This window comes from Sciurus carolinensis, chromosome 3, assembly GCF_902686445.1.
Source record: "Sciurus carolinensis chromosome 3, mSciCar1.2, whole genome shotgun sequence".
Lineage (NCBI taxonomy): Eukaryota > Metazoa > Chordata > Mammalia > Rodentia > Sciuridae > Sciurus > Sciurus carolinensis.
In genome coordinates this window covers 41554487-41698665 of record NC_062215.1, presented here as the reverse complement: position 1 = coordinate 41698665, position 144179 = coordinate 41554487, and the positions used below count along the sequence as shown (strand labels likewise).

The following is a 144179-nucleotide window of genomic DNA, read 5'->3' as shown; positions in this document are numbered from 1 at the left end:
ACTTTTGGTAGTATGGCCATTTTGACAATATTAATTCTGCCTATCCAAGAACATGGGAGATCTTTCCATCTTCTAAGGTTTTCTTTAATTTCTTTCTTTAGTGTTCTGTAGTTCTCATTGGAGAGGTCGTTCACCTCTTTTGTTAGATTGATTCCCAAGTATTTTATTTTTTTCGAAGCTATTGTGAATGGGGTAGTTTTCCTAATTTCTCTTTCTGAAGATTCATCACTTATGTATAAAAATGCCTTAGATTTATGTGCATTGATCTTATATCCTGCTACTTTACTGAATTCACTTATGAGTTTAAAAGTTTTCTGGTGGAATTTCCTGGTTCCTCTAAGTATATAATCATATCATCAGCAAATAGGGATAGTTTGAGTTCTCCTTTTCCATTTCGTATCCCTTTAATTTCTTTTTTCTGTCTACTTGCTCTGGCTAGAGTCTCAAGGATGATATTGAATAGAAGTGGTGAAAGAGGGCATCTCTGCCTTGTTCCAGTTTTTAGGGGGAATGCTTTCAGTTTTTCACCATTTAGAATGATATTAGCCATGGACTTAGTGTAGATGGCCTTTACAATGTTAAGGAATGTTCCCATTATCCCTATTTTTTCTAGTGTTTTGAGCATGAATGGGTGCTGTATTTTATCAAATGCTTTTTCTGCATCTATTGAAATAATCATGTGATTCTTGACTTTAAGTCTATTGATATGGTGAATGACATTTATTGATTTCCTGATGTTGAACCAAACTTGCATCCCTGGGATGAAACCCACTTGATCATGGTGCACTATCTTTTTAATATGTTTTTGTATGCGATTTGCTAAAATTTTGTTTAGAATTTTTGCGTCGATGTTCATTAAGGATATTGGTCTGAAATTTTCTTTCCTCGATGTGTCTCTGTCTGGTTTAGGCATCAGGGTGATATTGGCTTCATAGAATGAGTTTGGGAGGGTTCCCTCCTCTTCTATTTTATGGAATACTTTGAGGAATATTGGAATGAGCTCTTCTTTAAAGGTTTTGTAGAACTCGGCTGAGAACCCATCTGGTCCCGGACTTTTCTTTGTTGGTAGGCATTTGATGACTTCTTCTATTTCATTACTTGAAATTGGTCTATTTAAATCGTGTATGTCCTCCTCGTTCAGTTTAGGCAATTCATATGTCTCTAGAAACTTGTTGATGTCTTTGAAATTTTCTATTTTGTTGGAGTGTGGATTTTCAAAATAGCTTTTGATTACGTTTTGTATTTCAATCGTGTCTGTTGTGATATTTCCTTGTTCATTCCGAATTTTAGTGATTTGGGTTTTCTCTCATCTTCTCTTTGTTAGTGTGGCCAAGGGTTTATCAATTTTGTTTATTTTTTTGAAGAACCAACTATTTATTTTGTCAATTTTTTGTATTTTTTCTTTTGTTTCAATTTTGTTGTTTTCAGCTCTGAGTTTAACTATTTTCTGTCTTCTACTACTTTTGGTGTTGGTCTGTTCTTCTTTTTCTAGGGCTTTGAGCTGTAGTGTTAGGTCGTTTATTTGTTGAGTTTTACTTCTTTTATTAAATGTACTCCATGAAATAAATTTTCCTCTAAGTACTGCTTTCATATTGTCCCAGGGATTTTGATATGATGTTTCTTTGTTCTCATTTACCTCTAAGAATTTTCTAATTTCTTTCCTAATATCTTTGGTTATCCATTCATCATATAATAGCATATTGTTTAATCTCCAGGTGTTGGAGTAATTTCTGTTTTTTACTCTTTCATTTATTTCTAATTTCAATCCATTATGATCTGATAGAATACAAGGTAGTGTCTCTATCTTCTTGTATTTGCTAACATTAGCTTTGTGGCATAATATATGGTCTATTTTAGAGAAGGATCCATGTGCTGCTGAGATGAAAGTGTATTCGCTCTCGGTTGGATGGTATATTCTATAAATGTCTGTTAAGTCTAAATTATTGATTGTGTTATTGAGTTCTATAGTTTCTTTGTTCAATTTTTGTTTGGAAGATCTGTCCAGTGGTGAGGGAGTCGTGTTAAAATCACCTAGTATTATTGTAGTATGGTCTATTTGGTTTCTGAGATTGAGAAGGATTTCTTGACATACATGGATGCGCCACTCTTTGGGGCATAGATATTTATGATTGTTATGTCTTGCTGATTTATGCTTCCCTTAAGCATTATGAAATGTCCTTCTTTATCCCTTCTGACTAACTTTGGCTTGAGGTCCATATTATCTGAAATGAGGATGGATACCCCAGCTTTTTTGCTGAGTCCATGTTCATGGTATGTTTTTCCCCATCCTATCACCTTTAGTCAATGGATATCTCTTTCTGTGAGGTGAGTCTCTTGTAGGCAACATATTGTTGGATCTTTCTTTTTAATCCAATCTGCCAGTCTATGTCTTTTGATTGATGAATTCAGGCCATTAATATTCAGGGTTATTATTGAGTTATGATTTGTATTCCTGGTCATTTGACTCATTTTATTTATTTATTTATTTTTGACACGACTTGGTTCTTCCTTTATTTGACAGTTCCTTTAGGATAATTCCTCCCTTTGCTGATTTGCTTCTTTTGTTTTTCATCTCTTCCTCATGGAATATTTTGCTGAGAATGTTCTGTAATGCTGGCTTTCTTTTTGTAAATTCTTTTAGCTTTTGTTTATCATGGAAGGATTTTATTTCATCGTCAAATCTGAAGGTAAGTTTTGCTGAGTATAAGATTCTTGGCTGGCATCCATTTTCTTTCAGGGCTTGAAAAATGTTGTTCCAGGCCCTTTTAGCTTTTAGGGTCTGGATTGAAAAATCTGCTAATATCCGTATTGGTTTCCCCCTGAATGTAATTTGATTCTTTTCTCTTGCGGCCTTTAAAATTCTGTCTTTATTTTGTATGTTAGGTATTTTCATAATAATGTGCCTTGTTGTGGGTCTGTTGTAATTTTGTGTATTTGGAGTCCTATAAGCCTCTTGAACTTGATTTTCCATTTCATTCTACAGATTTGGGAAATTTTCTGATATTATTTCATTGAATAGATTGTTCATTCCTTTGGTTTGTTTCTCTAAGCCTTCCTCAATCCCAATAATTCTTAAATTTGGCCTTTTCATGATATCCCATAGTTCTTGGAGATTCTGTTCATGATTTCTTACCATCTTCTCTGTTTGTTCAACTTTGTTTTCGAGGTTAAATATTTTGTCTTCAATATCTGAGGTTCTGTCTTCCAGGTGTTCTATCCTATTGGTTATGCTTTCTATGGAGTTCTTAATTTGGTTTATTGTTTCCTTCATTTCAAGGATTTCTGTTTGTTTTTTTTTTCAATATCTCTCTTTATTGAAATGGTCTTTTACTTCCTGTATTTGCTCTTTTAACTGTCGGTTCGTGTGATCATTCAATGCCTGCATTTGCTCTTTCATCTCATCGTTTGCTTCCCTGATCATTTTAATTATGTACATTGTGAACTCCCTTTCTGTCATTTCTTCTGCCATGCTGTCATTGGATTTTATTGATGTAACATCTAGATTTGTTTGGGGCATTTTCTTCCCTTGTTTTCTCATATTGTTCAGGTATCTGTGGACTGCTGAGATGTTGTAGATGTCCCTGAAGATTTCTAGTATATCCCCTCTTATCCTTCAGTAGCCTGAAGTCTTGGAGGAAGTTGATAATGCGGTGCTCCACAAGGAAGCTGCCTCTCTAGGGGTGGTGACCTTCAGTTGGGGTATATTCCCTGATAGTGGGCAGAGGTGCCTCCGCTTGTTGACCAATGGTCAACGACAGGGGAACTAGGCTGCGGGCTGAGGCAAGGCCTGTTTGGGCCTGTGTCTCTGGTTTTACCGTCCTTGTGGGAAAACCTCACCTGGCGGGGAAGACTCATCTGGTGGGGAGGTCTCGTTGGTCAGTTCCCCTCCTGGCAGTTCCCCTCAATCCACAACTACCGCCTGGGCAGGGCAACCTTCCTAGGCAATGTTCCCAGGGGCCCAGGCCTACCTCCTGGGCCTGGGAGCCTCGCCCTTCGCAGACGAGTCTCCTTAGGCTGCCTCTCCTCAGAGAAGCTGCCCACAGTCCTGGAACCTTTGCTCCACCCCAAGCGTGTCTCTGTGCAGCTCTTCCACTGAGAAGTCGCCTAGGTCCCAGGACCGTGCTTTGCACCTAATCACCTGGCTATGCGTCCCCTCCTCTGAGCAACCACCTGGAGCCCCGTACAGTAGCTCCGAGCCCCAGCGCCCACCTCTTCCTCCAGGCAGTCACCCAGTGTTCTGTGTGGTTGCTTTGAGACCAAGCAACTCACTGCACACCTCCTCCTTCTCCAGGCAGCTTCAGGAGCGGTTGCTCTGAGTCCAAACAGCTCGCCGCCCAGTTCCTCTTCTGGGTTTCTGGAGCCCTGGCGGGTTGCTCCAAAACCAAGCGTTTTGCTGAGTGGCCTCCTCTACAAAGCTCCCAGTTGTCTGTGTTCACTGCTCCAGGGGGGGAGGGGTATCTTGCCGCCTGGGCTGGGCAGTCTTCCTCTGCAATATTCCCAGGGGCCTGGACCTACCTCCTGGGTCTGGGAGCCTTGCACTTTGCAGACGAGTCTCCTTAGGCTGCCTCTCCTCAGAGAAGCTGTCCGCAGTCCTGGAACCTTCGCTCCACCCTTCAACTTGTCTCTGCAGCTCTTCCACCGAGAAGCCATCTAGGTCCTGGAACCCTGCTCTCCACCTAATCGCCTGGCTATGTGGCCCTTCCTCTAGGCAGCCGCCAGAGCCCCGGCGGGTTGCTTTGAAACCAAGCGTTGTGCTGAGCGGCCTCCTCTACAAAGCTCCCAGTTGTCCGTGTTCACTGCTCCAGTGGGGGGAGGGGTGTCTCGTTGGGCGCTCTACTTCACAAAGTTCCCTGCGTTCCGGGACTACCCCCCCTTCTGGGATGCCTCCCCTATGGGAGAGACTCACCCGGCTGCTTTCAGTTGGTCCCAAGTCTCTCAATATCTCCTCTTTTGAATCCTGAGTCCTGGAGCAACATGAAATGCAGCCACCCTCTAGTCCACCATCTTGAAAAACCCCCACATGTTGATTTTATAGCCTGCTATTTTGCTGAATTCATTGATGAGGTCAAGAAGTTTTCTGGAGGAGTTTTCTTGATCCTCTAAATATAGAATCATGTCATCAGCAAATAGTGACAGCTTAAGTTCCTCTTTTCCTATTCTATCCTTTTAATTTCTTTGGTCTGCCTAATTGCTCTGGCTATGGTTTCAAGGACAATGTTGAATAGAAGTGGTGAAAGAGGATATCCCTATCTTGTTCCCATTTTTAAAGGGAATGGTTTCTGTTTTTCTCCATTAAGAATGATGTTGGCCATGGGCTTAGCATAAATAGCCTTTCAATGTTCAGGTATGTTCCTACTATCCCTATTTTTTCTAGTGTTTTGAGCATGAAGGGGTGTTGTATTTTTTCAAATGCTTTTTATGCATCAATGGAAATAACCATATGTTTTTTATCCTTAAGTCTATTGACATGATGGATTACGTTTATTGATTTACGGATGTTAAACCATCCTTGCATTCCAGGGATGAACCCCACTTGATCGTGGTGCACGATTTCCTTAATATGTTTTTGGATACGGTTTGCCAATATTTTGTTAAGGATCTTTGCATCTATATTCATCAAGGATATTGGTCTATAATTTTCTTTCCTTGATGTGTCTTTTCCTGGTTTTGATATGAGGGTGATATCAGCTTCATAGAATGAGTTTGGTAGGGTACCCTCCTTTTCTATTTCCTGGAATACTTTGAGAAGTATTGGAATGAGTTCTTCTTTGAAGGTCTTATAGAACTCAGCTGAGAATCTGTCTGGTCCTGGACTTTTCTTGGATGGTAGGTTTTTAATGGCTTCTTCTATTTAATTGCTTGATATTGATCTGTTTAAATTGTGTATGTCCTCCTGGTTCAGTTTGGGAGGAGCATATGTCTCCAGAAATTTGTCAATGTCTTTGGTAGTTTCTATTTTGTTCAATACAGATTTTTGAAGTAGCTTCCCATTATGTTATATATCTCAGTGGTGTCTGTTGTGATATTTCCTTTTTCATCATGAATATTAATAATTTGAGTTTTCTCTCTCCTTCCCTTTGTTAGTGTGGCTAAGGGTTTGCCTATTTTGTTTACTTTTTCAAAGAACCAACTTTTTTTTCTTTTTTTTATTGTAAACAAATGGGATACATGTTGTTTCTCTGTTTGTACATGGCATAAAGGCATACCATTTGTGTAATCATAAATTTACATAGGGTAATGTTGTTTGATTCATTCTGCCATTTTTTCCCTTCCCCCCCACCCCTCCCACCCCTCCCCTCCCTCTATACAGTCCTTCCTTCCTCCATTCCTGCCCACCTCCCTAAACCCAACTCCAAACCCAACACTAACCCTTCCCACCCCCCATTATGTGTCATCATCCACTTATTAGCGATATCATTCTTCCTTTAAGAACCAACTTTTTGTTTTGTCACTTTTTTGAATTGTTTCTTTTGTTTCAATTTCATTGATTTCAACTCTGATTTTAATTATTTCCTGTCTTCTACTACTTTTGCTGGTATTCTGTTCTTCTTTTTCTAGGGCTTTGAGCTATAATGTTAGGTTATTTAGTTGTTGACTTTTCATTCTTTTCTGGAATGTGCTCCATGCAATGAATTTTCCTCTTAGTACCGCTTTCATAGTGTCCCAGAGATTTTGATATGTTGTATCATCATTCTCATTGACCTCTAAGAATTTTTTTATCTCCTCCCTGATGTTTTATGTTATCCATGTTTCATTCAATAGCATATTATTTAGTCTCCAGGTGTTGGAGTAATTTCTCTTTTTTATTTTGTCATTGATTTCTACTCTCACTCCATTATGATCTGATAGAACACAAGGCAGTATCTCTATTTTTTTGCATTTCCTAAGTGCTGCTTTGTGGCATAACATATGGTCTATTTTTGAGAAGGTTCCATGTGCTGCTGAGAAGAAAGTGAATCCCCTTGTTGATGGATGGAATATTCTATATATGTCTATTAAGTCTAGGTTATTGATTGTGTTATTGAGTTCTATGGTTTCTTTGGTTGGTTTTTGTTTGGAAGATCTATCTAGTGGTGACGGTGGTGAATTAAAGACACCCAGAATTATTATGTTGTGGTCTATGTGATTCCTGAAATTGAGAAGGATTTGTTTGATGTACAGGGATGCACCATTGTTTGGGGCATAAATATTTACTATCATTATGTCTTCCTGATTTATGGTTCCCCTGAGCAGTATGAAATGTCCTTGTTTATTCCTTCTGACTAACTTTGACTTGAAGTCCACTTTATCTGATATAAGGATGGAAACCCCCGCCTTTTTACTGAGTCCATGTGTGTGGTAGGTTTTTTCCCATCCTTTCACCTTTAGTCTGTGGATGTCTTTTTCTATGAGATAAGTCTCTTACAGGCAGCATATTGTTGGATCTTTCTTTTTAATCCATTCTGCCAGTCTATGTCTTTTGATTGATGAGTTTAGGCCATTAACGTTCAGAGTTATTATTGAAATATGATTTGTATTCCCAGTCATTTGGCTTATGTTTGGTTTTTAAGTTGGCTTGGTTTCTACTTTGAGTGGTTTTTCTCTAAGGTAGTTTCTCCCTTTGCTGACCTTGTTATTTTTCATTTCCTCTTCATGGAATAATTTGTTGAGAACATTCTGTAGCGCAGGTTTTCTATTTGTAAATTCCTTTAACTTTCGTTTATCATGGAAGGATTTTATTTCATCTTCAAATCTGAAGGTTAGTTTTTCTGGATATAGGATTCTTGGTTGGCAACCATGTTCTTTCAGAGCTTGAAATATGTTGTTCCAGGCACTTCTAGCTTTTAGAATCTGGGTTGAGAAGTCGGCTGCTATCCGTATTGGTCTCCCCTTATATGTAATCTTATGCTTTTCTCTCCTGGCTTTCAAAATCCTATTTTTATAAATGCTTCCCAATTATGAAGTGCTTTGTGATGTAAAATGTACGATAAAAAATGATTTGAGGATAAAAAAAATCCTATCTTTATTTTGAATGTTAGGCATTTTCATTATAATGTGCCTTGGTGTGGATCTGTTGTGATTTTGTGCATTTGGTGTTCTGTAAGCCTCTTGTATTTGATTTTCCATTTCATTCTTCAGGTTTGGGAAATTTTCTGATATTATTTCATTGAATAGGTTGTTCATTCCTTTGGTTTGTATCTCTGTGCCTTCCTCAATTCCAATAATTCTTAAATTTGGTCTTTTCATGATGTCCCATAGTTCTTGGAGATTCTGTTCATGATTTCTTACCATCTTCTCTGTTTGGGAAACTATTTTCAAGATTAAATATTCTGTCTTCATTGTCTGAGGTTCTGTCTTCCAAGTGGTCTAATCTTTTGGTGATGCTTTCCATTGAGTTTTTTATTTGGTTTATTGTTTCCTTCATTTTAAGGATTTCTGTTTGGTTTGTTTTTTTTTTTTTTTTTGAGAATCTCTATCTCTTTGTTGGAATGATCTTTTACTTCCTGCAGTTGCTCTGTCACCTTATTGGTATTATCATTCATTGTCTGCATTTGCTCTCTTATCTCATCCTTTGCTTTGCAAATCATCTTAATCATGTATAATCTGAAGTCCTTTTCTGACATTTCTCTAACATACTGTCATTGGATTCTATTAATATAGAATCTAGATTTGTTTGGATCATTTTCTTCCCTTGTTTTTTCATGTTGTTCATGTATCTTCCCCTCTAGCAGTGCAGATCTGGGGTGTTGCAGATTTCCCCCTATAAGCTTATAGTGGCCCTATAGGTTTCCAAAACCCTTTCTTTAAGGCGAGATCAATATTAGCAGTGCCCAAGTCAGGCACTATGCAATCCTAGACCAAATAGCCCCTATGAGGACAATAAGAAAATTGTCATAATAAACAGAATGAGTTCTAATATTATCTTCAGTAAAACAAACCAATTTGCAATAAGGTCTGCAGTTTCAAATGGAGGACAAAGAGGATGCAGAGGGATGTAGAATGTGGCTGTTAATGGGATAAGAAAAGAATATACAGAAGTTCTAGAAAATAGGGTGAGAGTGTAATCAAAACAAATTGGATGTTAGCATGCAAAAAAGGGAGAAAGAGACTCTGAGGGAACAGGTAAACACAAGGAAAACAGAGCAAGAAAAGTAAAGAAATAAAAACTTAAAATTTTTCAATAAGGAGAAAAAAGAAAATCTACAGTATAACAGTCATATAGTAATGAAACCTCCCAGAGTTCAGTAGCCTGATGCATGAGAGGTACCTGACAATGAGCTTCAAGCCTCCAGCAGGCATCTCAGGATGGGATTTGCCCCACCTAAAGATCGGAGCTAAGGCTTCCAGGATTATCCAAGATGGCGGCTCTGGCTTCGAAATGTGTTGGCAAATAGAGAGCTGCAGCTCAGGGTGTGGCTGTGGTTAGCAGGAGGTCCTGGAGGCGGGATGCAGTTGGTCAGGCAGGGGTCCTGGAGGTCGGTGTGTTTGGTGTGGTTGTGGGATCCTGGAGGCCGGGGGCAATCAGTCGGTCTGGGGTCCTGGTTGTAGGGCGCAGTCAGTTGGTCAGAGGGTCCTGGCGGCAGGGAGCAGTCAGTCGATGTGAGGGCCCCAGAGGCAGGGAGTGACCGGTCAGGCTGAGGGATCCTGGAGACGGGGCTTAGTCAGTCTGGCCAGGGGTCCTATGGGGCATGATTTTTCCATAAATACTTTGAAACATATATGTATATATTTTTTTAATTTAAGGAGTCTTTTTGCCACATTTATGCAAATATCATTTTCTTGACTTTACACTTTTCAGTGGAAAATTTGAGGAACTCAGAAGCATGTAGCTAACCCAGATATGCACTTGAATCATTATTAGTGTGAGCCTTGTTTTATGCCCCAGAATATGGTCTTGTAATGTGTGTACTCAGAATGAATGAACCCTAATTGACAGGGTCATTCAAGTCCTCTGCAGTCTCACTTGATTTTCTACTTGGTCTATACACTACTGCCAGAGGAATAATGGAATCACTGACTATCATCTTGGACATATCTGCTTCATACATTTTAAAACTCTGTTCTTAGTTCATAATGTTTAGGATTATCACAAATTCTTAACTAATTGAGTGCTTTATCATTATGAAAAGAATTTCTTCATCCCCACAATATTCTTTGCTCCAGTGTGGGGGTCCTCTCTGCCACATCCCAAAAGGATGAGAAAAGGGTTAATTGCCAGAGGATGATTTTGGTGGTCTTTTTACCCCCAAAAACGTATCTACTCCATAAACACACAAGAGCCAATATTATTTTTAAATGAGAGGGGCATGATGGTTCTGGTCATACCAGCTCTGGTCTCCTACAACAACAACAACTCTATTTTATTTATAATTTACAAGTAAATGGGGCCAGGACAAGGAGGAGCTTCTTCTGTGATGAACAGGATAGGGTGGAGTTAGGGGAGCCATTCTCTTAAGGGGGAATATTCCAGAAGGAGACAGGGAACCATTCCCATGTAGTGCCACATGCTTTCCAGCAGTTCCTAGAAGCCAGGCCTCCATGTCCTATGGCTCAACCTAGTCTGATTCTGCTAAATAAGGATGGCTTCCCACACTCCAGTTGGTTTATATCAATGTTGCCAACTCCAGCTCTCCTTTAAAGAATTAGTCTTACAGCAGTATATCATTTTCTACCTTTTTTCTCTTGACATACGCCCTCCTCCTCACTGCCTTATGCCTTGCTTCATTAGGTCTCTCACTACAGAATGTCCATCTCCCCAACTGTCCAGATTGTGGAGCAGAGCATTGGGTTTCATTCTGTCTTCCAACCCCCACAAATGTTCAAATCTTAGGACCCAAAAAGTACAATAGCTTACAAGAATAGCTAAAACACACAAGAAAATATGGAGATTATACTGAATCTCATCAGCACTATCTACACTAGACACATCCAAGGCATTTATATGACATAGGAAGAACAAAGTCCTGGAAAACAAAAATGCTATATGCTAGAGGGATAGAAATCTCACCTCTGCCAGGTTTCTTAAGTGCACTGTACAACTAAGGAAATCTTGGTGATAGCATTAGTAACTACTTCAAGAAATTTAAGTTCAGGCTAAAATCATTCTATTTCAAGATACATTTTGATAAAGTTACATTCTGCCTCTTTTAGTATAAAGCACAACATTTTTACTACAACATATGTAGTTCAACTCTTCTGTGGTGTTAAAAAAAATCTCAAATGCATGTAAGTAAATACCTATTGGTATGGTCCTATAAGGAATCTGATTCATATTCCAAGAAAAAGATGATAAAGCTTCACAAGAGTAGGACTGTACCACTATCAATATAAAATGTGTATGTGTGTGTGTGTGTTTGTGTATGTGTGTGTGTGTGTGTGTGTTAAAGAGAGAGAGAGAGAGAGATTTTTACCAAAAATTGCAAATATCCAGTCCAACTTCCATTACCACCTCCATACACTGAAGGAAGACCAGGGTCAGAAACACCTTCCAAAGCAGCTTCAGGTCTGTGGTTCCTAGTGACCCCACAGCCAGCACTCCCCACTGAGCGACCCTTTGCACCTGCTCCCACCAAGAGCTGCCCTTTTCTTCTCCTCCCATTTATTTTTTTCTCCTTTTTATTTCATGTCTAAATTTTTATTAAAAATGGTTTATTTTAAAATTTACATTCTTATTATTTTTTAAATGTTCAGCTTGTTGGCTTTACATGCCTCCCATTGTCCTGTATCTGGTTCCCATAGCTACCCCCACCCCCTCTCCCTCCTGCTAGTCTCCAGGGAATACTCATCATTCTCTCCCTGTGACTTGTCTCTTCTAGGTCTTTTACATTAGTGCAGTCTGATTTCTCTTTGCCCACATAATATTGGAAGGGACTGTTTGAGTTTTCTTTCAGAGGTAAATTCCATATATGTCTAAGGTTTTTTTTCCTATTTTTTTCTATTCATTTGGGGGGGAGACCAGGGATTGAACCCAGGGGTTCTTTACCACTGTACTACATCCCCAGTCCTTTCAAATTTTGAGACGGAGTCTCACTGTGTTGCTGAGGGTCTCCCCAAGTTGGGGAGTCTGGCTTCCAACTGGGAATTCTCCTGTCTCAGCCTCCTGAGTAACTGGGATATGGGCATGCACCACTCACCCCAGGATGCCTCATTTTATTTGTAAAATGTAAAGTTTCTTAGAAAATACTTTCATAACATTGGAGTTTAAAATGTTTTTCTGTGACCCAAGGGTCAGAAGCCACAAAGGAAATGAATGATTTCTGACAGCAAAACAAAAAGAACATAGTTTCTCAGAAAAGCAAACCAGAAAGGTGTTCCTTACAACCTCAGGCACATAAAAGTTTAATACCGAGTGACACATAGAACCTATGAACCTTTTTTCCCATGGGACACAAGACAAAAGGGAATCACTGCATATAGCCAGTAACCATCAGAGATACTCAACCTCTGAATGTCAGCACAAAACGCACACATTACTGAGATGTCATTTGTCTCCATTGAGTAGGCACATTTTAAGACTGAATAGCCCTGGTGAGAATGTGGGAGGCACAGGCCCTGGCACATGCCCTGGGAGATGTCCTGGCCATGAATACTCCTCTGTCAGAGATTCCTTTGGCAGCACCCATTCAGATATTCAGCCTGTGTGTGTCCCTTTACCTAGCAGGGCCAACACTAGGGATTAACCCCCACCCTGCCGCACTCACTCATTTTTCAAGATTTCTTTGCAAGGCTCTTCTTCACAGTGAAGCCAGAATTAAAGACAGGCAGTTAGTGTAGATAGATGATCTGGTCAGATGGAGAAAATGGAGGCTGTATTGGGTCCTGGAGATTGGAGACTGATCCTGGGAGATTGAAATGTTAATGTCTCCAGAGTCCTTCGACTACCAAGATTACCTGCCTATACTACCCTTCCCAAACACTGCAGCCAGGGAGTTGTTAATTGATGCCCCGTGGGCTGCTTCCTGCCTGGATCACTCCATTTGTCCCTTCCCCCTGCCCATTTGCTTCTCATCTTTAGGCCACCCCAATGGCATCTCCTGGGCCTAGTCATGTATGAAGGAAGGGGAGAGAGAAGGGGCAAGAGGGCTGGAAAACAAAAAGTCTAAAATGTATAAAAGGGGCAAGATGCTCTCACTGCTTGGGGTACCAGGACACCAGCTATGGCTCTCTTCTTAAAACCTGCTTTATGTGCTTGCCTCGGCGTGCTTCTCTAATGTGCAAACTTCAACATTTGAGGAAGCAGTATTCATCACCAATAACAGAGGTATCAAAAACACTGGTTGAATTAGTGAGGAACGAGAGCTCTTGCTCACATCCATGTAGATAAATGGACAAATCTGCTCCTGGTGCCCCAGGGAACACTGGAGCTGCTGAGGTGGGTCTGCCTGTGCCCACCATGTTCAGGGTGACCTCATATCTAGGATGCTCTAACAAAATTCCAGTTTCAAATACTATCCTCCATTCTGTTAGAACTTTGGTCCCAAGTGCTCTTTCATCAGTTCCTGTCATTTGCCTGGAGCTAAGTTTGGGTCCTGAGTTACAGTTAAGCCAAGGTGTAGATTCTGCTCCCAAGTCACTGGTGAGGAACACAAAGAATTTATACTGGTCTTGGAAATCAGAATTGGGCCCACGTTCCATCAGTGTTGACGATTAAACATCTGAGAAATACTGAGGCAAGAGTAGAAAGCAAGTTTCATTTAAGAAAGAGAACAGGGATAGTAGATTTCTACAGAGGAAAGTTGGGGCCCAGAGCTGGATGCCCATGGGAGGGGGTAGTCTTCTCTCCTTTATAGATCTCATATTTCTTCTCCTGCCCACCTCCTCTTTCTATCCTGTGTATGTGCCCAAAGGCAGGAAAGGAGCATCCCAGGGGGCAATCATCAGCGCTCCTTGTGTGGAAAGAAGTGATTCCCCAGAGGTGTTAGCAACCAGTTGAGAATCAGAAGTGCTCTGGAGGTGTTACATCCCATTTCCTTTTCTTTGGTAATCGGTCCTCATCTTTTTAACCTGATCATTGACTATGCCGACTATCTGTTCTTTGCCCCTGTCTCAGAATCATGATAAAATGCAGAGTGATGGGCCTTGTGGGCTGAGTTCCAACTAATTAAAATCACATCCTTATCTCATCAAATGCTTATTGCCAATTTCATTATTCTGGCCTGACATTCTTTCAGGATATAAAGACTCTTTGCAAAGTTTCCCAGAGGAAGGAAAACTGAGTGCTTTGGCTGGCAATGTGGGCCAGACATTGGTGATGCTAACAATGAGATCTGCCATTTGACAAACATACTGTGGATAACCTGAGGTAGAACCTCAATATTTCAGTTACATCCTAACTCTGAGAAGCAGACCTCTTGCCACCACAGATTCCCATCACAAAAGGAACAACATGACTGAAGAGATCTGTGGTACATCACATCTCTCTGTGACAAGATTTTTTAAAAATTTATAACTTAAATATGTATTTATTTTTATGTGGTGCTGAGTGTCATACCCAGTGCCTCACACATACTAGGCAAGCGCTCTACCACTGAGCCACAACCCCAGCCCATGACAAGATGTTTTACGTGGATGTTTGTACATAATAGAAGAAGGAGAGAGGGAGACCCAAATAAAAATGTGGGATGGATCCATTATTTTTCACGTTTTCATATGTCACAGGTACATCTTCCAGCTAGTGGATGACCTTGTGTTTGTTTCTTGTAGAGAATTTTCATCAGCTTCAAAATTATAATGAAGAATAAAAGCAAATGAATGTTTACTAAGATTATTATCTACCATTATTAACCACGTTCTACAGAGGGCAAAACTTGCAAACCTTCTGCAATAGGCAGTGTCATGCAGGCAAAAAGTCAGTCACTGCCCTCTGGCGGCCACATGAGACCTGTAGAGCTCCTTGATTGTCAGCAAAAGCACACATACGCTGAGACTGCTTCAGAGGCCTGCTGTTACATCATATTCCAATTCTGTAAGATCAAGGCTTTAGTGGCGTCATCTTGAGGAAACCACTGTTTTGTCATTTCAAATTATGAAAAATAGGGGCCTTTATCCAAGTGCAGTCTTTCAAGGAATATATTTGGGGCACCAGAATCAGGGCCTGAATTCCAGGGCAGAAAGTAGAGAAGGGGTCTCAGTCTCACATGAACAGCAGGTCATGTATGGGTGACAGAGTGTGGAGAATACCTGGTCTACACAACAGGTATTTATGCTGGTTTACAGACAACAGTACAAAACCAAGCATATTGATGGAATTCTTGTGATTGAATAAGTAATAAAACATTTTAGAGAATTTGAAAATTATCACCCTTTTTTGGAGAATCCTTGAGATGTTCTATGTTGACAGTTATACCACCAATAAATAGGAAAAATTATATTTCATCGTTTTAAAAATGTTTTTCAAAAAGTTATATGTTTTAAGTTATTTGCTTTAATGAACTGCCTACTACTCACAGTAACATATTGAAGAGAGGTGTTCAGATCATTTTTATTTTGTCCCCCACCTAAAGTGGGAATCATTCAATTCTGTATAACATTAGCCTTCTGTTTTTTTATTTATCTTCATATGAATGAATGTAAAATTTTGTCAAATTATTTTTGCCTCAATTAATAAAATCACCTATATATTAAAAAAAAAAGAAAATTATCACCCCATAAATCTCGAGATGTTCAACTAAATTTAGACAGAGTTTTATAAAACTGGAATCATCTGATATTCCCAGTTACCCTGATAATTCATTATGAGCATTGCTATATACCCTTCAGTGTTTTGAAAATAGAGTTTAAGGTGGGGGCATGGTTCACACCTGTACATACAGCAAATTGGGAGGCTGAAGCAATGAACTTGGATTCCAAGTTCAAAGGCCAGCCTCAGCCATCTAGTAAGGCCCTATGCAACTCAACAAGACCCTTTCTCAAAATTAAAAAATTAAAAGGGCTGGGGATGAGGATCAATGTCCTGAGTTCAATCCCCAGTACCAAAAGAAAAAGAAAAAAAAAAAAAAAACAGAATTCAAAAGCTGCTTATGATTTCTTAATATGTCTTGTACATAAATTACATGCTTCTATGCTTCCTGCTGCCATCTCCCCCCAACATTAAAATCTGGAGCTTAATTGCTGTCATCTATAGGCAGCTTTCCAGTCTAGACTCCCAGAGCACATTCTCTTTATTCTTTCCTCTATTAGGATGCAGGATCCTCACACCATACTGATCTCTGAATTTAGACTGGGACCTGATACCAGGTCAGGACACCGCAGGATTAGCCCTCCACTCTGCTCTTAACACAAATGAATCCTTCCCTGTTCCCTAATTGTCCACAGATGTCCAGTCTCCTTTTTTGTAGTCACACACCTGCACCACACTGCACAGCCTCGTTGTGTTAGGTGTGGGCACATGACCAGTTATGGCCAATGGAAGAGAAGTGGGACTGAGAGTTTCTCCATGCTCCTTCCCTCCTGCTGGGGGATGCAGATTGACTGAGACCCAGGATGGGTATTAGTGAAAGCATGAGATGGAAGAACTGTGGATCCTGAATGTCCATGGGGACAGAGCTGCCTCCCCAACCTGAGCACCAACTAGCAATGATAAGTGGGCACAAAATATGCACGATGCCACTGAAATGATGTGACTTATGGGATGATTCGGCATGACTTAATGAAGATATCTGCTTTAAAACCTGATCACAGGACTAACTTAAGTAGGCATCTCCCTAGCACACAAGAAATACAGGAGGAATTTGGCCCTGATGGTTTTACCTATTTGAACCCTGCTCTTCTGGTTCAGAAAATTCTGCTCTGTACTCAGTACATTTTGAAATCAGAGTTATAACAGTATTTTAAAAGTTATTGAGGAAGTATTTTTGAGAGCAGACTTCTATAAGGTATTTTTAGTGCTATAGTTTAAAAATACATTAGCCAGGAACTATGGAACACATTTATACTCCCAACAACTCAAGAGGCCAAAGCAGGAAAACTGCAAGTTTGATGCCAGCACTGACAACTTAGTGATAACTGTCTCATAAATTAAAAATAAGCAAAGGGCTTGGGATATAGTTTAGTTTAAAAGCACCCCTGAGTTGAATACCAGCAACCAAAAATTTAAAAATAAAATAAAATAAAAATACATCACATTGGGCACCAATTTCATTTATGCACATTTAGATTTATTTTAACAAAAGTATTTTATCAGTCAATTATATTTGATGTAAATAACAATATCTTGTCCACATTACAATATACTTATTATAGATTCTGTCCCTTAAAGATTTACTTAGAAATAAGTATTTATGCATTTTCTAGTATCCTGGACCAAATAATGCATAGTAAAATATTTTTAAAGCATTTTTCCATAAATTCTTTTTAAGTGATCAATGTTGGCACATGAAGTTTGAACCATGATTGGTTTTACTGCATTTGTTTCTGAAAGGTGATGTTCTGTAGGGACTCATGAGACAACGCTCCTAATGCAGGAACTTTATATTGGCTAACAAAATGGCCTGAAGCTGCTAATATCTCTTAACTGTTCCCCCTGCAATTCCACCAGCCATTGTGCTGGGGCTCTCCTGTTCCCCTCAGCATCAAGCCCTGAAGTGTTTTGGACTGTGCATTGAACACCAGCCCTAGACACTCCTGGTGGGTTAGAGTTCAGCCACTGACTCTGTCTCCTCAATGTCCCCACCCCAGAAGGAAGAGATGGCTACAGAGATGGAAGATACCAGCATTTGTGAGTTCCAGGCAAACTAACTGGAGAGCCTCAAAGAGCCCCTAGAGTCAGCTTTTTAGATGGCTACCCCTCTTCCATCTTCACCATCTCCAGTTTCTCCACCCAACAGGAGCTGGATACAATGTTGGGAAGGTAAGCCCTGCCCAGGATGACAAGGTCACATAGAGCTGTGAGTTTTGGAACTGACCCTACACCTCTGAACCTCAGCTTGCTCCTCTGAACAGTGAGGTGCCAAGAAGACTGATGTCATGGTAGAAAATGCCAGGTGTCTCATGCTGCTGCCCCCCTTTCCTCTTGGGTGGTCTCTTCACTTTTTCACTTGCACTCACTTCACTATCCATCTGGTAATATTTGCAGTAATGTCACTGTGACAGGCCCTGACATGGAGGACTACCAGGTCTGGTCCTTGATAGAAAACCCAGAGCCCATGGAGAAAGAGGTCAAAGGTGAAGTCTGGGGTGTGGGATGTGAGAATGGGGATGGGAAGGGACTGGACATGCAGAGCAGATCTTCCAGAAACTGGAGTAGGGGTAGTAAGAAGGAGAAGCAGAGCCATCATTGTCTGCATGCATTCTGAGAACACTTCCAAGGGGTGGGTTTGTGTGTGAAGTACTGTGAAGGCAATGGGAAGTATTTTATCCCTGGAAGGAACATGGATAGTTGGTAATATTTACCACTCTTGCAGTTGCAGGGTCACCTCCAGTGCTTGTGGAGACTCCAGTTCAAGTTCCCCCACCTCCACCACCTGAGAGAGAGCTGAAGTTGGAACACACCTGCAATGGCAGCTCCAGGCCAGAAGTTCCTGGTGGTCCCTCAGCCAGCAGCACCCACTTATATACCTATACCCACCTATACCTATACCCACCCAAGTGTTGCCCTTACCCTCCCCTACCATTTCTTTTTTCCTTTTAATTTTATATATTTTATTTTCATTAAAATTATCTTCCTTTACTATTCTGGCTGATTAGTATTTAATCTAATGGGGCAGACAGCCAAGGGTCCTGAGTTTCTCCCTCTGCAGCTGCCTGCCTGAGACATTTGGATAGAGACTGGGAAGAGGAGGGGGAAGAGATGGCTGAGGAAAACAACTTCAGTTGTAGAGACTACCAGAGAAGTTGGCAGTGCTGTCAAGGCTATTTTTGAGATAGGATCTTGACACAAAGAACCAAGCATGCTCCTCATGCAATTTTTACCTTTATCGTCCCTATCTTTGGGTCTTAAGGACCCACTCTCCAGATACCATGCACAACAAGAATCTATTTCAGACAGCAAATCAAGATCAGCATTACTTCAGTATGTTTAGCCTTATGAAGCAAATAAGAAAATTTAGCCCAATGATGACGTTAAGCATCAGACAAGGAACTCCCCATTGCTTACCAGTGGATCAGTACCAATGGGAGATGCATGTCAAAGCCTGTTCCAAGGCAGTAAGCTATCCCCTTCTCCCATCAACATATCCAGAAGGGTTCAGCTATAAAGATTAAGGGGAGAGCAAATAAAGAGGCAAGCACACAGGATGGCATACATCAAGAAGTGGCTGCTGTGAGAAAGCCAGTTCACTTTTATTATGTATTTCAGGGTCATATCAAGTTACATTAGTTTACATAGTGCAACTAGATTGCTCATGTGTAGATCATATAACTTGCTTGCTTCTCAGAGTCTACAAGTACCAACTGTTTTTATAATAAGATAATGTCTCTAGGCCTCAAGGACAGAGGAGTTGCAGAGTGTTTCTAAGCCATTCAATCAGAAGGCCTTATTGTCCTGAGGAGTTGCTTACTCAAAGGACTTCTGCTCCTCTGTACATTGACTGGCCTGAAACCTCTACATTCTATAATATATATGTCAAAAATCAAATAGTATCTTGTAAAATACCTGAATTATTATCAATGTAAAATAAGTAAATAATTTAGAGGAGAAAAAAATGATCTACTTTCCCAAAAGTAAAATACTTGAATACTAAATGAATACATTTAACAGAATATTGGCAGTTGTCTCATTTTGTAACCTAAATAAAAAATTGGAAACAATCCAAATATGTCACAATACAGTAACTGCTGAATTATAGTAAATCCTATGTTGGGCATGTGGATTTAACTTATCTGGAGAAAAACTGCACAAGTTTTGGTGTTGTATGATTAGAGGTATTTTTATTTTTTTTTCTTTTAAATTTACTCGAAGGCAAAAAATACTGAGTTTTATATAACAGAAATAGCTTTTCCTTGGGTTTATTGCACAATCCATATCAGAAAAAGTTGAAAATACAATAACAGGGATTAAGAATTCTCTCAGGAAAAATCAGGAACCCTGAAACTCTACTTTCAACAACCACTTCGGAAAACCACTAAACAATTTCTGAGTTAAACACAAACACAACTACATGATCCAGCATTTTCATGCCTAGATAGCTTCCCCAGGGAAATGAAAACCTATTTGCATACAAGGACTTGTACAAAAATGATCGCAACAACTTTGTTTTTAAGGACAAAAACTGGAGGACAACACAAATGTCCATCAGCGATGAATGGAGAACCAATTTGTGGTACATACAAGGAATGACACATAGGAAACTGAAATAATTACATTGAATAAATAAGCCCTACAAGAAAACACATACTAAATGGGTACATGGACAGAATTATGGACCAGGGACATAAACCAGATGAATGGTTGCAAGGGATGGGAGGACAGGAAGTGATTACAAGTGGCCACAGGATCATTAAGGGAATACAAGCATGAGTTCATTTTTATCATCCAAGTGATGGTTTCCAAGGTGTTTATATATATATATAATTTATTTTTTTATTTTTTAAAATTTAAAAAAAAATTTTTTAATTTTTTAAACATGTGCAGTGCATTGTATATCAATATGCCTCAACTGCCTAAAAAGAAATTACCTCACATAACCCTTACCTACATAACATCCACAGCTCAACCCATTTATTACATTTTTATATGAAGTATAACATGGATAACTCAAATGAGCACATATAAATCAATAACAAACTAAAAATGAACCAAAAAGCAAAATAAAAACCCCAAATGAGACAAGGGAGGGTCCTTATCTCCTAGATCAGGCTCATTCATCTCCTACAAGGTTTTGCTTCAGAAAGAGAATCCCTAAGATCCTGTATAACCTATCCCCCTTCATATGTGGGACCAATTCCACTCAGAACAAACACACACATAAATATACCATGGGGGACACAGCACTATGTAAAAGTGAAACTGGACCCAAAGAAGTGACAAGGGAAAAGAAGGAAGATGCTGGAGGCAGCACCTCATCGGACATGAGCAGCTCATATCAAGGCACCATATTCCAGATCCATAGCAGGGAAGGAAGAGAGATACCAGGATTTTAGGACCAGGGCATCGCTAAGGAAATCTAGGGTATGCTTAGTCTGGGATTCTGTGCCCACCAGCATGGGCACCTTCCTATAGGAAAAGTTGCCTAGTATGGAGGGGATTTAGGACAGAAGCCACAGTTTCCCTCCTAATATGGAGGCTGCAGTTGGTCATTGCAAGAATCACAAGACTCACCAACCTCTAGACCCTGGTGCACACAGGTCCTTGGATAATGCTTTCTGCCTCCTAAATGTTCTTCTAAGCCAGACAAAGGCTTGGTTGCTTGTAGACAAAGAACTGGGGAAGGATACAATGTGGCAGAGCACTGACCCTCTCATCCTTGAAAAAGTCAAAGACCACCTTGTTGGAGCCTCAGGATCTGATGTGGAAGAGGGACCATATCCTGGCAGTGACTGTGGTGAAGAAGCCTGTGAGAGGGGAAAGGGAGCTTCTGAGGTCCCTCCTAATGCCCCTGGATCCTGTTGTCCTGCTCTTCTATGCCCCTGGTACCTGGTAAGTGAGGTCTTGAAGTCACTCAAGCAAAGACTTGAGTAGGACCCAGGCCTGCATAACCCTGGGCAGTGTGTGCCAGAGGGGAGGATCAATTTTTTCAGGAATTCAAAGTCAAAACTAGTTGAGGGAGAGAGGAAGTTACAAGGGCAACCAGTGGTGCTGGAGAGAGCCAGAAGGAGAGGGATGAAGGGACAGATTCTCAATTATATTACTGACCCATGACTAAGTAAAATGCTACCCCAAACTTAGAGGCTGCAACAACAAACATTCATGGTCTCAGAGTTTCTGTGGGCCAGGAGTCTAGAAGGGCTCAGGTGGAGGCTCTTGCCACGTCTCTCAGGAGGCCAGGCTGTGGTCTCAGCTGAGGTCTAGTTAGGCAAGATCAGCTTCCAAGCTGAGTCACAAGGTTACCGGCAGGACTCAGGTAGGACAGAGGCTGAAATTTCTCCTCATCTGTTATCCTCTCTGTCCTGAGACTCATGACCTTCTTTCTTGGGTGCCAACAAGATAACAGTCAGAGGCAGTGGGGGGACCAGAAAGGAATAAACTGAAGATAAAAAGCACAAAATGGTAGCTACATTTTATAAACAAGTCATGGAAGTGCACACCAAGAGTGAGGGCAACTGAGAACTGCTTAGCAGGAAGTCCAGCATAAAGACATAGTTCAAGCACTTAGCTATGAATTTAAATGTAATGGAAGCATCCGAAGGCTACGGAGCATGAAGATATCTGTATTAATTGATTTCAACCTCTAATGTTGCAGACAATGAAAAAAGAACAAGAAAGGAAGCGACTTTCCAAAGGTCATAAGATAGGAAACCAAATCTACTTTTAGATATATCCTATGCCACATCCCACACCTTCCTGAATTTTATCTCTAATTTTGTGTATTACACACACATAACAGCAGCCCATAGTGTTATCTCACATATGCTTGATGACATCCCTAGGAAGCAGATGCTAGGATGACCCCCACTGTGTAGAGGGAGATTGGGAAGGTCTGAAGACAAGATGCCTTGTCCAGGGTCATATGAAAGGTCAGGAGGAGGATCTGGGTCTAAACCCAGGAATGTCTCCTCACAACTGGGACACTGACCACACCCAGGCATGTCACAGGAATGTGGGGGACAGTGTTGGGGTTGCTGTGTACACATAGGGAAATGTCATGGGACTGGAGGAGAGTCAACCATTGCCCAGCAGCACTAATGTGATTTTATCTGGAGGAGGGGGTCAGGTCAGGGATCCCTCAGACATGACCTCCCTTCCTTGATGATAGATTCAAGCCGAACTTGGAATCCCACAACCAGGCACCCCATTGTAGCAACAGCCTCCTCCTCAGCTCAGGAGGTGAAACACCTTGGACAAAGAACATGTTCTGCTTCTTACCCTAGAGGTAAAGTCTCTAGGAGGCCCTACAGTCAGAGCTCCCTCTCTGGCTGCACTGCCTTTTCCACAGGGCCCAGCTCCAGGACATCCTGTAGGCAGAACCTATGGCAAAGAATGGGTACTGGTTTCACACCCACTCACAGCAACTCTGTCCATGTGGCAAGAGAAGACCAAGACCCACTCCAGTCAGCCCAGGTCAACTGAACTTAGCACAGTCCACCACCATGAATACCCCTGCAACACCTTCGTCCTGAGTTTGCAGGAACAGAGAGCTGAGGCAGAAGCAGGTGGGAGATTGTGAACCAGGTGTTCTGCCAATGGTCATCCCCAGGACAGGGCTGGATGTGGGGATGTGGAGTACCCAGGGTTCATTCTGGGCCCCCAGTGTCATCTCCTGTCCTCCTTGGGTAGAACTCTGGGACACAGGATCTGTATGAGGTTTGGGGAGGAGGACACACGGAGCCAAACACCCTAAGCAGAACTCAGGCAGGACCTGGGGCTCCTTGCCAGCTACCAGGCACTCTGTTTACCTGCTCTCTGTAGGTTCTCATGGAAGAGAACTGGAGCAGAAGCTTCATATACAAATTAATGGTTGAACAGCCAGGGCTGAGCACCACTGGGAATGAGCAGGAGGAGAGCAGACAGTAACCCAGAGGGACAGATTGTAGCCTTATCTGGAGGAGGTGCCAGTTCAGGAACCCTCAGGACATGCCGTACCTTCCTTGGTGATAGATCCAAACAACTTGGAACCCACAACCAGGTACCCCACATTCTAGTAACAGCCATCTCCCAGCTCATTTGGTCAAACACATTCCACAAAGATGTTTGTTGCTTCCCAATTTGTAAAGGCTGAAGCTTATTAGTCCCCACAGCCAGAGCTCCCTCTGTGTCTACATAGCCCCTTCTCCAAACCACAACCTTAAGATGCCCTGTAGTCACAATCTGTGGAAAAGGGTAGGAAATTGCTTTTGCTCCCAATCCAATGCCTCTGTCCATGTGGAAGAGAAACCAAGGCAACACAGCCCAGGTCAAGTATATCCAAGACAGATCACCACTATGAGTACCCCCTGTACCACCTTCCTCTTGAATTTGGGGAACAAGGACCTAGGCAGAAGCAATGGTAGGAGATTTTAAGCCTGGTGTCCCGTTATGGTCACCCCTTGGACAGGGCTGGATAAGGGGAATGGGAGTGTCCAGGGTTCTTTCTGGTTGCCCAGCATCATCTTCTGTCCTCCCAGGGTAGAAATCTGCAGGCTCAGGTCTGTCATAGAAAATTGGGAGCAGTATTGGGTTCACACATTTCACAAAGAGAAATATAGTGAGGCATGAGGAGAGCAGGCAGTAGCCCAGAGGGACATATATGGTCTCATCAGAAGGGAGTATCAGGTTAGGGAGCCCAAGACATGACTTAACTTCAATGTTGATAGATGCAAGCAGAACTGGGCACCCAGTACTAAGGCACCCACATTCTAGCAAAAGTCGCCTCCTCAGCTCACTTGGTGAGACATCTTTGACAAATAAGGATGTTAGTTACCTCTGAGTTTCTAGAACCAAGGTTGCAAGGCATCCACAGCAGTCTCTGTGGCTGCATCCCTCTACCCCAGACCCCAGCCTCAGAACCACCCTGCAGGTAAACATATGGTAAAGAATGCTACACTGGTTCAGTCTCTATGCAAGAAACATCAGGGTTTCATAAGAAAAATCCAACAGATAATTAAGAGACCAACATGTTCTGCTGTATCCTGACTTCCCATGGTCATGGCTTCAGGAGGTCTGAGAATAAGAGCTGCCTTTTGGGCTGTATCCTAACTTTGAAGGACCACAGACCCAGGATGACCCTAGAGAAAGATTCCTACAAAGGGTGCTACACTGGTTCTGACTCTACTCCAGAAACACCAGGGTATTTATGAGGAGTCAACAATGGGTGATACCAATCAGCCAAGGGCAGGTGCATCCAGGCCAGTCCAAACTGTGAGTCCCCATGTGCAGACCCATGTCCTTCCTTGAGTGTGGGTAACAGGGAGCTGAGACAAGAGCAGGTAGTGGGAGATTGTGACACTGGTGTCCTGTCATGGTCACCCAGGGATAGGGTTGGCATGTGGGGAAGGGGAGTGCATAGGATGAATCCCGGGCCCCCAGTGTCATTTCCTGTCTTCCCAGGAGAGAACCGTGTGTGACGCAGGGTCTGTATGAGGTGTGGGGAGCACAAGTTCTCCAGGGACAAAACCAACCTGAACAACATCCAGGCAGGGCTGGGGCTCCCTGCCAGCTGCCAGGCACTGTCTTTACATACTCTATGCAGGTTACCACTGAGGAGCTGTAGAGTTGGAGTTTGAGTTCACTACGCAGGAGAAGGAGGAGCCAGAGTCTGGCATCATCCACAGGCTCCAGCTCAGCCTTGGTGTGAGTGAGGGTGTAGAGGGGACTCCACAGGCAGGGCCTAGAGAAGAAAAGAGGGGGGACATGCAGCCCAATGGCCACCCTGACCATCTCCCTGCAAGTCTTGAGGGATGGTAAGGCCACAATCCTGCATCCCACAGAATGTGGGCCCTCAACTCCTCATCCATCCCCACTCTCTCTGCCCAACCTTGGCCTTGACCAGGTGCAAGGTCACTATCCACATGGTGGTGGAAATATCAGGAAAGCGACATTGTCATCCTTTCACTTCAGGTCTGTGCATTCTGTCTCACCTCATTTTCACTCCTGGGTCCAGGTGTTCATGTGGCAATGGCCTAACTGTCCTTCCACACTCTCTCCAACTTCCATACATCCAGGCTTTCAGGGCTCTGTGATGACAACCTGGGGGTCTTCATACAAGGACCCTCTTGCTGAAGATAAACTTCCATTTATTCATCTAGAATGGAGGTTTTTCAGTTACTCATGGGGTAATTCTCCTAATGAAGGGAGTTGCCACCTCTTTCAGGCTTCTCACACTGTGATCCAACTATATTCCTCTAGGTGGGTCTCCGTTCTTGGCTCCTGTCTGGATCACTACCCATCAACACAATTCAGCAGCCCGGTCAACATGCCAGGCCCACATGTAGAGCACCTAATGCTGCTGGAGTATGAGAGCCGACTGAGGCAGACCCTGAAGGTGAGGAAGATGGGACCTGTGGGTCTGGGTTGGGCTTGGCATGTAGTACAGAACTTCCAGAAGCTGGTGTGGGGAAGAAAAAATGAAAAACAGCCATCACTGGCTGGGTGCAGTCTGTGAACACTTCCCAGAGGTGACTGTGTGTGGACCTTTTGTGGAAAGGCAGTGGGAAGTATTTATCCTTGGAAGGAACATTGACCATTGGGTGATTTCTCCTCTTGCAGCTTCAGGGCCACCACTTTTAGCATTTGCAGCATATCCACCTCCAGCTCCATTACCACCTAGAGCACCAGAGGGAGTCAGGACCAGAAACGCCTTCAACAGGAGCACCAGGGCTGGAGCTTCCAGTGGCTCCACAGCTAGTTCCAGTCTCTGATCTAAATCTTGCACCTGCTCATATTCCAGAGTGACCCTTCCCATCTCTTACCATTTCATTTGTTCTTTTTATTTAGAAGATTATTTCATTTTGTTTATGATTAATTTTAAATCACATTCAGTTCAGTGCAGTGAAGTGCCCTTTCACTGTTGCGCAGCCATCACCACTGCCGAGGTCCAGAGCATTTTCCTCATTTTCTACCCACAAGCAGTCCCTCCTCAATCCCTTCCCCTGGTCCCAGGTGACCACTCATCTTTCTGTCCCTGTGAGATGCCTATTCTGGATTTTCAGATCAGTACAGTCTGGTTTCTGTTTGGTCACATCCTATGGAAGGAACTGATTACATTTGGTTTTCATTAGAAGAGGAAATCCCAGACATGTCAAAGCTTATATGTAAAAAGCAAAACCCCAGAGTAAGTACTTTCATAACATTAGGGTTGGAACTGCTTTTCTGTGACACAAGTTTCAGAAGTCACAAAGGAAATGACTATTCCTCCTAGGGATACCCAAGGGATACTAGGGATACTCAAACTTCATGACTCATTTTTTTTTACTAGGTCAAAGGACAAACTCCTGCAATTCAAAATGGAATCACCAAATGGGTCAAAAAATGTCAAAGACATTCCACCTCCCAATGAACCCCCACATATACAGTTACTGAGGTGGGATTGTCTCCATCAGACTGACTGGTGATGACCAGCACTAACAAAAATGTGGGAGGCAGAGGCTCTGGCAGATCCCCTGGGAAATGTGGCTAGGGACTCTTTGTCAACAACCATCGAAGTTCTAAAAGAGGGTACCTTTACCTAGCATGGTTAATACCAGGAATTAATTCCACCTGTGGAGTTGCACCATTTTTTCAGTATTTGCAAGACTCTTCTTCACAGCACAAGTTGGGATTAGCAAGGAATTGGAGCCCACACTAACATTCAGAGAGAACTTGGCAGGATAAATCTGTTCCAGGAAATACTGTACAACTGGTGAGGCGGGTCTGTCTGTGACCACAGGGAAGATGTCAAGGAAATTCTTCCCTGCAAAAAAGAAAACAATGTATTCTTAATGTCTGTACTGAGGTTACCACTTTTTTAAAATGACATTTATTTGATATGAACATGCATACATACATGTGTAAATGAATCTGTGTAGGAATGTGAGACAGACTGAAAAGGAAAAAGAGACTTATGAGACAGGCCTGAGTGATATACCCAGTCGTCAATGATGCTTTCACAGGCAAGAAGTGGAAAACCTTTTTCTTCATTAATAGATAAATATTTATAAAATTTTAATTATATAAAAATTCATTTCTGAATTCTATCCATTTCCACTCATATACACAGTACATTCTCCAGTTTTCATTAAGAGCATTTACTCAAATTAGGTAATATTTTTCAAGAATGAAATGCAGAATTCACCATGAATGAAGAATATTATGAAATGACACAGTCTATCAAGAAATATTGCCCTCCCCCATAAGGTACACATCTTTCCTGTCCTATACTTTCTGTGTGTTCTTTATTACTATTATTATTATTATCATCACCATGATGATCATCATCATTATTATAGTTATACAGAGGAGTTGGATCATTTTGACGAAATCATACATGCAAGGAATTTGACCTCAGTCCCCATTTTCAACTCCATTTCCCCAATCTCTTCCCTACCCTATTCTTCTTCCTGTGCTGTACTGATCTTCCTCATGTTCCTTTATTCATTTTAGTTGTTGATGGACTTTCATTTATTTATTTGTTTGTGGTGCTGAGGATCGAACCCAGTGCCTCACACATGCTAGGCAAGTGTTCTAACCACTGAGCCACAACCCCAGTCCCTCATTTATCTTTTGATTGGTACTTTTTTTTTTTTTTTTGGCTTAACAAGTGTCTGCAGAACAGCTCAAGACCACTCAGTGGTTATTCCTACCCACTCAGCAGCTCTGAGCAGTGGGAGCTGTAAACCAGTCTCAGGGGCTGCTGGGCACTCCAGTCTTCAGTAGGGAACTGCTGGATAGGCACAGAGGCACCTGCACACCTGCAGAACAGTCTGCAAAGTCAGGTTGAGTAGCAGTGAACTCAGGAGTTGGAGCAGTTCATTCACCCTGAAATTCCTCTTTGGTCACAGCTTTTTCAGCAGCAGCCTGCTCTTCCTTTTCAATCTCTTCAGGATCTCTGTGGAAGCAGAGATGAGGCATGACCTCCCATGAGTGTACATGGGAAATGGTGCCACACATGTGCAGAACTTCTCGGGCCAGCATCCACCACATTGGACCCAGAGAATGAGCTCCCTTATTGTTGCACAGAATGGCAATGTCCACATAGCACAGAGGAGAGTCTGTGTAACACAGAGCAATGGTGGGCAGACTGACATAAGATGCTTCTGTAAGAGGCTGGGGGTCAGCCCTGGGATCAGTAACCACCAGGAGACGTGGTTCCCAGAAGGCTGCCTGGATCTGGTTAGTGAAGGTTCCAGGAGTGAAGCAACCAGCAATAGGAGTGGCTCATGTGACAGCAGCAAACTTCAGCACAGCCCGCTGGCCAGTATTCCAAGAGGATATGACACTGACATTGGCAGGGTTTTCAATGGCAATGATGGCACAAGCTGCCACCAGAAGCTTCTCCCAGGTTCTCTTCAGTTTTATGATGTATATGCCATCACTTTTCCTTTTGTAAATATATTGTTCCATCTGGAAATCAAGGTTGGTGCCACTTAAGTGGGTTCCTGCTACAAGGAATTTGAGGACATCCTCTTCCTTCATTTGCAGAACATCAAGGGCTCTGGACATTGTGACAGTTCCCTTTAAGTTATGACAGGAATCAAGAACGACGTATGGACCCCTCCCTGGGTAGTGTGGAAGGCTTGATTGGTACTTTCTACACATACACAAAGGTTAAATTCCCTTGGTATCTTTACATATATATATGTGCATATATATGCATATAACATGATTTGGATATAACATGATTTTGTTAGTTAAATGCAATCCACATTTACCATTCCCCCCATTCTCGACTCCTCTAATCTTCTCTATATAATTGTGATATTCAATTACCCCACTACCACCTTCTTCTTTCCTTTATTTTGCTCTAGCTTCCATATATGAGAGAAAAAAATTTGAGTCTTGATTTTCTGAGTCTGGCTTATTTCACTTAGCTTTATGTTCTCCATTTCAATCCATTTACTCCCAATGCCAGAATATTTCTGTATGAATAAATAAAGTTTCCATGGTGTATATATATTGCAGGTTATTAGTACATTCATATATTGATGGGTATCTGGTGATTACATAATTTGGTTATTGTGAATTCACCAAAGTGGTTATATCACTATACACTATGCTGATTTTAGTTATTTTGGATAAATACCAAGGAGTGGACTAGCTGGGCAATATGGTGGTTTCATTCCTAGCTTTTTGAGGAATTTCCAACCTGAGCTTCAGAGTGATTGTACTAATTTGCAATCCCAGCAACAATGTATCAGTATGCCATTCCAATTGGAATGAGATGAAATCTCTGCAGTTTTGATTTGTATTTCCCTAATTGTTAGAGATGAACATTGTTTCATGTACTTTTTGGCCATTTATGTTTCTTCTTTTGCCCATTTATTTATTTGGCATTTGAGTTTTCTGAGTTCTTCTATATATTGGACATCAATTCCCTGTGAGAGAAACAGCTGATAAAGTTTTTTTCCAATTCTGTAGGCCCTATATTTGTGTTTTTAATCTTTTCCTTTGCTGTGCAGAACCTTTTTAATATAATGGTATCCCACAATTGATTTTCATTCTTGAATTTCAGTGGTCTTGCACCTACATGATCGACCTATGCTTTCTTCTAGCACTTGCAAGATGTCTGATGCATTGTGATTTGACTTTTGTACAGGACAAGAGATAGAGATCTGTGCATTCTTAGTGGCTAAGTAGGCATCAGGTCACGAGCTGGGCTCTTCTGTTCTCTCCTTTTGCCACTGGACACATGGTCTGGTCCAACTGTCATCCCTTGTGCATTTGCAGAGGTTGAAATGACACAATGGACACAGCAGCCTCTGCTGCTGAACACTGGACTGTTTCCCTCCCATTACAGTGCTGAGGGGAATGCATCTATAAACCTAGCTTTTTATGGAGGATTCCTAGAAATGGGGTTTCTAGGTCAAAATATATATATTTCAATATGTTGGCCACTGTTTACATACCTGAAGTATCTTCATGGAGCTAAAGCCTTGATGGAGAATGCAGTGACTATAGCAACACAGGGTGGGTAAATGGGAGTTTGAATAAGCCAGTACTGGAGACCACCATGGTCCCTGGGAAGGAACCAAGGGACAGAGAATGCCTGTTACCAGCCCCTCCAGCTCTATAATTCAGTTTCACAGAAAAGTGACCTGGCTCTGCATAAGGGACAAACGGAAAGACAGGACTGGCTTCCCACCTTGGATGCTCTTAACTCCAACCATGGAGCCCCTTCTTACTCAGGGAAGCTCCTCCATGGGAAGGTCAGCAGGTAATAAAGACCACTTCGAATGGAAAGGAGCCAGGTGCAGTTCTCAGGCCAACAACAGGAGACCCACTTGAACTTTGTGAGCATGAGAGGCCTTTACAAAGCACATAAGCTGTTCATAGACACTGCTACAAGTTCAGAGCATTAAGAGTGAAATAAAAGGCACAATCCCAAGCCACCTCCATGCTACTCCAGCAGGGACACACACCCCACCCCTGTGCCTTAAACATTGTGCGACATGAAAAAGTTACTCCAAAAAATAGTATAACTCTATACAAATCTCCAGAATACATCAATTCAAAGATTAAAGAAAGTAGACTAGAGTTTTCCTAAGGCTGGAAATTTGAGGATGGGTATCAATTGGCAGGGGATTCCTAGTTGGTAAAGAGTCTCCTTTTCAGACACTTATCAAGCCTGAATCATGAAAAAACAGACAAGTGTACAGACCAGTAATGAATAAAGACACTGACTCAATAGTCAAAAACCTCTCCAAAAAGAAAAATTCAGGATCAGTTGGCTTCACTGGTAAATTCTATCACGCACTAAAGGAAGAATTAACACCAAACCTTCTTAACAACTTACAGAAAATTGACCTGGAAGAAAACACTTCCAAATTCATTTTATGAGCAAGGAATTACTGAGATGCCAAAAGCAAATATAGTTATTACAAAATCAACAGGAACAACTATAGGCCAATATTCCTGCATCCATAGACACAAACATTCTTAACAAACACTTGTAAACAAATTCAACAGCACATTCACTAAATCATACACTAGGACCAAGTGAGATTTATCCCAAGGATGCAAGAATGCTTCAAAACACATGATAACTCAGTGTGACAAACCATGCAGACAGGATGAAAGATAAATTCATAGTATTCTCAATAGATATAGAAAAATCATTCTTAAAAAAATCAACATTCTTCCAATGATGGACATCCTCTAAAATTAGGTAAAAATGGAAATGCACCACAAAACAAAAAAGGTCATATACGACCTGCCACTTCAAACATTGTATGCATAGGTGCCACTTCAAAAATTGTATACATAGGGTGAAAAATGGAAAGTTTTTACCTTTAACATCAGAACCAAAGTTCAAGCACTTTTATTCCATGTAGTGCTGGAGGTCCCAGTCAGAGGAATTAGTCAAGAAAAAGAAACACAAGAAGGGAAAAGGAGGCATTGTCTCTGTTGCAGAGGATAAGTTCACAGAAAATTCTACAACCTCCTCCACTAAAAACTGTTAGAACTAATTGACAAGTTCAGTCAAGGTTCAGGAGATAAAATCCACCTGCAAAAATCAGACACATTTTTATACCCTCAATAATCATATATCCAAAATAAATGAAGATAGTATTACACTTATGATGACATCAAAAGGAACAAAATAAATAAAAATAAATTTTAAAAATTTTTAAAAAGGAACAAATACTTAGGAATAAAGTGAGCCAAATGTATTCAAAGATAGCAAGTTTATCTGTACACTGAAATGATAAAAGTGATAAAATGAAACTGAAAACATACACGGATAGAATTATGTAGTGTACTTATGGATTGGAAGAATAAATATTTTTAAATGCCTATGTTAACAGATTCAGTAACATCCCTGTCAAACTATCAAAGGAAATTTTACTTGATATAGAAAGTAAATCCTTTATTTCATATAGGACCATAAAATATCATGAATAGTCATCTCCACCTAAGAAAAAAGGACAATCAAGGACATTACAGTACCTGGTTTCAAGTATAAGACTCTCAGAATCCAAACAGTCATATACATACATGAAAACTGACACACAGATAAGAGAATACCATATGAATATGGAACACAGGAGAGAACTCAGATACATACCCATGCATACAGTCAATTACTAAAAAGGCACCAAAATTTACAATAGGGAAGGGACAGTCTCTTCCATGTATGGTGCTGGGAAACACGGATATTACATGCAAAGCAATGAAGCTGGACACTATCTTAAACAATACGTAAATGTCAACTAAAAATGCATTAAAAACACAGAGACAATCCATATAAATCTGATGCTTGACAAGGTGCAACAAGCATACATTGGAGACATGACAGCCTCTGGAACAAATGCTGCAGGGAAACTGGATAGCCATGTGTAGAAGAATGAAACTAGACCCCTGTCTTTCACTCTGCACAGAAATAAACTCAAAGTGGATCAAAGTCCTAGGAATTAGTCCAGAAACAGTAAAACTGCTAGAAGAATATATAGTGGCAACACTCCAACACACTGCAGGAGCACTGACTTCCTTAATAAGACTCTGAAATAAAAGTGAAGATTAATAAGTGGGATGGCACCAAATTTGAAATCTTCTGCACCTCAAAGAAAACGATTAAGAGTGTGAAGAAAGGACTGGGAAAATTAAAAATCTGCACATAAAAACAACAATTAAGAGTACAAAGAGAGGGGCTAGGGGTGTGGCTTAGTGGTAGCGTGCTTGCCTGGCTTGCATGAGGCACTGGGTTCAATTCTCAGCACCACATATAAATAAATGAATTAAATAAAGGTCCATCAACAACTAAAAAAAAATTTTTAAAGAGTGTGAAGATAGCCTACAGAATGAGAAAAACAATGTTGCTAGATACTCTTCCAACAGGGAATTAATAAACATAATATATAAAGAACTCAAAAACATAACACTACACAAACTGATAACCTGCTCAACAAATTGACAAAACATCTAAAGTGGTATTTCTCAAAAGAAGAAATTCAAATGGCCAAGAAACATTTGAAAACATGTTCAACATCCTTAATCATTAGGGAGATGCCAACCCAAACTACACTGATATTTCATCCTACTACAGCTAGAAAGACAATCATCAAATAAGGATAACTGTTATTGAGGATTTTGGTGGGGGGAATACACTTATACATTACTGAATCCAGCCAGAAAGAATTTCTAAAGGACTATTACTAGCCTCAAATCACTGAGACTCCCCGTCTCTCTCCCGTGACCACAAACAAGAGGAGTGGGGCTGAGCAGACTGTGCTGGGAAGTGCACCTAGCCCACCACTCTGCATCTCAATCAATGGTGGAGGAAAAAACAAACAACAATAAAAACTCTGCACAGCATCCACTGACCCAGAGAGTGACACAACAGCAAAGCAGATTTGGACTAGAGCAGAGGAAATGGGTCCATTAGGACCAAACCAGCACCAACCACTGACATTGGGGGGAGGCACTGTGAGAAGCCTAGGGACTGTTCTCTCAATTTTGGGGTCATTCCAGAAGGAAGTTACATGAATATCCAGTGACCTAGAGATCTGGTTGCCAGATGGTAGCAGCAATGAGCAAAAGGTTGCTAGGAGAAGTTCCCTGAAACTTAAGTGGTTCCCAGGAAACTTAAGTACTAGGCAACTGCAAACACAGCCAGAGGGAGATTAGTTAAGGCAGAAAATTGCCTGATCCAAGGCAGCAAGGAGTGTCTGCTCCTAGCCTGACCTGGCTCCCAGTCTGACCAGTGGTCACAACTGGTGAAGAAGGGCATTGTTTGGACACTGGCTGAACCTTGCATCAGTCAGAGTCAACAGAGGAAACCAACACATGCCATTCACAACCTGGGGCACTGGAATCTAAGAGAAAAAATGGAGGGAAGCATCTTGCTATCACTGTTAGCAATGACTTTATGAATACAACTATAAAAGTACATGCAAGAAAAGTAAGAATAACCAAGTGATACCACATCACACTAACAAGCTTCTGCATAGCAAGAAAAACAATGAACAAAATAAGAAGGGCATAGTCACAGTGGGAGAAACATTTGAAAAGCGTATATCTGAAGGAGGTTAATACCAAAAATATATAAGGAACTCATACAATTCAATAACAAGCAAGGCAAGTATCCCAGTAACAACTTGTCAAAGGAATAGAAAGATGTTTTATTTCAAAAGAAGACATGCAAATGACCAAAAGGAATGAATGAATCCATTTTGGTTACTATAAGAAATAACTGAGGCTGAGCACATTACAAGAAAGACACTGATTTATCTCACAGTTCAGGAGGTTCAAGGGCATGGTGCCAGTATTAGCTCTCTGGGAACTAATGGCAGAGGGAAGATGGCAGATCACATCACAATGGAAGGAGCACGTGTGAAAGGAAGAGATCACACTGCAAGAAAGGAGGACAGACAACAAGACAAGAACCAAGACTCTAACACATGAACCCTTCAGGGACATTCGAACTATATTCAAGTGTTCAGCATCACTACTTACTGAGGAAGCACAAATCAATTTATAATGAGATATTACCTCATAACTATTGGAAAGGCTATTCTCAAAATGTAAAAATAATAAGGGTTGGTAAGGGAACACTTACACTGTGTTAGTGAGAATGTTATTTGAACCCACCATTATGAAAAACATTATAAAGTTTTCTAAAAACTAAAGAAAACAAAATGGACATGATACAGAGCTGCTTCTGCATACATAGCCAAAGGGACTGAAGCAAGCTCAATAAGGATGCACTGCATGTTCACTGCACCATTATTATAATAACCAAGATATGGAATCATTTCAAGTGTTCATCAACACATAATAATGATGAAAATGTGAGAGATACATGGAATATTATTCAACCTTAAATAAGAAGGAAATTGCCATGCTTGCCTGTAATCCCAGAAGCTTGGAGGATGAGACAGGAGGATCCCAAGTTCAAGGTCAGGTTTAGCAATCTAGCAAGGCCCTAAGCAATATAAGGAGATCCTGTCTTAAAATAAAATACAAAAAGACCTGGGAATATATCTCAGTAAAGTGCTTTTGCAGTTAATCAACAGAACACCGACCTCCACCCGAAAAAAACAAGAAGGAAATCCAGCCATTTCTGGCAACATGGTGGATCAAGAGGACATTATGTCAAGAGACGTAATTCAGACATAGTAAGACAAATACTGCATGTTCTCACTTATACATGAAATCTAACAATATCAACTTGTAGAAACACAGACTAGAAAGGCAGTTTTCAGGTGGTAGTTGGGTCCAGACTAATGTGGGGAGGTGGGTCAAATGGTGTGAACTTTCAATGACAAGATAAATAAACCTGGAGATGAAATGCACAGCATGTTAATTATAGTTAAAAAGAATCTATTGTGCAACTAAAATTGCTAAGAGTGTAGATCTACAATTTTCCCAACAAACACAAAAAAATGGTAGAAATATGTGGTGATGAGTATGTAAATTAAATTGATTATACATGTAATTATTTCAAAATGTACATGGATAAAAAATTATCAAGTTGTACATATTGAATACACATTTTTCAAAAAAAAGGAATTTTGTTTTTTAAATTTTTTTTTATTTTTAGACTGCATTTTGATTCATTGTATGCAAATGGGGCACATCATTTCATTTCTATGGTTGTGTACAATGTAGATTCATGCCATTCATGTAATCATACCTGTACGTAGGGTAATGATGTCTGTCTCATTCCACCATTTTTCATAACCCCTCCCCCTCTCATTTCCCTCTACATAAGCTAAAGTTCCTCCATTCTTCTCTCACCCTCCACCCCTTCACCCCTATTATGTATCATCATCCACTTATCATGGAAAAAAAAAGAAATTTTGAAAGGCCAATAGTTGTACCATTTTTATTTAAGTGTAGCAATATAGAATAATCACAGTTTTCAGAATCATCAGGTAATCTATGTTTACTTCTGTTATTTAATATATTAGTATATTATTTCTGTTCTAGAACACCAGGATTTAGAAAATAAAAGCATGATTATTTCCCTGAAAGACATATTTGCTTCAGGCCATTTACTTTAAAACAAATAGTTCAGTGAAACATGGCACCACAAAGATATAGTCATAGATTTGGGTATGGTGGTGCATGTCTGTAATCTCACTGGCTCATGAGGATGAGTCAGAAAGATCCCAAGTTCTAGGTCAACCTAAGAAACTTTGCAAGACCCTGAGCAATTTAGTGAGACCTTGTTTCAGAAAGAGAGAGGGAGAAAGATATAGGGAGGGAGGGAGGGAGGGAGAGGAAGAGGAAGAAAGAGAGAGAGAAAGAGGGAAATCCACATGCCATTGCATTTGTCCAAGTAATTATTGTTTTATAAGTTATCTTGAAATTTCTACCTCCCAACAGGAACATTAACTCTTATATTTAGAAATGGTCAAGAGGAAACATGAACCTCTGAGACTCTCTGGGCCCAGTTACACTGGTGACAGAGGAAAGGCATTCTGAAGTTTCTGCTGGTGTATATGTTGGACAACAGGTCTAGATTCCCACCTTCAATTAATTCAAAATATTAAAGCCTAGGCTGTTCAAAGGCCACTCAAGATGGTTTTAGAATGCTGCTTCTCAGACAAGAAACAGAAACTTTATCAGAAAGCTCAGCATAATTCCTTTCTGTAGGCCTGGCTGCACTCTACCTGCTGGTCCCTAGAACAGTCCCACCAATTAAGAAATCCACCATGGAAGGCCAGGTCCCTGCACTCGGCCTCCTCCCTGGTTCTTGGCCCTGCATCAAAACTTGTGAGTCACAGAAAAGCACTTCAAAGAGAGAAGTTTATAGCAGTAAACCCCCATATCAAAGCAGAACAAAGATCCCAAAAAGCTAGTGCTGCACCTCAAGAAACTAGAAAAACAAGGATAAATGAAGCTCAAGGTTGATTAAAGGACAGAAATAATAAAAATCAGAGGAGAAATCAATGAAATAGGAACTATAGAAACAATAGAAAAAAATCAACAAAACTAAGAGTAGATGTTTAGAAACATAAAATCAGCAAACATTTAGCCAGATGAAGAAAAAAAGGGAAGACCCAAATAAATGAAATCAGAAACAAAAAAGGAGACACAGAAAACTAACACAGCAAAAATACAGAGGATCATAAGGGAGTATTATGAAGAGACCACTACTATATGCCAGCAAGCTGGATAATCTAGAAGATAGGAATACATACCTTGATACACATCATCTATCAAGATGGAATTATGAAGAAATGAAAAACCTTGCTAAAACCCAAAAAAATCACCACAAAGTACAGAGTTCAGATGTGTGGATCTTTCAATATAATGATAATATCAGCAAAGATTAGGTAGCACTGTTGCCAAGGTACCAAGTTTTTATTCATGTGAACAATGTGCTTATACAAAAACCAAACACTTGGGATCAACTTTAAAACTACAAAGCTTTCAGGATCAAATCTGTTTCAAGTCTTATTTAATAAGAGTTTTTTTTTACTTTGTAAATTCACTTTTTAACTGTGGGGGAAACATAAAATTTAACCATTTTTACCATTTTTTTTTTTTTTTTTTGGTGGTGCTGGGGATTGAACCCAGGGCCTTGTGCTTGCGAGGCAAGCACTCTACCAACTAAGCTATCTCCCCTATTTTTACCATTTCTAAGTGTGCAGTTCAGTAACATTAAATACACTGAATTATTTGCAATCATCACCTCTGCCCACCTCCAGAACCCTTAACACTAGTAAAGCTGAAATTCTGAACCAACAGTGTACAAGATCCCCCTTGACCCATGCCCTCACCAACACTTGTTCTCTTCACTTCGTGATAAGAGCCAGTCTAACAGGTGCTCAGGGGCACCTCACTTTGGTTTTGAATTTGCATTCCCACAGTCATTAGTTATGCTGAGCACCTTTTCATACCTGTTGGTCATCTGTATACCTCCTTTGGGAAAATGCCAAGTCAGGCTTTTCCCATTTATTTGAGTAATTTTAACCCCGATCAGTCATGCTTTCTAAATATTTTCACCCACTGTGGATGCTGCCCTTTCATTTTAGGGATTATTTCTTTTTCTGCTTGTTTAGTTTTGCTTCTGTTGCCCATGCTGTTGGTTTCATATCCAAAAAATCATTGCTAAGATCAATATCAAGGAACTTTTCCTCTAGGTTTTCTTCTGGGAGTTTTACAGTTTCAAATTTTTACATTTAAGTCTTTCTTCCATGTTAAGTTCAATTCTGTGTAAGGAATATAAAATAAGGATCCAATTTCATTCTTCTCAGTGTGGGTATTCAGTCTTTCCAACACTGTGTACTGAGATTCCTTTCGCTCTCATGTCCTTTTGGTACTCTTGTCAAACATGACTTGACCATGGGTATGGGTTGATGATGTCTGGGCTCTCAGCTCCACTCGACTGGTCTATGTGCCTATTTTTATGCCAGTACCATGCTGTCTTGATATAACTTTTTATACTAGAAATCAGGAAGTGTGATGCCTTGGAATCTTGTTCTTCATTTCCTTTAGTGTGTTAATTTCATATCCTGCAATTTTACTGAAATTATTAGTTCTAACATCTTTCTGTGTGAAATATTCAAGGTTTTCTACATATATGTGTTAGATCCTCTGTGAAAGGACACACTTTAATTTCTTCCTTCCCAATTGGGATGCATTAATTTCATTTTCTTTATGATTCTGGACAGAACTGTCAATATTGTATTGAATGGAAGGAGCAAAAACAGGCATCCTGAACTTGTTGCCAATTTTATCAAACAGCTTTCGAGCTTTCAGCATGAAGTATGATGTTAACTGTGGATTTTCATATATGGTCTTTGTTGAGGTAGTTTCCTTCTATTCCAACTTTGTTAATTGTTTGTTTTTGTTTTGTTTTGCTTTGTTCTGTTTGCTTCGGGAGAAGGTGTTGAATTTTGTCAAATGTTTCTTCTGCTTCAGCAGAGATGATCAGATTCCCCCTCTGTTTCAGTCTGCTAATGTAGTATTATTGATGTTCACATGTTGAGCCATCCCCAGTTTATTCCTAGAATAAACTATACTTTGTCATGTTATACAGTCATTTTAAAATGCAGCTGAATTGCACTTGCTAGTCTTGTGAGCATTTCTGCGCCGGTATTCATAAGGGATGGTGATCTAGAGTTTTCTTCTGGTGAGTCTATGGCTTCACTAACAGGTTCTTGCTGGCCTTTTAGAATTCATAAGGGGTAGTCTCTTTTCTTTGAATTATGGAAGAGTTTGAAAAAGAAAAAGGGTAATGCTTATTTAAATGTTTGGTAGAATTCCCTAGCAAAGTCATCTGGTTCAAAACACCTATCTTATCCAGTTTTGGTGTTCTGGTTCAGAACATTTCTTTGGAAGGTTGCTTTGGATTACTGATTTAATCTCCTTGTGAGTTTTATGTGTATTCTCATTTTTATGATTTCTCAAGACTTAGTCTTGGAAAGTGGTGTATTACTTGAAATTTTCACATTCCATACCAGTTATTCAATTTGGTAGTATATAATTTTTCATAGTTTTCTGTAATAGCATGTTTTTAAAGTCAGGTTCCAACTATTTTGACCAGGTTGATATGAACTCCTGGGTTCATGTGATCTTCCTGCATAGATCCCTGAGTGGCTATGACTGAAGCATCACCACTGTGCTCAGCTAAATTTTTTATTAGTGTAAAACTGATAGTAATATTCTCACTTCATCTCTGATTTCAGTAGTTTGAGTCTTTCTTTTCATCCAGATAAAGGATTTTCAATTTTGTCAATCTTTTTGAAAAACCAATTTTGGTGTACTGGATTTTGAAGTAGCTTCATTTGTAAGTACACTCACCATGCACTAAGAGACGTGGGAGTTTAGAAATGCTAGGCTCTCATAAAACACAACTATGAAATTTGGCAGAATATTAACAGATTACTTTGTCCCTTATATGTCATCATAAAAATTGGAATAGCACACCATAGCATAGAAACTTCAAAACATGAACCAAAGTCCTTTGTAAATATTCATGTACTATAGATTATGGTAATATATCCATATATCAAAATGGAATAAATTATCAAACTCCTTTACATCTGCTGTCCATATATGCTTTGAAATGAATCCACAAATATAAATTAGAGGTCTTCTTTCACACCATTCCTTGACATTTAATGGTTCCTGATGTGAAGGTTAAAAGCAAAATGTAGTGAGGAGTGCTTCCACAGAAAATGGAAAGGTTCTTTCCTCTCTGTAATGAAGAGGTGAGATTTTGTCCACTATAAAGTTTGTAGTGTCTATGTGGTTCTGATAATATTTAATTCCTCAGGCCACAATCTGGCCCAACTTTTCACTGCCTTACTATTTAATCCACAAAAAACATCTTGAAAAGGAGAAAAAGGGCTTTGATGTAAATAAGAGTTTTGTTGTATGTTAGAATTCATGGTTTCTTTTTTGTGTTTTTCCTAGAGAGGTTTCAATTTTCATGAATTCAAAGGATATTGTATGCCCCTGCAAATGAGTTTTGTCTCTATTCAAATAATATAGCTTTAAAAAGCTGTTGTGTTTGCCGTTTATCGTGCTGGATGAACAGTCCAGAAACTTCATACTTATTTACTTGTTAACTGCCATGACTGATACTGATTGCCACCATAGTGCCTTGGAAATGTTGGGTCAAATTTCAGTTAAAAATGAAGATTAGTAGTGTCAATGGTTATTTAGAATTTGGCTTCTAACAAATTTTGATTCCCATTATTTTAATAATATGCATTATGCTATATATTCATGTCCACTAACTATTAAGTATTCTCTAATTTCTATCTATTATAAAAAATTTTAATTTATATCACTCTCATCTATTTGGGGGGCTATAATTTGTTGTTGTTTTAAATAGACTTTATTTGTAGGGAAGTTTTAGGGACACAACAAAATTGGGTAGAAGTTTTCTATACATCCCTTGACTATAACAGGTAAGGTTATCAACTTCCCCCACCAGAGTGAAATGTTTGTTTCAACAGACAAACATACATTTACTCATTCTTATCATCCAATACCTTATTTTATATTACATTTACTCTTGCTGTCCTACATCCAGTGGATTTGGAAAAATGTATGATGACATGCATCCATTATCATATCATAGTTTAAATTCCCTAAAAATCCTCTGTGCCCCATGGAGTCATCCCTCCCCCTCTCCCTAATCCCTGGCAACCACCGATCCTTTTCTTGTCTACATACTTTTGCCACTGACAGTAAGTTCTATGTAGGAACACACAGTATATAGCTTTTTTACATTCTCATCCATGTTTAAATACAAGTTGGATATATTTATAGATGTTTTTATCAAATTTAATCCAAGTAGCTTTTGAATTTACTAATAAAAAATTAGACTTCATGACTAATATAAATTCTGCATTTCTCTTGTTGTTTCTAATTATAAATTAGCTTATGAATTCATGAGGTAATTTATACCTGTTTTAGAAAGGCAATGAAATTTTATTGTCAAGAAGATGAAAACCTGGATTTCCCAAGCAGCCCGGCTCCCTCCGGCGGGAGGCGCCTTTCAAGGGTAGCTTCTCGGAGCAGGCCACCCAGTGAGAGCCTTTCTACACAGAGCCAGCCACAAGTCCTCGAGCCAGCGGAGAGCTCCAACTCACAGGCAGCCTCTGGGACCAGGGCAGGGCAGCCAGAGACTTCTCCAGGTGGCCCTGACCCCTCCCGCCGCAGGCTCTTTCCACGGGGCGATCCAAGATGGTGGACTAGAGGGTGACTATATCTCCTGTCACTCCAGAACCCAGGATTCAAGAAGGGAAGGCATTGAGAGACTCAGACTAAAATAGAGCAACGGGGTGAGTCTCCCGCACTGGGTGAAGCTCGGCCTGGGTGGCAGGCCCGGATAGGGGCAGCTTATCAGAGCAGGGCAGAGCAGCTAGAGTCTTCCCAAGGGAGCCCTTCTCACTCCGGCGGTGGGCTCCTCCCACACGGCCAGCTTCTCGGAGCAGGTCCCCCAGTGAGAGCCTTTCCGCACAGAGCCAGCTCCAAGCCCTGGAACCAGTAGCAGGCTAGGGGCAGCTTTTTTCGGAAGCACTACATTATCAAGTTCCTCCAAGACTTCAGGCTACTGAAGGCTGGAAGGTGATACACTGGAAATCTACAGGGACACTATAAGTCAATAGAGGAAATCTGCAATATCTCAGAGTCCCACTGATATCTGACCAATATGAGAAAACAAGAAAAGAAAATGTCCCAAACAAACCTAGATACTATATCAATAAAACCCAATGACAGCACAGCAGAAGAAATGTCAGAAAGGGAGTTCAGAATGTACATAATTAAAACAATCAGGGAAGCAAACGAGAAGATGAAAGAGCAAATGCAGGCATTAAACGATCGCTCCAATCAACAGTTAAAAGAGCAAATAAGGGAAGCAAGAGATCATTTCAATAAAGAGTTATAGATACTGAAAAAAATAAACAAACAAATCCTTGAAGTGAAGGAAGCAATAAACCAAGTTAAAAACTCCATAGAAAGCATAACCAATAGGATAGAACACCTGGAAGACAGAACCTCAGACATTGAAGAAAAAATATTTAATCTTGAAAACAAAGTTGATCAAACAGAAAAGATGGTAAGAAATCATGAACAGAATCTACAAGAATTATGGGATATAATGAAAAGGCCAAATTTAAGAATTATTGGGATTGAGGAAGGCTTAGAGAAACAAACCAAAGGAATGAACAATCTATTCAATGAAATAATATCAGAAAATTTCCCAAATCTGAAGAATGAAATGGAAAACCAAGTACAAGAGGCTTATAGGACTCCAAATATACAAAATTACAACAGACCCACACCAAGGCACATTATTATGAAAATACCTAACATACAAAATAAAGACAGAATTTTAAAGGCTATGAGAGAAAAGAACCAAATTACATTCAGGGGGAAACCAATAAGAATATCAGCAGATTTTTAATCCAGACCCTAAAAGCTAGAAGAGCCTGGAACAACATTTACCAAGCCCTGAAGGAAAACGGATGCCAACCAAGAATCTTATACCCAGCAAAACTTACTTTCAGATTTGACAACAAAATAAGATCCTTCCATGATAAACAAAAGCTAAAGGAATTTACAAAAAGAAAGCCAGCATTACAGAACATTCTCAGCAAAATATTCCATGAGGAAGAGATGAAAAACAACAATGCAAATCAGCAACGGGAGGAACTAGCCTAAAGGAATAGCCAAATAAAGGAGAAACCAAATCATGTCAAAAAACAAAAATGAGTCAAATGACTGGGAATACAAATCATATCACAATAATAACCCTGAATGTTAATGGCCTGAACTCATCAATCAAAAGACGTAGACTGGCAGATTGGATTAAAAAGAAAAATCCAACAATATGCTGCCTGCAAGAGACTCATCTCATAGAAAGAGATACCCATAGACTAAAGGTGAAAGGATGGGAAAAAACATACCATGCACACGGACACAGCAAAAAAGCTGGGGTATCAATCCTCATTTCAGATAATGTGGACTTCAAGCCAAAACTAGTCAGAAGGGATAAAAAAGGACATTACATACTGCTTAAGGGAAGCAAAAACCAGCAAGACATAACAATCATAAATATCTATGCCCCGAACATTGGCTCATCCACGTACGTCAAACAAATCCTTCTCAATTCCAGAAATCAAATAGACCACAACACAATAATACTAGGCGATTTTAACACACCTCTCTCACCACTGGATAGATCGTCCAAACAAAAATTGAATAAAGAAACCATAGATCTTAGTAACACAATCAACAATTTAGATTTAACCGACATATATAGAATATACCATCCAACAAAGAACGAATACACTTTCTTCTCAGCAGCACATGGATCCTTCTCTAAAACAGACCATATTTTATGTCACAAAGCTACTGTTAGCAAATACAAGAAGATAGAGATACTACCTTATACTCTATCAGATCATAATGGATTGAAATTAGAAATAAATGACAGAATAAAAAACAGAAACTTCTCCAATACCTGGAGATTAATACACTATTATATGATGAATGGATAACAGAAGACATCAGGAGGGAAATAAAAAAATTCTTAGAAGTAAACGAGAACAAAGACATATCATATCAAAATCTCTGGGACACTATGAAAGCAGTACTTAGAGGAAGATTTATTTCATGGGGCGCATTCAACAAAAGAAGTAGAAATCAACAAATAAACGACTTAATGCTACAGCTCAAATCCCTAGAAAAAGAAGAGCAGACCAACTCCAAAAGTAGTAGAAGACAGGAAATAGTTAAAATCAGAGCCGAAATCAACGAGATTGAAACAAAAGAAACAATCAGAAAAATTAACAAAATAAATAGTTGGTTCTTTGAAACAAATAAACAAAATTGATAAACCCTTAGCCACACTAACAAAGAGAAAGAGGGAGAAAACTCAGATTACTAAAATTCGGAATGAACAAGGAATATCACAAGAGACACGAGTGGAATACAAAACATAATTAGAAACTATTTTGAAAATCTATACTCCAACAAAACAGAAAACCTCGAAGACATCAACAAGTTTCTAGAGACATATGAATTATCTAAACTGAACGAGGAGGATATACACAACTTAAATAAATCAATTTCAAGCAATGAAATAGAAGAGGTCATCAAAAGCCTACCAACAAAGAAAAGTCCGGGACCAGATGGGTTCTCAGCTGAGTTCTACAAAACCTTGAAAGAAGAGCTCATTCCAATATTCCTCAAAGTATTCCATAAAATAGAAGAGGAGGGAACCCTCCCAAACTCATTCTATGAAGCCAATATCACCCTGATACCTAAACCAGACAGAGACACATCGAGGAAAGAAAATTTCAGACCAATATCCTTAATGAATATTGACGCAAAAATTCTCAACAAAATTTTAGCAAATCGCATACAAAAATATATTAAAAAGATCAAGTGGGTTTTATCCCAGGGATGCAAGGTTGGTTCAACATCAGGAAATCAATAAATGTAATTCACCATATCAACAGACTTAAAGTTAAGAATCACATGATTATTTCAATAGATGCAGAAAAAGCATTTGATAAAATACAGCATCCCTTCATGCTCAAAACACTAGAAAAAATAGGGATAGTGGGAACATTCCTTAACATTGTAAAGGCCATCTACACTAAGCCCATGGCCAATATTATTCTAAATGGTGAAAAACTGAAAGTATTCCCCCTAAAAACTGGAACAAGGCAGGGATGCCCTCTTTCACCACTTCTATTCAACATCGTCCTTGAGACTCTAGCCAGAGCAAGTAGACAGAAAAAAGAAATTAAAGGGATACAAATTGGAAAAGAAGAACTCAAACTATCCCTGTTCACTGATGATATGATTATATATTTAGAGGAACCTGGAAATTCCACCAGAAAACTTTTAGAACTCATAAGTGAATTCAGTAAAGTAGCAGGTTACAAGATCAATGCTCATAAATCCAATGCATTTTTATACATAAGTGATGAATCTTCAGAAAGAGAAGTTAGGAAAACTACCCCATTCACAATAGCCTCGAAAAAATAAAATACGTGGGAATCAATCTCACAAAAGAGGTGAAAGACCTCTACAATGAGAACTACAGAACACTAAAGAAAGAAATTAAAGAAAACCTTAGAAGATGGAAAGATCTCCCATGTTCTTGGATAGGCAGAATTAATATTGTCAAAATGGCCATACTACCTAAAGTGCTATACAGATTCAATGCAATTCCAATTAAAATCCCAATGATGTACCTTACAGAAATAGAGCAAGCAATTATGAAATTCATCTGGAAGAATAAAAAACCCAGAATAGCTAAAGCAATCGTCAGTAGAGAGAAGCAGGGGGTATCGCAATACCACATCTTCAACTCTACTACAAAGCAATAGTAACAAAAACGGCATGGTATTGGTACCAAAATAGACAGGTAGATCAATGGTACAGAATAGAGGACATGGACACAAACCCAAATAAATACAATTTTCTCATACTAGACAAAGGGGCCAAAAATATGCAATGGAGAAAAGATAGCCTCTTCAACAAATGGTGCTGGGAAAACTGGAAAACCATATGCAACAGAATGAAATTAAACCCCTATCTCTCACCCTGCACAAAAATCAACTCACAATGGATCAAGGACCTCAGAATAAGACCAGAGACCCTGCATCTTATAGAAGAAAAAGTAGGTACAAATCTTCAACTTGTTGGCTTCGGATCAGACCTCCTTAACAGGACTCCCATAGCACAAGAAATAAAAGCAAGAATCAACAACTGCGATAGATTCAAACTAAAAAGCTTTCTCTCAGCAAAGGAAACTATCATTAATGTGAAGAGAGAGCCTACAGAGTGGGAGAATATCTTTGCCACTCATACTTCAGATAGAGCACGAATTTCCAGAATCTATAAAGAACTAAAAAAACTCTACACCAAGAATACAAATAACCCAATTGACAAATGGGCTAAGGAAATGAACAGACACTTCACAGAAGATGTACAAGCAATCAACAGATATATGAAAAAATGTTCAACATCTTTAGTAAAAAGAGAAATGCAAATCAAAACTACCCTAAGATTCCATCTCACCCCAATTAGAATGGGGATTATCAAGAACACAAGCAACAATAGGTGTTGGCGAGGATGTGGGAGAAAAGGTACACTCATACATTGCTGGTGGGGCTGCAAATTAGTGCAGCCACTCTGGAAAGCAGTATGGAGATTCCTCAGAAAGTTTGGAATGGAACCACCATTCGACCCAGCTATCCCACTCCTTGGCCTATACCCAAAGGACTTAAAATCAGCATACTACAGAGATACAGTCACATCAATGTTCATTGCTGCTCAATTCACCATAGCCAGATTGTGGAACCAACCCAGATGCCCTTCAGTTGATGAATGGATAAAGAAACTGGCATATATATACAATGGAATATTACTCCGCAATGAAGAATGATAAAATTATGGCATTTGCAGGCAAATGGATGAAATTGGAAAATATCATGCTAAGTGAGATAAGCCAATCTCAAAAAACTAAAGGACGAATGATCTCGCTGATAAGCAGATGAGAATATATAATGGGGGGTGGGAGGGGTTAGCGTTAGGGTTAGGGTTAGGTTTAGGCTTAGGGATAAGGAGGGTGGTAAGAATGGAGGAAGGAAGGACTGTATAGAGGGAAAAGAGCGGTGGGAGTGGTGGAGGGGAGGGAAAAAAATAACAGAATGAATCAAACAACATTACCCTATGTAAATTTATGATTACACAAATGGTATGCCTTTACTCCACGTACAAACAGAGAAACAACATGTATCCCATTTGTTTACAATAAAAGTATAAAAAATAATAAAAATTAAAAAAAAAGAAGATGAAAAACTTTAACAGTTCATATATTAACAGACTGTTTTTTATTACTGACTGAACCATAAGTGATTGGGTTTACTTCAAGGGTTAACATCAGTAGGCCACAGTAGTCTCTCATATTTAGTCATCCTTATTTGGGGTGTGTTTATGAGGTTGTTTTGAATGAGATGAACATGTGAGTCAGTAGTCTAAGTAAATCAGATTGCCCTCCTGATTGTGAGGGGACCTCATCCAATCATTTGAAGGCCTGGATAGAGCAAAATACTGACCAAGAGTGAACTCCTGTCCAACTGCCTTTAAACTAGGTTTCACCTGCCTTCACATGTCAGGGAACATCAGTTCCTGAGTCTCAAACAATGCCTTCTCACCTCATCTACACTATTGGCTTATGTGGTGTTCAGGCCTTCAGGATTAGTCTGGAATTCTACCACTGGCCCCCCTGAGGCTCCAGCTTGCTGACTACAGATCTTTGGACTCATCAGTTTTCATAATCACATAAGCCAATTCCTTATATCTCTTTTTATGTATACATCTGATTGATTTTATTTCTCCAATAAAACACAAATACAGTGACAGTAAACTACATATATGTAGTTTATAGTTTGTCAAATGTTATATAAAGAGAGATGCATGAAAGCCTTTTTGGTAATATACCATCACTGCCAAATGTTTCTTTAAGCCCTTTGTAACCCATCTTGCCATCTTCCCTGCTCTCCTGACCAAATGGATACAGATTCAAGGTTCCTGCTCTCCCCAACTCAGCCTCAATAGTTCAGTACAATGACTCACAGAACTCGAGAAAATACTATACCTATGATCATATTTTATTATAAAAGGTACACATCAGAACCGACTCAAAAAAAGAGACTAGGGAGAGACCTGGAGAGTCTTGGAAGACACCTTGCATGTCCTTGGGATATGTCATCCTCTTGGCAAACTGAGGTGCATATCCAGCCAGGGAAGCTCAACAGACCTTGGTATTCAGAGTTTTTACTGGGAGCTATATCACTTGTTCTGGTTACTTCCAGTAATTTGAGCATTTGCACCTACCACTAGGAACACAAAGACCAATTCACTCTGTGTATCTATTCCTGCTACAACACACCTTAGTGTCCCAGGGATACAGCCTTGCCAGCTGTGGGCAAAGCCTTCTCTTCTGGGAATCTGCCCCATATCCAGTGGCACTCCCTTCCTTCCTCACGGAACAGTTCTTACTGGCACCTTGCACCTCACAGGGTACATCTCTGCAATGCTACAGCCCCCTACCATGGACCCAAGTGACCAACTTAAGCAAGCACACTGGAAAACCTACTTGTCACTTTAAATAATGTCCCAATCCTGGAAGGAAGTTCTTCCAGTAGACAATGACATGTCCTACTTCAATGTACCTCTCACATTCCCATAGTGACTTCTACACTATGGGATTGTACCCCAAAGAGGCATTCCTTAAATAGGTCAGTTTTCCTTTGCCATTCTGCCTTACCTTTAGAACAGGCCACTGGGTTTCACTCTCAAGAGTCAGGAAAAAACCAAATCTGGGGTAAATGGCATATATTTCAGCCCACAAAGTTGATTTGCTTTTACCTTTTCTTAATTAGACTGCTAGTTTGGAGCAGGTATGCATAAGCCAACCAGCTATTTGCTTGTCAATCAAAAGTAGATGATAGGGCAGAGTCTATGTGGGGAGAGAACCCAGCAGCTACACAGATAGCTCTAAAGTCAGTTTTAATGAAAAGAACAAACTGCTCATCAATATGTCAAGTGACTGCATCCCCTGGTGACATGTTTCTGCACAAGTCTTTTCAGTTTTTATCAACCTCTGGGCACTCCTCTCCCCATTGGAAAACTTCTCTAACATCACCTAAGATATCATTCATATTTTGTGTTTCAGGGGTATTTTATGTCCTTCAGTTACAGGGTATTATCAACTAATAACAAGGGACTAATTACCCTTCAATGAAAACTCTCTTGGTCAGAGTCTCAGCAGTCATCTCTGCTTTTTAATACCTTTGTTTATTTAGTTTTTTTTTGTTTGTTTGTTTGTTTGTTTTTTTAATGTGGTGCTGGGGATCAAACCCAGGGCCTCACACATGCTAGGCAAGCGCTCTACCCCTGAACCACAACCCCATCCCAACTGATAGGTTTTTGCACAGGTCTAGTTCACACTTTAACAGCATTATTTTACAGAGGATTGGTCCTTCCCAGCACTCCAGCTTCTATCCTATGCTGTATGAATCCTATTTCCTGTATGGACTCAAGTAATCTTTTTCTCATTTAGAATGTCTAATATTGCAGACTTACCTGCTTCTGTTGTATAATTCTAGATAGGGGAAACATTCCCCAAACAGTATCCATCTCCATAGAACACTCAGCTGAATGAGACACAATCTTCTCATGAAGGCTTTTTAAACATTTGCTTTCATCCATGTGTTCCCCTTAATTCTATCAAGTCTTGCAGATATATACCCTAGCTCCTGCCCCAGTTAGGCCTTCCCCATGGTACATGTGAATCCTTGTGAAGGAGTCCCACAAATATCTCTTCTTAACCCTCTGATCATTTTCACCCCATCATGTACATAAGAGCCTGGACTCTTCCATCAGATCTTGTACTGATCAGATTCTGGGGCTACTGTCTGACTTAGGGTCAGGTTTCCTGCATTCATACAAACTAAGGTGGAAAAGTAAATTCTTTCCTGGGTCAATGTGTTGGATATAGTAGGAGCCACACAACTTCTGAGAGACCTGTACTAAGCTTTGATTTTCACTCCATCAACATCTGGTTTGTTCATCCCAATTCTTGAGAACCAAACAAAGATATTTATTTAGTCTAGGGGCTGAGATGAGCCCCTAGACTCTCTCCTGTGTCCTTGCTCATTCTCTTGGTAATTTGCCTATTCACCTTCTCTACATGTAGTTTTAGCACAGATTTCCCCCTTGCGAAGGACTCTGGTGATAAGGGTTGTACCTAAGTTTTGCTAGTAACAAAAAGCCTACTGTGAACCTTTCCCAACACTCTTCCTTGGTAGAGTCCCTCAGGTGAAAGGCTGGAGTTTACACAGGCCACCATCAAAGCTAGGTCCATCCCTTACTTCCATTTAAGACGTGACAATCAAAGCCTTGTATATTTAACTCTTTCTTGCTTCTTTGCTTAGAAGAATTTATAGAGGCCTACTGTGAACATTTAAGGAAATTATAACTCACCAACTCAGAACCTTCCAGCACAAAATAATAAATAACAAACTAAGTAGCTACAGCTTTGGTCCTACTCACACTCACATGAAATGTGTTTGTATAAGTGGCAATAATGTCTAAAATGATAATAGTTTTTATGGGAACAGAAACATGAAAATTATCAAAATTGAGTTTAACAGTATGATTTAACTCAACGAAAACACAGCATAGGTGAAGAGTGGAAGAAGAGGGACAAAAACAAGATCCAGGAGAATGCTCATTGAAACACCAGGTGACACACATTGCTTCTGACCAGGCAGAACCCCTCAGCACCTAAGGTAGGTAATTCTAATGGCCCTACAAATCCCTGAACATATCATTTTTCATACATCACTGCATTTAGATCACTGCTCTTGAGTAGCCTCATTCACTCTGGGTTAATGACATATTTTCCTTTCTTTCTTACTGTGCATTCCAGCATAGAAAGTGGATATGTTCTTCTAAAGTGTCTCAGAAATCCTGCTTTAAATATCCATGGAATCTTCCCCCTTTAAACACATACAGGATTTGAAAGGGGTTTTATTTATCACATTTGCATCTAGTAGAGAACTTAGTTTCCTATAACTCCTTCATATCCTTCCCTTCTATAGAATAAAGACTGGAAATAACCCCATAACCCCAAGTAAGATAAAGTTACAAAACTCATGTGTATTTAATAAAACAATGCTAGGAACATCTGACACATAGACCTTCCATGCTGAGGACAGGAGCCTCGTGAAGAGCAATGATGTAATTTCTGCTGCAAAATCCATATGAGTGCTTTTTGATCTGGAGAGTGGTGATGTTACCTGGAAACAATCCCAAAGGCTTATTGAAGGGACAAGTTGTTTCTCAGCAGTGAGAAGTCACTTTCCTCTCACTGAATGGCTCCTTGGGTACATCCCTTGAGAATGGTGTGCTTGTTCCCTCCTCCAGCATTGGCACCCACACCTTGCAGACTCTAATTACTGTTTTTGTTAACACTGTTGTTGCGGTATAACTGTCAAGTTAAATTTGTATATATTTAAGGTACAGAGCTTGATGTTTTGATATACATCTACACTGTGAAGTGATACCACAAACTAATGAACTTATCTATCAATTCACAGGCACTATTTTCTTCTGAGTGTGTGTGTGTGTGTGTGTGTGTGTGTGTGTGTAGAATACCCAAGATTTACTCCCTTAGCAAATTTTAAACATCTCATATTAACTATATTCACCATGCTATACATTAGTTCTTTAGAAATTATCCATCTTGTAGAACCACATTTTATAAAAATAACCTTTTAACCAACATCAACTACCTCCCCCTGCCCCTGACATCTACCATTGACTCTTGGCTTCTATGAGTTCCATTATTCCTCACAAGCTGATGTCCTCAGGGATTCATGCTGTTAGAAGTGAGAGGAATTTTCTTCTTTAATACTGAATAATATTATAAACATATGGAATATACATTGTACTATCATGTACAGCTAATGAGAATAAAAATGTAACTATCAAAAAAAAGACTGAATAATAACTGGGTGCAGTGGCACGCAACTATAATCCCAGTGGCTCAGGAGGCTGAGGCATGAGGATTGTGAGTTACCTTTGAACTCAGCAAGGCCCCTTTCCAGTGGGAAGCACATGAACATGAATAAGTTGAGTAGTAAGAAAGGAAAGGGAATTTAATTGTGTGACATTAAACCTGGGGAATTCACTCTCTACAGAGAGAGAAATAAAAATAAATTTATTTGGCTATATTCAATACTTAGCCTGAGTGAAAATTCAGTGGAAAGAATGCAACTCCTATAGTCCTTGAAATGTAAATGGAGACCTGGTTGCTTTAAATACTGCAGACTCCATCAGACAGGTCTGCCTGTGAAGCCATAATTGGGGACAGGCAGTTAGTGTAGAAACAGGGGATGGGGTCAAATTGAGGAAATGGAAGTCATGACAGCCATCTGCCTCTGGAAGCTGGAGACTGCCCCTGGGAGAATGGAATGTCAAGGACCTCTGGAGCCCATTGATTACCAAATTTACCTGCCCTTATCAAGGACTGCAAGCAAGGAGCTGCTAATTAATGTCCCCTGGGCCCTTGCCTGGCTGAATCACTTTGGGCCTCCCCTTGCCCCATCTGCTTCTCACTTTTTACATCTCACCTGCAAAATCAGGCCTAGTCACTAGGCAGAAAGGAGAGATAAAGGGGAAGAGAACTGGAGAACAAAAGAGACCTTAACCTATAAAAGATGTAGGGTGTGCTCACTTCTTGGGATTCTAGAACATCAGCCATGGCCCCCTTCTTCCTGGGAGAAGTCTGTATTATTACCTTTAAATAAAACCTGCTTAATATGCTTGCCTTGGCATGCTTCTCTAGTGTTCAATCTTCAACATTAGAGGGAGCAGGACTCGGCACCTGTAAACAGCAGTATCACCTGCATCTCTGTGACTGTATGAAACTGAGAACTAACTTGGCAAAAGTTTTGAATCCCAAGAAAACATCCTATCCAGGAATTCAAAGAAAATCTTTAACTTAAGAAGTGGAAATTAATCCGTGAGTTTCCTAGTTTCAATATGTGTGTTCCTGCCATGGCTTCCAACCCTCCAGAAACAGCATGGTTTCTGCTCCCTGGGGGGAAGGATGGAAGCCTATAGAACATGGTTGTTCCCTGCTCAGACAGAGCCCCTCAGGGCCAAGTTTGTTGATGAGAGGAGAAACAGCTTGGGGATTGGAAGCACAATGGCAGGCTATGGGAATTTAGTTTGGACTGTAATAGAAACTTGCTTTTATTTGAACCAAGATGTTGATTTGTGGTTTTTGGAAGATTTTAATAAGAGTCTTTGAAATGATGTTAAGAGCTTTAGAGCTAAGAGTCAGAAATGCTCATCCTCCAGGATCTCTTTGTCTTCTGGGGAATTGTTGGTTGATTAAGAAACTAGCTCTAAGCATGTTTCTGTGGACAGAGGGACACCTGATAGTGGGGGCAAAGTTTCTATTCAGAGGACTGGAAGGCATTCAGATGTAGAGGAGGATGAGTTAGCATGGGACTTTTATAATTTATATTGGAAAGTTCCTGCTGCAGTGCTTAATCTTGCTTTGAGGGAAGATAAATTGAATGGAGTTCAGATTACCTTAGATATGCTCACCAGCTCGGGGAAATTTGCTTAATTGGGCCAGTAATTGACTTATGATTTGCAAACTTATGCTCAAATAAGTGCATGTGCACAAAGAGCATGGAGAGAATTACCTGCCCAGGGAGAGAAAACTCAGCCCATCAGCAGGAGTCACAGGAAAATTTTTCAGACTTTGTAACAAATAACCTGGACAGTGTTGCCTCAAGGATTTTGGAGATAGCCCTCACCTGTTCCGACAAACCCTAGCTAAGGACTTAACACAATTCAGAGATAAAACATTTGTAATTGATGTAGATGACATCCTTTATGTTCTACCTACTACACAGGAGAAATATCAAAGCCATTTCAGAGGCTTCCTAGGGATAACTGGATACTACAGGCCTTGGATTCCTGGGTATAGGGAATTAACTAAGCTTCTTTACAGCCTCCTTAAAAAACTCTACACCAAGGAACAACTGCCCTGATGTGACAACCAAAACATACTAAAGATTTTTAAAATATCAAAAAGGGCCTTACTTCAAGTCCCTGTTCTCAGTTTACCAAAGGTACAAGATTTAACCTGTTTGTCACTGAGAGAAAGATAACCCTAAAAATATTCACCCAAAACTGCTGGATAGACAGCCATGGACAACTCAGGTCAATAGCCAATGGCATATTTCAGTAAAAAGCTTAGCATAGTAGCTTCTTTCTCAAAAGTAACAGAAAATAAGGTCTCATATTTTTCTTTGACATCCAAACCTGTCCTTAAAAAAAGAAATAGTTAAAATGCCCTCAGCATCAAGTTTTTGCTGGAACCAATAATCTTTCTTTTACTTCCTTACAGGTCTCAGTGAAGGTTCATACTGAAATGTAAATGGAGAAGCCTGAAGGCTCACTCAGACCCAAGGTGAAAAAATTTTTCGAAAGGGAAAGAAAACATTTTCTGAAGTTGATAAAAGATGTTCTGATTGTGATTTTTTTTGGTGGATTAATCTTTTGCTTTTTAGGGATGATTTTAAAGGTGAATAACAATCATCAGTGTTAGGTGGGAAATTTAGGCGACTGTAGGGGGCAGAGTTGAGCAGCTGGAACAAAGCCCAGCCCGCCAAAGGTGACCATCAAGTGGGCTAGAAAGTTCCACTGGCTCCTCACCTCCACCTGTCACTCAACAGGACCCCCTCCCATCCCCAGCCTATAAAAATCCTGGGCAGCCAGGGCCACGTGCGATTTTCTCCGGGTCCCTATACCCCAGGGATCTGGGAATTTCAGCCGAGAACCAAATTCCAATAAAGCTTGCTCTGGCCACTTTCTGTCTGATTTTATTTGGCTGCTAACTGTGCCCACCGAGCCCACTGAGCCCGCCAAGCTTACATTTGGTCCCATTGCCGAGCCCATCCGAGCTTACAATCACGACAAAAGTTGGCAACCTGAATTATTCTGAAGTTTTTCTTTTTATATCTTAAAGTCTTAGACAATTTAAATCAATGTTTAGTGTATGTATGTTCATTGCTGTGTAGCTTCACTTACAATAAATTATAAAAAATTCCTTTTTCAAAATTTATTTACAGTTCAATGAGCATGCTCACATTTTAAAATTAAAATAAAAATAGATCCATATAATTTTAATTCTTGTGAATTAATGAGATTAATTTATATTGGGTAAACAACTAAAAACAAAAAGGGCTTCTTTATACTTATTAACTCACATTTTTCCTGGTAAAAAGACTTCTTAATTAATTCACATTTTTCAGGTGGTTAAATAAATAATAAAATTGCTAAATTCTATAGGATTTGAGATCTATATCCCTTGTTTCTAATTTTTTTAAACAGGAAATAAATTATTAATATCATCTACATTTGTTTCATGTCTTAACCTTTACAATTAAGAATAAATACATTTAATTTGAGATGAATAAAATTAATTATCTAATCCTTTATTATGGGAGATACTTAATTGATCTACAAGGATGGAATGCTAAAAGATCATTGATTGGAACATTGTCTATTAAATATGAAAATGTCAGATACTCAACTAAAATAAATTTAAACATTAGACATATTTGTAATTTGGTTAATATAAGGAAGGTCTAAAATTCCTTTATTCTCTATGTTCTCATTGAGAACCAGGATACTAGTACTTAAACTATCAGGTGTGATATATGAGTATCTAAAAAATTTTTTTTTTCATCTGATAAAATGGAAGACCATTACATGCTGAATAAATTAAAACAAATTTGTATGAAGTAATTTTCAAAAGATTTACATGTAATTAAATTGGCTATATATAATTAGCTATATATAAAATTAAATTGGCTATATATAATTAACAGTTATTAAATTTTTTTATTTTTTAAATTCTACTAATTTTCTATCATAAAGGCTATTTACAAATATAGATAATATTTTTTCACAAACCCCTATTAACTGGACCTTCTAACTAAAGGATAGAAGAAAAAATACTTAAAACATTAATTTCTCATTCTAATAAAATAATTTTTATACCTGTTAAGTTTCTATTATTAAAAAGGGCTAATTTCAAAGACATTATGGTTTTTACAATTTGGTTAAACAATAACTCTTACCTTAAAATATCACCTTGTATTCAAATTTTAAATCTCTTTAAAAGCCAAATTTGATTAATATAAAAACATTATTGGCTATATTTTAATTAACCATTGTAGTTAGCACTGACTTACTATGTTAATTATATTTTTCCAGATAAAGAAGTCTTTAAATATAAGGTTTAAAGAAACATTTTATTAAACGATCTCCCTAAAGCTTTTTCAATAGTGGTCTCTTATAAACATATATAATAATAACAAATTAATAAATTAATTATATCATTTAATATTTTAAAATTAAATAAATATAAGTTGTACACTTTTATGTTACTCTCTATACTAAGAAGTAAACTTAGCTATATTTTTAGAGGACATTCAGGAGATAATATGGGATTTGGAAGTTTTTTAACACCTTCCCCCAAGAGGGGATGGAAGCTCTTGGCTTGTCTGTTTCATGTTTCAGATGTGATATTAGATTATGCTACTTAATTTATATTAATCCAAATAATTATATATGAAGGTTTTACAAAATAGTATTCAGATAAACAGGCTAAACATGGTTTCAAGTTTAGGGTACTTTCCCTAGATTTTGTCAAGACACCCACTTAGGAAAAATTAAGTACACATAAAAAAATTTTTTTTGAGCTTCTAACAACTATCATTAACATTTACTAAATCTTCTAAACTGATTTCCATACATAAGCTCAGAGACATACATATTTTTACATACACAATTATAATGTTCATTTTAAAGCTTATACCATTGCTTTAGATTGCACATAATTAGTATTCTTTTACAACATTACTTTTCATTCCAGATTTTTGTCATATAGTTCATTTATCCAAAACCCTGTGTTGGACATTTGGATTATTTTTACTACTTTAAAAACAAGGTTATTAAAGATATTCATACAACTATATCTTTATACTAAAGATTGTCTTTCTGGAGATCCTTTAAAATACAATTGCTAGATCAATGACATAAATTCTAAGATTTTTAAATAATGTATTGAATCCTAGCCTGACAGATACTACCAATTCTAATATAATAGCTTGTTAATTTAGAATAATAAGGCCATTACCTGTAGAAAAACATGTCATAAGACTAATCTTCAATGTCTGTACTGGCCGCATTTTATAGCTTTGTAACTCAGCTCACTACTAGAGACAAAATCAAATCCTATATTTGATGGAAACTGGTCCTTCTTTTATTGTAGTGCCCTTTTCAACTTAACATTAACTTTAATAATAGGTAAGTTTTGTTAATCTTCCTGGTCAAATAGAAATATTTATTAAGTCACCTCTTACAGTTTAAATATTTGTACAATACTAGGTCATTGTTTACAATTTAAGGTTAATAATGCTCCAGTTTATAGCAATCTTTTTTCTACAATTTAAAAAAATAAAAATAAAAAGGGGAAAACATATCCCTATGTAAACCTAATTTCAAAATTAATTTCAAAACAATTTCAAAAATTATTTTCTATAAATTATGATATTAGGAGTTTCACTGCTGCTGAGTGACACATGGAGCAATAGGATGCACCAGATTTTACAATAAGGAGATCTTAAATCTCCAACCACAATATTTACATGCTAGCTCTCTATTGAGCTCTCAGGTACGTGAAATATATGGGAAATCTGTTGGGCCCATTTCCCAGATCCACCTTTAATACATCCAACAATGTGGACTGGAGAATCAATTTCAATATTTATTGATAATACTCATATGATGGGATGTTTTGCAGATACATTACACCCATTCATGTGACTGGATTTGACTATACTGGGTACAGTGGAAACTTATCTATATGCTGGTCCCATGATAGACTCTCTGGTTGTCTAGATGTAACCTTTAAGAAAAAGACAGCATAAGGAATACCTAGGCCAACCAATTATACTGGCCCTTGGAACTTAGGATTGCATGTTCAGTTATTAGAATGGGATGTTTTCATATAAAGCAAATCATTTCTATGAAATATCCACCAATATCTTACTGCCTTAATTGTTCTGCAACAGAATCTGACACTTTTCCTAAATGGATAAAATATACCAATGTCTTGCCAATGTTACATATTATCTCTAAAGATGGTGGGTATGTTTTTGGATTGGCCTTTAAAAACTGATGAAAGGTAGTTATATCAAAATATTTTCCTCTAGAAGATTCAAAGTAAGAAAGGCCTAATGTGGCAACAAAGCCACTAAATGTTTCACTTTTAATTTTTCTTAAAAAGAATTTATAAGCAACCATGTTTAATCTAAATCTTTAATGCTATGAAAGATCTAGGGAACTAGGCAAATAATTGAGTTGTTTAGAACTATTTTCAGAATATAAAAATAAGATTAGATATACAATCATTCTGATTTTTGAAATTCCATGTAACTTGAACTAGTCCCTATTATTTGGATATTACTTTGCACTACTGGTAACCATGTAATAAAGACCAAATTAGAATCCAACAAACAGATTGATATTACACAAGAAAGATAAATAATTCACATTTATATTCTAATAGTTATTTCTTTGATAATATTATACTAGAAAGATAAATAATTCACATTTATATTCTAACAGTTATTTCTTTGATGATAATATGGTTCATATACATTTTAATGTATTCTAAGTTTCTGTCTGTTCCCACATTCATTATATTCAGGGGCATCTGTTAAGATGCTATGACCCCTAAAAGTTAAATATTAATAGAATGATTGAGATCAAATTAAATGCTTTAACAGCTACTATTACACATATCAGTAATGAACCTTTTGCTCTCTAAACAAAGGTTTAAAGAACTTTGCAAGCATGTGTGTTGTTGAAACTAAATATACTTCCCAATGGGAATGAGATAATTAAGAATCATCTAATGGACATTTGACATAACAGTAATAATAGGCTGGATTTTGTAAAATCGTATCACTACATCCAGGATATTCAAAAGATAGAATTGATCTCATGGACTCTGCATTTCTGGTTGATCAGGTATTTCTTAAATTGAATGATATTGGAATATGTTTGCTACTAATTCTTTTTGTATTGTGATAAGAGGTTACCATACTCTCTGAACCAACAGCTGGGACCTCAGAGCAGCTCTCAGAACCAAGATCTGGAGCCTCATCATAACTGCCCATCAATTACATTTTAAAATACTAAAAAGGAGGAGATGTGGGAAGCTGTCCTTATTTAGCAGAATCAGACTAGGTTGAGCCATGGATGCAGAGGCCTAACTTGTAGGAACTGGTATGGCCAGACCCGTCATGCCCCTCTCATTTAAAAAGAGTACTGGCTCTTGTGTGTTTATTGAGTAGGTAAGTTTTCTGGGTAATTGAGTGATATACTGCCAACATCATTCTTGGGCAGTTAACCCTATTCTCATCCATGTGGGTCATGGCAGAGAGGATGCCTACAAGGCTTTAAGAACAGAAGCACTGAGCTGGTAATGTTGCTATGTGGTGGAGTGCTTAGCTGTCAAGTTTGTGGCCCTGGGTTTCATCCCCAGCACCATCAAAAACAAAAACAAAAAAATATATTTAGTGCTGCTAAATGTCTAGGGTTTATTAATATTCCTCGTGTTCAAAACAGTTTTTAATCTTAATTTTTAACCTCTGCTTACATTTTGATCCAGTTCCCAAATTTCATTTTGGGAGATGGAATTTTTGATGAGTTAGAGAGAAAGTTGAATCCTGACTTGTCTACAGTTGGTAAATTCATCACAAATATACCAGATCCTGAAGTCAGAATGTTGCAGTGTCTTTGAGGGTCAGAGGACACGTATCTCCTTATCCTTGGAGGCACCTGAGGCACCTGGGGACAACATGCCTCAGGCAGGGGACCTGAGCATATGAACAAACCTAAGTCAGTGAGGAAGGGAAAGAGGGTTTGTGATTCTTCCTCACAGGATATTCCAGTTGGAATAACCCTACATCAGCTCTCTTCCTTCACAGATTTAGAACCTGGCAAAGCTCCCATGATAAACCTCAGCTCAGAAAGCTCATTCCCTGCTGAGGTGAGGAGGAGGCCAAAGGGAATGCTGAGTCCTTCTTAACTGCATCTTAGTATTTCAAGATTACCTTTTTCTGAAAGTAACTATTCTTGTCTTATCTGCCACTTGGATTCTGCGATATTTCTAAAGACTCATGAGTTTTCTCATGCTAACTTACCCCAGGAGCTGAATGACTTCTCCATCTCTGGGCTGGCATCTTTGTTGCACTATCAAGAAGCCAGAAGTCTTGAGAGACTGAGGACTGAAGGTATCTCACTGTTGCAGTTCCTAAAAAGAATGAGAGGAAACTGACATTGGACTTGAAATGCCATGCACAGTTGCTTCCTTACTGATCCACTTGACTTGAGAACATTGCTGGCTTACTGACACATGGTTATAACTGTTGTTCATTTATCCTTCTCCTGTTTGGAAGTACACATGATCCTTATAACTGAAAAAAATGTATTGGTATGGTGAAATTCATGTAGTTTAGAACTGGGTAAGTTAAATTCATTGTAAATCTCATAATTCATCCTTCATCAATCCCTGTTGCAAAAACGTACTGTGGCAGAACCCCTCTAGTAGCATACCAGGTAAAAAGGTTCTGAATGATCAGAAATTGCAGATTGTTAACAAAAATTGTACACTGGAAGTGAGATACTAAGGAATAAATGTCCATAGTCACTTGGTAGGCCCAATCCCAGCAGTTCACACTTCTGCTCTTATGCTCACCAAATAACTGCTAGAGCTTGGAAGTCTCATAGGACATCTCCATTTACCAAAAGTTGTTATTTGAATTTTGTTATTCCACATTCCCAACTTATTTTTCCATAAAGCAAAGTTAATTTGCATCTCATGGTATCCATAAATGTTACAGTATGATATGGTTTAGATATTAGGTATCCCCCAAAAGCTCATGTGTGAGATAATGCAAGAAAGTTTTTAGGTGAAATGATTGAGTTCTGAGAGCCTTAATCACTCCAAGAAATGAAGCCAGCTGTCTACGGACTGAGAACTCGGAAACTGTGATCCCCCAAATAAACTTTTCTTTCTCTAATTGTTCTTGTCATGTCTTCTGGTCTCAGCAATTAAAAAGATGACTAAAACACAGTAGTTCCCTCTTATCAAAGATTTCACTTTCTATGGTTTCACTTAACCATATCATTCAAAATTACAGAAGTAATGTATAAGTTTTGAATTGCTCACCATTCTGAATAGATGAAATCAGGCAACATCACTCTGTCCTGACCTTCAAAGGAATCATTCATTTGTACGTGGATTCATGCTGTATAGGCTACTCACCCATCAGTCCCTTGACAACCATCTAGCTATGAGATAAAGTGGGGGGGACTTGCACTTCTTGTATACAAGGGTCAATACTATCTGTAGTTTCAGGCATCCACTGGGGATCTTGGAATACATCCTGCAGGATAAGGGGGTCTACTGTGTTACTAAAATTACTAATGATCTCCTCATACTTTCATGTAATTAGTATTTGAAGTCTTTCCCTTGGAATCAAAACAGAATTGGAACATGACTTTCTTTGAGGAAATTTCTTTTTCATAGACTGCTCTGATATCTCTCAGCTGTGGAGACATGGGGTTGTTTCATTTCTACTTTTCCACATAAATAATTTCCTCCACTGGGTACCCTAAAACTGCCTTTTGCCCCATTCCAAACTCTGTGAGAAAGGGCATTTATTCAGATAGCTCCCTCCTCCACATACGTCGCATGCCACACTGGAATGTCTCCTTCAGTTCACTCTCCATGACCCCAGAAGATGGCTCCAGTATAGTTCTGATTTACTATGCCTTGACTAATTTGATTGAGTTTGATCACGACTGTGTTCATCAGAGGACAGCAGAAAGAGAGGTGGATAGAGTTTATATGTTTTTCTCTGAATTCTGCTCTCTGAAAGTAACTATTCTACTGGGATATTTTAGCGTCTGAAGGTACAAGGGATGTATAGGGTAGATAGTGTTTAGGGATAATGAGGCTGGGATTTCTTCATCTGTGTGAGAGTACTTAGGGATAATGAGGCTGGGAGACAGTCATTCTAATTAAAACATCCCCCCCCCAAATTAACAACACTATATCTCATATACATGAAATAGAAAGTAAGCATCTGAGTTTTTGTATATAACATACATTACATATATCATATCAATTGAAGAAATTCCCTACACAAAAGTCAAATCCTTCTTTGTGCAATTTAATTAGAAATCTTCTACAACTCATCAACATGGGCTGATATTTTGAAAAAATAAAAAGTAGAAAAAAGTCAAATAGACTCTCCAATAACAATAAAATAGTTTGGCTGGAGTTGTGACTCAGTGGTAGGGCACTTTCCTGGCATGTGTGAGGCCCTGGATTTGATCCTCAGCACTACATGTAAATAAATAAATAAATAAGACAAAATAGTTGATAAAAATAAATCTGCATTCTATAGGTCTTTACTTATAAGAAAGTAACTGCAAGTATGTTTGAAGACAAACTGTTACAAGACAAACATACTTCCCAAATTTGAAAATGAGCAAAGAAAAATGTAAATAAAAATTAATTATGTAGGTTCCCAGAATCAAAGTTTCAATTACTTTTGGAATAAGTATGCAACAATATTTTTGCATACAACAAATTTTTTAAAGAACATTACAGACATCCTAATTTCCCCCATTGCATTGGAGATATATAAAATTAAAGTATCTTCAGATTTTGACTATTAAAAAGGGAAAATTTAATTCAACAATTAAACTTCCATCAAGTTTTGTCTTAAATTCTGTAGAAATTTCATATAAATGATCTTTTAGAACCTTAAGATGGTCATAGTTGTTATTTGGGGGATCTTCTAAAAATTATTGACAAATTTTGCATAGTACAATACCAAGCATGCTTGGAAGTCACTTTGATGTATATTTTTAAGAATCACCAGTCATAGCGAGGCCTGTGAAAGACAATTTAGCCATTGCAAATTAAGTTGAAATTATTCAAGGTCATCACTGGATCATGAGCAATGGTCAAACATGACAGTTCTCTGAATTCAAAAGGAGCAATAAGTATCTTTTTAAAACAGTATTAATTTGCTTCCACAAATGTCAGGAAAGCAAACTTGTACTGAATTCTCGTTTTGGTATGAATGCAATATTGAAACCTAAAACAATGTCTTGAGTATTAGTTAATCTGTCAATTCATCATTGTTTTTCAACAGTTTTCACGTGGGGGAGAAAATTAAACACTAATTATAAAAACACCTGGGCCACCACCCTCTGACCCTTCCTCACGCTTTGCCCAGGACGGCTGGTGTCCCCAGTTCAGTGGACAGGAAGGCCCCATGGTTGGTCCATTCTGTCCCCAATTGGGGTGTCCCTTTCTCTGCATGTATCCCAGGGATTTCTCCCCAGAAACCGCCCGTGTCACCTCCTTCGTGCTCTAATGACAAACCTCCACAAGTACCCTTCACAGTCGTCCGGGCCTCCAACAGGCCTTTTCCTCACCGTGGACGAGGCGCCGGTTCCACCTAAATGGAAGTTAAGCTTCCCGGACTCGGTTCTGAGCGAACTGGGTACAGGCAGACTTCACACGCATGCGCACCGCCTGGGGAAGAAAGCGGGATTCGGCGCCCTCTCGCGGCCGTCGGGCAGTCGGGTCGCAGCGCACGATCCCAGGATCCTTGTTCTCACTGTGCAAAGTGACCTTTTGCTCTCTGGTGTTCTCCTGCTGATTCGCTGGTTTGAATTTGACCTTTTCGTCTAGGTTATTCATTAACTTATATTATTCAGAATATTTTCTTGGGATCCCTTTTCTTTCTGTAAGGCTAAATGACTCACTTTCAAATCTAATTTTTATTTTGAGTCGTCCCAATTTGATTGGATTTTATGGATTCTACCACTGTTCTTCTATTCTCTACTTCATTATCTCCATTTTTACTATTTATTATTTCCTTCCTTCATCTACCTTTGGGTTTAGTTTATAATTGTCCTAGGTCATTATCATGTAGTTGGATCACCACCTCATGAAGAAAATGCAGAGTCCAACAAGCAAAGGAAAAGATTGTCAACATCTTTAGCCATTAGGGAAATGCAACTTAAAATCACAATGAGAGCTTCTGGGAGTAGGAGGTGACTTTAGTCCCAGATACTCAGAATGCTGAGGTGGGAGGATCACTGGGGCCTAAGAGAAAGAGACCAGATTGGGCAACATAGCAAGACCCCATTTAAAAATACACACACATATGCACACACACACCAGTATACATCTCTCAGTGTAGCTCAAATGAAAATTGTCACCACACCAAAAGCTAGTGAACAGGCAGGATTACTTACACATTGCCCATAGAAATGTAATTATTACAGCTGCTAGGAAGTGGTTAGTTTCTTAAAAACAAAACATGCATGCTATACTTTGGATCCTGACTGTCCTCCAATGGCCCATGTGTTGAAGTGTTGGTCCCCAGCATGTGGTGTTAACAGTCCTGGTGGAAGATTTAAGAACTGGGGCCTAGTGAAAGGAATATGGCTTTGACTGGCATATTTGAACCCCACCCCCTTCCGGTCTCCCTGATTTTTTCCAGCTGTCATTATTGCTACAGGCTTCCACTATGAAGTCACAGGACCCACCAACCATAGACTGATTCCATGAACTAAATTAAATCATCCTTCCCTTTAAGCTGATCATTTCAGGTATTTGGGAACAGTAATGGAAAGCTAACTACCACAATATATTTGATAACTGCACCTCAGAGAATTTACACTGGGAAATAAAGACTTAGTGATCACTAAATATTCAAATATTCTTCAATTTTTATATAGCAGCCTTACTTGTAACACCAAGAACTGGAATCTACCCAAATATCCTTTTGCAGATGATCAGACAAAAAAAAAAAAAAAAAAACCTGTGCTACATCTATAGTATTGGCAACTACTCAGCAATGAAAAACTGATTTATGCAACAATCTGCATGTAGCACCAGAAGATTATCCTGAGTGAATGATGAGAACCACAAAATGGTAAATACTATATGATTGATTTGTGTAAAATTCATGAAATTTTAGTAATGGGTAAACAGAATAGTGGTTACCAGGAGGAAAAGACAGAGACAGGAGAAGAGAATTGGGTATGGCTAAGAGAAAACACTTGTGGATTCCTTCTAGTGATGGAAACATTCTATACTCTCACTGTATTGATGTAGTCTTCTTTGTTGTGATATTGTAGTTTTGTGAGATATTATCATTGGTGGAAACTGGGTACAAGGGATATTGCATACATTCTCTTTTTACAAAAGCATACAATATAAGATGTATACTTAGGTATAGAAACAACAGAAATATCTACCAATAAAGTGATTATTTATGATGTCTCCTAAATAAGATATGCATGAAATAAGGAAAATACAAAATAATTAGGGAAATATGATTATATGGGATTTCTATTTTTCATTGTATTCTTTAAATGATTACCAAAGTAAACTAATTTTATACGATGCAAACAACTGGATTCTGCAAGAACAAAAATTCTGAAAATACAATAACAGCAATTTATAATATTCATTGGGGGAACTGGATAACTCAATATACTGTTTGTGGTAATATAAAATGATAAAAACCACTTTGGGAAACACTTTGAAAGTATCCTTTAAAGTTGAACACACAGCCAGGAATGGTGGTGAGCACCTGTAATTCCAGCTACATAGGTGGACCACAGGAGGATCACAAGTTCCAAGCCAGCCTGGCCAACTTGGCAAGTCCTTGTCTCAAAATAAAATGAAATAGCACTGGAGATGTGGCTCAGTTGTAGAGCACTCCCCTAGTATGCCTGGGGCCCTGACTTCAATCCCCAGTAACACACACACACACAAAGTTGAACATGTATACCCATATAATCTGGTATTAAATAAAGGGAAATAAAAGTATAAGTGCTTATTTTGTTTTTTTAGGAATGTCTGTGGTGAGCAATAACAGAGGATGGGAAATCAGTGACTGAGATTGGGGACCTCTGATGACCTCATGGCTGTGGCACACCTGGTGCCTGGAAATGTTCCTGTGCAAGGGCACAGGATACTCAGCTGCTGTGTTAATGCCCTGTAAGGGGAGGCTCTGTGTGAGAGTCCTTTCAGCTCTGACCTTGATCTCAGGCACATAGCTCCTGGGAATAGAGGAATTCTTATGCTAGACAACCACAATGGTTCACCAGCTCTACTACTCCTGAGCCTGCCTACTTAACAATAACTTTAAACAATGAACCTTACTGAGAGTTACACAAAGCTCCTAACATTGCACTTTGCAATTGTGGATTGCAACTGCAGGAAAACTACATAGATGTTTCTAGTAACTTTCTTGAATACAAAGAATAATGCTTTAATAAGTCTTAACCTGATAATGAGACATACATAAATAAAGATTGATGGGGTAACTCTTTAGATCTGTATCTCCATCAGAGAGCAGCACTCCACCTGATCCCAGCTGTTTATCTTCAAATCTGCCTGTGTGAATCTTTATTTTTGTAATCCCCCATCGCCCCTCACTGGAACTTGCAAGTTTGGCTGCACTGGTCATGACAAATGTCCATAGCAATTTCTTTCAAATATGCACACAAACAGGAATCACTGCAGGTATCCATTAGTAGAGGAATGTATGAACAAATGGTAAACTATCTATGCACTGTCATGTGAGGCTGAAGTGCACACAGGAAAAGCATGGGTAAACCTGAAACTACTAGAGGTGACACAAAAAGAGTAGATACATACTCTATGCTTATATCTTTTTGTAATACAAAATGCAAATTAATAAAAAATGACAGAAAGAAGATGCATACAGGCTTACCTAGCTCCTTTAACATTCTTCAGAGAAACTCTGTTCTTATTTCCTCAGAATGGAATTTAACCATGGATGAGTCAGGAACTGCTGAGTCAGGAGACAAACAATATGGTTAACTCCTGGAACAGAAAGGAAGCCTTAGTCACCATGCTTTATAAAGTATGTGGACAGGTGCAAAATGTGTGTACATTAGTGATAGAAATCATTCAAAAATAATGTATATCTACTCAGGAATATAGAGAACAACCTAAAAAATCCTTTCATAAAAAAAATGGACACACCCGGGCTCGCCATGCCGCTAGACGACCACCATGAAGTTCAACCCCTTCGTGACCTCGGACCAAAGCAAAAACCACAAACACCACTTCAATGCCCCCTCGCACGTTCCCAGGAAGATCATGTCTTCCCCGCTTTCCAAGGAGCTGTGGCAGAAGTACAATGTCCGCTCCATGCCCATCCGCAAGGATGACGAGGTCCAGGTGGTTCGAGGACATTACAAAGGTCAGCAAATTGGCAAGGTAGTCCAGGTGTATACAAAGAAATACGTCATCTACATTGAGCGGGTGCAGCGTGAGAAGGCTAATGGCACAACCGTCCATGTGGGCATCCACCCAAGCAAGGTAGTTATCGCCAGGCTAAAATTGGATAAAGATAGGAAAAAAATCCTTGAACGCAAAGCCAAGTCTCAGCAAGTTGGAAAAGAGAAAGGCAAATACAAGGAAGAGCTCATTGAGAAGAGGCAGGAGTGAGGGCAGCCTTCGTGCAACCACGGTTCAACTGGAAATGTCTGGTGTGTGCTTCTCTGGGACTTTTCAAGGTCTCTGGAATGTTCCATTGCCCTCCGGTTTTGTTATCCATCTGTGGCTCTGTAAATCTGCTTTTGTAATTTTGATTAATAATTTTTTGAATAAAAACGAACTGTTTCCTAAAAAAAAAAGAAAATGAAAGACAGCACAATGGGGCAATTTGGTTTACCCAGGCATCCCAGAGTCAGAACAGTTACATTTCCCTGGGATCTTTGCTCAGGAGCCAAATTTTTACCAATCTTTTCACCCCACCCAAGACTTCACCAAATTCTGTAGCCCTTGTCTCTAAACTCCTAACAAAATGAATCCTCTTTTCTTTAGGTGAGGTCCCAAGGGCCCGCACAGGCTCAAAGGGCAATAAAGGACCAACTCTGTGTGCATGTCAGCCACCTGTTTGGAGGCCCAGGCAGAGGCAGCTTTCAGACTCTGACAAGGCACTTGCTACTCAGCATGTAGTAAATACAGGTTGCTGCAGGGATGGACACACAATTCATGAAAACTCTTTAGGGCTTCAGCAGCAGCCATGTGCACAACACCCAGGGGAGAAGTTCCCACATGAACCATGATGAGCAGGTCAACAAAAAACCCCAGCCAGAGCAACAAAGAATGGCGGCCCAGGACAGGAACAGCATGCCCCCGAAGAAGCCTGGTCACAAACCATTATTTTGGACTCCCTTTTAACACTTGTCCCAATTTCTTCTACCTTGATAAATTTCTATCTCCTTCATTTTTCTTTCTTTCTCAATCTATTTGAAACCCTTTCCTAGGAGGCATTTTTCAGTATCTGGCCCTTAGTGTGAGAAAAAAGGAAGCAGCCTGACATTTCAGCAGCTGGCCTATCTATCATTTGGGCCTGCTGTAGCCAGGACCAAGTTTGACACTCAGAGCCAGGCCCTAAAGTCCAAGCAAAGCATAAACAATTTCATGGAGCATCAACTTGCACCAAATTCAATGTGAAATGAGTAATCAGGACCAAAAATAAAGTCTGATCTGTAACCATGCCTGAACACAGGTGAAAGTTGGATATAGATTAATTCACAGAAGTTACCAAACATCTCCTACCCGATGAACTTAATTGACTGCTGTGTCTCTCCCAGTTAACATTTACCTTACTCGTCTTCCCTTTTCTGGATAAGATATATCACCACCAACATAGAATTCCCTGCTTCCTGACAGAATCCACTCTAGAAGAGAGCCCCTCTCCTCTATCCTTAAAATGTCCCTCAAGCTCCAAATCTTTTTAACACAGTTTACAAAAAGGGATCCCAGTGTTCCCCTGCTGTTTTGTCTGACTCCTATTCACTACTACACCAAAGTTGTGTTAAATACAGTTGTATGCTTCATTTTGATTTTGGTTTTGTCTGAAGGGCCCTGACAGGATGCATGAAAACAGAAATTTATGCAGGATGAAATTTTGCCAGGGAAATTCAGGAATGAGTTACTAAATGTAGTAAGAACTGAACTGGACCTGAAAAATGAGAAGTGGCCTTGGCCACATAAAAGCATAAGTTCATTTCAGAGGTAAAGTTATAGTCAGGGCCAGGCATCAAGGGCTAGAGCAGGTCCAGGGGTTATTCTGACTGAAAAGATTGTTCTTTGTATGGACTGACCCCTGCACTACCCAGCACATATCCAATGGGGTCCAGCCAATGTTATCATGAGAACCAAACTTGATATTGTTACCACCTGCACAAAGTGAAGGGACAATGCTTTCACAGCGGCTGACATGTTCAGATCTGCAATGTCACAACATAGATGGATGCAGCAGGGCCCCGCAGCAATTGCCCCTTTTGTCTCGAAGGGTCCCTGGAGAGGCATCTCAAGGATATGGGGGAAAGGAAGGATGTCACAGGAGGTGCTAAGGATTTTAGATCGCCAATCCTGCCTTCAATGAAGTATATTCACTTGTAAATGTTTTCTTTGGAAATATTTGAGGGCTACGGAAAAAAAAAAAAAAACTCTCTATATAAAATGATTACTTCAAAAACAACACAGAGGGCTGATATCAGAGTGAAACAGAACAATGAGAGAGTTTCAGGAGAATTCACGAAACCCTGGACTTAGGAGCCGGACTCTGAGGATAAAGAGAGGAGCTAGACCTGATGGGAACACCAGGTGAATTTGAAGAGCTTGAGTGACCAGGCACTAAGTGGGAGACTCCCTTCTCCAGGCCCTAAGAGGGAGGGTCCCTTCCCCAGCCCTCCTGCAAGACCTCTGGCACTCACTGGGGCTCCAGCGCTGGACAAGGAGCACCTGGCTCCAGGGAGCTCGTTCGGTGCTCACCAGGCAGCTGACAAGGCGCTGAGTGAGTCCAGGGCTCAGGGAACTGCCACGCAGCGAGTCCACAACCGCTCTCTGCGCACGTGCGTGTCCGTTGCCAGCCTCAGCCAATCAGCGCTCAGCCCCACCAGCAGGACCAACGGGCGGGTCCACTTGCTCCCCATTCAAAATCGTGGAAGTGGAGCATGGATGCGCTTGACTTTTTAGGTCAGAGCAGAGCCAGAGAGAAAGAGAAGAGTACAGGAAAGGACTCCGTGACCATTGCTTTCATCAGTAGTTCTACTCTTTGGGACTGAGGTGGGATCTTCAGAGACCCCCTCATGGTTGAGGATTGCTCACCTTCAACTCTCTCCTTGATTTATTAAAGTAAAGTTCATGTGTCATAGTCACCATCTGTCCATTTTGAAGTGTACAATCAAGTGTGATTTAGTAAACTTGTAATTTTGGAAAACCATCACCACCACCTAGTCAAGAATATTCTCACCGCCTCAAATGGAAACCTCATGCATACCCGGTAAACGTCATTCCCACTCCCCACACCAAGTCACAGCTAATCACTAATCTGCTTGCTGTCTCTACAGATTTTCCTGTTCTGGATACTTCATATAAATGATATCATGCAACGTATGCCCCTGTGCCTGGCTTCTTTCTCTTTACATAATGTTTTCAAGGTTCATCCATGTTGTAGTTTCTGTCAGATCCTCTTCCTTTTAGGACTGAATAATATTCCATTATATGAAAAAGCTACAGTAATTCAACCATCCATGAGGTCATATTATCTGCCATGTCTACGTGAGTGTGTTGCCATGAAAATTCTTGAAAGAGTTTGTATGAACAGCCATTTTAATTTTTGATGTATGCACGTAGAAGTTGAATTGCTGGGCCTAAGGTAAGTATAGATTTGTCTTGTTGAGGATTGCCAAATTGGTTTCCACAGTGGCTGCAGCATTTTATAATTCTATCAGGCATGTATAAGGGTTCTGATTTTTCCACATCCATGTCAACACTAGTTAATTTATGGGTTCCTTTTTTAAACTATTATTCCATCCATCTTAGTGGGTGAAAGGTAGTATTTCAATGTGGTTGTGATGTGCATTTCCCTAGTGACATGAGCATCTTTTCACATGTTGTTGGCCATTTTATATCTTCTTTGGAGAAATGTAAGGTTTACTACATCATGTACAACCAGAAGAATGAGAAGTTATGATCAATCTATGTATGATGTGTCAAAATGCATTCTACTGTCATGTATAATTAGAATAAATTTTTTTTAAAAAGTCTAGCTCATTCATTTGTCCATTTTTATTTGTTGTCTATTCTTTGTTATGACTTCTCTCTAAGTGAACATATCCTCAATAATCATTGTCTTCATATTACAACACAAGGTGAAGCTAAGAACTGCATCACTTGCTCATTTCTTATCCCGTCCTGTTCAAAATGCTTGCATCTCTTAGGAGCCAGCATTCTCTGAGATCTGCAGCTGGGCTTGGCCCTCACAAGCCTCAGCACAATCTTCTTTGAAGTTTTAGCCTTCTCCCAGAAAAGCAGTGTGGTCTGTCCACCATAGCCACTCTATTTCCCATCACAACATGGCTTTCCTGTGCGCACAGAGAATCCTTGCCCTTCTTACATGTCACTCATGGGTTGGTGATTGCCACACTTATAGGAAGTCTAGAGAGACTTGGGAACGTTCATGTCTGGGAGCACAAATGACATGGAAAGCAAGGTTCTTCATACATTCTGAATACTACACCCTCAGCTAGATGACTGGTCATCAATTTCTCCCATTCCGTAGATTTCTTCTCACCCTCTTTGATAGTCTGTTTTGATGCACAAAATTTTCATTTTCATGAGGTCCAATTTGCTTTCTCTTCTACTGCTTGTGCCTTTTGTGTCAGATCTGAGAAACCATTGCCAAAGCCTCAGTCAAGAAGATGTGTTCCTATGTTTTCTTCTAAGAGATTTACCACTTAAGACCTTACATTTAGGTCTTTGATCCACTTGGCCTTGATTTGTTCTATCAGGTGAAGCAAGGGTCCCAAAACCTTATCTCACACATGGATACTTATTTCCCTGGAAACATTTATTAAAAACACTATTCTTTCTCTTGTGAACACTCTTGGAACAACCTTGGAAATATCAATTCAACATAGATATTTCTGTTTGTTTCTGTACTCTAAATTCTATTCCATCAATCTGTAGGCCATGCTTTTACCCATACCACACTATTTTAATACAAAGCTACTTTGTTTCTTGTTAGTAATAGCTGAAACTGAGAAATTTCTTCATTTTCAAGACTGTTTTTGTTACTTAAATTCCTATGCAATTCTATAGAAATTGATGGATTAGATTTTCTATTTTGGCGTAAAGTGACCATTGGAATACTGATTGCGATTATATTAAGTATGTAGACTTTCTTGCAAATACCACTGTTTTAGTTAGGTTTTTTGCTGCAGTGACTAAAGGACCTGACCAGAATAACTATAGAAGCAGAAAAATTTATATGAGGGCTCACAGTTTCACAGGTCTTAGTCCACAGAAGGCCGGCTCCATTCCTCTGGGTTCAAGATGAGGCAGAACATCATGGAGGAAGAGTGATCAGGAAGCAGAGAGAGACTCCACTCTCCAGATACAAATATATACCTCATAGTCATGGCCCCAGTGAATCATTTCCTCCAGCCACAGCCCACCTGCCTCCAATTACCACTCAGATTATCCCATCAGGGATCAATTCACTGAGTTGAGGCTATAACCCAATCATTTCTCCTCCGATCCTTCTTGCATTGTCTCACATGTGAGCTTTTGGGGAACACTGCATCTAAACCGTAACAGTCTCCTTCTTAACATTGTCTTCTCACACAGGAACACAGCATGCCTCCATTAAAGATGGGAGGTCATCTTTAATGTCTTTCAGTAATGATTTGTTTTCAGTGTAGAAATCTTAAACCCCCTTTGTTAAATTCATTTTTAAGCATTTGATTCTTCAGTGATGCTGTATTTTAAGTTCTCTGAATTTATTAGCTCTTTGTTCTTTTCTGGATTTCCTAGGATTTTCTTTATATTAGATTGTATCACTTGTGAGCAGAGGTAATTTGATTCCTTCTTTTCCAATTTGGATAACTCTGACCTCTTTTTCTTGCTCAACTCTTCTAGAATAAATCTCCTGTACAACATAAGTGGCCAAACTGTCATCCTGGTTTTCTTGGCACCAATATGGAGAGCTTGCTGTTGTCACCCCTGTGAGTAACATGAGCTGTGCAATTTTCATCAACAGCTTTGATCAGACTGGGGAAATTCTTTTCTATTCCTGTCTGTAGAGTGTCTTTATTCTGAAAGGATATTGGATTTTGTGAAACACTTTTATCAGCAATGAGATGATGTTTGAATTCATTGTTATGGTGGTGTGTGCCACAGAATGACTTTTGCACATGGAACGACACTTGCTTTCTTTTGGTGAATTCCACTTTTTCCATCTGTAATCTTTTAAATGTTATTTAATTCATATTGTGGGGGGTTGTTAAGGATTTTCACATCCAGATTCACTGGGAATGTCCATCTGTGCTTTTATTTTCCTGTTATGTCTTCACCTTTTTTTGGTTTCAGAGTAATACTGGCATCAGAAAATGACTCAAGAAAGTTCTCCCATCCTTCCTGTATTTAAAATAAAAGTGGAGAAGAATCAGTGTTAATTCTCCTTTAACTTTTTTTTTAAATGCAACACTGAAGGTAAATGGCACTGAGTTTTTCATTACTTTGATTACTTATTTATTCTTTTTTTCTACTTCTGTTCAGTTTTCCTCTGTCTTCTTAAGTTGGTCTTTGGTAGTGTGTTTCTAGAAATGTGTCTGTTACCTAGGTTATCTAATTTCTTGGTGCACACTTGTTCATAGTTTGTTCTTATGATAGCGATGGGCCTCCCATCACTGTCCCAAAAATAACAGCTGTGAACTCTTTCCTGATGTCACATCTCATCCAAAAAGATAGAAGGCCCCAATAATGTTAAAGGTGTAAGCAGGTAATGTTAGCACAAAATGACTGAGCTGGGAGCAAATTTCACAGATCAGCAGAGCCTTTATTCAGCAGTGGAGTCATGCATCTGGTGGACCCACTTACCTGATGGAAAATGAGCCACTAGCCAAAGGAAGAATCTGTGCTTATTATGCTACACTGAGAGGTGACTTAATTATTGACAGAGTTGTCAGATGGGCACTCAGGAAACAGGTTTGTGAGAATTCGAAATTTGTTTTTACTGGGCAATGTTTTTACTTGGGAAAGAATGGAATCTGGGGTCAGTGTTCAGTGTTTATCTCTTTCCCTTCAGGGTCCCATTGTATTGTCACTGGGAAATGATCTATTTGGGAAAGGATCAATACTTTGGCTTCCTCCCAGAGGCAGCCATTTTAGGCTTGATGAAGATCTCATTCCCAGGGATTTTCCTGTCCCTGGGAAAGGATGTATTGGGAAAGGATCAATGTTATCAATGTGTTGCCTTCTTCCTCACTGCCTATTCCTAGGCCACACTATTTTGAGGTTTGTCATTTCCCATAACTTACAGGTAAAAGCAGCAGTTACTCATGTCTATTGAGGGTAGAGGTGAGACTGGTCACTTCTGTGGTGTGAAAAACGTCCATTTTCTGTTTGTCTTCAGACTCAGATACACAGTGGTACTTCTTTGATCTGATCAAAAACAAGTGAATTATCTTCTGAGCATGTCCTGTTAGCTTGTTACATCCCACAAAAGAACAACAGGTTTAGCCATGAATACTAGCCCTAGACCTAGCAAAGCCAGGCCAGCTACTGTTCCCAGGCCAGTGGCCAAAGGTCTGAGGACTGTTCTCTTCTCAGTACTGTCTCAGGGATGAGACCACTCATATTCCCCTTGGAAAAGGACTTCAAATTGATTAGTTCAGAGAAAATCAAGCATCTCCAGCATAGGCAGGCAAGCAAGACACAGGATTTATTAGAAGTCAGAAACTTCCTTACCTCTGGAAACAAGAATTATCTGCAAGGCTCTAAATATAGAGTTTTATATAGTGTAAACAGCCTTTCCTAGGCTACATGTACGAAATCAAATCAGAGAAAACTGAAAATACAATAACACAGCTTAAGTATCCTCACAAGAAAAATTGAAAATCTCAAAAGTCTGCTTTGAATAACCACTTTGAAAGAAAGCTCAATAAATTCTAAGTTAAACATGCACTAACCATGTTACTATCAATTTTACAACTAGATATTTTCCTCAGAGCAATAAGAACACATGGCCATACACAGTCTTATCCAAGAATGACCTGAGCAGCTTGATGTTTAAGGGACAATACTAGAGACAATGCAAAGGTGAAGGAGCAGATAAATGGAGAAACACCTATAATGGCACACAGTGGCTGAAGTATTGACTGCTGTATCCCGACTTCCAGAGATCATGATCTCAGGACACCCTGTGCTGAGAGAAGCAAGTTCTTCTATATCCCAAATTCCAAAGGCCACAACCTCAAACTGCCCCACTGGGAGATCATCTTCCAAAACTATAGATGCTGCTTTAACTCCTGCTTGACACCTTGGGCCACTTGCCAGGAGGTGCCAATAGTGACACCAGATAGGCCAAAGCAGGATCATCTAGGTTGCACCCTTCCTCCTGAATGTGGGGAAAACAGGTCCCTGAGGAGTCTGGTTACCTGTTATGTTCATATCCAGAACAGGGCTGGTGGGAGGGGAAGGAGTGTGCCCAGGGTTAATCCTGAGACCCCAGAATCATCTTCTGAAGGAGCATAATAGAAGCCTGGATGGCAGAAAGTCACAAGTGTAGAAACAGCATGAGCAATGGTCAGGCAGGGTCAGGCTTCCTATGGGCTGCCAGGAACTCTATTTACCTGCACTATGCAGGAAAATGAGATGTCAAACAGAAGCGTCAGCTTCATGGGCCTCAGGAGAATCCAGGATCCAACTACAACAATAGGTACCAGCCCAGGCTCAGGGTGAATGTGGGCAGGGCAGGGCATAGAGGAGGACCTGGAACCAAGACAGACACCACTCTAACTACTTCTCCTTGGGTTTGAGGGATGGAGGATGTAAGCTCATGGCCCACAAATGACAGAGGAAGGATATGGGAAGCAAACCTCAGATCAACAACCTTTTCTTTATTCTGCAGTGATCAGGCATGAGGGGTGCTCATTTTCTGAGGTGAAAATTCACTGTCTACATTTTGGTGGCATCTGAACAGTAACATTGACATTAATTCACTTCACTGCCTGTGATGATTTGGAGATTCACCATTCAGCTGATTATAATCCCTGAACCCACATGTCCACTGTGTGTCCCTCAAGCCTTACACATCATCAGGATTAGAAGGGCTGTGTTTAACCAAAATGTCAGTGGCCTTTGCCATTCTTCCCATTTCTCTGCCACATGCTATCTCAAGGAACATGGCCTGAGCTCTGATGGCAGGAGCTGGGGCCCCTGGGCTGCACCACTTTCCAGATGGAGGCAGTTATTACAGCCATCCAGTCTTTCCTGGCTGTGGAATGTGGAACCTAGACCTCATTCCCTTCTTCATTCCCATCTCAACAGGACCATAGGAACAATGACCCTGGTAGTCTCACACAGAGCCTTCTCTCTGGGATAAGCCTTTATTTTCTCATTTGTAGAATGTGAGGTTTGGTTGGCACTCATGTTCCTAATTCAGGGAGTTACCACCTTCAGGAGAGAGTTGGCTGTGGAGGTGGATGAAACCCCGACTCTATGGGTGGTTCCAGCAGGCATGGAACAGAACCTGGAGGAGGCCCTGGAGCCTGATGTCCTCAGTGGCACCCCTCTTCCATCCCCTCCTTCATCAGTAACTAATGAATCTTCATCTCCACACAACAGGTCCTCATGTTCAGAAGATAATCCCTGCTCTCCAGGCACAGTGCAACTTCAACACCAAACCTCTGAACGGTGGGGTGCCAAGCAGATCAACCTCAAAGGATTGTTGAGGTCTGAGTAAGATTTCCCTGGAAATTGCTTACTCAGTTTTAGTCTTTAGAAAGATCCACTGGAGGGGCTGTGTTTATTCTCCTTGATTATTTTCCTCTCACACTGAATGAAGATTTGCCTCACTTTTACTAACCCCCTGGACTTGGGTTCAGTTTTTTCTTCATTTTAAAGGAGAATTGAGGTTCCCTGTATGGGCTTCTGTGTATACCTGAATGGATTCCCATCATAGCTGGCAGGCCCAGGCCCACCTAGACATCTTGGAAGCAGGCGATGGCATTCCAAACTTGAATGGATAGACATGAAGCTGCACTATGGGAAGAAGACACTTTTCTGGGCACTGACCATGATCCAATGAACAAAGCAGGCAGCAACCCTAACATTTTAATTTCCAGGTCACACAGTCACACTAGACATCAGAGGAAGTAGTGAAGGGTTACGGAAAATAATATTCCTACAAGACAGCTCCCTAAGAAAAATGGAGGAACAGTGTGGCTTGGGAGGAGGAAAGGGAAAACTGACCAAGCATTAACCTCCCAGTAAATCTTTTCTAATAACAATGAGCCCTGAAGGAAAGGGGCAGATACTGAATGCTGGGCTCTGGACTTTAATCTTCCCCCATTGCAAATTAGTCCTAAATGGAGTCACAACAAATATCCAAACTGGGAAACAAAGGATCCCAGAGAAAGAAAATCAATGGGCAAGATTTGAGTACTCATCCCTCAGGATCTGGACTCCTATCGCCCCAGATAACAATAAGTTTCAACCTTTTTACAACTACCTTCCTAAGTTAAAAGTTTTAACCTGCACAACTAGACCCTGATAGTCCAAACTACATGTCCACAGTCCCCAATGAAACTATAAAACCCAGACTCCTTCTGTAATCCAGGGGCCACCTCCATACCCAGAAAATGGGCCACCACATTCCTGATTGATTGGCTTTGATGCAGAATAAAGGAAAGCTTGATGATTCAAGGTTTGCTTCCCAACTCCTTCCTCTGTCACTTGTGGGACATGAGCTTACAAGTAGTTTCCACATTATGTCAGCTATGACATTCTCCTGGCTTCCTCTAACTATGCATGCAAATCAGAGGGACAAGGTTACCCAGAAAAGGTAGAGAGAGTCCTGGGCAGCATGTCATTATTTGAGCTAAAAGACCTAGGGATGATTGGCAATAAAGACTCCCATTGTTTCTTCCTCCATCAGATATTTGTGGAGCAACAGCTCTGAGACAGTAAGTGTAATGCACACAGAAGGTACTCCTTCCCTTTCCTAATGGGAATGTTATGGTTTGGATATGAGGTGTCCCCCAAAAGTTCATGTGTGAGACAATGTGAGAATGTTCAGAAGAGAAATGACAGGGTTCTGAGAGTCTTAACCTAATCCATGAATTAATCCCTGATGGTATTAACTGAGTGGCAACTGGAAGCAGGTGGGATGTGACTAGAGGAAGTGGTTAATTGGGGGCATGGCTATGTGGGATATATTTTCTATCTGAAGAGTGGATTCTCTCTGCTTCCTGATCAACATGTGAGCTATTTCCATCTGCCACACTCTTCCATCACAATGTCCTGCCTCACCTGGAGCCCTGAGAAATGGAGTTGGTCTTCTATGAACTAAGACCTCTCAAACCAAGAGCCCACAAATAAATCTTTCCTTCTTTACAGTTGTTCTGGTCAGGTCCTTTAGTCACAGCAACAAAAAAGCTGACTAAAACAGAAATTAAGGAGTGGGATCATTGCTGTGAATAACCTGACCATGTGGATCACAATTTCTTGGAATTGTGGAAGGAATTTTGAGATGTATACTTGTGCAAGCTGGAAATGCTTTAGAGTGGAAGCAGAATGACAATAGGAACTTGGTCAGTGGAGACAGGGTTAATGGGGTTCACCATCTTCCAGGTGGACCCAGTTCCCAGTCATTCAGCCTTTCGGGGCCGTGGGACCTGGACCTCATTCCCTCCTGGACCCATGTCAACTGTGCCACAGAAAAACATGTCCTGGGTGTCCTCACACACAGAGCCTCCTGTCTGGGATCAGCCTGCTTTCTCCTCTCCAGAGGCCATGTTCTGCTGGGACTCGAGGGATAATGCTCCCAATGCAGGGAGCTGCCACCTCTTGCCAGCTAACACACCAGCCTGAAGCTGCTCAGGCTTCTAACTATTCCCTGGGCAATTCCTCCTTCAACTCTCCCAGCCATTGTTCTGCGGGGACCCTCCTGGCCCCTCTGGGACAAGCCCCTAACGGCTTGGGATACTTCCCTCAACTCCGTCCCCAGACACTTCTGGTGGGTCACACATTGGCACTGACTCTATGCCTCTTCCATGTCCCAACCCACAATGCACATGTGGCTACAGAGTGGAAGACACCAGTACCAGCACAGCAGGTGTCTTGCAGGAAAACTCTATGGACAGCCTGGTGGAGAGCCAGCCTTCCTCTAAAACTCACCCCCTTCCATGTCTACCATATTGAGTTCCACCACCCAACAGGAGTTTGAACTGATGTTGGAAAGGTAAGCACTGCCCAGGGGGACAGGGTCACATATAGCTGTGATGCCTGGAACTAGCCCTGCACCTCTCTGAGCCTCAGCCTGCTCCTCTGAGCAATGTGGTGCCACCAAGACTGACCTCATGGGAGGAGCGGCCAGGCCTCTCCTGCTGCCGCCCCCCCCCCCTTCCCTCCTGGGTGGTCTCCTCACTCCTGGGCTTGCACTTGCTTCACTATCCACTTGGTAATATCCACAGCCAGGTCAGCGAGACTGGCCCCAACATGGAGGACCAAGGCCCCGAGGTCCCAGCCCTGAGAAACAACCTGGAGCCCATGGTGGAAGAGGCTGAGGGTGAGCAGGACTGAGGTGGGGGGTATGAGCATGTTGGAAAGGGACGGGGTTGTGAAGCAGATCTTCCAGAAGCTGGGGTGGGGCAGTAACAATGACAGCCAGAGCTGTCACTATCTGCATGCATTCTGGGAACACTGCCCAGGGCTGGGGCTCTGTGTGGAACTGTGTGCAAGGCAGTGGGAAATACTTTGTTCCTGCAAGGAATATGAAGACTTTTTGACCTTTGTTCCTCTTGCAGCTGCAGGCGCCCCTCCCATACTTGTGGAAATCCCACCTCAACTTCCCCCACCTCCACCACCTGAGAGCTGGGACTGGAAACACGTGCCATGGCAGATCCAGGCCAACACCTCCTGCTGGCACCTCAGTCAACAACACACACTGAGCACCCCCTTACATCTGCTGTCACCCCAGAGTTGCTTCTACCCTCCTCTACCATTTCTTTTTTTTTCTTTTTAAAAAAATTTTATGTACTTATGTTTTGCTTAAAATTAGCTTTTAAAATGAAAGATTTTATTCATTTTTTAAAAATTCAGATCACTTGCATTAGTTACATTCTCAAAACTCAGCACTAAGCAACACTATGTGGTTCCAAAACATTTTCCTGAATTGGGTATCCACAACCACTCCCTCCCTTCCCCCCAGTGTTAGTCCCCTGCAACTCCTCACCATTCTATCACTGTGGTATGCTTAGTCTGCAATTTTCAAATCAGTGCAGTGTGATTTCTCTTGGCCACATAATGTCATAATGAATACGTTTTCTTAGAAGGATAAATGCCATATAGGTCCAAGATATTTTTTAATTTTTAATTTTTTCTTCTGGTACTGGAGGTTGAACCCAGGGGCACTTTGCCACTGAGCTACATCCCTGGTCCTTTTTCTTTTGAATTTTGAGATAGGGTCTTGCTCAGCTGCTGGGAGTCTCTCTGTGTTGCTAGGGATGCCCTCAAACTTATCTTGCTTAAAGCAGTATTATTTGGAAATTTTTTTAAAAAAACCCTCTATGTTCAATGCCTTGAGAACAGACAAATCAGCTGTGTACAGTCACACCAGGGAAGACATGCAGTAGTGAAAAACAATAACATGCAGCTGCATGTCATTGAGCAGTTAAATCTCAACCATAGTGCTGAACAAGAGTATGCAGAGAAATCATTTATAGTAATATCAACAATGAATGAAGTAAAATTAATAAAGCACTAAGAAACACATTCTCACCATAGACTGTAAAGAACAGTGAGGACAAGAATGGACAATTCTCCTCTTTTGTTAGATTAATTCCCAAGTATTTTATTTTTTATTTTTCTGATGCTACTGTGAATTGAGTGGTTTTCCTAATTTCTCTTTCAGAGGATTCATCCTGTACAATGAAAACTACAGAACATTAAAGAAAGAAATTGAAGAAAACCTTAGAAGATGGAAAGATCTCCCATGTTCTTGGATAGGCAGAATTAACATTGTCAAAATGGCCATTCTACCAAAGGCACTTATACAGATTCAATGCAATTCCAATTAAAATCCCAATGACATTCCTCATAGAAATAGAGAAAGCAATCATGAACTTCATCTGGAAGAACAAGATACCTCAAATACCCAAAACAATCCTGAAAAGAAAAAGTAAAACAGGAGGTATCACAATACCAGACATTAAACTATACTACAGAGCAATTGTAACAAAAACAGCATGGTATCGGCACCAAAACAGGCAGGCAGACCGATGGTACAGAATAGAAGACACAGAGACAAAACCACATAAATACAGTCACCTCATACTAGACAAAGGAGCCAAAAACATACAATGGAGAAAAGATAGCCTGTTCAATGAATGGTGCTGGCAAAACTGGAAATCCATATGCAGTAAAATGAAATTAAACCTCTACCTCTCACCCTGCACAAAACTCAACTCAAAATGGATCAAAGACAAAGGAATTAGACCAGAGACCCTGCACCTAATAGAAGACAAAGTAGGCCCAAATCTTCATCATGTTGGCTTAGGATCAGACTTCCTCAATAAAACTCCCAAAGCACAAGAAATTAAAGCAATAATCAATAAATGGGATGGACTCAAACTAAAAAGCTTTTTCTCAGCAAAGGATACAATCGAGAATGTGAACAGAGAGCCTACAGAGTGGGAGAAAATCTTTTCCACACACACTTCAGAAAGAGCACTTATCTCCAAAATTTATAAAGAACTTACAAAACTTTACAACACAAAGAACCCAATCAATAAATGGCCAAGGACCTGGACAGACACTTTACAGAAGAAGACACACAGGCAATTAATAAATATATGAAAAGGTGTTCAACATCTCTAGTAATTAGAGAAATGCAAATTAAAACAACTCTAAGATTTCATCTTACTCCAAATAAAATGGCTTTTATCAAGAACACAAACAATAATAGATGTTGGCGCGGATGTGGGGAAAAAGGCACACTTTTACATTGCTGGTGGAGTTGCAAATTGGTGCAGTCACTCTGGAAAGCAGTATGAAGAATCCTAAGAAAACTTGGAATGGACCCACATTTTGAACCAGTTATCCCACTCCTTGGTTTATACCCAAAGGACCTAAAATCAACAAAATACAGTAAGACAGCCACATCAATGTTTATAGCAGCTCAGTTCATAACAGCTAGATTGTGGAACCAATCTAGATGCCCTTCAACAGATGAATGGATTAAGAAACTCTGGTATATATATACACAATGGGATACTATTCAGCCATAAAGAATAATAATATTGCATTTGCAAATAAATGGATGGAATTGGAGAATATCATGCTAAGTGAAATAAGCCAAGCCCAAAAAACCAAAGGCTGAATGTTTTCCCTGATAAGTGGAGGATGATCTATAATGGAGGTGGGGGTGGGGAATGAGAGAATAATGGGGGAACTTTAGAATATGTAAAGAAAATGAGAGGGAGGGGGGTATGAAAAATGGTGGAATGAGACAGACATCATTGCCTTATGTACATGTATGATTACATGAATGGTATGAATCTGCATTGTGTGCAACTATAGAAACGAAATTATGTACCTCATTTGTGTACAATGAATCAAAATGCAGTCTGTAAAAAATTAAAAGCTAAATAGAAATTAAAAAAAAAAAGAATGGACAATTCTCAGGCTAAGAACAACCTCTATGTTGAAGAAGAGGCTAGAAAAAGATCAGGGAAGGCTTCCAGGGCACCTGGCAACATGGCTCTCTCAAGTGGAGCAGTGAGTTCACAGGTGCTCATTCTACTTCTTTAAAATAACAAGGAGCAAGTGTGCCCTTTCTGTGCATTGATTTTATAAAGTGTGAGACAATCTGTGATTTCTGGGAGGAGAGAGAGAGAGAGAGAGAGAGAGAGAGAGAGAGAGAGAGAGAGAGAGAGAGAGAGAGAGTGTGTGTGTGTGTATGTGTGTGTATAATGCTGGGAGTGGAACAGAGGGCTTGCTGTATACTCAGAACACACTCTCCCTCTGACCTACATCCTGGCCTCTGATGGATGTTTTGAAATAGTCATAACCAACTTTATAACCTACTTTAATTGTAAAACAATTTTTCACATTATCACCAAAAGACAGCAGCACAATATTTAAGCAGTTATCCATCTATTAATAAACAAATAGTAGCATTTTTCAGTTTGTGGGCCAAAGTAAACTTTTAATACAAGGCACAAACTCATGTGAGACTTAACTCACCACACCATCGCCTGCAGGCTTTTTACATGCTCACAGTTAATAGATAAATCAACAGCACAACAATGTGATATACCACAATTAATAATAATAAAAGAGGTATCCACATCACAATGATGGCAGTTCTTCCTCCAGCATTGCCAATGACTGTGACTGGGGCCTTTGCTTTAGGAATCAGCATCAGTCACAATAAAATACACACACCAAATTTATATATTAAAAAGGAAAACCGAGATTTAAGAAGTTAATGTTGAGCTGGATTTGTAGCTCAGTGGTAGAGAACTTGCCTAACGTGTGAGTCACTGGGTTCAATTCTCAGCACCACATAAAAATATATAAATAAAATAAAGGTGTTGTGCCACCTCCCAGCAGGTCCAAGTGTATATTTAAAAATTAAAGCTCCTTAGAAAATGCTTTCATAAAATTAGAGTTGAAAATGCTATTCTGTGACTCAAAGGTCATAAGTCACACAGAAAATGACTTGATTCCTGACAGCAAAACAAAAGAATATAGATGTTTAGAAAGACAAAACACAACCACAAAAGTGTTCCTTATAAATATCAGGTAGATATGAAGTTAATATCTAGAGGTGCATAGAACCTCCTGAGTCAATGTTTTTAGAGGGACAAAAGAAAAATACCTGAAAAATCAAAATGGAATCTGCATATAGCCACTCACTTTCAGAGATGTCAAGAGATGCTCAAATTCTGAATGTTGACACATAAGTGTACACATTATGATGATGTCATTTGCCCCCACTAAGTAGGTAGGTTTTAAGGCTTTTGCTGAATAGCCCCAGTGAGAATGTGGAAGGCACAGACCTGTGCACAGATCCTGGTAGATGCAGCCATGGATACGTCTATGTCAGATAATCCATTGGCAACACCCATCCAAGTTCTCAGCCTGTGTCCCTTTACCTAGCATGGCCAATGCTAGGAATTAATTCCACTTCTGCACTCACTCATTTTTTTAAGGTTTCTTTGCAAGGCTCTTCTTCACAGCATTGGTTGAATTCATAAGGAACTAGAGCCCTCACTGACATCCATGTAGTTCAATGGACAAATCTGCTCCTGGTGCCCAAGGGAAAACTACTCCAGAGAAGGGTCTGTGCCCATAGGGAGAAGTCAAGGAAGCTGTTACATGGAAAAACACAAATGTTTCCAGGATGTCTATAATGAGAAGCTCGTTTGGTTTTAAAGTACATAGCAGGATGGTAAATGTGCACACCCGCATATTTGAAATTGATTCTAGGTGTGAGGACATGGTACAAACACACTGTGAGAGTCAAAGATATACACATGAAAGAGACAGAGTCTGCAAGATTTGCCCAGTTATACATGGTGGCTGGAACCTAGAAAATCCTTTATTTCTACATTGTCAGAGGGAAATACTTTAATAATGCAACTATTTTTAATTATATAAAGATTATCATCATATTAAATCTTATTCAGTAAACCACCTACTCTTTATTTATTATGGTATTTATTGAAAGAGAAGGCAAATATCAAATGCAGTAAGAACAAAATGAAGGACACAGTCCCCCTACCCAGAGACAGTGCCCTGCCCAGGAGGGGCTCATCCTTCCAGTCCTTCCCTTCCTGTGCAGGCCTTATGGGCTCTTAGTGCCTGGGTGGAGTGCAAATTGGAATTTGAGCTTCACTGTCATTTCATGTCCACACTGGAGACAGGGTCCCAACAACCACCATCCCTATTGATGTTGGACACTATTTTCAGTTTTCCATGCCCCACAGAGCTGAAGGGGACATTTGCATCTGTAAACTCATGATCTCTAAGTGTGGAATTTTCTGTTCCCAGTGGACACACATTATCAAGGTACTGGCCACAGTTTCTACATCTGACATCAGCTGGACACTTGATAGAAAAGGCAGGGGTTGCAGTGATGCTGGAGCTGAGATCCTGGAGCTGAGGGCAAAGGGTGCAGTGGATCGCCCAGTACAGGAAGATACCACAGCACCTGTCAGGGAACTGGGAAGGTCTCACCCCAGCCCCTTTTGCCCCATGTGATAGCTTCTCATCCAAGCAGCAGGGCCCTGTATCCTGGATATAAGAGGAGGCAGATCTGGTCACCCTGCATGGTAGCTCTCCCTCCAGCCATGGAGCCCCTTCTTCTCACTCAGAGAAACTCTTCTAAAGGCAGGTCAGGTTATAGAGGCCCATTGAATGAGAAGGAGTCAAGAGCAGTTTTCAGCTGCAACAGCTTTGGCTTGTGTTACACCACAGAGTAACAGAGTAAAAAAGTATTTGATAAAGTTCAATATCTCTTGATAATAAAACATAAATACATACATAAATACATAATACATAATACTTAATACATAATACATAATACATAATATAATGTATTATATTATGTACATACATTAATACATAATACATAATACATAATATAATGTATTTATATAAAAAAAAGGAATACACAGGGGATTAACTTTTTGAAATGGCAAAATTTTTAGGACCAAGTCTTTCATATTTATATTGGTAAATCATAATTATACATAATAGTAAGCCTCCTTGTGACATATTTGTATTAACACATGATTTGGTCTAATTCATTCTATTGTAACTCCCCTTTCCCTCCCATCCTTTCTTCTTCTAATACCAGACTCTACTGGTGTACATTTTATTTCCATGAAATTCATACACAACACCCTTTAAAAATTTTTCTTCACTTTAGCTTTCCAAATCTGGTTTATTTCACTTCGATTGATGCACTCCATTCCCAATCACTTTCCAGCAAATAACACAATGCTATTCTTTATGAATGAGTAAAATTCTACTCATTCTATAGTGTACATATACAGAGGAAAGAAGGGGAAATGGAACTCTTAGACACTGTTGGTGGGAATGCAAATTAGTATGGAGCTATGCAAATCAGTATGGAGACACTATGGAAATCAGTATGGAGCTTCCCCCAAAGCTAAAAATAAATCAACCAAATAATCTTACTATCTCACTCCTTGGCTTTAAATTTTTTCATAATTTACTGAATTCATAAACAAATACAAAAGACAAAAAAGTTGTTAAAGATCCTACAAGTAATTAAAGACAAAAAAAGTTATTAAAGACCCTACAATGATTAATGGAGGATATAACTTTGGCAAGGATTATAACAGGCTTTGTAGGTTTAATGTTACCAACTTCAAAATCTGTGTTTCTCACCCTTGGTTGCACATTGGAATCAAACAGGGGGATCAAGTAGGGGAGTTTTAAAGGGTGATGTTTTCATCCCATTCCCTAAAAATTCTGATGTAATTGAACTGGGGTGCATCCTGAGTTTTGAATTTTAATAGTTCTTCAAGAGATTATGACGTACAGGCAAGAACAAGAACCAGTGTCTTCCAGCAGTTATTCTGAGACTTCACAGTTCATCCAAATCACTTAATAATTCTGCTGTACTGCAGATTCTGATTCAGTGCTCTGGGGAAGACCAAATTTTTTCCATAGCTTTATTGAGGTAAAATTGAAGTATAATAAAATGCACATATTTGAAGTGTGCAATTTGATCAGTTTTGACATGTATGTCACAATTAATATAAATAGGATTTCCATTACTTTTTAAAATTTATAATCATGCAGACTGTGTTTCTGCATGATTTACTACATTAGTAATCAATCACTTTAAGATATATAGAACCCCACCTCAACATGTCAACTATTTCAAAATTAAAGAGCACATGTATCTCAGAGGTCAAGGAGGAAAGCACAACAAAAATAAAAAGTGCTTTTACCTAAGTGATAATAAAAGCTTAAAATACTAGGATCTCTGGGATGAAAGAGTACTCAGATGAACATTTATAACTTAAAGTACTTATATCAGAAATAAGCTAGAATAACAATCAAATTATTTGCAAATTATGTAGTAGGAAGGAAAAAATAAGAATAGGAGCAGAAATATATGAAATAGAGAAGAAATAATACAGCTAAAATTTGATAAAATATCAAACCAGTCTAATCAAGAAAAAAGCAAGGACACAAAAAATAATATCAATGTAAAGGGAGCTGTCAAAATTACCCTATAATGCTAAAAATATATTAAGGTAATATTATAATTGTATGCCAACATATGTGATAGCTTACGTAACATGGTCTATATTAGAGAAGGATCCATGTGCTACTGAGAAGAAAGTGTATTTAGTCATTAGTGGAAGAAACATTCTATATGTCTGTTAAGTCTAAATTATCAATTGAATTTTTTACTTCTGGAACTCCTTTATTTAGTTTTTGTTTGGAGAATATATCCAGTGATGACAGAGGCATGTTAAAGTTACCCAGTTATTATTGTGTTGTGATCTACTTGATTCATGAAATTGAGAATGGTTTATTTGATATATCTCGATGCTCCATTGTTGGGTGCATATTTATAATTGTCTTTTTGATTCCCTTAAGCAGTATCAAATGGCCTTTTTTGTCCCCTTTGTTTAACTTTGGCTTAAAGGCCACTTTATCTGATATGAGGATAGAAATCCCTGCTTTTTTTACATGATCTATGTGAGTGATATATTTTTTCCCATCTTTTCACCTCCAGTCTGTTGATGTATTTGCCTGTGAGGTGAGCCTCTTGGAGAAAGCATATTGTTGGGTTGTTTTTCAATCCAATCTGCCAGTCTGTTTCTTTTTATTGATGAGTTTAAGTCATTAATGTTTAAGGTTATTATTGAAATATGATTTGTATTCCCAGTCATCTAGTTTTTCAATTGCATTATTTTCTCCATTGATTGACTATTCATTTAGTGTAGTTCATCCCTTTGCTGGTTTTCATTTTTTTAAATTTCATCTTCATGGGGTATTTTGTTGAGAATGTTCTGCAGTATAGGCTTTCTAGTTGCAAATTCTTTTAACTTTTGTTTATCATGGAAGGTTTTTATATCATCTTCAAATATGAAACTTAGTTTTGCTGAATATAGGATTCTTGGTTGGCATCCGTTTTCTTTCATATGTTATTCCAGGATCTCCTAGCTTTGAGGGTCTAGGTTGAGAAATCAGCTGAGATCTGAATTGGTTTTCCCCTATACATAATCTGATATTTTTCTCTTACAGCCTTTAAAATTCTATCCTTATTCTGTATGTCAGGCAATTTCATTATGGGCCTTGTTGTGGGTGTGTTACAATCTTGTACATTTGGGGTCCTGTAAGCCTCTGGCATTTGATTTTCTATTTCATTCTTTAGGATTGAGAAATTTTCTGATGTCATTGAAAAGATTGGGCATTCCTTTGATTTGTATCTCCATGTCTTCATCTATCCCAATAAATCTTAAATTTGGTCTCTTCATGTTATCTCTCAGTTATTGGAAGTTCTGTTCATGGTTTCTTAAATCTTCTCTCCATGGTCAACTCTATTTTCAAGATTATATATATTGTCTTCATTGCCTGAGGTTCTGTCTTCTGAGTGGTCTGCTCTGTTGGTAATGCTTTCTATCAATCCTTTAATTTGGTTATTGTTTCCCTCATTTTGAGAATTTCTGCTTTTTTTTTTTTTTCAGAATCTCTGCCTCTTCATCGAAGTGATCTTTCACTTCCTGCATTTTCTTTAATTTCTTATACAGTTCTTTACTTCACAAATCAGTTTAACTACACGTTCTAAACTCCTTCCCTGACATTTCTTCCACTGTAGTGTCAATAGATTGTTATTAAAGTTCCTAGGTTTGTTTGGGACAATTTTTCCCTGGCTTTTTTATCTTGTTTGTGTGTCTACCCATCCAACAGTATGGATCTAAGGCAGTAGTTTCTACCCTGTGGACTTATACTGTCCCTGAAGGTTTCCAGTACCTCACTTGCTGAGAAACTGCCTGTCTGCTTTCTTGGTTTCACTTCACAGAGCACCCAGAAAAGCAACCTCCTCTAGTCTGGCATCTTGAAAATCCTCTCCTTGGTTTTTATTCCAGAGAATTAAAGTCAGCATATTCACCATGCATAGTCATGTTTATTGTAGCACAATTACAATAGCCAAGTGACAGAATCAGCCTCGTGTCTATCAACACAGCCATAAAAAAGAATATATCATTTGCAGGAAAATGGATGGAACTAGAGTCCTTGGTTCTAAAACTTTGGACTTGGGTGAACTCTATTACTAGCATCCCCTGTTGTGGAACTTTCAGCCTCCATACTGCATGATCCAATCCCAATAAATCTCCTCTCCTATACCTCTATCTCTATCTATCCCATTGGTTCTGTCTCTGACTTATACAAGAATAGCCTGAGGCAGGCTTAGAAGACTCTGGATGTTCCACATGATGAACAAATGGAGTTACTAATAGGGAACTGGGGGGCCAAGGGTCCTGCATGCCATGAAAAGATCATTAATGACTTGAAGACCCTATTTATTGTACAGAACTAGTACTGACTGATATACTAACAAAAATATATAGCACAAATTTTTCCTCAGGGAAATTCTATCCTTCTCAGAATGGAGATCAAATATGAATGAGTCAGAATTAGAAGGGAAAAAACAATATGTTTAACTACTGGGACAGAAAGGAAGGTCTAACTACACTGTTTTATAAATTACCTTGATAGGTACAAAGCTTTGTGCACAATTATAGTGACAGAAACAATGAAAAAAAAAAACATTTGTTCTAAGGAAAAGGGGTTTGCCTTAACAAGGCACCTGAAGTCTTGAGAGTTAACAAACTGTTCTGGCATCTTTGGACAGGAGCACCATTTTGACAAATATTTCACCCCAACCTTCAGCCCAACAGAGAAGTCGTTGTCTCTCTTAGCTTTTGTGAGGTCACAAGGTGCTGGCATAGTCTCTGGAATTCTCTCAAAGGGCAATAAAGAGCCAACCATCTTGTCAGACACATGTTGGGAGGCCTATGATGGGGTGACCTTCAGAATCTGGCAGGGTCCTTGTTACTCAGGGTGTAGTAAACACAGGTTGTTGCATGGATGCACCCACACATTCCAAGAAAGCTGTGCATGTTTCCAGCAGCAGCAAGGTGTACAGCACCCAAAGGAAAAGCTCCCACCTGGTCCCTGTCAGGTCAACAGACAGCATGAGCCATGGTGAAAGAGGAGACTGGACCCAGGAGGAGCAGTCTCCTCCAGCAGCAGCCTCACAAACCTGGTCTTGAACCACTGTTGTGACTTCTTTCCTTTCTGGGAAAACTGGATTCTTTCAGGTTATTTGACCAATGACGTATGACCCCCTAATGGTAAGAAAGCCTCTGACTTGACCATTTTTCAGAGCCAGAAACCCTTCCTTCTTTTTCTTTTCTCTTAAGCTATTTGAAACCCTTTCCTAGGAGGCATCTTTCAGGACCTGGACAAGAGTTAATATGAGAAAGAGGAAAGCAGTGTGGTCCTACAGCATATGAACCAGGACTATGGGTTGGGGCTGCTCTGCTGAACCTGGACTGACACAGAGCCAGGCTCTAAAGTCCCAGTGATTCCCCTTTCATGGAACATCAAAGTACACAAAGATCAGTGTGAACCACAAGTAGTCAGGAACAAAACAGAAACAAAAACAAGAAAAAGGCCACTCTCTAACCATTTCAGAACACTGATAAAAGTTGAAGACAGCTTAATTTAAAGGAGTCAACAACCATCCTAGTAACTGTAAGTGACTCTGGTTCTCTCCTAATCAGAGTTCACCTCACTCCAGACTTCCCTCTTCTGGATAAGATGAAAGAAGACACCACCAGAAGAATTTACTACTTCCTGACAGCATGTTTGTGATTTTCATTTCAGTTTTGGCTTCAGGATCTGGATCTAGATAGGACCCATAAAAACAGAAAAGAAACTGCGTGGGATGAATTTTGCCTGGAAAATTCAAGAATGCCATTCTTAAATATAAGAACTGAGATGAACCTAAAGAATGAGAAGGAGTTTTGGCCAGATAAAAACAGGTTCATGTAAAAAAAGAGGTTTATTTCAGAAGTAAATGTCTAGTCAGGACCAAGCATGAAAGAGCAGACATAGGGCCGCAAAAGAAGGAAGATGAGGAACAGACCCCAGGCTGGTACATCAGGCCTGTCAGTGCTGGGGCTCGACTCAGATGAACCAGAGCCAGGAATGGTCCTCACAGGTCTACTCTGTCTCCTCCAGATGAGTGTATCACCTCAGAGGTGCAGTGGCTTCTCTCAGAGGTGCAAGGTCTTCTTTGTGTGGACTGATCCCTGCACTACCAGGTGCACATCCAATGGATTCCAGCTAATGTTATGACAACCATGCTTGACATTAACACCTGTATTAGGAAGTTCCACACAAGGTGTAGGGAGATTTAATTTAAACTGAGGGCTTAAAATAGAATCAACTTGGATGCCTGTCTGAAACTGAGAGCAAATTCCTCAAGTAGTGAATCATGGTGAAGGGCTACCTCTTCTCCTGGTCTGACAGATGTCAAGGAAGCTGAGAATAGAGATCATCCATTGCCCTGACCTATATAGCCCAGACTCACTAAATCTGCACATGTATATTTCTTCCTTTTGTCTCACTTTGCTACCTGTTCTCTTTTAAAAGATTTCCTCGCTGCAAGAACATCTGAAGATATTTCTGAAACAAAAATTTCTCCCTTACTTCAAAACTTAGGAAAAAAAACTCTTTTCCTACCAATCTGATTCTGAAATCAATTTGTGGAGGAGCAAGCTGTATGGATTAGCCTCATCTCTTGCACTTAATAATACCACCCACTGAGAGGCTGACATGTTCATGTCTGCAATTCCAAGGACAAGATTAAGCCTCAGGCCCCACATTGCTGGGTTCATTGTCCTAATGGAATGAACCTGGGGAGGACATCCCAGGACTGCTGGTATAGGGACAAGAGTGAAGTAAGATGTTCAGGACCCTATATCCCCAATCCTCCTGTCAAAACAGTAACTCTACTTAAAAACATTTCTTTGAAAATGCTCAAGGGATATCAAGAAGAACTGAAGATATAAAATTGAAACTTCAAAACAGAGCCTGGAGGGCTGACAGGAGATGGAAACTAACCAATGGGGGTGTTTTGGGAGAAACTATAGAGCCAGGGGCTTAGGGATCCTCTGAGGACACAGGAGAGGAGCCCAATTCTGAGGGGGGCATCCAAGTGGACTGAATATGAACTGAAGTCCTAGGCCTTCCCAGGCACTTTGTGCCCCACCTGCATCTATCACTGGGGCTCCAGGGCTGGATATCACTATCTGGCTCCTCTGAGCTTATTGTGTGCACCCAGGGCTGAGTTCCTAATCATGAATGACTGGATCCATACCTGGTCTCTGTGCATTTGCAGGTCCATTTCCAGTCTCAGCCAACCAGTTTTCAGGCATGCTGGCAGATGCAAGAGTCAATCCACCTAGCTCTTCTTTCAAAACTGATGAAATGGCGCTCTGATTTACTCCACCTGTAAGTTCAAATATGTGGAGCACCTGGGCTGAGTTTGGGACTGAATTGTGTGGCTGCCTAGTGAGTTCTAAAAGACCAGTTTCCCTAGGTAGATCTTCCCTGAACAGTGCTACTAAGAGTGTGTCTTGGGGAAAGTTGCATTCTGACCTGCTGCCCCACAAGCCACAACAATAGGTCAGTAATGGAGTGGGGGCATAAGGCTCTGTACAATGTGGCCATCAATTCCATGATCACTGAGACAGGCTGGGTTAGGTTCAGCGTCCACACCTGATCCAGGTTGGTCACAGTGGAGAAACTGGAACCTGTATACGCAAGTGGTAGAATTGTAAACTGGTGCAAACACTGTAGGAAGCACTGACTTCAAAAATTTTGAACTGTTTATCCATGCCATTAAGCAATTCCAAATCTGGGAACACATCCTAAGGAATTAAAAGCAGGTGCTCAAACAGACATTTGTTGGAACTCATGTTCTTTTCTAAAATTCTTTTTGTTTAGATACACATGAATGTAGAGCGTATTTGACATATTATACATGCTGACATATTATACATACTGTGGTTCAACCACAGTAACTCAAAAAGTAAAAAAAAAAAAAAAAAAAAAAAAAAAAAAAAAAACACCCTTATGGCATTTCCCCATTTAAGGAAACTTAATTAGTATTTCCATGATTTTGTGACCAAGGATAAATGAAACTGCCCTGGTTTGAAAAATGCAGACTAGGCATATGACAGGACTAGAAAGGTAAGGGGTTGCTGGGGTCTAGCAGGAGGGAGGGGAGAGAAGGAAGGGGATGGTTATGGAAAGCGAATTCAGGAAAATGTTCTGGAATTACATAGTGGTGATCAGTGCACAGTTTAGAGACTGTATTTAATGCCAATAAACTTAAGTCTTTTAAAAATGAAGAAAATATTTTAATTTTACAAGAAGCTAGATATACACAAATAAATAAACACAGAATAAAGAAAGGACAGGGGAGAGGAACGGAGGCTCTGGGCTGGTCTCAGTACCCAGTGCCAGCTGACAGGCCAGCAGGAGGTGTTGGCCTGGATGGGCCATAGTGGGTGTTTCCAGGCCCAGCTCTCTCTCAGGTGGTGGAGGTGGTTGAAATTGAAGTGGAGTTTCCACAAGCACAGGAGGTGGGCCTGTAGCTGCCAGAGGAGCAAAGGTCAATAAACTCTCCATGTTCCTTGCAGGGACAAAGTATTTCCCACTGCCTTGCACCAGTTCCACAAAGAAACCCAGCCCTGGGCAGTGTTCCCAGAATGCATGCAGTGACAACTCTGCTTGTCACTGTTCCTGCCCCACCCCAGTTTCTGGAAGATCTACTCCACATGTCCAGCCCTGTTCCTTTCCAACATGCTTATACCCCCCACCCTCAGTCCTGCTCACCTTTGGCCTATTCCTCCATGAGCTCTGGGTTTTCTCTCAAGTCTGGGACCCTGGGGCCTTGGTCCTCCATGTCAGGGCCTGTCATTGTGACCTGGCTGTAGATATTACCAAGTAGATAGTGAAGGAAGTGCAAGCCAAGGAGTGAGGAAACCACCCAGGAGGGATGGCGGGCGGCAGCAGGAGAGGCTTGGCATTTCTTCCCATGAGGTCAGTCTTGGTGGCCTCAGAGGAGCAGGCTGAGGTTCAGAGAAGTGCAGGGCCAGTTCCAGGCATCACAGCTGTATGTGACCCTGTCCCGCTGAGCTGGGCTTACCTTTCCAACATCAGTTCAAGCTCCTGTTGGGTGGTAGAACTCAACATGGTAGACATGGAGGAGGGCAAGTCACAGAGGAAGTCTGACTCAAGGGTGTGCAGCAGGCTGTCCATAGAGTTTTCCTGCAAGACACATGCAGTGCTGGTGTCATCCACCTGTGTGGCCACCTGTGCCTTCTGGGTTGGGGCATGGAGGACACACAGATCAGTGCCAAAGTGTGACCCACCAGAAATGTCTGGGGATGGAGTTGAGGGAAGTATCCAAAGCCGTTAGGGGCTTGTCCCAGAGGGGCCAGGAGGGCCCCAGCAGAACAATGGCTGGGAGAGTTGAAGGAGGAATTGCCCAGGGAATAGTTAGAAGCCTGAGAGCTTCAGGCTGGTGTGTTAGCTGGCAAGAGGTGGCAGCTCCCTGCATTGGGAGCATTATCCCTCGAGTCCCAGCAGAACATGGCCTCTGGAGATGAGAAAGCAGGCTGATCCCAGACAGGAGGCTCTGTGTGTGGGGACACCCAGGACATGGTTCTCTGTGGCACAGTTGACAAGTGTCCTGGAGGGAATGTCCAGGCGTCCCAGCCCTGAAAGGCTGAATGGCTATGGAAGTGTGCCCAAGTGGAAGGTGGTGACACCCAGGGGCCCCAGCTCCTGCCCTCAGAGTCTGGGGTGTGTTCCTCGAGACAGCAAGTGACAGAGCAATGGAATGATTGGCAAGAGTCCCCTTGATGTTTTGGCTCAATGCAGCCCTCCTAATCCTGACAATGTGTTAGACTTGGAGAGTGTGTGTAGGGACAGTCAGGCCACTGCCAGCTGGACACGTGGGTGCAGGAGTTGGAATCAGTTGGATGGCAGAATGCAAAATCATCATCAGAATAGAGGTGAGATAGGGTCAGTTTCAGTGTTGTGAGGTTGTGACAAATATGGGAACGGTGACCTTGCATGAGGACAAGGCCCAGGCTGGCAGAGAGAGTGGGGATGGGCGAGGAGTTGGTGCTGAGATTCCTCCTGGTGTGGGAATATGCCCCTCCTCCTCCCAGCCCTACAGGGAAGGTGGTCCTGGTGGTGTGAGGTCCCTGAGTGCTTTTGTCCTTCTCTGAGGCTCTGCCAGTGGAGTCCCACCTGTCCCACACTTACCCTGAGGCCCAACTCCTTGCCAGCTGTGCCTGGCCCTGGCTCTTCTTGAGTTTCAATGGAGTTCATACTCCAAATCCACTGGTGGTGGATGAGAACCTGTGCAGGGCATGAGAAGACGGTGCCTGGTAGCTGGCAGGGAGCACCAGACCCTGCTGACCTGTGTTCAGGGTGTTTCTGCCCCTTGTGACCTTGTGCTCCCAGACCTTATCCAGACTCTGTGTCCCAGGCATGTATCCTGAGAGGACAGGAGATGACACTGGGGGCCCAGGAGGTACCCTGGACACTCCCATTCCCCACCTCCAGTCCTGTCCTGGGGGGGCTGACCATGACAGGACACCAGGCTCCCAATCTCCCACCAGCTGCTCCTGCCTTAGGTGCCTGTTCCCCCATAGTGAGGAGGAAGGCGTGGTGGGGCTCTGCAGGGGTACTCACGGTGACAGTGTGTCCTGGGTAAACTTCGCCAGGGCTGTCACGTGTGGGCCATATGCTACTTCCCCCACTTGAAGCAGTAACTCCAGAGAGGCTCTGGGAACGGGGAAGGGGAAGGGGAAGGGGAAGGAAAATGGGAGTGGGATGCAAAGCAAGACTGGAAATTTTTCTGAAACTTTCTTCTGTGGGGTGTGGTGAGGCTAGGTCCTGGGAAAGGGGTCATGCAGTCACAAGTAGAAGTCTGGATGCGAGGCCTCCTACCTCCTCGACTTCCACACAGGAAACAGGAAAGCATGTCTTCTGGGGCAAATGAATTTCACCAAATGAGATGGGGAGGAGGTCATTGCTAAGTGGGGGTGCCTGGTTACTGGGTTCCAAGTTCTGTTTGGATCTGTCACAAAGGAAGGGAGGCCATGTCTTGGGGTCCCTGACCTGACCCTTCCTAGGTCCCTCTGGGCTCCTGTCTGCTCTCCTGCAGCTCCATGACATTTCTAGATGTGTACACAGCATCCCCAACAATGTCCCCATATCCGTGTTACAGAGCTGGGTACAGCCAGGCTCCCAGCTCTGTGGAGACCCAGTTAGACTTAATCCCAGCTCCTCCTCCTTCCTCTCCTGTGACATTGGACAAGTCAGTGTGTGTCTAAGGTTTGCTCGTCTCCCCCTGCACAGTGGGGTCTTCCTAGCATCTGCTTCTTAGCAGTGTCACCAGGCATAGTTGAGGTAACACTTAGAAACCATGTTGTCACATGTCTGTAATGCACAAAAGTAGAGAAGATGCGGAAGCAGGAGGGATGTCACGTAGAATAGAGCTAAAGAGAAGGCTCGCCTCCTGCCTGGTGATTTTGAAACTGCCGTTTTCCTCCTCGGCCTTCTTTCCCCGTCTGCATCCTGAGAGGATTGAATTGCAGTTAGTGGGGACAGCCTCATCTCCCAGAGCCACCCATCTTGTTCTGTTAGGGATGAGTGAGAGTAAGCAGGTCCCTGGGCAGCTCAGGGACACCGTGTCACTGAAATTCTGGCCTCTTCCCCCTTTCTATTCTCTGGGTCCCAGTCAGGTACATGGAGATGGCTGCTTCTGTTCCATGGAAGTGCCGTCTCCATCCTCTTTCTTCCTGCCCCCCACCTCAGGGTTGAACCAAGGGTGCTCAACCACCAAGCCACACCACCACCCTTTTCTGTGATATTTTGAGAGAGGGTCTCGCAACATTGCTGAGGTTGGCTTTGAACTTAGGATCCTGTTTCCTCAGCCTCCTGAGCTTCTGGTATTCCAGATGTGCACCACCAAGCCTGGCCTCTATGTCTTTTTCTCTTTTATCCCTTTGGGTCCCCTTTTTCTCTGACCTACATTCTGTTCCCCACATGTGGTGTCAGTGTATGTATGGATCTGTGTGTATGTACCTGTTGGGAGGCAGAGAAGTAATGTTGTCACAATGCAAAGGCAGATAGGGGTGACCAGGATCATGGGAGTTCTTTTCCCCACAGAAACCCCATGGGTGATGACTGAGTCCTGACTTCTTAGGTCTGTCTTTTCCTGGAGTATGCCTAAAGCCCTAATCCTCTATTCAAACTACTACTGTTTTTGGTCAGTAATCTCTCCTATCTTACACCAGATTCACCTGTTAGCATAAACAGTTATGATACAAATAATGACATTGTGTTATTTGAGAAATTCCAAAGATTTATCCCCCTTTTCAGATTTCACCAGCAAAAGACAGTCAATTTTGATCAAAGGGCTGTTAAACCTGAGATTGCTTTTACTCAGCATAATTTTCTTTCCATCATCCCAGAGCATGCATGTGGCAATAGTGCATTCCTTTTTATTGCTCTTTTTTATTCTTTGTTGTGGAGGTACCACAGTTTGTTCCACCATTCAACATTCTTTCTAGAGCATTAGTTTTTCCTAATGATCACTTTGTACAGCAGATAAAATGCATGTTGATGACTGAAATAGTAGTTGAAATATAATACAAGCTCACCTGCATTCTTTACATTCAGGATATTCTGTCCTCTGCCTCAGCACAGCTGAGAAAATAATGATCTGAGGGAGAAAACAACAAAATAAACTGCTTATGTCCAGAAGAAAACCTTTTTCAGGCATTACATTTAGAGAATCCCTCTAGTATGCAGAAACGTGTTTATACACAATCTTGTTGAGAGAATCTAAATGTAAACAATCTGTTCTGCACGAGAATTGGATTCTGACTTTATGGTTTTATGGAAGGCAAGATAAAACAGTTGAATGAGGGAGTCAATAAGGTATCAGGGTCTGAATCAATTGCTTTCATTGATTCCATGGGAATTTCGTGCTGTATATCTGATAAATATGTATATTTCATTTTACTTCCCCCATTCTGAGTGCCCTTCTTTGTATACTCATGGCAACCTCCCATGCCTTGGGCGTGAGAACAATTTTAAGTTGTTTGGGTGATGAATTTTAAGAAGTCATTGAAATGTTGGGATATAGAGGCAGGAAAGGCTGGCTTATACACCTTCATTTGCATAAGATCTCATTCAACATGAGTGGATCAAGCAATTTTGTCCACTGGGGAGATTTCATATGAGAGAATTGATAGAGTGTTTAGGAAAAAAGTTTATGTGCCTATGGGATGTTTCTCATATTTGGATTCTGGTTCAACTAATTATTTTTTCCAAGTGGAGAGCATGATGATTTGATTATAGTGTTTTGATTTCTTATACCTTGACATTACAATTTTTAAGGGTTTAATAATTGGGGTTTTATTTTCACGCCATCTGGAAAAAATGGGGTTTGCAGTCAGTGTGGCTGAACTTGTGGTTGAGCTAGCCTACTTGCTTTGTACCCAAGTAGCCCCACCCTGAGTGGAAGGGAATGGACTAGAATTCTGATGCCAGCAATTGAGACCAGCAAAGTCATTTCCCTTTATGTCCCTCACAAGGGTAGAAAATTTTGGATGTAAATGTGAAGTAGGCTGGTTTCAGAGTTTGGCTATTGTGAATTGTGCTGCAATAAACCTGGGTATGCATGTATCACTCTAGTTAGATGATGTTGCTTCTTCAGGATAAATACTGAGGGGTGGTATAGCTGGTTCCATGCCTAGTCTTTTGAGGAGCCTCCATACTGATCTCCATAGTGGTGGTACTGGGATTCCCTCATGGAATCCAGTTCTGAGTATTTCCAGAAGCCCATAGAGTCTCAAATTTTTTTATGGCTTAGCCCAAGTTCAGAGGATAAATGAGGCATGTGGCAAAGATATCCTTGAAGTAGAGAGGAGAATAATCCATGAGAACAAGCACAGCCCCTTCCAGCCAATCTTTCCACAGGATCAAGTCTTGGTAAGCACTTTCCATGGAAATCACTCCTTGATACCCCTCAAGGCTGACCCTCTAGTTTCCCCCACTGTTCAGAAGAGCAGGCTGAGGATCAGACAGGTACAAGGACATTCTCAGAAACCAGAGCACAGGTGGTCAAGCCCACTGTGCCTGGAGGGTGGGGCTCACCTTTCAAACATGATGACCTGTTGTGAGGAGGTAAATGTCTAGTTGATGCTGGTGGAGGAGGGATCATAGGGGTGGCCTTCCAGGACATTAGGCTCCAGGGCTGCCTCCAGATTGCCCATCATGCCTGCCTGTACCACCCATAGAGTTGGGGTATCATTCATCTCCTTGGCCATCTCTCCTCTTTAAGGGAGTTATTAGCCATAGTGTGACTAACCAGAAGACTACGAAACTTCAAAGCCCTAAGTGGTTAGTGCCAAAGGAGGGATCAGAGAACCCCAGCACAATGCTGGTTCTCAGTTAAAAAAGTGCAGTTACAGAGGGAATAGTCTGAAATGTTGACAGCTTCATTCAGGTCTATTTGTTAGCTGAAAAGGGGTGGTAACTCCCTTCACTGGGAGCATTGTCCCATGAGTCCTGACAGAAGGTCACATTCTAGCAATGAGAAAACAGGTTTATCCTGGGTAGGAAGGTGGCCGAATGAGGATACCCAGGCCATTGATCCCTATGGCTGCTGAAATGGCTCCAGGAGGGACTGAGGTCCAGGTCCCACAGTCCTGAGAAGGGCTGAATACTGTGACCATAGAAGCTTGAAGTTTAAGGGGCAACAATGCCTCTCTTTTGGAATGGTGCCCTGTGCAGGGGGCCCAGATCCTGCCTTTGGATCCCTGTGTGTGCTCCTTGAGACAGCAAGTGGCAGAGAAATGCACAGGATAGCAAGAGGCCCCTGATGTTTTGGCAAAAGACAGTCCTATTAAACCTAATGATGTGTGAGACTTAGAGAAGCCATGGGAAGGACAGTAGGGTAGCTGCCATATGGCACTTGGGTCAAGGAGTTTATTAACTGAATGTTAAGAGTCCAGAATCTTCACAGGAAGTGAAGTGAAATATGTCAGTGTCATTTTTCTGAAATTTTCCCCAACATGTGGACAGTGACCTTGCACCTGGCCTAGATCAAGGCTGGGCACAGAGGGTGGGATGGATGAGGAATTGGGGACAGATTCCTTTGGAAAGAGGATTATGACCACTCCATCCCCCAAGCCCTGCAGTGAGGTATTTACTGTCATCTGGGCTCCAGGCCCCTCTCTGTCCTTCTCTAGGCCCTGTCTGTGGAGTCCCTTCTGTGCCCACTCACCCTGTAGGTGAGCTGGTGCCCCCTGGTGGTTTCTGGCCCTGGCTCCTCAGTCAGAATATGGAGCTGATGCTCCCGTTGAGCAGCTCTTCAGAACATGTGAAGACAGTGCCTGGCAGCCAGCAGCAAGTCCCAGGCCTGCCTGACAGATGTGCAGGCTATTTGCACTCCTTATGTCTGTCTGTTCCACAGACCTTATTCAGACCCTCTGTCACAGCTTCTACCCCACAAGGATGGAAATGACACTGGGGCCCAGGTTGAACCCAACCTCCCATCCCAGTCCTGGGTTTGACCATGACAGGACACCAGGTTCTCAATCTCCCACCACTTGTTGCTGCCCAGGAGGACCCTCTCTAAAACACTCAGGAGGAAGGGGGTGCAGCTGCACAGGGGTGCTCACAGTGCTGGTCTTTTCTGTCTGGGCGTCTGGTATGCCTTGGTGCCTCAACTGAACAGACTATGCTTCTGAGGCAGGGGCTGAACCACCTCGGACTTGAGGAAGAATTTGTCACTGAGGCTGGGACCAGGGAAGTAGGGATGCAGGAGAACATGCTGTTCTCACTGCAGGGCATCCTGAGGCTATGGCAGCTGCTAGTGGGATACTGTTGTCTGTATTCACACATCATATGCCATTGCTCGCCTGAACCACACAGTTTCTTTGTTCATCTGCTCTTTCACTATGCCTTGTGTCCACTGTTGCCCCTTAAACTTCAAGCTGCTATGGTCATTCTTGGACAAGACTGACTTCATAAGGCTATATGCTCTTGTTTCCGTAAAGAAATATTTAGGTGTAAAATTGGGGATCCTATAGTTGGTGCACATTTAACTTAGATTTACTTAACCATCTTTGAAAGTGGTTATTCAAAGCAGATTTTGAGGTTTTTCATTTTAATTGTGAGTTTATTTAGAACCTATCATTGTAATCTCAGTTTTCTCTGATTTGATTTTGTACGAGCAGCCCAGGAAATGTTGTTTATATTACATAATACTCTATCTCTTTCCTTGGGGATAATTCTTGTACCCAGAGGTAAGGAAGCTTCTGACTCCTAATAAAGCCCATGTCTTACCTGCCTGCCTGGGGGTAGATGCTTGATTTTCTGTTCACTAAATCAACTTGAAATCATTTTCTAAAGAAGACTGCTGCACATCCAAGTCTAAACAGACTTAACCTAGGCTTTTTTTACAACACTGAAGTGACAAGTCACCCCTCTACCCTCACTAGTCATGAGTGACAGCTGCTTTTTCTTCAATATCATTGTTAACCTCACCCAAGTCTTCTATTTTTCTGAATAATATGTGAGGTCATGAGAGAATACATAGGACTTATTTTGGGGAGAGTGATGGGAGACACACCAAATGCCATCTGCATTAGACATGCTGTAGACTCAAGATACAAATAGGCTGAAAATGAAGGATGGAAAAGATACTTAATGCAAACTATAACCCAAAGGGAACTGGGTGGCTGTCCTAACATCAGACAAATCAGACTTTATAATAAACATTATTAGAAAATATAAAGGAGAATATTATTCATTAATAACAGTCAGGAAGAGGTAACAATTATAAACATAATTGTACTTAGAAACAAACATTGTTGAATTTGAAGGAAGACATTTTTACAATAAGAGAGATGTGAATTCCTCACTTCATATAATTAATGGAAGGATTAAACAATATCAGCACAGAAACAGAGGTCTAGAACAGTGCTATATACCATGTAGACCTAAGAAACATCCCTAGGTCACTCTACCCAACCATGCAAAACACATGAGCCATGAAACTCTCTTGGATTGACCACACAGTGAGCCACACAACAATTCTTAATACATTTTTAGAAGCTGAAATCATTCAATGGATCAATTATAAATGCAATGATAAGAAAATAGAGTCAGAAAGAATACTGGAAAATTCACTATAGTTAGGAAAAAACTCTGACTGATACAAAAATGGTTATAAAAACAAACTGGACAAGTGTGCACCATGAAATTAGATAACCTAGTTAAAACACACAAAGTAAGGAGTCAACATACAGAATGGGTGAAAATTATGTCGATATATCATATTGCTGAGATATATATATATACGTATATATATATATGTATATATTCAGAATATACTAAAAGTTCTTATAACTCAACAAACAATAGACAAATGGAACTAAAAGTGAACAAATGACCTAAGTAAACACTGCTGCAAAGAAAATATAAAATCTCCAAAAACACATGAAAAGATGCTCAATATAAGTCACTCTAGAAATGCAAACAAAATCACAAAGAAATATCAACTTACACCCACTAGGACAGCTGTAATTTAATAACGAACATAAAATACCTAGTGTTAGCATGGATGTGGAGAAATGAGAACCCTCATACATAGCTAGGAGAGTTGTAAAATGCTGCAGCCACTATGATTGCCCACTGCCCGCGGGGACAATCACAACACGTACGCTCTTGATCACAGGAACCAAAAAAGCCGCTTTATTCCACAAGTCTCCGACTTATATTGAGAACATCAGCCTATCAGAGAGTAGACTACCAGGAAAGTCAGCCTATCAAGGAACAGTCTCCAGGCAGATACCAGGATCGCCTCATATACAGCAGCCAATCAGAGTTACTTCCTGAAACTTGTTTATGAGTACGGCTTATTCTGGCAAGCTGCCAGGCGCCATCTTAGAGATCAGGCCAGGGTGCGGCTCTGGGGCCCTCAGAGCCCACCCCTGACATCTCCCCCTTATTCTTTAAATAAAGAAAAGATGACTTGGGACCATGCCTGTCTTAGGTTGTCCATGGCAAATTACATCCTTACCCGTCATTGGAATTCTGACCTCCAGGCGTCAGAACCCTGTCTTAGGTTGGTATGCATTTCCACGGATCTTACCCGTCTTTGACTACTGGTCCAGCATGCTTAGCCATACTTGGGGGGATGTGCCTGTCTCAATGGCTGTCAAAGTCTGTACTATAGCCCGTTGATGACATCGGGCATCTTGGCGAGCTCTGACTTGGCTGCGTATAACATAGGCCATCCCTAAGCAGATAATAATCAGAACAGCTACTGTTCCAGCCCACTGTTTTGTCAATCCCAGGGCTTTAGATAACAAAGAGAACATTTTGGATACCGATGCAACTTGAACCCTGGTGGCATTGATTGAGTATTTCAGCTCGTAGCTGACTGGTTAAATTATCAAACGTAGATGACCAATTGCCAGTAAGGTAGACAGAGAAATTTTTAGATAACATAGCCGCAGAGCTAAGGTTATTATAAGCAATAGGGGTGACACACACTGCTCTTAAAGGATAAACACATTCCAGTCCCAAAAGTTCTTGCAAGATATCCACTTGTTCTTGTAGTAAGTCCACTCTTTGATTTATAAGGAGTATGCCTGCTGTTAGATGTTGGTTTAGGGTCTCTTTAGTCTGTAAGGCTGCAGCTGTATTTTCGGCCAAGTGATTGTTGTTGCTGTCTGTATGGTTGTGTCAATGCTGCTGCTGCAGAGGCTGCAATGGCAGTGACCACACCTGCTGTGATGCCAAAATCTCTTCTGTTTCTTGATAATAGCACTGGCAGTTCTGTATCTGTAACAAAGACCGGGACTGGTAGGAAGGTAGGAATACGCATTAAGACTGCCCGTGAGAACCTAGAAGCATTCCAACATTGAGAGAGAGAGCATAAATCTGAAGTACAATTGAGAGAAGCGGTTGTTTCGTTAGTTCAGAAACATAAAAGGGGGAAACACACAAACTGGGGTAGGTGGAAAGGTACATAACTGAACTGTTCCTCCTAATAGACTGAAAAGAGGTTGTAAGTTAGTTCAAGGGGGGGAAAGGCTATGAGCATCATGGTCATCAGGAGTATGTTCAGCATCTTCATTTTGTTGGTCTGAGTTACTTGTTGGTAGCATTGGCACTGGTCGAGTTAGTCGCTCAGGAACCCAGATAGGCGATGTTTTATCCTGTGGAAACACACAAACCGAGCCGCGGCTCCAGTAAAGCACCGGGTCCGGGCCGTTCCATTGTCCTGTAAGAACATCCTTCCATTTTACCGTTGCTCTATCATGTTGTTTATGATTGCCATGTCTCTCAGCGGCACAGCAACCCTCATTATCCAGAGTTAAAAATTTTTAAAATAAAGAGGCAAAGAGAAAGTTTATCTTTAGGGGATCTGAAGGTCTCCCCTATTCCCCCTGTTTGTTTATAAAGAGTATTTTTGAGGGTGAGATGTGCACGTTCAACAATATCTTGTCCTTGTGGGTTATAAGGTATACCTGTGGTTAGAGTTATTTCAAATTTAGTGAGAAATTGGTTCAGGAATGTGAGTAACTGTCGCCGCCCATGGCAATTTGTCACCGCCTGCAGCAACACTTTGTGCCGGTATAGAGGATAGAGGAACTGAGGTTTGCTTGCTTTAAGAGAAGAGAGAGAGAGAGAGAGAGACTTTGCATGAGAGAGAAAGACTTTGCTTAAGAGAGTGAGAGACTACACTTTCAGAAATCTTATCTTATGATCACATTATAAGCCTGTTGACTGGCTTTGAGGCGTTTGTAGATGCAGAATAGAATTAATACAAGCACACCCAAGCCTATTAGTGTAAAACCTAAAAATCCCCAAAATTTGGTGCCAAATTATGCTGAAAATTCTATTTCACCCTCTCTACATTTTTCAATATTAACTCCATTAACTTTCTAATCAGTGCACTTCCCTTTACTTATAAACCCTCCTTAAAGGTGAGGTACCAACATGAAGAATTAAAAAGTTACACAGGATGAAAATAAGCAGCTTGCTTTACTGAGAAAAGATGGAAATCATCTATGTGGCTAAATCAGCTTATGAGGGGCTATGGGTCCAACCAATTCCAATTTGGGAATTGCCCGAGTGATGCAATCAATATCAGCAAAAAGATCTGTTACTCCTTAAACTCTACAAGGGATATGACAGCTGCTTCCATTTTGTGAGCCTTGAGCTGAAGAGCCCTGTGCCTTGTTTCTTAAATGATTTGGTAACATCTTGCCCTCAACATCAGTAATTTGCACTCGTTAACCCAATGTTTTTCTTTTTTGCACTTTGGATAAAGACCTGGGGCATAAGGTGTAACAGATTTTACTATAGTTATCACTTATCTTTTGTTAGGGCATTGTCTCTTTGCTGCTGTGCATCTGTACATACACTCCAGGATCATATTGATTTTGAGTATCATATTAGCCTTCTATTAGCATATCAACATTTCTACCAGGAAACCTTGCTACTACATTTTTGCAAGCAGTTTCAACAGCTATTTCTTGCCACTGAGCTCTCCAATTAGACATTGTCCTCCAGATAACACTGCTCTGCATACCTGTTTCCAATCAGTCTTAACTGCCTCTTTAAAGTTTTTCTAATGGTTGATGGTATCTCTATTTTGGTCCTCAAATACGGGCAGGTTCTACAAATTTTGAAGCTCTTTAGATTGGGTTTAGCTTTCTACTACCTTTTCCCCTAGTTCTTAAGTTTTCACTACCACTTGGTTATTTCTTTGTATTAGATTTAGCTCTCCTTTTCCCCTTGTTCTTAAATTTTCTGAGTAATTGTTTTCTAGGTTACTACCACTCAATCCTTCCTCACTTTGTTCTCTTTAAGAGTTCTTTTCTGTTGCTATTAGATCCTGTTTATGAAAATCCTCTCCAAGATGTTCCCGCTGTGGAATATTTAATAATCCTTCATCTAAAAACCAAGGAGCTACCTTCTCTATTGTATCTAAGAATGTTCTAGCAGTTTTGGTTTTTAAAGGTGTACCATTGGCCTTAAGCAGTTCCTGTAAGGGTTGTTGCATACGAACTTTTGATATTTCAGACCCCATCTTGTACAATGTAAGCCACGTTCCGCGTGCTTATCTAGTCCTTGAACCGCCTTTCGCTTAGTTCACTGTTTTTGGACCGCTTTCCGCTTAGTCCACTGTTTTACTTTCCTTTTTGGACCGCTTTCCGCTTAGTCCGGATAGTCGCGTACCGCGAACGTTAAGGCTGCCCCTTGCACTTGTTTATTTTTGACCTTTTTATAACCAGTTTAACTTGTTAAAATTTTAGAATATCTTACCTTGTTTTCTTACTTATCCTTGTAAAGTTTTCAGTCCCGGGTTTCGGCACCACTTATGATCGCCCACCGCCCGCGGGGACAATCACAACACGTACGCTCTTGATCACAGGAACCAAAAAGCCGCTTTATTCCATAAGTCTCCGACTTATATTGAGAACATCAGCCTATCAGAGAGTAGACTACCAGGAAAGTCAGCCTATCAAGGAACAGTCTCCAGGCAGATACCAGGATCGCCTCATATTCAGCAGCCAATCAGAGTTACTTCCTGAAACTTGTTTATGAGTACGGCTTATTCTGGCAAGCTGCCAGGCGCCATCTTAGAGATCAGGCCAGGGTGCGGCTCTGGGGCCCTCAGAGCCCGCCCCTGACAAGCCACTGTGGAATCCTATTTGGTGAGCCTCAAATAGTTAAATCTATAATTACCTAATGACCCATCAATTTTACTTCTACATATATACATATATAAACTAGATATATTTAAAAAGGCTGCTCAAACAATCTTTCATGAAAGGTCCTGGCAACACTCTTCACAATAGCCAAAACACTGAAGATCACCATCAATTGATGAATTGTTGAACTAAATACTCATTCCTCATACAAAAGTGACCAAGAAATCATGGAACTGTCCTTAAATCTATTCATCCTATCTGTCTCCCTCATTGCCTCTCACCTACTCAAATACTCTTCTCAGGTTTTCATTGTGTTAAAATATACATAACCTGAAATTTAATTCTCTTTAAGTGCTCAGTTCAGTGTCTTTAAGTGCACTGTTGTGCAGCCATCATTCAATGTCTCTCCACACTGAAACTGGGAACCTATAAAACAGTAACTCCCCATTGCTCTAATCCTGGAAACTCCATTCTACTTTGTGTCTTTATGAATTAACTCTTCCAAGTACCTCACATGAGTGGAATCAGGCAATATTTTCCCTCTTACATCTGTCTTATTTCACTTAGGATTATCCATGGTGTAACCTGTGTCAGAATTTTAAAAGTCCAAAAACATTCCCTTATATTACATACAACATTTTGTTTATGTATTCATTCTTTTTAGGACATTTGGGTTTCCATGTTTTGTTATTATGATAAATAATACTAAGAACATGGGTGCCTATCAAATAAAGTGAACTTTAAGCCAAAGGCATTCAGAAAGAACAAAGAAGGTTATTTCATGTTTCTTAAGGGAATTATACATCAAGAACACATAACAATCATAAATATTTATCCCCCCCAATGGAGCATCTGTGTACATCAGGCAGGTCCTTCTCAATATCAAAAAACAAATAGACCACAACACAATAATACTGGGTGACTTTAACCTGACTCTTTCATCACTGGATAGATCCCCCAACAACTAAATAAAGAAGCTATAGAAACAAAATTTCAATTAATACTTTAGATTTAACAGACATGTATAGAATATTTCATCCATTAATGACTGATACACTTTTTTCTTAGCAACACATGAAACCTCCTCTAAAATAGATCTTATCTTAGGCCACAAAGCAACTCTTAACAAATACAAAAACAAAGAGGTAATACCTTGCATTCTATCATATCACAATGGAATAAAATTAGAAATAAATGATAAAATAAAAAATAGAAACTAACACCTGCAGATTATGAATACACTATTAAATGATCAATGAATAGCTGAAGAATCAGGGAAGAAATTAAAAAACACTTAAATGTAAATGAGAATAGCAATACAAAATAGAATCTCTGGAACACTGTAAAGGCAGTTCTAAGAGGAAAGTTCACTGCACTGAGTTCATTTGTTAAAATAATAGAGTGTTTCCGAATAAATAAACTAACACTACATCACAAAGCTCTAGAGAAAGATGATCAAATCTACGTCAAAATCAGTGAGAGGAAATAATTAAAATCAAAGCCAAATCAATGAAACTGTGAAAAAAATATAAAATTTGGAAAATACAAAGTTGATTCAAATAAATAAAATTGATAAACCATTAGCCAAGCTAATGAAAAGAGAGGAAAAAAAATGCAAATTACAAAAATTTCTGATGAAAAAGGAAATATCATGATGGACACTACTGAAATACAGATGGATAATCAGAAAATGCTGGAAATTTATACTCCAATAAAATAGAAAACCTTGAAGACACTGACAAATTTCTAGAGAAATATGACCTACCCAAATTGAATCAGGATGACATAGAAAACAAACAGATCAATTTCAAGCAATAAAAGTGAAGATACCATCAAATCCTATCAACAAAGTAAAGCCTAGGACCAGATGGATACTCAGTCAAGTTCCACCAAACCTTCAAAGAACTCACACAAATCATTCTCAAATTATTTCATGAAACAGAAAAGGAGGACCCCTTCCAAACTCATTTTATGAAGCTAGTATTGCCCTGATACCAAAACCAGGAAAAGACACATTAAGGAAAGAAAACTTGAAGCCAATATACCTTTATGAACATGGATACAAAAATTCTTAATAAAATACTAGCAAATTGCCTGCAAAAACATATTTAAATGACAATGCACCATGATCAAGTGGGGTTCACCAAAGGAATGCAAGGTTGGTTCAACATATGGAAATCATTAAATGTAATTTATCACATCAACAAACTTAAAGACAAAAACCATGTGATATCTCAATAGATGCAGAAAAAGCATTTGACAAAATACATCACCCATTCATGTTCAAAGCATTAGAAAAATGGGAGATAATAGGAACATACATCAACATTGTAGAAGATATATGTGTAAAATCCAAGGTCAATATTATTCTAAATGGAGAAAAATTGAAAAGCATTCCCTCGAGAAACTGGATTAAGACAAGGATGCCCTCTTTCACCACATCTATTCGACATGGTCTTTGAAACCCAGCCAAAGGAATTAGGCAAAAGAAAGAAATTAAAGGAATAAAAACAGAAAAAGAAGAGCTAAAACTATCCCTAAGCTGACACGATTATATATGTAGAAGACCCAGAAAATTCCTCCAGAAAACTTCTAGAATTCAATTTCAACAAAGTAGCAGGATGTAAAATCAATACCCACAAATCACTTGTATTCCTATAAACCAATGATGAATCACATGAAAGAGAAATCAAGAAAACTATCCAATTCACAATAGCCTCAAAAAACCAAACCAACCAAACAAACAAACAAACAAAAAAATCACACAAAAAAAACAAGCAAAAAACACCTACACAAACAACAACAACAAAACCCTTGGGAATTGATCTTATTAAAAAAAAAAAAAAAAGTGTGTGGGGGGGAATGACCTCTACAATGAAAACAAAATTACTCTAAAAAAATTGAAGAAGACCTTAGAAGATGGAAAGCTCTCCATGCTCCTGGATAGGCAGAATTAATATTGTCAAAATGGCCATACTACCAAAAGTGCTATACAGATTTTATTCCATTCCTATTAAAATTCAAATGACATTCTTCTTAGAAAAAGAAGTCATGAAATTCCTTTGGGAAAATAAGAGGCCCAGCATAACCAAAGCAACCCTTAGGGAGAAAAGTGAAGCAGAAGACATCACAATGAGAGACCTCAAATTATGCTGCAAAGTTGTGGTAACAAAAACGGCATGGAGTTGGCACCGAAACAGATATGAAGACCAATGGAACAGAATAGAAGACACAGAGACACATCCACATAAACAATTATGTGTCATACTAGACTAAGGTGCCACTAGTATACGTTGCAGAAAAGATAGCCTCTTTAACAAATGGTGATGAGAAAACTGGAAATCCATGTGTAGTTGGATGAAACTGAATCCCTAACTCTCACTCTGCACAAAACTCAACTCAAAGTGGATTAAGGACCAAGGCATCACACCAGAAACACTGCACCTACCAGACGAAAAAGTACACCCAACTCTCCATCATGTAGGCTTAGGAATTGACTTCCTCAATAAGACTCCTGAAGTGCAAGACAAAAAAATCAACAATCAGTAAATGGGGTGGTATCAAATGGAAAAGCTTCTTCACAGCAAAGGAAATGATCAAGATGGGAGAAAATCTTTGTCACCTGCACCTCAGATAAAGCATTAATCTCCAGGATATACAAAGGGCTCAAAAAAACACTAAAAAACACCAAATAAACCAATTAATAAATGGGCAAAGGAACTGAACAGGCACTTCACAAAAGAAAAACTACCAATGGTGAACAAACATATGAAAAAAATATTCAACATCTCTAGCAATGAGAAAAACACAAATTCAGGCTACACTGAGATTCCATCTCCCTCCACCTCAGAATGGCAATTATCAAGAATACAAGAACAATAAATGTTGGCAAGGTTGTGGGGGTTCACTCATGCATTGCTGATGGAACTGCAAACTGGTGCAACCATGCTGAAAAGCAACATCACAGGTTGGAACTGTGGAGTACTTCTTGCCTTTCTGATGTTAATACAGCCCATCCTGCCTTGTTTGAATTTCTTACGGTCTGCAAACTTAATTACCACCAGCTCTCCTCCACCAGGCTGGTTCACAGTGCATATCTGGTAAACAAAATGTGGCTAGCATTCTATTTAGCATCCTGACACTTGCTGTGCAAAGGGAGGGTCTTTCCATTTCCCTTTTGCTTAACTATGCACTTCACCTTGCCATTCTCTCACCACTTACTATTTAATCCCTTTCCGTGACAATCTGTACATACCTCTCCACTGTCTATTGCACTGGGAGGCGACTCCCCTTCTCTGCTCTTATAAAGAATGTGAAGAGCAACCTGAGTAAGCACTCTGATTTCACATGCCTTTAGTTATCTATTTTCATCCCCAATTCTATACCTCCCATAGCTAGAAAAGATAAGACTCCCACTAGCTTAACTCCAGATAACAACTCAACCCTGCAGGTCACAAGCTTAATGTTTGCCTCAGTTGCTTATGAAAAACTGGTAGGTGGGGGCTGGAGTAGTGGCTCAGTCCTATAGTGCTTTCCTGGCCTGAGTAAGGCCCTGGGTTCCATACTCAGCACGACATATAAAAAAATAAAATAATACATCCACGAACAACAGAAAAGTATTGTAAAAACAACAAAAACTGGCAAGTTTTTCTTCAGCTCAAAAAAACTGTAAACTCCAAATCATTCACGTTGGTCTGCACAAGAGTTGCATGGGTGAACTTCTGATGTCAAAAGGCCAAAAACTCCACCCTCAGATCAAGCTGCCAGGGCCATTTTCCCCTGTCCCATCAAGTGTGCACACAGACAACTGAATCCCTCACCTCAAATCATCCTTCACTGGCTTTCTTGTCACATAAACAACCTTGAGATCCTATCCTCAGAAAGGCAGATTTGAGTCTGGGGTCTCTCCCTACCAGCCTTAGCCATCTTGTGAATCAACTCTCTTTCGAGCAACTTGCAGATTCAGGGAGGATCACACTGTGAGGAAGGCATGACAGGCCCGGTTTGGTAACAGATAAACCCACTGCTAGAACCCCTGGGCTTTAGGGAAGGAAAGAGTCTGCTCTTGAACACATGGTTTTCACTTTGTCCATTTCTTCAGAACAAAGACTGAGTTCATAGGGCAAGCTACTCTCCAGACTAACAGGCTGTCACTCCTCACCTCTCTGGCAGCTAAGAGTGACCACAGCTCCAGCTGATCAGATGTGAGCAGAGGAATGTGGAGATGTGGAGATCAGCTGGCAGGGAGCCAACAAAGCTGTGTGGCACTCTGTCCTTCCCTTTACCTTCAAAACCTCTACAATGCAGCATCTGGGGCAAGGGACAGAGTACAGGATGGAAACCAGCTCCAGAGAGGCTGGGGCAGGGAGACAGTGAGGTGACTGCATGGGTGCAGTCCAGGTCAGCATACAGCACCACATCTACTTCTTCTATAGGAAAAAGAAATCAATCAGTCAATTCTCTCTCTCTCTCTCTCTCTCTCTCTCTCTCTCTCTCTCTCTCTCTCTCCTCTTTAGTCTGTGCTGGAATTTCTGCAATGTGGGGGCAAATCTAATCCCAAATGAGGTTCCAGTTTCTCCTTAAATCACTATGTGAACTCAGAAAACACCCTCCCCTCTGGACACAGGGCCAGAAATAACATGCACATTTCTCAGGATCTCATGTCTTCAGCAGGCGCCCATCCAGCCCACTTCTGATAATCACAGCAACTCACATTCGCTTTGAGGATCCACCTCTCCCCACACATCCATGCGGAAAACAAGGGCAGATTACACTTTCTGGTTTTGGGGAGATGGGACAAATGGACCTCACATTTCAGATTTCAGAAATGATGGGAAACAGGCATGTGTTCTGTGTGACTCTTTCCATGCCCATGACAACGACAGCACACACGCAATGAACACAAGGCCAGGCTGCACCAAGCAGGGTGCACCTGCATCCATCCTGGGAAGACAGTACACATGGGAACCTGCAGCACCACCCTGCCCAGCCCTGGCCACCCAAGCACCCACCTGAAGGGCCAATGTGTCACTACCACTCTAACCCTTCTTTGGACATATGGAAAACTGAGACCCACTTTTCAGGCAGGGACTGGTCCAGGGAATAGGACAAGGACAGACTCCAGAGGAAAAGGCAGGCTCCTCACTTCCTAGGTCAGGACTCAGTCATCACCCATGGGGTTTCTGTAGGGAAAGGAACTCCCATGATCCTGGTCACCCCTACTGGTCTTTGTCATGTGACAACATTGTTTCTCTGCCTCCCAATAGGTACATACACACAGGTGTACACATACACTGACACTGCATGTGGGGAGCAGAGTGTAGGTCACAGAAAAAGGAGGCCCAAGGGGATAATACAAAAAAGGACAAAGAGGTCAGCCATGGTGGTGCAGTCTTGAACACCAGAAGCTCAGGAGGCTGAGGAAACAGGATCCCAAGTTCAATGCCAACCTCAGCAACATTGCGAGACCATCTCTCAAAATATCACAGAAAATGGTGGTGGTGTGGCTTGGTGGTTGAGCACCCTTGGTTCAACCCTGAGGTGGGGGGCAGAGAGGAAGAAAAAAAAGCAGAAAAGAAAGAGGATGGAGACGGCGCTTCCATGGAACAGAAACAGCCATCTCCATGTACCTAAGTGAGACCCAGAGAAAAGAAATGGGGAAGAGGCCAGAATTTCAATGATGGGGTGTCCTGAGGAGACCAGGGACCTGCTTACTCTCACTCATTCCCTAACAGAAAAAGATGGGTGGCTCTGGGAGATGAGGCTGTCCCTACTAACTGCAATTCAATCCTCTCAGGATGCAGACGGGGAAAGAAGGCCGAGAAGGAAACCGGGAGTTTCAAAATCACGAGACAGGAGGTGAGCCCTCTCTTTAGCTGTACTCCACGTGAAATCCCTCCTGCTTCCACATCTTCTCTACTTGTGTGCATTACAGACATGTGACAACATGGTTTCTTAGTGTTACCTCACCTGTGCCTGGTGACACTGCTAGGAAGCAGATGCTAGGAAGACCCCACTGTGCAGGGGGAGACTGGGCAAGCCTTAGATACACAATGACTTGTCCAATGTCACAGAGAGGAAGGAGGAGGAGCTGGGTTTAAGTCTACCTGGGTCTTCAAAGAGCAGGGAGCCTGGCTGCACCCAGGGCTGTATCATGCATATGGGGTCATTGTTGGGGATGCTATGTACACATCTAGAAATGTCATGGGGCTACAGGAGACCAGACAGGAGCCAAAGGGGACCAAGAAAGGGTCAAGTCAGGGACCCCAAGACATGGCCACCCTTCCTTTGAGACAGGTCCAAACAGAACTTAGAACCCAGTAACCAAGCACCCCAACTCTAGCAACAGCCACCTCCCCAGCTCATTTGGTGAAATTCACTTGAACCAGAAACCATGTTTTCCTGTTTCCCATGTAAAAGGCGAGGTGGTAGGAGGCCTCGCAGCCAAGGTTCCACCTGTGGTTGCACGGCCGCTTCCCCAGGACCCAGCCTCAGCACACCCACAAAAAAAAGTTTTGGAAATGCTTCCAATCCTGCTTTGGATCCCACAACCCTTCCCCTTCCCCTTCCTCTTCCCCTTGCCCTTCCCATTCCCAGAGCCTCTCTGGGGCGACTGCTTCAAGTGTGGGGAGCAGCATCTGGCCCACTCCTGAAAGCCCTGGCGAGGTCCACCCAGGACACACTATCACCATGAGTACCCCTGCAAAACCCCACCACGCCTTCCTCCTCACTACGGGGGAAAAGGCACCTAAGGAGGAGCAGCTATTGGTAGATCGGGAGCCTGGGGTCCTGTCATGGTCAGCCCCCCAGGACAGGACTGGAGGTGGGGAACGGAGTATCCAGGGTACCTCCTGGGCCTCCAGTGTCATCTCCTGTCCTCTCAGGGTAGATGCCTGGGACACAGAGTCTGGGTGAGGTCTGGCAGCACAAGGTCACAAGGGGCAGAAACACCCTGAACACAGGCCAGCAGGACCTGGGGCTCCCTGCCAGCTACCAGGCACCACCTTCCCATGCCCTGCACAGGTTCTCATCCACCACCAGTGGAGTTGGAGTATGAGCTCCATTAAAACTCAAGAAGAGCCAGGGCCAGGCACAGCTGGCAAGGAGCTGGGCCTCAGGGTAAGTGTGGGACAAGTGGGACTCCACTGGCAGGGCCTCAGAGAAGGACAGAAGTGACTCAGGGACCTCACACCACCAGGACCACCTTCCCTGTAGGGCTGGGAGGAGGAGGGGCATATTCCCACACCAGGAGGAATCTCAGCACCAACTCCTCGCCCATCCCCACCCTCTCTGCCAGCCTGGGCCTTGTCCTCATGCAAGGTCACTGTTCCCATATTTGTCACAACCTCACAGCACTGAAACTGACCCTATCTCACCTCTATTCTTCTGATGATTTTGCATTCTGCCATCCAACTGATTACAACTCCTGCACCCACGTGTCCAGCTGGCAGTGACCTGACTGTCCCTCCACACACTCTCCAAGTCTAACACATTGTCAGGATTAGTAGGGCTGCATTGAGCCAAAATGTCAGGGGACTCTTGCCAATCAGTCCATTGCTCTGTCACTTGCTGTCTGAAGGAACACACCCCAGACTCTGAGGGCAGGAGCTGGGGCCCCTGGGTGTCACCACCTTCCACTTGGGCACACTTCCCACAGCCATTCAGCCTTTCAGGGCTGTGATACCTGGACCACATTCCCTCCAGGACCCATGTCAACTGCGCCACAGAGAACCATGTCCTGGGTGTCCCCACATACAGAGCCTCCTGTCTGGGATCAGCCTGCTTTCTCCTCTCCAGAGGCCATGTTCTGCTGGGACTCGAGGGATAATGCTCCCAATGCAGGGAGCTGCCACCTCTTGCCAGCTAACACACCAGCCTGAAGCTGCTCAGGCTTCTAACTATTCCCTGGGCAATTCCTCCTTCAACTCTCCCAGCCATTGTACTGCTGGGACCCTCCTGGCCCCTCTGGGATAAGCCCCTAACGGCTTTGGATACTTCCCTCAACTCCATCCCCAGACACTTCTGGTGGGTCACACTTTGGCACTGATCTGTCTCCTCCATGCCCCAACCCAGAAGGCACAGAGGGCTACACAGGTGGATGACACCAGCACTGCATGGAAAACTCTATGGACAGCCTGCTGCAGACCGCTGAATCAGAATTCCTCCATGACTCAGCGTCCACCATGTCAACCATGTTGTGTTCCACCATCGAACACAAGTTCAACATGATGCTGCAAAGGTAAGCACTGCCCAGGGTCACATACAGCTCTAACACCTGGAACTGGCCCTGCACCTCTCTGAGCCTCAGCCTGCTCCTCTGAGCAATGTGGTGCCACCAAGACTGACCTCATGGGAGGAAAGGCCAAGCCTCTCCTGCTGCTGCCCCCCATCCCTCCTGGGTGGTCTCCTCACTCCTGGGCTTGCACTTGCTTCACTATCCACTTGGTAATATCCACAGCCAGGTCAGCCAGACTGGCCCCAACATGGAGGACCAAGACCCCGGGGTTTCAGCCCTGAGAAACAACCTGGAGTCCATGGAGGAAGAGGCTGAGGGTGAGCAGAACTGAGGTGGGGGTGTGAGCATGTGAGAAAGGGATGGGGTTACATCTGCAGAGCAGAGCTTCCAGAAGCTGGGGTGGGGCAGGAACAATGACGAGCAGAGTTCTCACTGTCTGCATGCCCAGGGCTGGGGCTCTGTGTGGAACTGAGTGCAAGGCAGTGGGAAATACTTTGTCCCTGCAAGGAACATGGAGACTTTGTTGACCTTTGCTCCTCTTGCAGCTGCAGGCCCCACTCCCATACTCGTGGAAACTCTCCCTCAACTTCCACCACCTCCACCACCTCAGGGAAACATGGGGCTAGAAACACCCACAATGGCCGATGCAGTCCAAAACCTCCTGCAGGCCCTTCAGGAGTTACTGCTTACTGAGAACGACCCAGATCCTCCATTCCTCCCCCCTGCCCTTTCTTTATTCCTTCTTATTATTTTCTGTGTTTATTTCTTTGTGTATTATTAGGTTCTTAGAAAATTAAAATATTTTCTTGTTTTTAAAAGACTCCCCTTATTGGCATTAAGTACAGTCTCTAATATGTGCATTGATCACATATACAATTCCAGAACGCATTCTGGAATTCGGTATCGATGACCACTCTCTCTCCTCCCCTCCCCTCCAGCCACTCTCCAGCAACCCCTTAGCTTTCTCCTCCTCTCATGGCCTAGTCTGCAGTTTTCAAACCACTGTAGTCTCATTTCTCCTTGGCAACATCATCGTGGAAGGGAATAATTAAGTTCCATACAAGGGGAAATGCCATAAGGGTCTGTTTTTTAGTTATTCTGATTGAACCCCCCATGGTATTTTTCCTTTTTCATTTTGAGACAGGCTGTTGCTCAGTTGTTGAGCCTACCTCAAACTTAAATCCTTTTGCCAAACAAGTTAGACTTTCATAACACTGAAGTTGAAAATATATTTTTGTGACTAAGGGTCAGAAGTCATGAAGTAAATGCCTGAGTCCTTTTGGAAAATCAAAAAGAACATACATAATTAGACAAATCACAACTACAAAGTTTTCCTTAACAACCATGACTGATATATTCCAGGCACACACAGAATCTCCTCAGTCAATCGTTTTTTAGTGGGAATGAGGACAAATTTCTGCAATGCAAAAGGGAATCACTACACATAGTAACTGTCAAAGATGCTCCAACTCTGAATGGCAACACACAATCCACTGAGATGTCATTTGTCCTCATTGAGTGGGCAAGTATTAAGGATGCTGTTCAACAGCCCTGGTAAGAATACAAGAGGCAGAGGCCGGGACAGATCCCCTGGGAGATCTGGCCATGAATACTCTCTCAGAATCCTTTGGCAACACCCATGCAACTCTTACCATGTGTCCCTTTTTCATGTAGCTTGTCTAAAGCTACGTACATATCCTGCCAGTGCTGCTTTATATGCAAAAACTCAGGCCCTCAGTAACACCCACGTAGAAAGGATGGACAATCAACTCTGCTCCCTGTGCACCAGGGAACACGGTGGCTGCTGAGGTGGGTGTGCCTGTGCCAGAAGGGAGGGAAGTCAGGAATTGTTACATGAAGAAACACACTGACCTGTTCAGAGTGGGTCTATAGAGAATATCGTTGGATAAAGGCGACAACGATGGTGTAAATCTGCAAGAACACACAGATGCAATGAGTGCTGGGGAGAACTGCGTCTCGTTGCTTTTTCCTACAGGATTTGGTGCAGGACTAAAGGTACCAGGTGACAGGCTGAGTGCTATGACATGGCCTCCCACAGTGATTGCTCAAGGTATGGGGTCCATCCCTGGAGGAGGGTGAGTTCAGGTTCACAGAACTAAATTATGCTGGCAGTGCTGCATGGCTTTCTCGCTCCTGTGTGAGCAGTAGCACTGTAAGCATAACTTGCATGAGCTTCAAATACTCCACACTCTAAAGTTGTTGCAGTATTACAAACACTACATCAAAACCTATACGTACAGGTTTCATGTCCACAGACACAAAGATCTTTAACAAAATACTGGTAGAACAGATTCATCAAAACATTCATTAAACCATGAACTAGGACCAAGTGAGATTTCATCCAAGGGTTCAAGAAGACTTCAAACACACAAATAATTCAATGTGATAAATTATGCTGACACATAGAAAAGATCATATTATCTCAATAGGTGTAGAAAAATAATTCTGAAAGAATTCAACACGTTTTCATGATGGACGTCCTCCGAAAATTAGGTGAAAAAGGAATGCACCACAAGACAATAAGGTCATACAGGATCTGCCAAATCAAATGTTGTATGCAGTGGGTGACAAGCCTTTTCCTTGAAGATCAGAAGCAAGGTGAGATAGCCCACACGTTAGCAACTTCTATTCCATTCCATGGAGTCCTGGAGGTCCCAGCCAGAGGAATCAGCGAGGAAAAAGAAATCGCAGGCATCCTAACCAGGAAGGAAGAAAAGAAGCTCTGTCACTGTTGGCAGGTGACAATACTCTTCACAGAACATGCTACAACCTTCTCCGATTAAAACTGTGAGTACTAATGAACAAGTTCAGTCAAAGTTCAGCAAACAAAATCCATCTGTGAAAATCAGAAGCATTTCCATACCCTCAATAATCAATTATCAAAAAAAAAATGAAGATTCCACTGACGATAACATCAAAGGGAACAAAGTACTCAGAAACAAATTGAGCCCAAAGTCTTCTAAAATAAGCAAATTTACCTGTATCATAACAATTATAAGACGCTGATGAGAAAAACTGAAGACATATATGGATAAAAAGATAGTGTGCTTATGGATTAGAAGAAGAAAATACTGTTAAAATGTCCAGGCTACCCAAAGCCAGAAATTCAGTGACATTCCTGTCTTCATAGAGAAAGAAAATCCTTTAATTCCGATGGGACCACAAAAAGGTATGAGTAGTCATCTCCTATTAAGAGGTATTACAATTAAGAGGTGTTATAGTACCAATTTTCAAATATATTATAAGACTCCAGTAATCCTGTCAGATGCTGACACAAAAACGGACAAAAAGGGAAGAGAGAATACCATATAAATATGGAACACAGGAGAGAAGTGTATGCAGACTCAATTACTGAAAACCCATCAAGAACTTCTCAGAGAAGTTCACACAGCATCCACGTGTGTTGCTGGGAAACATGGATATTTACAAGCAAAGCAATGAAGCTGGACACGTATCTTAAACAATACATAAATGTGAACTGAAAATGGATTAAAGACACAGGCAAATCCACATAAATCTGATTCTTGACAAAGGTGCCAAAAGCATACATTGGAGAAATGATGACCTCTTTACCAAATGCTGCAGGGAAAACTGAAGAGTCATATGAAGAAGAATCAAACTACAGTCTCATCTTTTACTCTGCACAAAAATAAACTCAAGGTGGATCAAAGTCTTAGGAATTAGTCCAGAAATGGCAAGACTGCTACAAGAAAACATAGAGGCACCAGTCAACACACTGGCAGGAGCATCACTTCCTTAATGAGACACCTGAAGCTCAAGGAAGAAAAGTGAGCATCAGTGTGACAGCATTAGTAAGAAGCTTCTGCACAGCAAAGACAATAAGTGTGAAGAGAGCCTACGGAATGGGAGAAAATGTTTCCAGATACTCCTCAACAGGGCACTCATCACCACAATATGTAACAACTCAAAAACACAACACTAAAAAAAAAAACGGTAAGTAACTCAGTAAATGGGCAAAAGATCTAAAGGGACATTTCTCAAAAAGGCAGAAATTCTAATGGCCACCAGATATGAAAACAGGTTCAACATCATTCGTCATTACGGAGATAAAAGTCAAATACCCCAGTCAGAATGGCAATCATCAAGAATACAAATAAGTATACTTGTTGAGGATTCAAGAGGAAAGGTATGTTTATACATTTTTCATGGGACTGCAAAAAGAGTACTACCCCTTTGGAAAGCAGTGTGATGTTTCCTCAAAATGGAACCATCATACAGCCCAACTCTCTCGCTTATTGTTAGTCACGTAAAAATCGAAAGTCAGCATATTATAGTGATACATACATACCAATAGTTTTTTTTAAATGTTTTTAAGTTGATGATGGACCTTTATTTTCTTTATTTGTAGAAGATGCTGAGATGCGAACCCAGTGCCTCACACATGCTAGGCAAGCACTCTACCACTGAACTACACCTGCAGCCCCATAACAAAGTTTTTCACAACTCAAGAGCCAAGTTGTGGAACCAGCCTAGGTACCCAGGAATGAAGAAAGAATATGATGTTTATGTATGTATGTATGTATGTATGTATGAAAGTACATACACACATGCATACACACAATGGAGTTCTACTCAGTCATAACAAAAAATGAAATTATGTCATTTGCTGGTAAATGGATGCAAATGGAAAACATCACACCAATGAGTCTGAATCAGTCAGACTCAGAAAGTAAGGGTCAAATTCTTTCTCTCACAAGCAGAACTTAGGTAACAACAAAGAAATACAGAGGGGGAGCTTCCAAAAACAGAAGGAAGAGGAGTAGGAAGAGGAAATCAAGGGTGAAGGAGGAAGGCTGGAGATGTAGCTCAGTAATAGAGCACTTCCCTAGCATGTGTGAGTCAATGGGTTCAAGGTTTAGCACCACAAACAAATAAATAAGAAAAATAAAGGACAACTTACAAAAAGGGTGAGGAAGGACAAGAGACAAAGGGGAAGAACTGGGGAATGAAGTTGACCAAATTGTACTATGTGCATGCGTGAATACATCACACTGCATGCGTGAATACATCACAATGCATTCCAGTTGTCTACAGGACTATAATGCATCAATTAAAAGAAAATAAATAAGACACTGCGAGGATGGTGGAAGGGAGCAAGTCAACGATTCCCAATCTCTGCATGCACACAAAGGAGGCAGTGACGGAAAAGCAGAATTGAGAGATGGTGACAAATGAAATGTTCTGAGACTCAATATTACTAAGTTGGAGACATGGAGAGATTTGAAGTCTAGTTACCACAGAAGAAAATGAGCACATGGTTCCCAGAACCCAAACCCAAACCGGGGTGGGGATGGAGGAAGAGGCAACAGAAAGAAAGACAGAGAGCCCGAGCAGAAAATCTCTTCAACTCACCCACTAAAAACATTTTGAAAGGCTGTCAAAATGTTAAGTGTAATGGGAACAGTGGGTCCCTTAAAACACATCAAACTTGTGAAAACCAAATTATGAAAGGAAACCTGAGCCCAGGCTTCACAGCCATCTCATAAAACATCTTCCCATGTCCGCACAGCTGCAAATTAAACCAGAGGGAAGTCCCCTGCAGTGGGACCTCTTAGGTATCCAGCCACAAAGAATTTCTAGAGGAACCATTAGTAGACCCAAATCACTGAAAATCCCTCCCCCTTGCTGTCACCCCAAACAGCGGACTGGGGCTGAGTGGACTGTGTAAGGAAGTGTGCCTAAACCCGTACTCTGCAACCAGGCTAAAGCAGGGAGGAAAAAAAAAAACAGCAACAAGAACAAAAACAACTAAAACTGTGCAAAATCCACAAACCACTGACATTGTGGGGAATCACTGTGAAAAGACTAGGTTCTGTCCTCTTGATTGTGGGGCCACACCAGACAGAAGCTGCCTCAATGTCCAATGACATAAGAGATCTGCTTGCCAGCTGGGAGCAGCTGTGATAGAATGCTGCTAGAAGTTCCCCGAATATCCCAGGAAACTTAAGTGGTAGGCACCTGCAAACACAGCCAGACAGAGGTGATTTAAGGTGGAAAATTGGCTGTTCCAAGGCAGCAGGAACTGTCTGCTCCCAGCCTGACCTGGCTCCAAGCTCGACCAGTGGTCATTGTTGGGGCATTATAATGAAAATGCCTAACCTACAGAAGAAAGATATCATTTTAATAAATTAAAATGATATATATGGTATATATATATATATATATATATATATATATCAAAATTAAAATGATATATATGGTGTATATATATGGTATGTATACATATATGGTATATATGTTCTCATATATACCATATATCTCATGGTATATATGAGAACATTACCAATAATGTTCTCATATATACCAAGTCCTGAAAGGAAATGCATGCCAGGCAAGAATACTATCCCAGCAAAATTGAGCTTCAAAATTGATGATCAAGTAAAAACATCCCATGATAAACAAAAGTTGAAAGAATTCACAACTACAAACCCTGAATCAAAAAATACACTCAATGAAAATTTCTAGATGAAGAAATTAAAGATAAAATTGAAAACCAGCAAAGGGAGGAAGCACACTAAAAGAATAGTCCATCAAAGAGAAACTAATTCAAATTAAAAACAAGAAATAAATCAAAATCACAGGGAATGAAAATTACTTCTCAATAGTAACACTGAATGTGAATGCCCTAAATGCATCACTCAACAGATGCTGTATTAAAAAACACAACCCAACAATATGCTGTCTCCAAATGGGGGAAAATGTATCATTCACATGGATCTCATAAAGAAAGAGGGGTTTCTGTCATACCAGATGAAGTGGACTTTGAACCAAAGTGAAGCAGAAGGGACAAACAAGGTCATTTCATACTGCTTAAAGATTATATACATCAATAAGAAATAACAACAGTAAATATACACACACGCAACACACACACACACACACACACATATTCCTCAAACAATGGGGCATCTTCATACATCAAAAAAAAATAAATCTAAATTTCATGAATCAAAGAGACCACAACACAAGATTACTGGGTGACCTTAATATGACTCCCACCACTGGATAGATCTTCTAAGCAAAAATTAAGTACAAAGCTACAGAAATTTGTAAAATGCAATTAATAACTCAGACTGAACAGACATAGAGAGAATATTTCATCCATGAATGACTGAATATACTTTCTTTCAACAGCATGGATCATTAGTAAAATAGACCATATTTTAGGCCACAAAGCAATGCCTAGCAAATACAAAAAAATAGAGATAATGCTTGCATTCTATCAGATCATAGGAATAAAATTAGAAATCAATGATAAAGGTAAAAAAACAGAAACTAGTCTAACACCTGGAGAGTCAATAATATGCTATCAAATGTCCAATGGATAGCAGAAGAAATCAGGGATGAAATAAAGACATACTTAAAGGTAAATGAAAATAGTGACAAAACATATGAAAATCTCTGGGACACAATGAAGATGATTCTAAGAAAAGAGTTCAATGCAATCATCTCATTCATTAAAAGAATATTCACTCACCATATCGATGACCTAACATTACATCTAAAAAGTCTTAACAAAATAGCAAATCAACACCAAAAGCAGAAGATAGGAAATAATTAAAATCAGAATCAAAATAAATGAAAGTAAAACAAAGCAGATGAAAAAATTCATACAAATTGAAAATGCAAAAAATTGGTTCTTTGAAAAAATTAATGAGTCTTAAGACGGATAAGCCTCTCCTTACACAGCAACATAAGACAGCAACAGCTTCCCCAGAGCCAGAGATCCCAAGAGGACAGGGAAGAGGACACAACAGGAAAAAGAAGAGAGAAGCAAGAAAGGAGAGAGCGAGATGTTAGCCACAGACATTTCATAAGTAAATCTTGGAGGTGACAATACACGAACATTTGTCATGTTCTAGAGGTCACAAGGGAGACACCAAACCCGAGTGACACTGAAGGGCAGGAGATGCTCACATGTGCGCACAAGAGTGTGGAGAACTGGGAGCTGCTAAGCAGGAGGCCCAGCACACAGGCCTGGCAGACTTCTAGTACTGGAATTATTCTTAATTCCAGTACTAGAATTAAGAACTGGAATTAAGAATACTGGAATTATTCAATTCCAGTGTGGCCACAGAACTCATTTTGTCTGACTTGAATCTTATTAGTGTGAGCCTTCTTTTACATCCCAGAAGATTGTCTTACTACTCTGTGTGTACTCAAAACAAATGGATCTTCTGATGTCCCAGAAGGAAGTCTTGGGAACCATGAATGAGTCCCCTGGTCGACAGGGTCATTCAAGTCCTCTGCAGGCTCACTGATTTTCTACTTGTTCTATCCATTACTGACAGAGAAATAATAGAATCACTTCCATCATCTTAGACATATCAATTTCTCCTTATACTGATCAGGATCTGCTTCAAATGTTCCGAATGTTCCCAGTTCATAATGTTTAGGATTATCACACATTCTTGAACAACTGAGCCCTTTATCATTTGGAAGAGACCTTCCCTTTTTTTAATTCTTTTTTGTTGTTGTTCTCATTAGTTGTACATGACAGTAAACTGCATGTATACATTTTCATACATCATACCTAAATGAAGAAAACCTTCCCCTTTATCATTATGAAAATACCTTCTTTATCCCCACAACATACTTTGCTCTAGTTGCTTTCTTATCAACATAGCTAACTCCAACTCTCCTTTAAACAATTAGTCTTACAGCAGCATATCATTTTTTACCTTTTTCTTCTTAATCTACACCCTCCTCCTCACTGCCTTGTGCCTTGCTTCATTAGGTCCCCGGCCACAGAATGTCCACCTTGCTCACTAGCCAGATTCCTCAGCAGAACACTGGGTTTCACTCTGCATAACACCCAGTGCACAGCAAACGTTCAAATCTTAAGAACGCAACAAGTTCTCCAATTTTGGGTTTTCCAACACCAAAATTAAAATATCCTCTCGTCTAACAGCTCACAAGAATGGCGAAAAACAAGGAAGAAAAAAATGGGGATTATACTGAATGTCATCAGTACTATCATCATAAACCTTTATAAAGTTAAATTTTGCTGCTTTCTGTAGAAAGCATAAAGTTCAATTCTTCTGTGGTATCAAAAAATCCCAGATGTAAGTAAATATCTATTGGGATAGTTCTATTAATCAGGAATCTGATTTATATTTCTAAGGAAAAGATGATAACGCCTTCATGGAAGCAGGTCTGTATCACATAATCAACATAAAAGTGCATGCGTGTATATGTGAGTGTGCGTGTGTGTGTGCGTGCGTGTGTGTGTGTGTGTAAAGAAAAACTCTGTGTTTAGGACAAGGGAGAACAGTTTACTAAACTTTGTAAATATTCCAACATTTACGATTTGGTATACAGGGGTGGAAATGTAGCTAACTGGTAGAGCACCTGCTTAGTAGGTGGAAGGCTCTGGGTTAAATCCCCCACATTGTTTAAAAAAAAAAAATGAGAAAGATACAGAGAGAGAGAGAGAGAGACAATAAATAAATTTAGTATTCATATAACTTTAAATCCTTTCCTACAAAAAAAAAGTTTTAAAATAATTTTTTATGTTGAAAACGTAATTTTAATAGACAATTCTTCATCTTACATAGGAGCACAATAAAATACACCACATTCTGAAGAAACTCCAGAAATTATGAGAATAAGAGTGAGGCAAATTCAAAATGGGCTACAATATCCATTACCATAAACTGCAAGAGACAAAAGATTCCAACCTGAAGGTTAACATTTACATATTTATGACTTGGCTACATTTATGACTTAAAAATAAGAATCAGGAATTAGATGTGGAGAGAGGTGGAAAAGAACAGTTTTGTTAGGGGAGGAAACTGTCAGTAAATAAAAATCTACTAATATCAAATTAAAGAATTAAAGGAGCTCCCACAGCAAATACTAGGAGATGAAAGCAACACATTAACTTAAGATTTGATGCTCTCAAAGGAAGAAACCTTTCTGGTGACACTTCTGCAAGCTGGTTGCTTGAGATATACTCTTAGGTCTATAAGGAAGACTCAAATGCATTAGCAAACCCCAAATGAATATCAGATTGGTGTTTGCTAATAATACACACCAGTGGCCACATAGGAAGTTTAAAGATAGGAACCAAGAAAAAGGTCATAATCCACATTTGAGGTAAAAATGTGGCACAACATGTGAAACTCCTACATGTCAGTCACTAATGCTTTCTTTGCTGTGACTGTCCCTGTACAGTAATTTTTCAAACATTGTGGCAAGACACCAACAACAGCCTAACAGACTATTGTTAACAATAGCCTAATCAGACAACATACATTTATTTTGTATTTCTAGTAGGTTAAAAAAAAAATGTCAAGATACTGATGCTTTATGCATGCTCAGGGCCAATTTATAGATACTACATTCAGTAATATCTTCACATGAGTTTGCATCAGTGAAAAGAAACTGGCAAACTCACTTGCTATTCTATTTGTCAGATGGTGAAGACCAAAACAGAATATTTCATCAGTTTTAATTTTTAAATACGATTGTCACATTGGGAAAATGAAATAAACACAGTAAAATAAACTGTACAAAGGCAAAGTAGAATAAAAAAATATTTTACAAAAAACTTAAGATTTACAGAAGTTTTCAGACAAGCCATACAAAAATGGTCACAAGTTTTTTCTTTTTTTTTTTTAAGGGGGGAATCTACACCTGACAGCAAAGTCAAAATGTTATTAGTGAGGGCTGTGATGTTTGTTTAATGTTCCCATTTTGATTCAAAGAATCAAGCTTATCCATCTACAGAGTCTAAATAAAGTTAGACACGGCTAGAGAGCATATTCTTAAGAACTGGTTAGCTGCTTTTAACCAATACAATTAGATCACCATAAAGGGGGCAGAAAGGAGCCCATAAAATTAAAATAAAACTACCTTTCCCCTCAAAAAAAAAAAAAAAAAAAATCAAGAACAAAAAAAAAACCCACAAAATAAAAACACCCATACCCCTGGCAGCTAACCCTGACAACTGCCTTCATTCACAGTGCTTTATACCTAAACCATGATGGGTGAAATGAATAAAAGCAGAGAGCCACTGCTTTTAAACGTTCCGCAACAATCCAGATGATACTTCTAGCCTCGGCTCATGCTTTACAACAGTAAATCAGGACAAGACATAGATTTGCTAATGTGCATTTAATCACCAAAGGACTGAAGATGTCTGGGCTTTTATTCTGTAATGTTTCTATTAAGACTGTGTCCATTAAATGCAAACAAAAAAGGAAGAAGTCTTGGCAGAACAGGAGAAGTGATGCACACTTGATGATTGGATAGATTTAAGTATTATTCATGGCATATAGCCTAGTCCATGCCCTAGCTGTTTCTATGGCTTGGGCTTCGTTGGTCTTCCACTGCTCCTCTACATCATTTGCTAATGGATCATCTGGATTAGGAGCACTTAACAAAGCCTGGATCCATAGCAGAACTGTGCGGATCTGCAGTGCTGGGGACCACTTATCTTTCAATATATCTAAACATATTCTTCCCAACTTGTGTACATTAGGATGATAAATTTTGGTCATGAATTGTACTTTAGGTGCTGCCACTGGGTATTCTTCTGGAAGGAATAGTTTAAAAGTCCCTCCCTCAAAGGGGGAATCCTGGGGGCCAGCAATGACCACATGAAAATAACGGGCATTGCTCTCATCTGGTTCTGCTTTCCTGCCAGAACTGGTTCTGCCAGCAAACGCTGGGTTTCCTTGATGATCCTGCGAGGCAGCCCAGCCATCTTGTCAGATCCCGAGTTCGGCCTCTGGTTTCCTCTCCGGCTCCGCTCTCCTCACACACGAGTGGAAGTCCCGGGCTCCACTTCCGGGGTACGTTGCTGCCCCCGTCGTCGCCGCCGCCGCCGCCTAGGCCACTCCGGACTCGGGAAATGTAGTCCAGGCACTGGTGCGGGTTCGGGCGGGTTCCCCCCCCCCCCCCCCCCCGCGACCTGGCCCCCTCCCCCGCGCTCCCCGCCCCTACCCTAGCTGGGGGTGGCGGAAGTGACGCGCCACGGTGGGGCAGGGACTTGGTGGAGGGGGGGCGGCGCGGAGCTCCGGCCCCCGCAGCCAAGCCTGCAGCGCGACTGTAAGACTCTAAAATAAATTCTTAGAGAAAAAACAGTTCATCCAAATACAATGGCAGCCTCCACAACAGTGTTTGGCACCACACACATTGGCTTCTCCTTCACTTTTATGACTGGACCTGCAAACAAAAGACCACTCTCCAAACCCCAACCACAGTCCACTCTCCAGCCAGAGGACTAGGAAAAATGCAGTCTGGTGAGTCAGACCTCCTGTGGAGAAGAAGGGCCTCACTGTAGCCAAACACCACAGAATAACCTGCAGCCTGTGGCTCAATGGTCTGGTTTAGGAGAAGGTCAAGGAGGGAACCACATCCCCCTCAGGGTAATGAGGGCCCAGCCTGCCAGTGTCTTTGGAGAGCAAAACATGAACTTCCACCCCAGTTCAGAAGCAGAGAGGTGGCTCTGCTCCTGCCACAAGCAGTAACCCCCAGCACCTCCCAACCTGGCTGGATAATACAGGTCAGCTGGGAAACCTCAACTTTTATCCTCAACCCAGTAACAAGCCCCATACCCTCCCCCACCATTTTCTCTGCCAGAGTCAAAACAAAGAACAAAACCAGGTTTCTCAAAAGATCCAAAGTCAAAGATGAGACACCCAAATATCCAGGTTCTATTTGAAAAATCACCCACACCAGGAGCTGGGGAAATCTCAGCATGAAAGAAAACAGTCAATTATCTCGTGCTAACACCAAGAGTACAGGCCTGATAGAATTATATGACAGACAACTTACAGCCTCCCTCAAAAGAATATGACAAATAATTATGACATGCTTGAAAACAATGCAAAAACCAGAAAGTGTATTCATAAAAATAGGTCTCAGCAAAGAACAAGAAAATATCTTTTTTACAAAAAGTAATAATTTTCAGAGTTAAAAAAAAAAAATACAATAACCAGGGCCTAGGTATGTAGCTCAGTGGTAGGGTGTGTGCTTAGCATGCTAGAGGACCTGGGTTCCCTCAAGAAACAAACAGATAAAAAATATATATATACTATTGAATTAAAAAGCTCTTTTGACCTCAAATGAGCTGGTAGCTGCTGTCCCCAGGACCAATCAGAAGAGCATTAGCAGGAACTCACCACGATTACTGAAAACCATGAAGGAAATCAGGCCTGCAGCACTGACACAGGCAACAAGGACAAAACGTGAGGACAGAAGGCTGGGTACACAGAGACTCCATGTATATGAAATATGCAGAACAAGGAAATCCACACAGGCACAGAGCATTGGAGTGGTCACCACAGGATGGGGGGAAGTATGAGCAAGGAACAATGTATAACGGGCACAAGGTGTTTTCTGGGATGATGAAAAAGTTTTGAAACTCGGGACAGGCAGTGGATGCACAACACTCTAAATGCACCAAATGCCAGCAAATTGGAACCTTCAGAATGATTTCTGTCACCCTCTGTACCCTCAGGGTCCACATCCATACATTCAACCAAGGACTGAAAATATATGTGGAAAAAAAAAAATGAAGATGCATCTGTAGACTTTTTTCTCGTCAGCAATTGTCATCACTTGTTGCATACCAACAATTTACATAGCACTTACACTGTATTAAGTATTACACACACTTAATTTTAACAGAAGTTAAACAATACAGGAGGATGAATGTAGGTCATATGCAAATACTATGCCATTTTATATGAGGGCCTTGAGCATCTGTGGATTTGGGTATCTCAGAGGGGTACTGGAACTAATCCCCTGCAGACAATAATATATTTTGTGTTTCATCTTAATTTGTAAAAAGCAGAAGAAAAATAAAATAAATAAGCAGAGAAAAATAAATAAAAATTAAAGCAGCCTTTAAATAAATGTATAGAAAAGCTCTTTGAAATTTTTATATTCTGAAATGCATCACGGTTTCCTAAAACTTGAGAAAATGGACAAAAAGAGTTCCAACAATAAAGTTTACAGAAGGCACATGGGGCAGGGACACAGGCCTGGTTGTGGTTGGTAAGCCAAAAGAATGGGGTCGCATAACGGTTTTGTCCCAAGACACACTTATTTTACTTAATTGACTAAGCATACACACTGTCATGCTTAATTGATAATGTCAAACAATAAGATTTATGAAATCATGGCTTCCTATGGGTCACTCTCCTCATTCTTCCATATTAACAGCACCTGGGCCCAGTGTGGAGGGACTTTATGATGGTTTCTTTTAATGCCACAGGACTCAACAATGATCCACAGAGTTAAGTTATTCATTGGCAAAATAATTTAGAAGACCTTTTTTAAGAAAAAAAGCCTTTACTCCTACCTGTGCCTTTGTTCTTTCCCTCTCCAATGGACTGGCTTCTCTAGAAAACAATGCCATATGAAATTCTGGCATCCAAAATCCAATTTGAAATCCTATATCCCTAACTCACCAGGTACTTCAGGCTAAACAGCTCACTGCACACAGAGGGCTGCCCACTCTGCACACCTCAGGGTGCTTTAGTTTCTTAAAATGTTACTTTTAACATGTAGAAACAGGTGGCATCTCGAATGGATACGTTTCTCTTAAAAGTTAATTCTTTAAATAAGAGGCAGTAAAAGATCATCAGGTATATTCACAAGTGCTTAAAATAGCAGATATAAAGACCCACAAGTGCTTGCCCATCTGGAAGGGAAGGAGGTGCTAATTAGTATTCCCCATATCTGATACCTTCGGTCAAGAAATATGACTGGGCCTCACAGGCTGGGATGAAGGTGTGGGGTAGGGGGACACACTAAAAATAAATTAAGTTGGCAGGACAATCTTAAAATCGGTTCGTGGAAGAGAAAGAAGAGATTCTAGGGGTACTACTGACAACTGGTTGGGAATGCCTGGGACTTGATCACAACCATTCTCAGAAGCAGAACCAAGGACAGGTTTGAGGTCCCACCTACCTCTTGGTTAAGGTTGGAGACTTGGCCAATCTGGGATCTGTGACAGACAGGAAGTTGGGGACTGCCATGATGTCTCTAAGAGGTTATGCTGACAGTCAATGAAAAGCAATGCTCCGATACACTCAAAACTGCCCCGATTCCTCAGAACTTTTGAAAAAAGAGAAGTTCAAAACAAAAGCCTCCTTTGGAAATTGAAATAATAATCAGGCAGAATTTTCAGATTATGTTCTTAAAATTTAGCCATTACCTAGGAAGAAAGTATTATTAAGCTGTGAGTCATTCAGATTCTTTTTAAAAGAAAAAAACATAGGATAATTGGAGATTAGCTCTCATCTCTATGTCAACAAAAATTGATATAAATATGCTTCTATAAAGTCAACAGAAAATTCTCTCATGATTCCCAATTACATGCAGTTTCACAGTACAAGGATAGTCAGCCAATTCAAATCCGGTCAACTGGCAAATGCCACATTAGTGTGGTCCAGAGATGACTGCTCAACACTGTGGTTACTGCATACCAAAAAAAAAAACAATTTCTCAAAGTACAATCAGTCCTGTACTAGTTTTAAAAGAACGCTAAAACAAAACCAATTAAAGTATCAGCTGCTAGGGTTTCTGAGTGCTTTACCATTGACCTATGTCCCCAGTCCTTTACTCTATTTTGTATTTTGAAACAGGCCTCACTAAGGTGCTGCAGTTTACCTGGAACTTGCAATCCTCCTGCCTCAGTCTCAGAAATTGCTGGGTTTATACGCATGTGTCATGGTACCCAACCCAGAATCTTTTTAATGTTGAAAATTGAAATAATATGTGCTAGTGATGATTAGAGTCAAAGATGTATCCATTTTCAAGTTCTGAGTGCACAAAGCATACCTTGTTTGGAATCTCATCTGCAGTTCGTTTCTGACTTCAACTTGGCATAATTTTCAGATTATGTTCTTAAAATTTAGCCATTACGTTAAATGATGTTATTTCATTGAGTACACTTCCATTTTATTCCTTTCCCTTCTTTTATTTTTTTTTCCCTACTACTACAGCTTGAACTCAGAGGAGCTTTACCACTGAGTTACTCCCACACCTTTTCAAGACAGAACTTGATCTTGGGCTAATTAGTAAGACTTGGTAGTATACAACACCAGCTGCACATCTTTTCTCCACCCACACAGAAAATAACTTTACCACCCTGAATTCCACATACAGTGAGCAGAACCCGACACACATCCAGATTTTGAAAAGGTCTATTGCAAACATGCCTTGTTTAGGAAAAAATTCGTATGCAGTGCCAAAGAATACAAACCTTTGATTCAGTATTTCCAACTCCTGGAATTTACCCCAAGGAAACAAGGACAAAACTCTATGCTTAATGATGATAACTGCAAGAATTTTTTTAAAGAGCAGAAATTCTGGACATATGCAACGTTCCAAAGTGGGGTAATCAAGTACAACTGAGACTATACATTCAATATAATAAATATTCAACACTATAAAAGCAAAGTTGCTTATGAATGGGGCATAAAAGCTTAATAAACGTACAGACCAGAGCAAGAACAGATTAGGACAATAAAGGTATTCTTTAGTCTGGGATTCGATAATGTGGGTAAATTATTTTTATTTGTGCATTTACAATTGTTTTAAAAAATTAAGAGATCATATTTCCTATTGCTCCAAAGCCCCATTTCAAATTTTCATATTCCTTAAACAACCTAAACACCCAAATGGAGTCAACATTAAAATAAGAAAAATAAATCCTTCTCATCAATACACTTTATATTGGGGGTAAAACATTTTAAAGTAGAACAGTATCTTTAAAAGCACATCTCGGTGCTCCCTCAACCTCTGCGGGGTTGAGTTCCGAGTGGAATAAAATCACTCTTTTGTAGGTAGACATCCGCGACTAACAAGGTCAAGCAAATTAAAATTAACCGCTGAGCCTACATTAGGGCTGGGAGATTAGATAGGATGGTGACTTGAGACCTGCTTCAGCTCTGTTCAGCCTCAGGTCCCATAATATGGAATTGCGTCCCCGAAGCTGTCTGGAGGAGCTGGGGGAACCCCCGGTTCGAGCCCTAGGTCCAGGTCCCCGCCAACCCAGCGGGAAGGAAGAAGGGAGAGAGAGAGGGGTTGTCTGACTGCACAAGGCTGGAGTCTCCCTCGGTACCGCACCCTCAGTAGCCACTGCCTTCGAGCGGCTCCCCGCCCGGTGCACCTGCGCTCCTTACGGCCAGAGGCCGCCAGTCCGCACCGCTAAGCGCCCCTGGCTCCTGAGCACCTAACTGCCCCGACCCCATCCCGTCCTCACCCTCTGCTGTCCAAGGAAGAAATCGCAGGCTCTCCAGGAGGTGTCTCTAGGAGCCAAACGGCCGCTCCACGCGCAAAATGCTCAACCGCCAAAACGCACCGGCAGTGGATGGCAAGGGCCAGGGCGAGAAGAGGCACGTGCCCCGGGCTTGGGGCGTGGCCTACCCGAGGGGGAGGAGCAGCAGCAAAGAATGATGAAGCTGAGTTGGCTGCAGCATATCACCACTTCTCACAGGGTTCCACAGTGACATGACTGGTTTCTCATCAGTTCCCCTCCCTGCAGGCACTAAACTTGGGTTCCTTTGTTCTATTATAGCAGATACCACATCTCTATTTGCTTTCCATTCTCCTCTTTTGTAAGCTGATGTCAAATCTCCCCACCTCTTTATTCTTGGGATATAAACCATAGGAGTGACCCATGATGGATGTCCAGCCCAGATGACCCACAGGATGACTGTAACAGTGTGGGCCCTAAGCAAGAACCACCCAGCTATGTGCAGTCAACCAGAGAAAACTGAGAGATAATTATAAAATTTTGTAGTAAGGCACTGAGTTTAGGGTTTCTTTGTTATATAATGGGTTTAATAAGCAGGAAAGGAACAACAGCCCAATTTAAAAGCCTATAGGAAGTTTTGTGCTAAAGTTAACTTTGGTTACTCCATTGTTAAACTTGTTAATCCCTTGCTCATTTGGATGTTTGCAATGGGCTTTTGCATATAATGGAAATGCTGAGCTCACCAGTGCACATCTTTGTCCATATTCAAGAGCCAAATTCCTGCCTATAAAATAGAAATCAAGATGCCCAATCAAAGACATTTCCCTTCAACTTTTTCTGTAAAGAAGAAAGTTGGGCTGGGTTTGTGGTCAGTGACAGGGCACTTGCCTAAATGTGCAAGGCACTGGGTTCGATTCTCAAAACCAACTATAAATAAATAAATAAATAAATAAATAAATAAATAAATAAATAAAATAAAGTTCCATTGCCAACTAAAAAATATTTTAAAATAAAGAAGAAGAAAGCAGGGCATTTTGTGCACACCTATAATCCTACCTACTTAGGAAATATTGTTATGTTTGAGCACAGCCTGGGCTACATAAGGAGAACCTCTCTCAAAAATTAAGCATAATAGGGGCTGGGGTTGTGGCTCAGTGGTGGAGCACTTGCCTAGCATGTGTAAGGCACTGGGTTCAATCCTCAGCACCATGTATAAATAAGTGAATAAAATAAAGGTCAACCAACATCTAAAAATAAAAACTAAGCATAATAAAAATATTAAGTTATATACCTCAGTAGTATACCCTTGCCTAGCAAGGATAAAGCCCTGGGTTCAATGCCAAATATTGGGGGTGAGGGGAATGGAAGGAAAAGAATCCTTGCTCTAAGTTTTTTTAATCTGTTCTAATTATTTATACATGACAGTAGAATGCATTTTTACACATCTTACGAATATGGAGTATAACTTCTCATTCTTCTGATTGTAAATGGTGTAGAATCACATCAGTCATGTGATCATACATATACATAGGATAATAATGTCCACTTCATTCTACTATCCTTCCTACACCCAGACTCCCTCCCATCACTTCACTGCCCTCTGCCTAATCCAAAGTGCTTCTACTTTCCCTAGCCACACCTCCTTATTGTGAATTACCATCTGCTTATCAGGGAAAACAGTCAGCCTTTTGTTTGGGGGGATTGGTTTATTTCCCTTAGCATGATAATCTCCATCTCCATCCATTTACATGCAAATTATATGATTTTATTCTTTAAGGCCAAGTAATATTCCACTGTGTGCATATGCCACGTTTTCTTTATCAACTCTTTCATTCTGTAATTTAGCTATTGTGAATTTGGCTGATATGAACATTGATATGGCTACCTCACTGTAGTATGCTGATTTTATGTCCTTTGGGTAAACACCAAGGAGGGGATGACTGGGTCAAATGGTACTTCCATTCCAAGTTTCCTGAAGAATCTCCATACTGCTTTCCATAATGGTTGCACCAATTTGCAGTCCCACCAGCAGAGTATGAGCATACTTTTATCTCCACATCCTCACCAGCATTTATTGTTACTTATATTCTTGATAACTGTTATTCTGAGTGGAGTGAGATGAAATATGAGAATAGTTTTGATTGTATTTCTTCTTCTCTGAAGTGTCTATTTAGTTCCATAGCCCATTTATTGATTGGGTTTTAAATTTGGTTTTATTTATTTATTTATTTATTTTTGGTGTTAAGTTGTTTGAGTTCCTTATGTATCTTGGAAATCCGTGCTCTAACTGAGGTGCATGTGGTAAACATTTTCTCTCATTATGTAGGCTCTCTCTTCACATAATTGACTGTTTCCTTTGCTGAGAAGAAGCTTTCTAATTCAAATCCATCCCATTTACTGATTCTTGAGTTTACTTCTTGCCCTTTAGGAGTCCTGTTAAGAAAGTTGGGTCCTAAGCTGACACGGTGAAGATTTGGACCTACCTTTTTTTTCTATTAGGCACAGGGTCTCTGTTCTACTGTCTAAGTCTTTAATCCACTTTGAGTTGAGGTTTGTGCAGGGTGAGAGATATGGGGGTTTAATTTCACTTTGCTGCATATGGATTTCCAGGTCTAGCAATAGGCTATCTTTTATCCAATGTATGTTTTTGGTGTCTTTGTCTGATATGAGATAACGGGATGTATGTGGGTTTGTCTCTGTGTCTTCTATTCTGTACCACTGGTATACATGTCTGTTTTGGTGCAAATACCATGTCACTTCTGTTTCTAAGGCTCTGTAGTATAATCTAAGTGCTGGTACTGTGATGTCTCTGGCTTTACTCTTCTGCTAAGGCTTGCTTTGACTATGCTAGGTCTCTTTTTTTCCAAGTTAACTTCATGACTGTTTTTTCTACTTCTATGGAGAATGTCATTGGGATTTTAATAGGAATTGCATTAAATTGGTATACCACTTTTGGTACTACGGCCATTTTGACACTATTAATTCTACCTATCTAAGAGCATGGGAGATGTTTCCATCTTCTACGGTCCTCTTCAGTTTCTTTCTTTAGTGTTCTGTAGTTTTCATTGTAGAGGACTTTCACCTCTTTTTGTAGATTGATTCCAAAGTATTTTACATTTTTTGAGACTACTGTGAAAGGGGTAGTTTTCCTCATTTCTCTTTCAGTGGATTTCTCAATGATCTATAGGATACAGGAATGCATTTGGGTTATGGGTGTTGATTTTATATTCTGCTATTTTCATGAATTCATTTATTAGTTTTCTAGTGGAATTGTTTGGATCTTCTGAATATCAAATCATGTCATCAGCAAATAGTGATACTGTGAGTTTTTTTCTTCCCATTCATATCCCTTTAATTTCTTTCATCTATCTCATTGTTCTGGCTAGAGTTTCCAGGACTACGATGAGAGTTTCCTTCACTATGCTGAATAGAGGTGATGAAAAAGGGTATCCCTATCCTGTTCCAGGTTTTAGAGGGAATGTTTTCAATTTTTCTCCATTTGGAAAGTTGTTGGCCTTGGGGTTAGCATAAATATTTTTTTCTTAGCAAAGGAGAATACAGGGGAATCCTGCCCCAGAGGCTGAGATTCTAACTGCCAGGGGGAACAACTGGCTTTTAAAAATATGACATAAAGGCTAAATTTAAGCTATGCCATGTGAGGAATCAAAATATATTTGCACCCTCAAAAGATACCGGTTTCTCACCCATTTGTGCCATCCCTGAAGTCCTGTGGTCATTGTGCTGAAGAACAAATAACTCTACCTAGGACACAAAGAAGGGTAATCTTGCTCCCTTCCTTCATGGTTTAGGAGGAAGCGAGGAATAAGAGGAAGGAAAATTATATCACTTTAAAATGAGCTATCAGTGGAAAAGCAGCAAGGGTCATGTTCAAGGCATGGAGTGGACCCCATTACATCAGCAGCTGTTTAGGGTTGGAGGTGAGCAATGACATTTCCATGGAGTCCATGGAGTAAGAGGTCATCAGAGGAAGCTTATTTGCAACTGCTTCTTTACCCTTGAGTCCCTGGCCATCCAACCTCCAAGGTGGAGTGGGACTGCAGCCAATGTGGCTGTGGGAGACAGCAGAGGCCAAGACCAGGGCCCCAGTCAAGGGAGCCTTAGAAGCTTCTCTCATTGGAACCCTTCCTCTATCCTCTAACTTTTCTTCTTTTCCTCTTTGCCCCGCAAATGAAAAGAACCTCATTTCTTTTCTGATTAAAATACTATTTACATATCATGAAAATCAAACAAGCAAAAAGAAAAATATACATCTGCTTTATTCTATGTAGGTAATCACACTTGATAATTTTTTAGACTCCATTTTCCATTTAATGATTTATTGTGCACCCAATTCCAGGTTGATGAATTTAGGTTGATGTCATCATTATGTAAACCATGGACAAAATAGCCCAGACTGGGAGCCAGCAGCCAGGGTCCAAATTCTTTTCCTCTCTCAGCTGTGTGATCTCAAGCAAGTTCCTTTATTTCTCTGCACCCGTTTCCTCATCTATATGATGGGAATGCTAACAGCATCTACCTCATGGGTGGTTGGATGACCTGGTGATTTATTAACCAGCACACACTTGACAACCACTCTCTACTAGCTATACATAGAAGCTATTGTGGTATGAAGAGATCATCCTTTTGTTAAACTAATCCCTAATTCTGCTACTTTTTACTATTATATACAATCTGTTTCTGTACCATTGTCCAATTATTGCATCATGTCAAATTGACAGAGGTTTGTTTACTTGAATTCCCTTTCAACATTTGGTTTCCCACAAAGTGTATACTGATTTACATTCTCACCAGGAAAGTAGAAAAGTGTTTGTGACCCTCACCCTCACCAATGCCAGGCACTATCCATGTTTTTGTTTTTTTTTTTTTTTTTTGAGGGGGGGTGGTTTGCGGTGATCGGATTGAACTCAGGACCTTGTACTTGCAAAGCAAACACTCTACCAACTGAGCTATCTCCCCAGTCCTCGCTATCCATGCTTTAACTTGACAGAATGGATGGTCAATGTTTTCTGGACTTGAAAAATTACTTGTCCAAATCAAGATACCAAATCAAGTTACACTGCTCATCTTGCCATTTGAATTTCATCTTATTCATTCATGCAACACTTGGTGATTGAGTACTTCCCACATGACAGGCCCAAGACCAAGACCGGGGACTTTAGCAGCAAACAAACAAACAAACTAAACCAACTTCATAAGTTACCCAAATTAGATGGGACAATTCATATGTAGTGTTTAGCAAAGTCCTGCTTTAATGCCCAGTAATTTCCAAGTAAGTTTGTAGTTGCTTCCTAAATATATGCATAGTATTATTATCATTGTATATGACATTCATTATCATTACACATATAATGACATATATTACATATTACCATTATCATTTTAAGCTACAGACTTTAGAAGTCACTTCTCTCTGACCCTCAGTTTCTTCATCTATGAATAGGCTAAAGCACTTACCTTTGGGCACAATTGAGGGTGGAGTGGAATCATGTATTCATGGTACCTGGACACAAAACAAATCATAGCAATGTTGAGACAGGACACACCCAGGCTCCTGTGTAGTCTTCTTCTGAGTACCCAGTGAAGATCTGGGGCTTTGAACTTTGTGCAGGCATTCTTCTCGCTGAAACTGTTCTCCTTGGCACTACAGGCCCACACTGTGCAGGATACAGCGGCACCCCACCTGCTAGGACGTTTTGTTCATTCTTTCCATCATTGGAATATGACTAGTCAAAGGTTGATGATTTCCCCATGCAGCATCCCCCGATTCCACTCTACCAGGTCCCTCCCTGCCAGAGTCCAGCATCACAGCAAATGCTCCCCTCTCCCAAACCATATTCCTCTGGCTTGGTTACTCCAAAGCCTTCACCCTGAGCTGGACACTTTTGGAAATACTGATCCCCTCCTCCACCTGCTCTGTCACTGTCCTGGCTGGAGAGCCCCTTTATTACCACACTTCAGGCCATTTCTCCTTCCTCCTTCATTGGAAGTTACTCCAGGGAAGCCCAAAGTAGGGCTCTTGACTTTTCTTCCTAGGGCCTCCAGGGACTAAATGTGGTGTACCTCCTTCAGGGCGTTCACCCCCACTCATGTTTTGGATTTGCTTGAGATACTCACAAACAGAGAGAAGATATGCAGCCTGTTCACATTCTGTCATAAGTGTTTGTATTAATCAGGAATCTTGCAATGAAACATAATTTAAACTAGCTAAAAATACAGAGGTGACAGGGGGAGTTTGCTTCCTTCACATAGTAAAGAAGGCCAGGGAAACAGTTTCAGGCATGGCTAAATTTAGTGCTCAAATCCCCAGGGTTTTGTGTTGCTCCTCAAGTTCATCTGCTTTTTTCTTCCTCAGTGGTTTTATTCTCAGTCAAGCTCTACCCAGAATAGATGAAAGACTCTTGAGGAATCAACAGGAAGGATTACTGCATACACAATAAGTTGTTCACATTAATAAAAATAAAACAGAAAATAACAAGTGTTTTCAGGATGTGCAGAAATTGGAACACTTAACATTGCTGATGGGAAAGTAAACAGGGTGCATTCACTGTGGAAGACAGTCAGTGTTGTAGTCATTTGTTTTATTGCTGCAACCAAAAGACCAAGAACAAGTTTAGAGATGGAGATGGAGAATATCAGGCTAAGAAAAATAAGCCAAACCCAAAAAATCAAAGACTGAAAGTTTTCTCTGATAAGTGGATGCCAAACTATAGTGGGGGTGGGGGTAGGGAAGAATGAAGAAACTTTGAATTGGACGAAAGGGAGTGAGGGATGGGGAGAGGATGTGGGGATGGACAGCAGCTTTGTACATGATGTAGGTAGGAAGCACGGAGAAAGCGCTGGTCAACAAGGACAAACTATATACCCCAAAGGCAAGCCCCCAGGGACCTACCCCTTCTAGTCACAGGGTACCTGTCTACAGTTACCACTCCCTTAATCTCTATCAGAGAATTAAATTACTGATTAGGTTAAGGCTCTCATAACCCAATTGTTTCACTGCTAACATTTCTTGCATGAGTTTTCAGGTGACAACTCACTAATATTAAAACCATAACAGAAGATGGCGGACTAGAGGGCAGCTGCATTTCACGCTGCTCCAGGACGCAAGATTCAAAAGAGGAGATAGTGAGAGACTTGGGACCAACTCAAAGCTGCCGGGTGAGTCTCTCCTGTTGGGGAGGCATCCCGGATGGGGCGGTAGCCCCGGAACGCAGGTAATCTGTGAAGTGGAGTATGCTCGGCGAGACACCCCTCCCCCCGCTGGAGCGGTAAACACGGACAACTGGGATCATCGTAGAGGAGGCGGCTCAGCACAGCGCTTGGACTCGAGCAGCCGCTGGGGCTCCGGGCGGCTGCCTGGGGAGGAGCTGCGTGGTGAGCTGTTTGGTCCCAGAACAACCGCTTCTGAACACCGGGAGGTTGCCAGGAGGAGGAGGAGGAGCGCGGCGTGTTGCTTGACCTGGGAGTGACTGCATCAGAGCCGCGGGCGGTTGCCGGAGGAGGAGCTGCGTGACGAGCTGTTTGAACTCGGAGAAGCTGCTCCAGAACACTGGTGGCCTGCCTGGAGGAGGAGAGCGGTGGGACGCTTAGCCTGGGAGTGACTGCATCAGAACCACAGGCGGTTGCCAGAGGAGGAGGCGAGTGGTGAGTTGATTGGACTAAAAGCGACCGCTCCTGAACACCGGTTGCCTGCCTGGAGGAGAAGCGTGGTGAGTCACCTGGTCTCAGAGCCACCGCTCCTGAACACCCGGGGGGCTACCCCAAGGAGGAGGAGGAGGAACAGGGCGGGTCACTTGGACTTGGAGTGACTGCCTAGGGCTACGGGTGGTTGGCGGGAGGAGGAGACCCAAAGTGAGTTGCGTAGACTCCTAGTGACTGCGTCGGAAACCAGGCGGCTGTCCGGAGGAGGAGGTGTGTGGCGGGTCTCTGGGTCTCGGAGCTATTGTATGGGGCTCCAGGTGGTGGCTCAGGGGAGGGGCTGCATAGCCAGGCGATTGGTGCAGAGCAGGGTCCCAGGAGCTAGGTGGCTTCTTGCTGGAAGAGCCACACAGAGACAAGCCTAGGGGCGGAGCGAAGTTTCCAGGGCGGCGGGCAGATTCTCTGGGAGAGGCAGCCTAAGGAGACTCGCCTGCGAAGGGCGAGGCTCCCAGGCCCAGGACGTAGGTCCGGGCCCCTGGGATCATTGCAGAGGAAGACAGCCCAGCCCAGGTGGTAGTTGTAGATTGAGGGGAACCTCTAGGAGGGCAACTGACCAGCGAGACGTCCCCACCGAGTGAGTCTTCCCGGCCGGGGGAGGTTTTCCCACAGGGACGGTAAAGCCAGAGACATAGGCACAAACAGGCCTTGCCTCAGCCCGCAGTCTAGTTCCCCATTGGATGACCATTGGTCAACAAGTGGAGGCACCTCAGCCCACTAGCAGGGAATATACGCCACCTGAGGGTTACCACACCTAGAGAGGCAGCTTCTTCGTGGAGCTCTGCATTATCAACCTCCTCCAAGACTTCAGGCTACTGAAGGATAAGAGGGGATATACTAGCAATCTTCAGGGACATTATAAGTTGATAGAGGAAATCTGCAATATCTTAATGACCCACTGATTCCTGAACAATATGAGAAAACAAGGGAAGAAAATGCCCCAAACAAATCTAGAGGTTACATCAATAAAATCCAATGACAGCATGGCAGAAGAAATGACAGAAAGGGAGTTCAGAATGTACATAATTAAAATGATTAGGGAAGCAAACGATGAGATGAAAGAGCAAATGCAGGCATTGAATGATCGCACCAATCGACAGTTAACAGAGCAAATTCAGGAAGCAAAAGATCATTTCAATAAAGAGTTAGAGATATTGAAAAAAAACCAAACAGAAATCCTTGAAATGAAGGAAACAATAAACCAAATTAAGAATTCCATAGAAAGCATAACCAATAGGATAGAACACCTGGAAGACAGAACCTCAGATATTGAAGACAAAATATTTAACCTCGAAAACAAAGTTGAACAAACAGAGAAGATGGTGAGAAATCATGAACAGAATCTCCAAGAACTATGGGATATCATGAAAAGGCCAAATTTGAGAATTATTGGGATTGAGGAAGGCTTAGAGAAACAAACCAAAGGAATGAACAATCTATTTGAAGAAATAATATCAGAAAATTTCCCAAATCTGAAGAATGAAATGGAAAATCAAGTCCAAGAGGCTTATAGGATTCCAAATACACAAAATTACAACAGACCCACACCAAGGCACATTATAATGAAAATACCTAACATACAAAATAAAGACAGAATTTTAAAGGCTGTGAGAGAAAAGAACCAAATTACATTCAGGGGGAAGCCAATAAGAATATCAGCAGATTTTTCAATCCAGACCCTAAAAGCTAGAAGGGCCTGGAACAACATTTTTCAAGCTCTGAAAGAAAATGGATGCCAACCAAGAATCTTATACCCAGCAAAACTTACCTTCAAATTTGACGATGAAATAAAATCCTTCCATGATAAACAAAAGCTAAAAGAATTTACAAAAAGAAAGCCAGCATTACAGAATATTCTCAGCAAAATATTTCATGAGGAAGAGATAAAAAACAAAGAAGCAAATCAGCAAAGGGAGGAATTATCCTAAAGGAACTGTCAAATAAAGGAGGAACCAAGATGTGTCAAAATTTTAAATATGAATCAAATGACTGGGAATACAAATCATATCTCAATAATAACCCTGAATGTTAATGGCCTGAATTCATCAATCAAAAGACATAGACTGGCAGATTGGATTAAAAAGAAAGATCCAACAATATGTTGCCTGCAAGAGACTCACCTCATAGAA

The 144179-nt window shown here is 40.9% G+C and overlaps 2 protein-coding genes, 1 long non-coding RNA gene and 1 pseudogene across 3 annotated transcripts; 1 reads left to right on the top strand and 3 right to left on the bottom strand.

Annotated features, from left to right (window-relative positions):
• Window positions 1-26550: 26550 nt before the first annotated feature.
• Window positions 26551-64375, bottom strand: LOC124981104 (uncharacterized). The gene is made up of 3 exons (XR_007107920.1): window positions 64248-64375; window positions 60988-61097; window positions 26551-27440 (listed from the first exon to the last, which is right to left on the bottom strand). It is a non-coding gene; the product is annotated as an uncharacterized LOC124981104 (long non-coding RNA).
• Window positions 64376-67928: 3553 nt separating this feature from the next.
• On the top strand, window positions 67929-68428 carry LOC124981103 (60S ribosomal protein L26-like 1). Its single transcript, XM_047547279.1, has one exon. It carries the CDS (start codon window positions 67929-67931, stop codon window positions 68364-68366), a length of 438 nt encoding a protein of 145 aa, XP_047403235.1. The 3' UTR covers window positions 68367-68428.
• Window positions 68429-94422: 25994 nt separating this feature from the next.
• LOC124979303 (uncharacterized) lies at window positions 94423-134593 on the bottom strand. Its single transcript, XM_047543805.1, has 9 exons — window positions 134508-134593; window positions 134344-134407; window positions 98759-98820; window positions 97041-97170; window positions 96783-96875; window positions 96351-96446; window positions 95224-95345; window positions 94911-95005; window positions 94423-94669 (listed from the first exon to the last, which is right to left on the bottom strand). The coding sequence occupies exons 1-8, from the start codon at window positions 134591-134593 to the stop codon at window positions 94918-94920; spliced, it is 741 nt and encodes a 246-aa protein (XP_047399761.1). The 3' UTR covers window positions 94423-94669; window positions 94911-94917.
• Window positions 128378-128829, bottom strand: LOC124981112 (ubiquitin-conjugating enzyme E2 N-like; annotated as a pseudogene).
• Window positions 134594-144179: the final 9586 nt, after the last annotated feature.

Bases quoted from the DNA above. Each gene is read 5' to 3' on its own strand.
- LOC124979303 (XM_047543805.1), bottom strand. From the start codon at position 134,593: ATGTCACTGTGGAACCCTGTGAGAAGTGGTGATATGCTGCAGCCAACT. The intron at 134,408-134,507 runs GTAGGCCACGCC...TTGCGCGTGGAG, and splicing joins CTGCTGCTCCTCCCCCTCGG to CGGCCGTTTGGCTCCTAGAG. The intron at 97,171-98,758 runs GTGAGCTTGTAT...CCTTTGTGACAG, and splicing joins CCTGAATGTAAAGAATGCAG to ATCCAAACAGAACTTGGAAC.
- LOC124981103 (XM_047547279.1), top strand. From the start codon at position 67,929: ATGAAGTTCAACCCCTTCGTGACCTCGGACCAAAGCAAAAACCACAAA.